Here is a 144,179-nt window from a genome sequence, read left to right on the forward strand (position 1 = left end):
GTATCGTTCTGTCTGGTTTTGTCAAGGTTTTCTCAACAGAAGCACATCAAGAAACAGAAACTTTCAAACCTACACACGGAAACACAGTTACATGTGTGTACATACTAATATGCAATATACATTCAGTAACTTGAAAGAATAGGTTAAGACTTTATTCAGATAGACAAATTAAGGCAATACTCTTAATGTCTCTTCAAGATAAAGGACCATGTCCTTATTTGTGACCTCTAGGTTTTAAAGCTATACTTTTCAAGAAATATATTTCAATTTTTTTTTTTTTTATATTTTCTCCAATTAGCAGTTTCTTTTGCTTAATAAATTATATCTGTGCAAGGGTGCACACTGATAATTTGGCAGTGGAGAGAAGTCCAATTCATTTATATATAATACAGACTTTTTACATTTCCATTACAGGGTGATTAGTTTAGGACTGCATTTTGGCTTAACACAAAGAAAAATTTAGAAGATCTGGCCATCCAATGGACATAACTTTGTCAGTCTAGCAAGACACAGAATTCATGTTATATTCAAAGAAAGAAAAAGAAAAAAAATTTAAAAAGAAAAAAAAAAGAAAAGAAAAAAAAAGAAAAGGACAAAAAAAAAAAAAAAAAGATGTACTGTCCTTTCACTAAAACAGACCAAAAAAAAAAAGAAAAAACAAAACCAAAACAACACAGAATGGAAACAGCCTTCACAAATAAGAGTGAATAATGCCCAGGTACCTTATATAGGCAGTTATTCCACAACTGTATACAGTTATTTACAATGGTGCTTTATTAAACAAAACAACAAAAAAATGGTAGCACTTCCTAAAAGATTTTGGAACTTTTTTTCTTTTTTTAATTTTTTTAAAACTCCCTTGTCATAAAAGCCAACTTACATTAAAATATACTTACTACAAGACAACACAACTAACAAAATATATAATAAAACTCATACAAGTAGAAAATTTTGAGGTATTTCTGGTTTGAGGTGGTCTGTGGTCATGAAGTTTTTAATTTTTTTTTCAGTTTAAACCTCGGAAGCCACGTAACGTGTATGTGTATGTTTTGTGTTTGGTTTTTTTTTTTTAAGTTTTTTCTTTTTTTAAACATTGCATGTTTTGCAAATTAAAAAAATATTTCAATGTTGAATCAGCAGCATTAGGAACATTCACTGACTAGAGCAAGTTTATGGCATAATAAGAGTAACGGTATTTTCGAATATGCACCACTTTAAGACAAAAGAGTTTCATCACAGAGTAAGGAGAAAGCAGCGTCAAAGAAACCAGTGGGAGAGGTGCTGTGGGAATCACTGCTGCTGCTGAGCTGCCTCAGCTCCCTGCAGCCAGGCAGCTCTCAGGCCTCTCAGATGCTACAGGAGCCAGCTGCCACCATTCACTCCCCCAGTCCCAAATTAATAAAGAAAAAAAATTTATATAACCAGTTTTCACCCTTTTCCTCTTTCCACCATCTGCACCATTAACTTGGGCTGAAAGATAATCAACCCAAGGCCAAATTCTCTCAGCTGACTCACACTTAAAATGAGATGCAAAAATTTTCTCATCTTCCAGTATTTTACCAAAGTGCTTCTGAAATCACACTTCCTCACGTGTCCTGATGACATTGAAAGCATCCTTCCTACTACTACCTGGAATTGAAAAATAAAAGTTATAGTCCTGCTTTGTTCTTTTACCACCCAACTCCAGACTCTGGAGGAAGAAACAAGTGCCTGTCTTCCAACCACTGCCTCTTTAACTCCACTTTCTCCATACGCTGCAGCCGTAAATACTCTGGCCAGAAATGTCCTTCCCCTCCTCTAATGGTTACCTGAGAAGTAGCTCCATAGCAAATGATGTTTCCCCAAATGCTGCCAAGTCCAACGTCACTCTCCCCACCCCTATTCTACGCTCCCCCCTTCAATTATACCATCAAGAATTAACATTCTCTGCCCAGTTACTTTTTTTTTCCCATGTTACAATGACACCCGTTAGATCCGTAAAAGACACATCTGCTGTTTTTTTCTGAAGCTCACTTCCAAAAAAAAAAAAAAAAAATTAAAAAAATAAAAAAGGAACTGAACCCAAAACCAACATGGGGAAAAAATGCTTTTGAGGAAGGTGTATTCTTTACATAACAGTCTTAAGTTTCCTCCACAGTTTGCAGCATTGCGTTTTCAAGGTGGTAGGTGGTTTTCCTTTATGTCACGTAAGCTTTATGTCACAGATGCTCCGCTCAGAAGACAAACTGATAAAGAGAAACCCAGAGAACTGAATAAAATAAAAACAACTGAAGTGAGTTTGTTGAGGTTCTGAGGTACCTGCACCTTTTCTGCATTCATTAGTCGGCACCTGAATGCTTGCTGAAATGTCCATTTTTTTTAATACAGTAGAGCAATGTGCTGGTAAAATTGATCCAATCCAAAAAAATAATAATAATAATAATAACAATAATAATAAAAAGTCAAGATAAAATAGCAGCTGCATTCATGGGTTTGTTGAATTTTTGTGATTTTGTTTTTTTGTACTTTTTTTTTTTCTTTAAACTCTTTTCCTTGTTGTTTTTTTTTTGTCTGTTTGTTTGTTTGTTTTTAAATCCGCTGAGTCTGGAAAGACAAAAGTGAACCAGGACCCAGCACTCAGATACTAGACTCTTTGGGTGGCAAGTCCACGTTGGTGACGGACGTCACGATGGAGACGAGGCAGTCCGAGGTAGTGCCGTTGACGGATTTGCGGATCTGCGCGATGCGCTCCTCGACGCAGCCGGCCGAGAGCCGCGCCTCCGCGTCGTGGTCCCAGCACTCTTCGATGGTCACGCAGAGCTGCGCCAGGCCCTGCGGACACAACGGCGAGAAAACACCTTCAGCAACCTCACCTGCCCTACCAAGGGCATCATGCAGAACTCATAAGCAACCTCACCTGCCCTATCGTGAGCATCACGCAGAACTCATAAGCAACTCACCTGCCCTACCGTGAGCATCACGCAGAATTCATAAGCAACCTCACCTGCCCTACCGTGAGCATCACGCAGAATTCATAAGCAACGTCACCTGCCCTATCGTGAGCATCATGCAGAATTCATAAGCAATAGTTTGAACAGCTTGACAATGGCATTGTGCATTGAGGCCAAAAATGTTACTAAGTTTGCAGTAACCACCTCCTTCAATCCTCACCCACTACGAGATTGATTTTTGCATCATGGTTATTCCATTGGAAGGCCAGCAGCATTGCAAAATACCTCCTCCTGGGAGATGTTAGTACTTTTAGTACTTCAGCAACGTCACCTGCCCTGGGGGAGGCTGCTAGAACACTACTCACTGAAAATTTTAAACTTTCTAGACTAACAAATGCTAACCCCCTAAGAAAATGCTGCATTTAACCTACAGCCGTAGAAAAAACATCCAAAATAAACTGATAGAACTAAGATTATATGTGAATAGTTTAAATAAAAATGTGTAACGTCACATAATAAAAAGCTTAAAGCTTTAAAATATAATAATACAAAACAAAATAGAAGTTCTAAAACAGAAACTAGTCCTTCTTTACCTTCTTCACCTTCTTCTTCATAAGTTTAAGTAATATTGTGGAATTAAATTAAAAAATCCACATTACAAAACACAAGTAGTTAGTTATTAAGTTAAAGATAAAAATAATTGAAGTATCATTTCTTAATTAAAAAGCTTACCCTTAAAAACCCTTATAAAAAAAAGAAATACAATTCAATTTTTTTCCTTATTTGTAAAATTAGTAAAATTTTTACCGTATTAGTGGAATACTATAAAACTCACAACTTATGAAACTATAATATAAATAAAAACTAATAAACATCTAAATCCAAACAAAAAATACCATCTCACAATTTAATCCCAACCTTAACAAAGAAAAAACAAAAAAAAATCAACATTAGTGGTGCCCCTTGCGAGGATCAAACTCATGACCTTCAGGATGCCAAAGTGATTTTTGCTTTTGTATTTCCTTCATACATGTTCATAGCTCTGTAGACTATTGCTGTATAATTATATAGCTCCTAGCTAGCTCCAGCACTTTTCCTACCCTGATTTGCAGAAAGACAAAATGCATTCCAAAGGCTCCTATCCTACCCTGTGTTTTCCTGGGAACCAAAGACAAGCTACCCTCCCAAGATGCTTGCTCACAAACAAAGTACAGCTGTTCCCAATGGGGGACTCCAGAAGAGGTTGAACCAAGAGGGGGAGTTACCTGATCACCTGTGTTTCTAACTGGGGATTCTTGTTAATTATGCTAATCAGCTAGACTTATAAAGCTGTATTTGCCCTATGTGGGGGTGGGCATTTTTCCACATCTGCCCCTGGAGGCCTCCAATCAAAAACCAGTTTTTATATTACCTCCTGTGCTAATATTGTCTCGAAAATGTGTTGTTTTATTTTTATATCTTTAAGACATCATGGGCACCACCTTGTCAGTGGGTGGAGAGATCCACTCACACAGCCAATGCTCTAAAAAAACCCTCCAAGTATTTTTTCCACAGTATGCCAATAAGCTTCAAAAATTTCTTTAAATATGTGTTTTCATGGTTCTTTTTAAGCATCTACTTTCTAAGGCTTGGTCACATCCTACCCCAAAAGTGCTTTTTTTAATATCAAAATAAATCCCAAGATTCAGCAGTTGAAGCTTTAAAAGACAACAAGTATTAAGATTCCCATGATGAAACTGTGAGAGATGGCAGCACGGTATCGGTTACAATGAAACCATTTGCTTTGTTTGCAATCACTTCTCTTGATATCCCCAAAAAACCTGAATTCAACAGTGCTTTAATAACACAGCTCTTATTTGAACCCAGATTTTAAGTGGAACACTCTTTTTTCATTTTACAATCCACAGCTCTCCCTAGCTTCTGGAAAATGAGTTAGTACACCTGAGTCTAGCAAAATCTGCAGCAGTTTGGGCAAAATAGAGGCATTTGACTTCTTACTGAAGTCCAGTGAGATGTCATCATCTCTTATCTTCCTGATCTAAGGAAAATCAACTCTTTTATTAAAAACGTGAGCCTGAAATGAACTACCTCTGGGAAACCCACAGTGCATTTTGCTTCATTGTCTGCTTGTTTTCACATCTAATTAATTTTTCCTCCTTAAACTGCTCCAAGTCTTGCATGGTATCTAGCTTGTGAGGGGTCTGTCTCCAATGGTATGGATAGTTTTCTTTTTCTTAATGAAAGGACTTTATTTTCCATTCTTTCACCATACTAAAGGAGCCCTACTAAAGCACCACACACTCCACATTCATCACTAGCTGATTATTCAGCTTGTTTAGTCTCTAAAAACCAGAGATAAAAAGAAAAGGGAGCACAAAGGTGTTGAGCAACCCCTCATTCCCCAGAGCTGACTCTGGCTAACACTGGGAATGCATAACCAATCCCTCTTTCCCATCACACAGGAAAATATTCCCCACTGTTAACCAGGAGGGACGTACGGGATGTTTTAGCCAGTGATCCTTGAACACGGGGCGCATCTTCTTGTGAACCACCACTTCTTGCAGGTCCTCAAGGGATGGGTGCTGACCTATTTCTTCTTCAAAAGGCAGCATGTATTCATCCACTGGACCTACAGAGCACACAGAGAATCAGGTTAGGTTGGAATGGCCTCTGCAGGGCCACAGTATCCCCATGCATGAGTGAGCTGCAGCTCTGGAGCAACCTCAACCCACTGCAACAAAGCCTGACGTTCACATGTCACTGCAGACAAATGTGATTTACATTCCTCCTGCACAATGGTCTCTGCTGTCCCTGCTGCTTGTCTGGCCGTGCATTTTCCACCTCACTGAGTTACAAGTCCAAGCCCTCAGCCAGGCCTCCAGATCCCACCATTTCCTTGAGGAAGTTTGCCAGGTAATCTGTGATTTATTTTAATATAAAGAGCAGATCAACTCATCCTCCCCACATTTTAGCACAACAATTCAACACACAATAACCTAGAGAAAGATTTCAGCATGAACATAATTTCATTTTAGCACTGACTAACAAGGTCAAGTATATACAACACATAATTTCTTGCTTTGTGATCTGGTTTGTTCATAGGTTTGAGTCAGCCCTGACACACTGGAGCCAGATGAAGTTGTCCCAAGTACTGGCTCCTAAGTGTAAAATGATTTCTGAATGCTTTACTTATACCAGTTATGGCTGTGAACTGCCCAGGGCCACGGGAATGAGACAACTGTTATGAGCATCAGTGCAGATGCTGGATGATAGCAGTAACTTCTGCTTATTGAAACATCATTTGGCTTTTGGCAATGTGTAGATGCTCTCTCAGAAAGAGCAGCCCAGCTTAACTGATGGGCTTCTCAGGGTGCTCCATGGCATCACTTATGGTTTCTCAGTAGCAAAAAATGACCTCTTTTTAGAGTGGAGATACCTCAAAAGAGTCTTTCCAGACTAAAATAAAAGAGCTGACCACTTCATCTGGTCATGAATTGTGACACGAAGAGCACAATGTTTACTCTAAAGAATGAAATCACTAAAGTGGCTTATCATTATTCTTGTTTACTCAGTGGCAGTCACTAAACCAAACTGAAACACGTGCTCCAATCAGGGTCACTTATGACTTTCCTTTTCCTCCAAGAGGAACCCAGGCTGTGAAGAGCTGCACTGGTGACCTGCAAGCCAAATGTGCTGTTTACACAGCATCACTTCTGAGCTGACGTGCAGATGGGGTTCAGTGTAACTCCCCATCATCCCAAAGGAAGCCTTCCCTCTGACTCAGTGGTGCTGTGTGTGGCACCTGGGGTATCTCAGCTGCCTGGACTGGCAGGAGATCACAAACATGACAGGAAACATGAAAGTGGATATTTGGGGCACCTCAACAGAGAAGGGCAATTCCTATATGAATGATTTGTGTACCACTGTTTTACCCTACTGTGCTCCCAGCTCCCTGCTTGTACAGCATTTTATCTCTTTAGACTGTACATTTCTCTTCTGTTACCACACACTTATGGGAGGCATTTTAATTATAGTCATGCTCCTCAGTCCTACTGTAAAGCTAACATAACCATTTCAAGTCTAGGTGAGGTGTTGTTGTTTTACAAACTTGATTTTCAGTTCAGAGCACCCATATCTATACAAGAAGAAAAAAGTTGGAGGAAGCAGCCTTGGAGCTACTACAATGATGTGACTGCTTCCCTGTCCTGCAAATGTCAAGGTCACTAAAGGACAGATGTGCTGGTTGGACAGAAAAGATGGCCCATTCACAGCATCATTTTAAGATTAAAAAAAAGGAGAAAGGAGACACCATGAAGTTCATACTTTTAGATCCTTTAGGAGAAAGTGAGATCCTCCAAAGCTGTAAATGAAGCAACAAACCAAGCCTACTGCTAAAAGAGGACTTGATCAGCAAAAATCAAAGATCAATAACTAATGATTTGTGATAGCAGGGAAATGGTCTTGTGGAAGATCCTTTCAGCTCTTTGTTCCTGCTATTTCACTAAGGTGCTTTCCATTCAGGCTATCCCACTGCCCTGCATAAGCCAGGTGACAGCCAAGCTGGCTGTGCGGCTCTTCTCAGGAGCCCAAGGCATGCCCTGGTCACAGGCAGAAATGTGGAATGCCACTGAGAGCAGCACAGAGCAGGCTCAGGAGTAAAGGACACCCATCCTGTAGGGATCACCTTCTACCTCTGAATTCTCAGCAATTTGCAAGGTAGCCAACATAGTAAAAAGTACTTTGAAGTTGGAGCACTTACAAAGGTTATAATATACAGAGAGTAACATGTTAAAAAAAAAAGGAAAAACAGGTTAGCTGCTTTTAATAAAAATATACCATTGATTTTTTTTTTTTTTTTTTAACAGAGATAGATCAATTCTCTGGCCAACTAAACCACACAGAAACAGAACCCTCCCCAGGGAAGAGAGGATCTTTATTCTTACCATCAACTGCTCTACATCTGGAGACTAGCTCCCACAACACCAGTCCCATTGCATACATGTCTATTCTCAGGAAGGCGTCTCGTTGGAAGTTGATTGCTCCCTCCAACACTTCAGGAGCCATGTACCTCCTTGTTCCCACCTACAGAGAAAAAACACAGCTCAAGTCACATTGCATTTGGGCCCCTCAGCCTCTGCTGGTTGGAGGTGAGTGACAGCTGGTTTCATTAGCTGGGAGGCTGCTGCTGCTAAAGGTGCACCTTGCTCAAAAAACAAGCAAAGGGGAGCTGTTTCTTCTGACACTGATTCTCATTAAGATCACTCCAGTCCAGATAAGCAACATAAAGGAGGAAGCCAAAGTGCAAGGCTACATGTGTGATACCCATTGGGTGCACACTGCAGGTCTGCATCCTGCTGCATGTTGCTCTGGCAGAACACCCTGCATGAGAAAATGCTGTCTTTGGAGACACACAGAACACCCTGAGGTCAAGTCTGGCTTGGTTATCTCAGTTGTTGAAAGCTCAATCCTCTTTCACTCAAAAAAAAACTTCAACAAAAAAATCCAAACTCAAACAAACAACCCCCGAATGAACAAAAACAGAATCAAAATAACAGAAAAGAGAAAAATTATATATCCTGAAATGGTAGGAAAAGGTGTTGGTTTGACAGCCCTAGATAAAACAAGTCTCCTGCATCCATAGAAGTAGTAAAACATGAACCCTGACTTGCCATGGTTTGGAACAGACCTCCTCTTCTTTTAAGGGAATGGGCATTATAGTGCCTCCATTGTTATATTTAGAATGGTTCATAATGTAGGAGAGTAGACTGGACAGCAAATAAAAAAGCAGCTTTCTTGAGAACTGAAACACTTTTAATAATTTCCTTTAAGGAAATTTTCATCTCTTGCTGTTACCTGAGGCAGTGGGGACAGAGTGAAGCCAGGATATGGAAAGATGTGCAAAATACAGGAAAAGTCAAAAAAAAGGTGACAAAAGTGAGAAAAGCTGAGTAAGGCTAACCCAGGAGAGTGTTCATTCCTTCTGAGATAAAGGTATAAAAGGGAGACTACACTGGAGATGGGCATTCAGAAAGCACTGAAGGCACAAGGAGGAGATGATGGACTTGCTGTCCTGGCATGAGAGCAGAATGAGGGGCTGCTTGCTGCAACACAAATGCAGAAAATTAAGAACCCAGAAAATTGTAGTATATTGTTTACACAGTGCACAGCCAGCTGTGCCAAAGGTCACCCAAGCAGCCAGCCTGGCTGAATTCTTAAAATTAAATCAATAATTTTAGGATTATTAATACTATTATTGTGGTATCAGTATTAATATTTAGGAGCTTTAATATTTGTGTTGTGGACTACAGAAGTTGTATGTGTAGCAGACTCCAAGACTAAACACTTCTAAGATTCATCTGGGCTGTCCTGTCTTGCTTTCGTCAAGAAAGGTTGGGCCAGATGATCCTTGAGTCCCTCCCAACATGATATTCTGTGACTCTGTGGATATTTATACTGAAACAATAAAGAGACAGTGAGCCCTGTGTCTGTTGGAGGAAGCCACTTGACCCCAGAGCAGGGGGAACTTCACCTGCACAGCAATCAGAAAGTTTGAGCACCCTCCCCACTCACCCAGATTAAAGCAGCTCCCAGAATTTATGTCTGAGCACAAGTTTTTATGGAAAAAATACATATCTCAAAGAGAATTAAATGCATCTACACAAATTAGCCCCCACTCCAGAGAAGCTATGGCAAGGCCAACTTTTAAAAAAGCTAAAGGTAATGATTACCTGTCCATGAGTGTCCCCTGGAGGTTTTCCAGGTTCAAACCGTACGGCCAGTCCAAAATCAGCTAGCACAGCTGTCAGGTCGTTCTTCAGCAAGACATTTTTACTCTTGAAGTCCCTATGGACAAGGCAAGAAGTAAGGGAAGGGTTTATCATGGCATGTGTCTAAATCACACTGCAGCACACACATTGCCTATAGGCTCAGCAGCTCCCAGTAAATCTGCTCCTTTGTTCCTTTCTTCCCCTGATTCCCAGCATGGCCAGCGCTGCAAACTCGGCTGCTCCTCACTGTCCTTGTCCCTAAACCACAACCAAGCAGCCCTGAGCTGACCAGCACAGAGTCAGCCAAACTCCACAGTGAGTTAATCTCAAAATAAAATCTGGTCTGAAGGGGCTCTTTTAATTAGAGCAAGCTGTATATAAGGCACCATTTCTTGCTCCAAGCACCAGCTCTGGACCCCCATCTTCTGGGCCCTTCTCATTCCCAGGAACAAAACCAAGGCAGGTTAAGGGAGTACATTACTCTTTATCCTAGTAAGGATGTTTGCTCCTATCTACAAAATTAGATCTTTCTGGAAATCAGCAGATGCTGGTGAGACTCTCTTCACCCTGACTACATGCTTCAACAGACTTTTGCCATAGTCATCTATCAGCCTTCTGCTGTAATTGCTGGATTGATCTTCCCAGGAGAATTCAGAGGCTGGAAGGCAAGCAGGGAAGGGGGTGAGGCCACACAGACACGCTGTCAGGGTCAGAGCAGGCAGCTGACAGGCAGGTGTAAGAATTTGCAGTAGAGATGGTGGCTCTGTGCTTGAAAGGGACATTTGTGTCAGCCCTGTGCTGCAGCAGGATCATTTCAGGGCAGCTCAGGTAAATCTGCAGGGGCTGGGAAGGGCAGGGGGTGGAGGAAGATCACACTGAGATGCCGAACCAGTCGAGCCCTGTTCCCTGGGCTTCCTGCATTTTCATCTGAAAAGGAATGTTTGGCAATCTAATTAAATTACAGACCTTAGACAGCAGATGGCAATTGTCCTGTATGCTCAGCATTATAACTTCCCTATCATCAATTCACTCGGTGACCCTGCTGATTGCAGGACATTGCAGGCCTGCACAAAATAATTAATGAGGGCAGATACGATTGTTCTGCACTAGAGAGACCTGTCAAAATTCTTTGTGAAGAGAGAAACTGCTGGACCATAGAGAAGGGACTGCTCCCTGCAGCCCCAGATGCCAGAGCATCAGTTCAAAGCACTGCAAGCAAAAATCACCCAGCCCCTGATTCTGAGCTTAAAATATCAGAAGAGAGGATTTATCCTCTCTAAGCTAAACACAGCGTGATGGGCATTTCTGGCTTGAGGATTAAGATGGGGGAAGTGGGTGTGAAGTTGGAGGGCACTGTGCAGCCAGTGAACCCCAGCAGAAAGCAGCCTCCATCAGCTCTAGGGACTCAGTACAGCTTTGCAGAGCCTCCCAAACATTGGTACCCCTCCATTCCACAGAAGAACTGCATTTCCCACTATCTGGCATCCCAGAGACTGCCTGCTTCCATGCCATAGCAGTTTCCCCACAGGCTTAGGAAACAGCCATCATCTAATGACATGGATAAGTGCCTTTGCTCGTTCAGCTTTAGGGGATTATGCCCTCAGGATGGTCCAGATTGTGCACGAGATTTTTGCAAAGCAGTGGCTTGATGAGGACCACACAGAAATTATCAATCTGCCTGAACCGTGTGGTTCCAAGGTGATGCAAGATGTAAACCACCATTACTGCACCAGCATGTGCTGCTGCTCCTCACCTGCAGTGCCCTTCAGGCATGCAACAGTTAACTCCTACATCTTCATACACATGCAGGGATTTCCCTTTGCAATTCCATTATTTCCCCCCATTTCCATGCATTTCCCCATTTTTCCATGCTTTCCTTCCTTCATTTCACAAACCACCTTGAACTGGCAACTCTGAGCTGCAATGCAAATGTATGCAGACCAGCGAGAACTTAATCCAAGCTGTGCCAAGTAGATTTCCCATAACATCATATGCATTAGACCATCCTAAAATGGTCACTGCCCAAGAAAAGTGGTGCGAAAAGATTAATTTTTTTTTTTTTTCCATATAGCACTTCAAACTAGGGAATACAGAACAAGCAGACTGTGAGCAATGGGTGAGTTAATTCGATTGAGACGCTGGAGATTTTATTTGCAGCTTCCACGTGGGGGCACTTTTGCACCAACAAGTGATTCCATAACCTTAATCCTCCTTGTAGTGCCGGGGGGCCAGAGAGGAGTTGGCTGAACCCCTGCCCAGCAGTGACTGGGGAGTCCCACCTGGCAACCCCAGCATCTCCATCCATGTGCACTGTGGGAAGCCATTCAGAAACACCCCCCACGCCCCCCTCCCTAGATTTAAAATGCATTTAGTGTTTTCTTTCAAAAATAAAATTAAAAGCAGCGGGGTAATCCGAGGGAAATCCCTTGTGTCCTGAAACCCCTCCTCCACTAGGTATGTGCTAAATTCACACAAATGCTGCATTCTGCAGCTTTTATCACTAGCTAAATGGACAGGGACACTAATGAGCACGATCTGTTGCTTTAAAGCCTTTCTATAGCCTTCCTCTGTTCCCCACCCTCAGGAATTTTCATCTACAAACCACTGCCTTTATTCTGCAGGGACAAATGTCAGGGACATAGGGGTCAGCTCCAGGAGCTGCACAAAGGCAGCTGCAGGTTCTTTCAAAAGCCCCCAGCTCTCCAAAACTTTCAGAGGTTTGGGGAGGTGGGGTGTTTTGGGGGCAGGGATACCCTTGCAAAAACAGGGATTATTTTGCCATACGTGAAGCCAGGCCTGCTAGATCAGGTACAAATTGCTGCAGCTGGACGTGGGGTTTAAGTCCCTCCTAGATGAAATGCAGTGGGTGGCGGGGGAGCATGGCCACGGATTACAGCCTGTAAATCCCTTCTGGAAATCTCCCCCATCCTGCCCTGCCACAGCAAACCACTCAGAAGAGATGCTTTAATCTAGGGCAAGCAGTGTGGGACTTTGGAGAAGGGCTGAAGCATGAGGATGGTTTCACCCAACTGCTTTTTTGCTGTCCTCTCTGCACTGCCACCCAGATGGGCTGAAGTGTGTGCCAGGAGGTCTCAGGGGCAGGGTGGCACCTGCTGTGGTGTCTCTCATAAGCACCTTGGCATAATTTGGGCCTTATAAAACTACAGGGAAAAGTAACTAGCAGCCATTTCTTGACTTTCCACAGTTTCTCCATTTTTTACCTAATGATCAAAGGGTCTGTGGGAGGACACAGTGGAGTTATCAAGCTAAATCAGGGAAAAATAGGGTCCAGCTCCTGGTACAGCCATAGAAATACACAGACTGTAATGTGATGATATTACCAAGCCAAGTCCTTTCAAAGAGTGGTTCTGCAGCAGCAGAATTCCCTTTCCACAACAAGGCAAGAGTTGATGGAAGAGGGAAGCCCCTACTCTTGGGACATTCACCATCAGCCACTACTAACTGTGCTATTCCACAGGCAAGACACTTACTTGCCCCTCACCATTTTATATGTGATTGAAAAAAATTCTTGTCTTAGTACAGGATTTGCTGGGTTAAAAGGCCTTTACTTCCTAAAAGCACAACTTCCTCCTCCATTCAACAGCATCATTTCAAAGACAGTATCAACAAAGGAGGCTTTACCTGTGTGCTATGGCAGGTTTGTGTCCTTCACCTTTGCACCAGGGGACATCTTCATGAAGGTAGGACAAGCCACGGGCCATTGTTTCTGCAACATGGCAGAGCTCATTCCAGCTGATAATGTTGCCCTTCAGGTAATCTGTAAGAGAACCCTGCAGAACAGGACATTGTCAATTCTTAATCATAGACCCCTCTATGTGACAGATGTGCCAACTCATCAGTTTAGAGAATGGCTTAGAGAGTGTTTGAAAAATCTGAGCTTTGATTTAGCCGGGGTGGGGGGGAAATCACTAGTGAAAGCAAAAAGAAGAAATAAAAATCAAAAGTGTCCATGAGTTTTCAGCCCTTGGCAGCACAGACCTCCTGATGTCTGCTTATCTGCCAGGGAAAGGGAGGGAGGTAAGGAAGGGGAAAAATCATCTTTAACCAGAACAATTCATCCATCTTCAGCAAGGAGAAAGCCTTCCATGCAAGATGAAGCATTGCATCAGCTGGCTGTGGCAATGATTGACTCAAGAAGACCTTGGATTTACCAGGGGGATAACACTGCTAGCTCAACCTCAGATTTGCACATTTGTTTTAAGTGTTAGTCATGGTTTATAACTAAAGCAATCCATGAAGGGAGAGATGTGCCCCAAACCTCAAAAGCAAACATGGAGCCCATCTGCAAGGGGCAAGTTGGGTCTGTGAAATCTGTCTCCCATGACACGCACCTATGCACATCAAGACATGGTGACCACTACAGATGTGAGCTGTGGCCTTTTGTGCCTCTCTATCTTCCTAAATCCCACTTTTATTAATCTTTTGTTCACATAGGAAAGCTTTGAAAACTAAAGAAAGGGCATTTGAAGCAGAGGAGCAGGAGCACTTTGCTACCATAGAACCATGGCCCACCAGGAACAGACTGGGGAGATTACAGGGATTATAATCCTGCTGTACCACAACCAGCTCCCTCTCTGCTTTCCCAAAATGTACATGCAATGATACATTACCTTGTCGTGGAAAGCTGTGATCAGCCAGAGCTCTGTCTCCAGGTTTGTCCCCCTTTTCTCTGCTGCTATAAATTGCAAAAGGTTTTCATGCTTCATGCCAGGAGTGTTGAAAATCTCCCTCTCACTCTGCCAAGATTGCTTATCCTGAAGCAGGGAGAAAGGCACCATCAAAGATCACATTTCCCTTTAAAGCAAACAGCTCCTTCAGTTCAGTCAGAGCTGCTCACACTACTCTAAAAATCATGCTCCTGTGTTAGGATGTGATGCATCCCTTCAAAAGGAGGCTGTTTTCCCTAAAGAAGACAAGTTGCTGTCCTCAGTCTCCCCTCTCCAAAATTATCCTCAGCTGTTTCTAAAGGACATGTGTGGGGAGCGGAGAGGAAGCCAAACCCAACCTTACTGAGAAATATTATTTTTCAAGATTTCCTAAGGATACTTGCAAGAAGAAAGCCTGAGCCTACAGCACCCAGGATCAGCCTTGCAGTGTAATTGCTGCAATTGCAAAATCTAATCTAGGCTCTATTGAATATTTACTAGTAGGTCACAGCTGGCTTGGACAGAAGATGTGCAGATCTCCTTTAGCAACATATGACAACAAATATGAGGTGAAAAAGCAATGAAAGAGACAGCAAAGAAGCACAAAGATGTTTTTGTAAATTTTATTTCACTTGACTTTTGATTGCTTTAGTCTTTTCATCTGCAATTCCTAGAGAATCAAGTCAGGAGTGTTCAAAGGTTTCCTAGAGCAGAAGACAGGAGCTGACAGAAACACTGCAGCACAGTTAATTCTCACAGCACCAGGGCTCTGCCTTTGGAGGCTGTAAACTGCTCACAAGGTTTGAATCCAGATTTACAACCCACCCAGGCAGGACACACAAAGCCAGGGCTCTGGCCCTTTGTGTGCACTCTGGGCACTGCAGCTGCACCCTGCCTTGCTGGATTTAAACAACACAGGCATTTGCAGGGAAGTTAACATACCCTGTAGATTTCAGAATGTGCTTGGTTTTGCCCTTCTTGCAACAAGTACTACTAGAGGAAGCATTTGGTAATGAGATAATGCAGGGAGAAGTGTAGGAAGGAAGGGTCCTTGAACTTTTTCCCCCAGCAGAAGAGCCCAAATTCATCTTTGTTATGGTCTCAAAAACCATAATCTCTACAGGCACTTAGAGCATCTCAGCACTTGTGGGGAAGCCCCCAGCAAGTAAGAACCTAATGCAGTGTCCCTCTCACCTGAATAGGGAAGATTTTCACTGCTACATAGTCGTTCATCAGCTGAGCCTTCCACACGCAGCCAAAGCGTCCCCTTGCCTTGATCTCCAAGAGCTGCAGGGGCTTTAGGCCAACCAGGGGAGAAGGGGGTGGTGGGCCAGGATCCTGCACAAGAGAAAAAAAACACTGTCACCAGCTGAAGCTGGACTGTAAAATAAAGGGAGGGGAGGAATTGAGATACTGCACATGAGGAAAGAAGTGTGAAGCGACATTTACTTAATACAAATTATTTAGGTGCAATGTTTGCAGCAAGAACAGCCTGAAATTCCCTGTCTCACTTGCTCTGTAGGGTTTTGGTACAGAACACATATAACAATCTACACCTCCAAGAGTCACTTTGTGACACTACTGCCTGCTATGCTCAGGGCAAAACCTGAATTCTCCTGTGTTTTCAAAGCAAAAGTTATTTTGGGTGTAAAACACTGATGTCCTCAGGGCTACGTCCTGCTGGAAGTGGGAACCTTGAGATCTTTGTGACCAGAGAGCCAACTACATCTAAAACCTCCCACTACTCTTCACTACATTAGCATGTTCCATGGGCAGTGAACAGGTCTGTCAGCATCACACAGATCACATCTGTTTAAACACTGCATTTGTCCAGGACAACAATGTGACCCTGCAGAACCTGTGGGGTTGGAGCTCTGTCCTACCTGCTTTCAGATGGGAAAGGCTCACAGTATCATAGAATGGTTTGGGTTGGAAGGGAACCTTAAAGGTCACCCAGTTCCAACCCCCCTACTATGGGCAGGGACACCTTCCACTAGGCCAGGTTGCTCAGAGCCCCATCCAATCCAGCCTTGAACACTGCCAGGGATGGGGCAGCCACAGCTTCTCTGGGCACCCTGTGCAGTGCCTCACCAGCTTCACAGGGAAGAATTTTTTCCAAATATCTAATCTAAACCTGCTCTCTTTCAATCTGAACCCGTCCCACTTGTCCTGTCACCACATGCTCTTGTAAAAAGTCCCCCTCCATCCTTCTCGTGGGCTCCCTTCAGGTACTGGAAGGCTGCAGTTAGGCCACCCCAAAGCTTCCTGCACCATTCTCTGAGGGTTCATAAAACCGAGCTTCATCAGGGAAAGCATCTTCCCTCTTCTCATAGAGCAGTCAGGAACTTTATCATCTCTTAGATGTCTGATGCTCTACAAAGTTGTCTGAAATCAGGCAATGGGTTTGAGAGTTTGGGAAGGAGAGCAGCAACCAAGGAGGGCTGTCTTAAACCCCTCCTTCAGCTATCTCAGACATGGTGGTAACCCCACCTAAACCCATTAGTCTGACACTTCCATGGAGGCCAACTGTACTACCAACTTCAAAAAGCAGAGAAGTGTCAGAACCCAGGAAATTCCTCTGGCTGCCCTGGAGGACTTGAGCCCCTCCCCGGGGGGCTTGGAAAGCTTGGCACAGGGCCCAAGACCCCTGTGCCTTTGATTTAGCCATTGGAAAAAACAATTACCAACCTTTATATGAAGAATTACAAGTCAAGAAAGTTTAAGTAGAATGTTAGTGAATTTACCACAGGGTGAAAAATAGATTTTTGAGGTTTTTAGCACGGGGGCTCAGGGTCCCAAGATGGAGGAATCTGGGCGTGCCTTGTCCTTCTTCCTTCTTCCTAGCCTCCATCTTCCGGGTGATGGTGGCATTTTTAGATTGGTTTAGAGTAGAAACTCACTGTGTAACATAGGTGATAGGTATTGGGAAGTTATAGTAAATAGTGTACATGTAGTTTTTAATAAAAAGATAACACCACCTCTGAGGCAGGCAGTGTGCCTCAACCCGACCTGCTGGACAGACCTCGGTGGGTTGGAGAAAGAATTTTATAGATAAGAAACAATAAACAACCTTGAGAACCAGAACAGAAGAATCCTGACTCCTTCTTCGATCGCCAGGCTGGGAAAAGAGACTTTCTAATGCATCTCAGGGTCACTCTGACCAGCAGAGATCCCGAGAAGAAGAAACGTTAGGCCACCTGAAAAGAGTTTTGCAAGGCCCAAACAAAGTGGGGAGAGTCACTGACCTCAATGATGTCCACGTGGCCGTAGGGAGGCTTGCGGTGGCGGTACATCCAGAAGGCCAGCAGGATGGCCATGGACAGCACGGCGATGGGCAGCAGGGAGTACACCAGGATGTTCAGCAGGGAGGGCGTGGGCGGCGGCGGCTCGTATATGACTGTGAGAAAAGAGCAGGGTAAGAGAGGCAAAAGGAGCTTCAGGAATGCAGCTGCACATCCAGAGGCAACCAAACCCCATGTGTCCCCCCAATCCAAAGCTGACAGTGCTGGCTGGCATGTCCCATGATGAGAGCCCCAAGGTTCAAAATCATCTTTACAGTCTGGTTCATACTGATGGACAAACCTTTTTCCTCTGTGTCTATGGTCTTTAGTCATATTTACACTGGGTGTCAGCAAAGTAAGCTTTCCAATGCTACATGGACCACCTTTGGTGTTTGATGGGATGGCTGGCCAAGCTCTAGCTCTGATGATGAAAAACATTCCCCATGGTACATGTAAAGAGGTATGACTAGGTGCTAAAAATAGAACTGAGGTACAATTACACCAAGAATCTGCATCTTTATACACAAGCTAACAGGGAATGACCTTTGAAGTTTTCTCCTTGTTTCATTCAAGCCCAATAATGCCGAATTTGATGCAAAAATCCATTTTTACAGAACCAAGAATTTCCAGTTCTTGGGTTCAAAGGACCCTTCAGGAAGGAATTTGGTCCAAACACCCCATCCATCAGAGAGATTTATAATGAATCATGAAAGGTGTGGAGGAATGGTTTTCAGTATTGGCCAAATGTCTACTGGCAAACTGAAGCTGAAAATGGGTTTTCAGGGTTTGAATGAGTTAAACACATGGTATCTAAGCCTGATGCATTGGTTAAGGTTAACCAAACATTGGGTTTTGGCTGATCAATGGGCAAAAGCACATTGCTGAGGGCATACAAAACAAGAAGACATAAACATGACATCAGATTCAACTCCATGTTCACAGTTCTTGTATGTAAAGCAACAGCATTCATAAGGCTCCATGGTTTTCTCTTCTCCACAGAAGTAATGTCAGTAATGGAGTTACAATGGCCCAAACCACACTTTGCAAGCTGAGCCTCCATCTGACCTTTATTTAAGCTAGGTATTTCTTGTTGGGATACATAAAAGCAGAACATTTCCTCCTCTTAACCCTTCCACATGTATTAAGACAGCACGAAATCCCTTGCAGCATTGCTTTACCTTTCACAGTGATTGACAAGTTGTCAGTTTTTAGTAAAATGCTGTCGGAGCCACAATCAAATGCACTATTCCCACAGTAGTTCTTGTTCCAAATTACATCAGTGCAGTTGAGACACAAACAATGGGAATACTAAATGGAGCCATGTTGCTATGTTGGAGACAGGGAAGGAAAAAATAGCAAGACTTGCCAAATTAAACAAAAAACTGTGAGAGAAAGAATATTTGCTACTAGGTTGCTACGGGTACGTTAATAACAGGAGATAATATAACCCATGTAAACAATCAAAAACCTATCAGGACAGCCCAGGAAAATCTGATAAAGGTCTATTGGAACATCTCAGTAAATGCAGACAGTTCAAACCAACTTAAGGAAAAGAATCACCTGTTTTTTTAATAGTTTTTATTGAATGATACTTTAAATATTATACATCTAAAAGCATTGTTGTTTTTCTATTAGCCTCTGAAGAAGGTCCTGCTATCACTTTTCTTCCTTGATGCATATCCACAGACTCTGAAAGCTGACACACAGCCTTTCCCTTTCAATCCCCAGACCAACAAAACAGAATCAACTGCAAAAATCCCAGATGCTCAAGGTATCTGGAAACTCATGACCTGTGAATTTTATGAGGAAGGTGTTGAACACCTTTTAAGAGTTTGAGGCTCAATCCATGCTTTATAAATCACTCTGCCCTCTTCCCCTTGCGTGGGATTTTGTTTTGTAACATCCCACAGTGAACTGTCCACCATGGAGAAAACCTAACCTTACTGATGGTGTCCAAAGTGTTGGTACAGCCTTAGCCATAGAGCAAAACAACCTTAAAAAACTATTCTTAAAGAACTGTAGCAACAGGATTTCTGACTCCACAACCAAAACATCTGACAACTCAATGTTGATATGAAGCTGAATCAGGGGAGGTTTAGGACAAATATTAGGAGAAGGTTCTTCACCCACAGGGTGGTTGGGCACTGGAACAGGCTCCCCACAGAAGTGGTGACAGCACCAAGCTCAGAGCTCAAGGAGCTTTTGAACAACACTCCCAGGCACATGGTGTGGATCTTGGGGGTTTCCTATGCAGGGCCAGGAGTTGGACTTGATGATCTTTGTGAGTCCCTCCCAACTCAGGACATTCTATGTTTCTATTAAAGTCCTTGGAAACTGGGTCAAGAGGAAGAGCACCCAACTCCCCATCCACCCAGTCACTCACCTTCTGGGCCGGTGACTTCAGGCAAGTGAGTAAATTTCTCATTGCAATAGTTGCCCTCGCAGCAGCAGAAAAACACCTGAGGGTTTTCTTCTGTGGCTACACACTCCTGCCTGCACCAGGGAGGGACAGACACGGAATGAAGGGGAGAGAAAAACATTGTCAGCCAACTCCTTCCTCTTGCATTTGGGAGCCAACATGCCCCAAATTGTCTTCTCCACACACCTTTTCCTGCAGCTGCACTGCACAGATCAGCAGTCTCCACTTATGGAGAACAACTTGGCACTCAAACACCCCAGTGGATAGCAAAGACCCTTGAAAAGACTGCAAAGGAAACAAATGCTTCCATATGCACTGAGGGCATTAGATGGTGAGTAATAACAGCCGCTGCTGCTAACAGAATGAGAAGGAGAAAAACGACAGAGAGACGCCTCAGTCCCTGAGCAGTGACTTTCCCACAGCCCATATGAACACTGCCAGGGCAGAGAAGTATTTGATGATGCAATTAAAGATTGTGCCATAAAGCACACATGACGAGGGCTGAGCTAAGGCTGCTCCCACAGCCTTGAGCATCACCAGCTCTGCACACTCAAAGGGCACCAGAAGCAGCAGCCAGAGCCCTGCTGCAGCAGGAGAGAGCTGCAGGTCTGAGGGCATGCAGTGATAGCTCAAGGTAATGGCCTTAAACTGAAAGAGGGCAGGTTTAGGTCAGATATATGGTACAAATTCTTTACTGTGAGGGTGGTGAGGCACTGGAAGATGTTGTCCAGAGAAGGTGTGGATGCCTCATCCCTGGAAATGTTACAAGGTTAGGTTGGATGGGACTTGGATCATCCTCGGTCCTGTGGAGTCTATCCCTTCCCATGGCAGGGGGCTGGAACTAGATGATCTTTAAAAGTCCATTCCAACCCTTTTAAAAGTCCCTTCCAACCTTAACCATTTGAGTCTCCAATGATTCTCATTTTGTTTCTAGAGTTTTTGTTTAATTTTCAAGTGCTATGTCCTTCATAAAAAGCTTATTTCTGCACAAAAACCTTTAAGAAAATCAGGTTGCAGCTCTCATTTTCTGCCTTTGCCTCTTATCCAAGTACTGCTACAGCCTTCCCAGCACTGAGATTTCCTTCCACATTGTGCAAGGCCTTAGGGGACTTCCATGGATCAAACCAACTCCACTTCCACACATCCTCCCTCTCCCCACAGATCAATGCCAAAAGAGATGTGCAGTGATTTTTGCAGTACTTTACCTGTCATTTCTTTCTGTTTCTTAGATGCTGCTTCCCTTCCCTGCCACCTTTTGCTGTGCTATGCTCTGGTTTTAGTTATTATGCTTGCAGAGCTCCTCTCCACAGAGAACTATATCAAACTATTTCCTGAAGCCCAGCTAAATTATATGCATAACTTCCTTCCCTCGACCACTTGGAGGAAGTAGCAAAACAATCATAAGCATTTGACATTATTACTCATTTCTGAACCCATGCCAAGCCTCCCTTTCTGTGTTATCACTGACATACTGCCACGAGAAGAATGGAAAAAGCTCTCTTCAATCCTAGCACTGGGTAGTTTTCAGTGCTTTTCTCCCTTTGGGGGAAAAAAATGGCTATAGCCAAACTGTCTCCTCCAAGGTCTCAGCTGGGAAGCACTTGGTTTGTTTTTCAGGCTCTCATTTTTTTCAACTTCAAAGCAAAAAAGCAGCCATTTGACTTATTCAAATGAACAAAGATGTTTCAACAAGTTAAACAGCGTTTCCAGATGCTTTTTTTGTGAAATCAGATAACAAGCCCTTTGGATTTAACAGCATCAGTGTTGGAGCCTTCAATAGAAAACACATCCTTTGCTAAATCTGTTGGTTAAAAAATCAAGCTAATGAGTGAAAACAGCCTGCTCCACATCTGCAGTTCATTATCCCTGTCTCTGAGTGAAGCCATCCAGGTATGTATGACATGTTACACTTAGCAAATACTACAGCTGAGACAGAGGGAGAGAATGACACATTTTTCTGTGGCAGGGAGGGCACGTTTCAGAGAGGTTCACGTGCTCTGCAGGGGAATGTGAACATGACCTCTCCGGCAGGGCTGTGTAAATAAACGAGAGCACACAAGTCGATTTTTAAACACTACCTTTTTCCTATAACCTTAAATGTACATGTGCCACCTTCTTGTTTCCTCAAGATAAAGAACAGAGTAAGGAGCCATCACCCTCAATGTCCCAACCCTTGCACTCCAAAATCTTTCCACATTCTGGTGACAAAGGAGGCAGCATTTGGCGCATCCCAGCACGTGCTGCTCCAAAAGCAGCTGCAGCAGCCAGAACAGGACCATGCCCTGCATCCAGGGACACAGAATACAGGTGCATCTGCCAAGGCTGCTTCCAGAAACTCGGCATCCAAAGGTGCCAGAGATACAAAGGGCATCAGCACAGCACCACTGATCAAAAAATCATCTTCCTAGCCATTTTTGCCACCTTGGGATGCAACACTGCCTGCATGGAAGTCTGCCAAGGGCACTCAAGGGAAGAGAAAAAATGAAAAGGACTGCATTTAAAGAGGGTTTATTCCTTTATATAATTAAAGCTAACCTTTATTTCAAATGTTGCTTTTGATATTTGTACTGTTTTTTAATTCTCAGAAGGACTTTTAGCTTTGCCCTGGAACTTGTGGCTTTGAAAAGTCAGGCAATGGAACACTGGATGCTCATTTCTAGGGCTGCAAAAGGCTGGTGAGGAGCCCTGGAAACTTTTTACCATTGTAACAGAGCAGCACATTATGACAGAGTTTAAGAAACACTACATCGCTGCAGAGACACTCAGTGACAATACAAGTGTCACTGGATATGAGAGCAGGCACTGAAAGGAGAAATCTGTTTACAGTAAACACTTCTGCTTGCAAGTAGGAAACTACAGTGACCTTCTATTCTCAGAAGAATCGGCATTAAGATGACTAATGGGCCAAGGAGGATTGATTTATTGGGAAAGAATAAAAATTTAACTATATATAGAGCCTGGCTACTCAATTGGCAAGGGAATAGGTGTGGTAGGAAAGAAACTCTGGAGCTAATAATAGAACAAAGATGAGGAACAACTTAGAGCTGAGATAAGCCAAGACTGCAGGCACAAAAGCAGGGGAAGTGTACAGCACCAAAGGGAGAAAACACTGCAGCCATGGGACAAATCTAGTTCCAGCTTAACCCCACAGCTTAGCACCTGATCTTCCTAAAACTTTCAGAACGAGACTCTACAAAGATGCACAGCTGAGAATTGCACAAAGGTGAGATCGACCCACATCGGTGTTACATCAAGGAAAATCCTTGAATTTTATGTTGCTAATCCTTATTGAAAGGGCTGGGCTTGGCTTGGTTGGTTGGTCATTGGTTTGGGTTTTTTTTAACAAAACCCCTGAGCTCAGAGCTACTCAACATTGTCCTTTTCAACTGCGAAACTTCATAGGGCTGTTTTCTTTAGCTGTAATTCTTTCCCCCTTTGTAGAATTGCATCAAGGGAAGTGAGAAAAGACTAGTTAATTTTCCCAGCTATTTAATGAGCCTGGAGCCTTCACACTACAAAACCTCACTCCTTTTCAGCTTGCAACAAGCAGCGACACACAAACTCACATTGCTTTTGCCCCTCACTCTTTCTCCTGGCCTTCCTGTTCACTCAGCCAAAGAACAGTGGAACTTTTTGCAACATCACAAACGTCAGAATATCTCAACCCCTAACCACCCCCAGATATCTGTGCTTTTCTAGACAGCTCCATATGATTCCAAGTTTTCACTTCTATCACCAAATGCTCCTGGAAGAACATATTGCTCTTCATTTGATAGTACAGGACAGGTTTTTCAAAGAATGCCAGAATTATCAAAGCTTTGCTAGGGGAAGAACAAACAAAACAAAACACAACACAAAACCCCTAAAAGTGATTTTTGCAGCTTCCATTTAGAAAGTCAAAGCAGGTAAGTGACAATTCTGAGAGCTGCATTAGCAACAGAAGCAATTACAGGAGATGCTTTTGCCAATTAACTTGAACTTGCCTTCTTTTCCTCCATGCAATAAAATCACGAGCTTTTACACTTAGAGGGTCCATTAAACCTGTATTTGGATAAACCAGCTGGGCTATTACCTGTCATAGCAGTTGAAGTCATCTAACCAGCAGCCTTTCTTCACCAGCTCGATGGAGCCCGAGTTGTTTCTCCAGGAGGCGTAGCAGTGCAGCCGCTTGTCCTTCTCGCCCTCGCAGCGCTCCACGCCGCTCTGGTTGGTCTTCTCCAGCTCCCAGTTGGCATTGTAGTAGATGCACTCCCTTGTCTCAGCCTCCCCGTGGCCTGGCCCTGAAAAACCAAGCCCCAAGAACGTTCAGGTGAAATCAGAAATAGGGAATTGAATGGCTCTGTTTTAGGTGATGCATGCATTTGATTCTTTAGGAGCTAAGCAGCTCAGCAGTGAGAGCTTCAACACAGCATGGAGATTATTCTTCTCCTCTGGGGTGAGGTGGGAGATAGAGAGGTCAGGTATTTCCTAAGCTCACACAGAAGCTCATGGTGAAGTCAAGCTGAGACCTTTCCAGCTCCTCTGGAAAATGCTGCAACCTTAGGACCCTAAAACAGGGGATGCACAAGGCAATGCATGCCCAGGAATGTCTAACCACAGAAACCTTGTTTAGCAAAGACAACCTGCCAGGCTGCCACTTGATGCTTGCTGGGATGTCATGCAGTGGAGTTACTCACCCTCTGCACCACTACTTTGGGAAACACCACCTAAAAATACAAAGTTTCTTCCATGGATGTAACTGAGACCCAATAATATTCATCCTGCAGAGGAGGGCCAGACCAGTGGCCATTCCTCACTTAGACCCTGGTTCAGGCTCACTTGGGTAAGACTCCATATAATAAATGCCATGTTTTTAGCTGCATTTGACATGGCTCATGGTGCCTCTCCACCCAAGCCACAGAAAATTCTGTTCCCCAAACAATGCTGGCCACCCCAAATGGATGCTTGGCCACCACAAACAAAGGAGTCTCCAAAGCCTGTGGGGCTTCCCTCCTTTAGAGCCTTGTACCAAAGGACTGTGGAGCTCCTGCTGCCCCCAGGGAAACAATTCCCCCACAGCCACCATGTGGCAGAACTGAAATACAACTGCAGACACATCCATTAAAGCCAGAGTCAAATAAGGGAACACTGATATTTGCAGGTGACCTGTTCTGTCCTAAACCTTAGAAATCCTCTCTTCATCTGGAAATACTCTGCTTTGTGGCATTTTGAGGATTAGTTTAAAACAAAACGTAGAATGAAACAAACACACGTCTTGTAAGCAGACAAACACAAAAGATACCATGAGCCCTGTACCATGATGGTTCTGTAAATCCTGAAATGCCCTGCAGCCATCTCTCCTTGGGATTACCCAACCTAAGGTAAGGTCAGGGCTGGCCATTATTTTGATGGATTGCAATCATGGAAAATGTAGGTATCTCAATAAAATGTGCTGACAGCTGGGTAGAAAACACAAATAGGTCCCACAGGATGGTGAAACAAAAGTGCTGTGCTCCCAAAATAGCCAAACCTCTGTGAAGCCTAGAAAACCACAGTTCTGAATAAGCTAGGGGTGATGGATCCAACCTGCTCCCAATCCCAACACCTGGACTCAGCAATGGGTAATTTTCATGGCACAGGGCAAACTCATCACACTAGGAAGATCTCTTTGCAAGCTGCTGAGGTGTTCAATCCTTCAATAACACTTCTTAGGAAGACTGCTTGATCTGCATCTTGGGAGAGACTGCAAGGGAATAAGGGTACGAGAATGTCATAAAGCTGACTTCTGAAACTGGAAATTATATTCAAAGCACACACGAACAAGAGCTCAATTTCAATAGCACCTGCAGGTTTTATCAGCTCTTGCAAAGCTCCATCAGAGTTTTCCTCTGACAAGTTGCTTACAATAATGAAAACAACCTACCAATATCCCTCAACACAGAACAATGTCAATATTGACACTCCTTGTTAAAGCCTTGATATTTGTTCTCTTGATACTTACACCGTGCTTCTTTAGGGCAGATTAAGCATTTTTGCTAAATACTGGTTAAATCAGCAGGAAAGCAAAAGAGCTTTCTCTTGTGTGTGGGGGTGGAGGGCAATATCTTTTTACTTGTAAAGGAAATAATAAATATCTTTACTGCGTAGAATCATAGAATGGTTTGGGTTGGAAAAGATTTTTAAAGGTCATCTAGTCCGATATCCCTGCAATGAGCAGGGACATCTTCAACTAGGCCAGGTTGCTCAAAGCCCCATCCAACGTGACCTTGAACACTTCCAGAGCCACCACCTCTGTGGACAACCTGGGCTAGAGTTTCACCACCCTCATTGTAACAAGCCACATGGCTTCCAGCTGGTACCTGACACCGAATCCTCACTTATCTTCTTCTCCACTCCTGGAAATACACTTTGTAATATCATTTCTATCATCCCAAACTGAATATCGCTTTTGATCAAGACAGAAATTTCCTCTCCCTCCCCAACTCCATCTCCCAGACAGCCAGAAGCTTTAATGAACAATTTCACTGGAAAACAGCCCCAAAATCTAATCCTAGTTCAGCCACCATCATCTGCAACCTCAGGCAATATTGTGTAGCCTCTGTTTTCCCCACCATAAATGACAGCCAATGCGATGCACAGAGCTGCGGTGAGATTTGATATTTCCATTGTGCTTTGGAAAGGGAATGTTGAAAAGATGTGAAGCAGGAGCTGTATCGGCTCTGGGACCAGCAAACCAAGGCTGCTAAATCCTGTGTTGAGCCCAGGCTCCCTTCCCCCAAGACAGTTGTCTTTTCTGGAACAAGTTTCAGCTGAAGAGTAAGAGCTGCTTGCAAACACGCAAACCCAACTCTGCAAACAGCGACCGCGCCAGGAAAAAGGCCTTTCCCAGTTTTCCCCCCGCTGTTAAAGTTTAGATGATTTGAATAAAAGCATGCAAAAAGTTTGAGATGACTAAATAGATGTATGCTTTCTTTATAACAGCTCCTAAGGATGCTTGCATTAAGAAGACACTTTAAAAACCTGTGTGTTTGTTACCTGCTCTCAGATCTCTTTAAAAGCCATTTGGTAGGATCCTCGCCCCGCTGGGTGCTCACGACTGCAAGAAACCCTTCTGTTTGTACCCAAGATGGTCTCAGCAGGAAGGGGCACGGCTCCAGGTCTGGGTATTAATTTACTTGCTGCTTTAGCTCATCAAGAAACACTCACACCTTGCTCTGTAATGGATCACGCAGAGACCAAAGTTTGCAGCTAACTGCCTGTTCTGCACTCACTGCGGTAAAACCCTCACTGAGCAGAGGGAGGGGGAGTCAAAACAGGAGCTTGTCCCTTTGAGAGAGAAAGGTGGTGACTAAGAGAAGGAAATCTGAGCTTTGCTCATCCATCCCCAGGAAGCTGTGTAGATTTTCCTGCCTCCTCTTCCCCCGTTGAGCAATGGATACCCCCAAGGCCACCGTAGGTCTGTAAGAAACACTGAGCTGGACATTAGGTAATGGTTTTAAACGAAAAAAAAAATTTAGATTTGATATAAGGACAAAATATTTTTCTCAATGAGGGTGATAAAGCACTGGAACAGGTTGCCTAGGGAGGTGGTAGATGCCTCATCTCTGGAAACATTCATGGTCAGGTTGGACAGAGCTCTGAGCAACCTGATGTCATTGAAGATGTCTCAACTGAAGGAGAGTGGACTAGATGCCCTTTAAAGGTCCCTGCCAGTCCAAACTATTCTATGATTCTGCCAAGTGACAAAGGCATGGATAACCATGTCCTACTTCTCATTTCAAGTTACAAGAAGAATCAGAGGGTGTTCCCTCAAGATATGCCCAAGAAGCACTTGTCTGCCTCCACTGGACACAGCTGATGCATCAGCACAACAAGGATTTGACTGTGCTTCCCTGTGCGCCCAGCAATACAACCTGGCTCAAGAGAAGTCTTGTACCAAACCTGAGCATCTGGCAGGAGTGACACCATTCATTTTGGCCAAAAGGGCCTTTCCTGACACAAAAGTCTTTCAGTGCAGTCACAAACCACAGCTTGAGGCAGGTTAAAGGGCTTGTGTCCCCACAGTCCTGCTCTCCCTCTCCTTACTCTTGTCATCTCCCTCACAGCAGCCCTGGTACATAGGAAAGCTCCTGAGTGCCTTCATTTGGTGGCACTGCCTGGTAACATCCTGCTCATTTGGGAAGGCAAATAAACACCCCAGAGAACTGCTCAACTTTTGGCAAAAAATCAATGGGACTTGGGTGCAACGAGCTATTAAAACCTTTGTTAAGCAAGTGTTTGAAATTTGCTGTTGGAACCTGGTCTCATTTATTGGGCCCCCATTCCTCTTCTGCCTAAGCCTATTCCACCAGCCACAGTGCAAAATTTGGGAAAAAAAAGTTGCAAAGCAGAAGCATGTATGTGGGGCAGGAGCATGGACGTGGGGCAGGAGCATGGACATGGGGCAGGAGCATGGACATGGGGCAGGAGCACAGCATCCCCAGCACTGCATCCCACTCTCAGCCCCAGCTCTCTCCATGGAAAAGAGCCTTGTGCCAGCAGCCAGGCAAAAACAATCAACTTTTTAATATCACAATCCACAAATAGTCATTTAAGCAATAAAGCCTGATGTCCTGTTTGGAATCAAAGTCTAAGGAACAATCAGGCTTTGCAGGAGCAGATGGGTTTCTGGCATCCCACTGCATCCACCCAGCGCTTCAGGGATGACGCAGTGTGGCTTGTCCTCGAACAAAAGCTGCACAGAAATACCTTTACACAAAATACCAACCCAAAGAACTCCCATACATCATGCAGGCAGAGGGAGGCTACCCACCATCACCCATTTTTGGGGTGGAAATCAACTTTCTGACCTCAGTCCTGAGGCTAGCTGTCATTATGCTGATTCCCCTGGGTCAATTTTCTGCTCCAAATGACTGGAGTATCACTAGGTTTTTGCCAAGCAAGACCTCCAGCACCCATCTGAGGCACATAATGATGGGAAGAGCAGTCGAAGCACCATGAGACATGGGAAGACCTCTTGTCTCTACTTGGGAGTTGCAAGGCACAGAGGGAGCTCATTAAAAAAAGATCCTCATGAACTGAAGGACTTCAGCCTGCTGAGACATGGGACCTTGCTGCTGATCTGAGACTAAACCCTGCTCTCCTAATTTGGAGTCGCTGACAGATCACTGAGGCTGTATCATTATCCAACAGCTTCTAAATTATAGCCAAGATCCAGTGTAGCAACTTCCAGGTCTAGGTGTTAGCAGTTGCCAGGCTCCTAACTCATAATTAGATACACAGGGAATATCTTCCCCAAGGCTGAAGGCTGCTATAAATCTCAGCTCTTTATCTCTGCCTGTCCCCTTTTGAAAACCTAAAATGAAAGTATATACGAAAAGATGGGATGTGTCAAAATAGTCTGCATAAACACTGAGTGATTTACCAGACAGTCTGTTTGCCTGACTGTCAAAACCACCGGGCTTTCTATATGAAGCAGTGTATGCAACTGAAGTTATTTGCAAACACTTCGTTATGTCCCTCTATAGCTATTTGTACATGTAATTTTATAATATAAAATGGAGGAGATTGTGCACTGAATTGGGGTAATTGCCCTCTAATTTGGAGGGTAATTGCATGCAGCAATTAAGCAACTGCGGATGCATTCTTGCACGTGTGATTATGGAAGTCGGGCCCTTTGTTTGAGGTTTGGGTTTGCTTTCAAGAGCTCTCCCTCAAACCATGGCAGGATGAGCAGAGCTGGGAAACCAGGAGCTGCTGGGAGCTCACCTTGCAGCGCAGCATCTGCTGGGATGAGCCACTCACCCCTTCCCAGGGGATGCTAAACCAGCTGCCTCCAAACCCACAGCTGCATTTTGGCACAGCCTTCAGTGGGGGACCACAATCTCAGCATGTGTGGAGTGCTCTCGGAGGCACTGGTGGGGAGGAAAAGGCAGGGAAAGAGGGCTGCTGCCTCCCAGCCCTCCCTCTGCCAGACACCTGCCCAGAAATCACGTGCAGGACTGCAAATTAAAGAATTTCAAATAGTTGTTGCTAGAAATTCAAAATCAAGCCAGATTGAAGAAGGCTTGCAAATGAGAACGTTTGGAAAATGTTGCTCTGGAGAGACCACCCAGTTGCATCTCTCCAAAATGAATGTGAGATTTCTAAGCCTTGCTCCAGCACTTATTCCCCAAGCAGGGTGATTTCATTCCTGCTGTACTTACATAATAGGGGCTAAATACATTTTTAGGCAAAGCATCAAACTCGTGATGACATCTGTGGTTAAGCACGTAACTGCACATGAGGATTTGGAGACTTGTTGCTTTTATCCCCTGTTCTTTCACTAAAGTCTTTACACAGCAGAGCAGAAACAAGCCCCTGTGACTCTGCAGAGCCTCTTCCTCAAGCCAAAACTTCACCCCACCTTTGGGGACCTCAGTGGCCAGGGTTTGTCCAGGCAGAGATGCCCCATCCAACCAGCTGGATGCAGGGATGGCTAATTGGAAGGATTTATTACTGCAAAATGTTTTGGTTCTTAAGCCAGATCAGGTAAATCTGGGCACAGGCAGGACTGAGGAAGCAAAGGTGTGATGCCAAGGGAAGATAGTACTTGGAGTTTTGTTTTCTGTCAATAAATTTGGCTTATCCCACAGTAAAAGAGCTCCAAGTTTTTGAGTCAATCAATGGCTGTTAATCTATTATCTCAACATATATTGCCATGGAAACCTGCAATGATGCCATTGACAACTACTCTCAAAAGGACAGGAGGCTTTAAGACATTTTCTTTTAAAATTAAAAAAGGAACTTTAATATTAAGAAATACATCCTCCCTGCTCACCAGGGATGACAACTCAGGACTTCTAAATTCACACCATGACTCACACTTCACAGCTTCCACGGACATCTGTGTAGCAACCCCCCCCCCCCCCCACCAATATATCTCTTTTTTAACTTGGGTTTTAAGTCAGTAAATGATAACAAGAAAATTATTCCAAAGAATTAGATCTTTATTGGATTTTTCCCCCAAACAGACTGCAAAACCTGTTTTATAAAATGTAAGGAGTGCGGTTTAGGACCAGCTCAGGGAAAGGATGGTTTCATTGGTTTCATTTTAATGGTTTCATTCTTCTGAATAATTTCCCTGGTATTTTAGGTCAAACAGCATGGGAAGGAGAAGGACCTGGAGAAGGACATGGAGCATCCCAGCTCCTCACAAGGCCACAAAACCAGGCAGACCCTGCAGAGGGAGGATGGAGCCAAGTGACTTGACAGCAATACTCAGCTGAGTGAAATATTGAGTGTCCACACACACATACATGCACACAGAGCTGATGAGAGTAATCTCTTGGCCCAAAGGGGAGGATCACTCAGGAAAAGGTTTAGTAAATCATTCCTCTGGCCAGGCAGAATGATCCAAGGAGGTTTGGCCAGGTTGCTGGCTGGCCTGGTGTGTAGCAGGACAGAAACATTGCCAGCAGTTAATCAATTTTTGGAAGCAGAGCATTTTTGACTTGAACTCAGAGGGTCACTTTTATATTTTATTTAAAGAAGAGATCATTTTAGTTATCCATTAGAAAAATCCTATTTTGTATCATTTCAGTTAAGGACAAAGCCAAAAATGTAATTACATTTCTCCCTTCACATCACTAACTGTATCTGTCTCCCCCAAAAAGGTTTTAGTTCTTTAATAAAACCATCAGGGAGATCAATCAAAAGCATTTAATGCTGTGGTGCTTTTGCAGTTCATGTTTAAATGCACTTTGGGTCACAAACGAGGCAATTTGGACAGCAGAGCTCAAACCAGATTAGTAATAACACACAAAAAAGGCCTAATTCCTAATTTATTTTTATTTTTCTTTTTTTTTTCTTTTGTTGCACAGATACATACTCCTCCTCAGCTACACCCAAGAGAATGAAATCAAACTCAAGGCAGCCCCGACAAGCACAAAGTCACAGATCCAAAAAGGGCAGTGCTGCTGCTGCCTGCCTGCCTGTGCATGGCATGGGGTGCAGGAGAAGCTGCAGATCCCATCCAAACCCCCAGAGCTGCTGAGCTGCTCCCTGTCCATGTGTGACCCACCCTGGGATATCACCCCAGGCCACATCTCTGAAATGATGCTCCTCCATCCCCCCAGGTCACTAGAAGACACCTCCAGGCTTCCTTTGCACAGCCACACTCAAAAAATGCCTTGCTCCACAGAGGAATTCCATGAGGAAAGGTTGTGTTTTCTCCTCCAGACCACAAGTTTTCAAACAGGCATAAAGTTATTAATTTTTTTTTTCCTTTGAGTTTGAGGTGTGCATTTATAAAAGCATTAAGCAGACCATTTATTTGGCTTGTAACAGCAGAGACTACTCTTTGGCATGAAAAATGGCCCCTTGTGGGCTGAGCACTCTGCACACAAGCTACCAGCAAGGTGTCTCAGCAGCCAAACTTTGCAGCCCCTGTAACAGAAAATATTAGAGCTTAATTTCAAGATTAAGGTATTTCCAACTGCACTCCTGAAAATCAAATAGAGGGCAAGTCTTGACCAGATTCCACAAATCACTAAGTAAAATATGCAGCAAGTTCTGAAATGACATTTAGAACACAATCATTTGTTCTCTCCATTCTCCTCAGGAGCCAGCATGGGGTCTGCAAAGAGCATGGGAGGAGGAAGTGAAATCACGTACATTCATAAATATTTGCCCCACACACAGTGAAGTTTTGAAAAGCTTTCAAAGCAAGCCTGGAAAATGAATTTCCTTCCAGGCAGAGGAACGAGGGTATGGGAGCATCTCCTTGTGGAGTGCAGAGGTTTAAAGAACAGCAATAATCATGTGGTGATGCCTTTCCCAGCTTTTTCACATGCATCTGCTCCATCCCACTGTCCTCATCATCCTGTGACACTGCCACCAGAAGAAATGCTTTTCAGAGCTCCTGATTTTTAAGTTCTTCTCCAGGGAGAGAGTGATGTGTGTCCAACACAACACAGCACACCTGGCAAGCCACAGAGAACTTTGGTACCAGAACAGCAACACCTCAATTCATAATCTACACAGGGTCCCCTGAGATTTATCAGCAGGGACATTTCAAATATGCTTTAAAATGTGCTGAGTCTACTAAGATTGGGCCCCAAGTGCTTTTCTATTGATTCTGCTTGACATTTCCAAATACCACAATTCCAAATTTAATTCACTGGTAATTGGAAAAACTGTAATGCATGTAAATGGACAAGAAGATGTGGGAAGTCCAAAAGGTCAAGCATCAGGAAAACGTGTCCCCAAGAACTAAATGATGCTTGTTTGTGTTTCTGTCACCCTCTTCTTCTTGAATAATCAAAGCTTGGAGCTGAGCAGTTTTCTCAGCAGGATGGAGGAAGAAAGGCAATAAAAACCACAACCACTCTAAACCATGGAACTGGTTCAAAAATCACTGTTTTAAACTCCATCACTGACCAGAATTCAAACACACCATAGAGATGAGTCACTTCATCAGCAGATTACATGAGCAAGTGGGAAACTCAAGGAAGAATTAATTTGAAAATGCTCTCAGTAGAATAAGATTATCTCTACCTAGAAATCAGGTTTCTAAGATTTCTGCTACATCACAGCTTCTCCTTGCCAGCCACTTGAAGGGGAGGCAGTGACAGAGAGAAAATCTTATAAATGATCTTATAGTTCAAACCTCAGACCCAGCATGATGATGGATGGTTGTTGGCAGGTGCCAACTGGGGTCTCTTCTCTTCTGACCTGAGAAAACCAAACCTTCAGAGGAACCAAGGGCTTCAGTGACAAGAAATGGTGCAGGAGCATGCAGGGGATGCTTGCCCAGCTCTTTGCAAAGAGCCCTGAGCTGCAGCAAAGCTTGAGGGTTCACTGTGTTGATGGGGAATCAAGTCTTTTTGGGCAAAGACCATTCATATGCTATACAAAATACACTATGACAGAAATCCCCATATTTCTTCATGCTCCAGAGAATGAATATGCACATTTTAGCTGCCAGTCTGACCTGCATTCCCCCCAGCACAAGAGCAATCACTGATGGTCAGACACCTTGGTGTGTTTCAGCTCAAAGGGTAAGAGCTGCTGGAAGTGCAGTGCACAAAAAAGCACAAGCACAATTTATAGCCAGTCTTACACTGATGAAGGACAAACATCCATTACCACATCCCAAAGAGAGATTCCTCCATCCAGCCCACAGCAGCACATGAGAAAATACTTGATAACTCCTTGGTGCAAGCAACATCTTTTGCATTACACTCTAGACCTTCAGACCATTCAAGGTTTGCAGAAAAAAGCACTGATTTTTAAAATGCTCTTTCCCCAGTGTACTGGTATTTTAAGAGTTAACAAGCCAGCAGAACCCAGCCCTACTAAAAAGAGAAGAGAGGCAGGAAAAAAGCAAGTCTCTGGCCCTTGCAATCACAAACTAGCCTTAAGCCCTCCAAAAGGAAGTAAAGACATTCCTAAAATTCCTCGAGGATGAGAAGCAAGTTGCCAGCCAAATCAGAAGTCCATTTCTCCAGTCTTCATGCTCTTAATGGCAAATCCCACATGAGCAATTTTGAGAGCCTCTTTTACAATGGAATTTTCTCCCAAGTGGCTACAGCACATCAAGGACTTGTCTCATGTTTACAGAAATGCACCTTCCTCCTTTGGGTCTACTGAAAAAAGCTGCTGTCAAACGACCTGAGGAAGGAATGCAGCACAACCCAATACCATCCTGCAATTTCCAGTGATTGTTTCTCTTACAATAAGGAAAGGCACGGAAGAAATGTCTGGATAACTGCAGTGATTCTCCAAAGGCAAGTTATAAAAGAGATGCTGAAGAGATTTTATGTAAAGGAGCATGGGGGGAAATAGTCACCTATTAGCTTTTATTTTGATTACATGCATTAAACAGCATCCAGATCCCACTTTGAAATAAAAATGGTTTTGAGCAGATTGTCCCAGGAAGTTGAAATCCTGCCTGTTTCATGGGTGGGAAGCAATAAAATAACTGTGTGCTGTGGGACAGGTCTTTTCCTTCCTGGTTTTCTCAACCAGAGGAAGACTAAAACACTAAATAACAGTGTGTACATGGAGTGAAAGAATGACTTACCCTCCATCCACATCCAAACTTTCTGGATGACCTGAGCTCAACAGCTCCAGCCCAAAAACTGGGTACATTCCCTTCCAGTTCAACTTTCTATTTGGATGCCATTTAGTTCCCATGGTGACCAGGCTCCAATATTACATAAAAGAGCATAAAGTAATATTCTAAGATTTAGCACAGTACTCTCAATTTCCTGATCTTGGATAGGTGGGGATCTCCACTAGCACCATCTCTGATGCTGCTCCCCTATATTTAGATGCTGATGTACATGAATAAGGAGATGAGGGTGCCCTTGTCTGGGCACTTTCAGAGACACCATGAATATTTAGAGGGATTTATCACTGAAAATGCAATAAGAATCCATGACAAGAGAAGACTCCAGGGAGATCTTACTGCAGCTTTTCAGTGTACAAAGGAGGTTTACAAGAAAGGTGGGAGAAGACTTCTTACCGAGGCCTGTAGTCATAGGACAAGGAGAAATAGTTTTAAAATTAAAGGTGTTGAGTATAAAATAGGAGGAAATTCTTTCCTGTGTGGGTGGTGAGGCACTGCAACAGGTTGCCCAGAGAAAATGTGGATCAGGGCCCCATCCCTGAAGGTGTTCAAGACCAGTTTGGATGGGGTGTGGAACAACCTGGTCAATGGAAGGTGTCCCTGCCCATGATGGGGGGGTTGGAACAAAAGGAACTTTAAAGGTCCCTTCCACCCCAAGTCTTTCAAATACTCCTCCATAACCTGTAACAAGATCATTTTTGCTGCAGTCAAACCCTTTCCTTTTGCCTCAAGAGCTTCATCAGCAAGATGCAATAATCACTTGTTTTGGTCCACATGCTTGAGTTGAAAGATGGGAGAGGTGTCTGCAGGAATGTACACACAGAAGACTGGCAGCTATAGAGACATGAGCAAACTACAACCCTGAACACATCTTCTCACTGCCTCCCCTTGCTCAGATTTACCTGGGGACACAGCATGCAAAGTCTCTAATAAAAAGGTACTTTCTGTGACATTATTGCACACTTCTGCTAATCAGCAGGAACAGAAATGGAAGACATGCCACCAGTAAATTCCATTTTTCACTGAAGAAAATAGAAAGTTCCAAGGCAATGTGAGAAGCTTCACAGAGACAGCAGCCAGCTGAGCAATAAAACCCCTAATCTCCCCACTAGGTTGGGGCACATGGATCCCAGGGCTCTTCAGCCAATTTCCCTGAACTTTGGTAAGGCGTTGCAGCCATCTGGGAAGAGCAAACAAAACTTTTGATAACTTTTTGGAAGGTGCAGGACCATCTGTTTCCAGACCAACAAGCAGGTGAACACACCTGCTTGGTGTGTTGGGAATCCCTCCACCTTTAGATCTTTCTTTGGGAACAAAGAAAAGACCATAGGAAAGTGTCAGCCCAAGCTGCTTGTACGTATTTTCCATGAGCATCATGTCACAGTTCCAGGTTTTCAATATAAATACTTTAGTACAGGATTCACTTGAATACAATAAGCCCAGGAAAATATAACTTGCTGTTCTGGCTATATCCTGGGAGCTCTGGTGAGCACTAAGAGATGCACTCTTCTTCTGAATGCTGCTGAATGAAAATCAGAGACTAAAACTGCTGATCAACCTCATCATCTCTGCCATGGCCCCTGCTTGGCAAGAAGGCAACTGCTAAGAGTGAAACAAGTAATGAAGGATGAAATAAGTGGTAAACAACAAGTGATGAAGGGTGAACCATTCACAGCTGGTGGGACCAGGCTCAAAGCACACCTGGAGAAGGCAGTTCCTCACCTAAAGGGCAGCTGATGTGGGAAACCCCTTCTCAGAAGATTCCCCATAATGTTTTAAGAAGAACCATGTTCACTTGCTTGTTCTGCTGTTCCTCCCCTGTCACCTTTCAGCAAAAGGTGGAGTCAGCCCACCAGGCTGGGTGGGCTTCTGTTCTGGCCTAGTCTGGCCACTGTCCAGTTCCTACACTAAATATCATCAACCTAAAAACATCATTTAAAAATAATTCAAATGTTGAAAGACCCAAGCAGCTACTGACCAACCAAATGCACTATGTCATTGACTGCAACTTTGCTCTTGATTTCCATCCCCACCCATCCAGACAGCCTGCATTTCTTTTCATGTTGGGATTTGAGAAACCCAATCCCCCTGAACAACTGCCCTGAGCCCAGAAGTGCCATTTGGAGCTGACAGCTGCTAAGAGAAGAAAACAAAGCCCTCTTCCTGCCAGAGTCCTTCCCTGATACCCTTGCAACCATTTCCCAATAGACAGAGATTTTGCACAGGCTTTTTATCTCTTCGCTGGTATTTTCCATCTTAACAAGTTTTTAATGTTTTATGTAGCAAGGATGCCCCTGCCATTTAAAGAGGGAAGCATGCAGTAGTAATTATTCATTAAAAACACATCATAAGTGACCTTTACACTGAAGCAGAAGTCACGTGCCTGCCTGGCTGTATTCTGGAAGGGCCAGAAGTTTCAAAGGGAGCAAATATTTTCATGAAGGATAGCCAGCCTAAGCTATCTTGAAAAGGTGCCTCATTCTTGAGAGAACAAAAACTGTTTAAAACATCTCAGATTAAGTATCTACAAGTCAATATACAGTTTTGAAAAATCTAAGTGGAAAGGAGAAGTCACAATAGTGCTTGGTCCAAGCTAGCATCTCACAACCCCCTTTCATCTCAACACAGTGAAAAATTAACATTTTGTCTTCCTTGCTATATAAAATACAATTTCTAGACAGGACAACTAACGGTGCCTACATGAAATCTGAAGAATATTGGTGTTTCTACTGAAAAGTAGATCTAGAGATTGAATCAAAATCCAAGGCACACCTACAAGCCTTGCAGCAAGAGCTGGAGCCCTTTGTTTGCAGCAGCTGTTTTAGTGGGATATGCAGGTTAGTTTTGCTCATATAAGCCACACATCCCTAATGCAGCAAAAATATAAACCCTAGGTTTGCAGAAGGAGGTAATGTAGGTCTTTTATTCCTGGAAGGGGATGAGTCCCATCTTTGGGGTGTGTTTCAGGCATGCATGTAGCAAGCAGAGCACCATACAAGCAAGTGAGAAGCAGAGCCAACACACACACAGAATCCAGGCACCAGAATCATTTGCAAAGCAAAGCTAACGTACATCACTTTATGCATGATTACATTTTCAAAAGCAAGAAGTGTTAGGAAATATTTTTGAAGACAGTCAGTAATGTTTTGCAAGAATCGCTGACTCAAGCCCTTGATCCGGCCGTTTAGCTGATGACTGGAAAACAGCCCTGGCTATGTTTATTCTTTAGACAAAGTCCAGCTAAAAATGCATCCAGGCTTAAATAATCTGTGTAACAATGACCTCAAAACCCCAAATACAATACTGCATTGCATGCAGGTTTCCCCACAGGACAGAGCATTGTCAGGGCTCACACCCAGCTATCCGCTTTCGATGCACAGTCTCCCAACACGGCGTTTTCATCTTTAGACCACTCTTGGAAGTAATGCACTATTTCATTTCCATTTGCATTTCAATATGGCCCCAAGGGTTTTACATACATCTGGTCCTCACTGTGTTAAGATTCTTCCCAAACACCATATTGCCTAAAGATGGTGAGACAAAGGATGTGCTGCATTTTGAGCAACCTCATGTGTCGGCTCTCGGCCAGAACAGTGAACAGAGCATCCTGCATCCTACCCTGTTTCATTCTGCAGGTCTCCATGCCAGCTCTGCTTTACAAACAGCAGCAAATGTCACCATCCCAGTTATCTCAGGTGGGGAGAGCCAGAGGAGGAGGCACAGCTCCAAGCTCAAGGTTGTACATCGAGTCAGGAACAAGCCACCAGGAATATCTGACTCATCCATGTCAGAAGATCCCAAACTTTTCATGTTACCTAAACAACAGAAGCCTAAGGGAAGACACTCTAACGGATCTGCTGTGCACAGCTTGGGAACTACAGATCTCATACACAGGCTGGGAGCTTTTTATCCATCACCTTGCTGTAAGTGCTTCCCTCTCTTCCCCCACACAGCCCAACCCAGCAGCAGTTTTGCTCCCATCACGCATGTCACCTTCAGTGGGAGAGGACTGCATATATTTTTAAGACATTCATACTTTTGTACAGCATTGTTATTTAGGATCTGTGAGCTCTTCCAGAGGGTGAAACCCTGCTTTTTTTCTAGACTGAGAAGTATTTTTATCCATGCTTTCGGTGTCTCCCGCCCCAGCGCTGGCCCTAATTCCCCTGGCACACCCACCATCTTGGGGCTGAGCACAGGCAGAGATGATAAATGAGACCAAGTGCCTCAGACCAGCCACGAGGCTGATTAACCCTCTCTTCTCCTTGGAGAGCTCAGGTTGGGCACATCAATTTTGCTTGTGCCATCCAGGGGACTGGCAGTGGGGAGATGGTCCCTCCCGCCTGGAACAGGGTCAGCATCTGGCTGCTGGTAAGCAGAGAACTGCAGACAGGAGGATCCTCAGACCCATTTTAAAACCATCTTAAAATAGGGTGCTGCCTCTCAGTCGAGCCAGCAGCACCAGCCTTGCCAAGATGCTGAAGCTTTCACTCTTCACATGGGTGTTTACTCCTCCCCAACCACCCGCACGTCCCAGCCCTTCCCAGCCTCCACCACCGACTGCTGAGCATCCTTTTGGCCCAGGTGTCTCCAGCAAGGGCTCACTGACGTGGAGCACAACACACTTACCTCTCCATCTGTAAAATAAATATATAATTTTCGAAGCAAGGACACATATCAAAGAGCACAGGATGCAGCACAGTGACTCATGCAAGCAGCAAAGTAGAAACTTGGCTGCATCCGTGCCCGCACAGGGCATTCTGCATCTCTTCCTATAATTAGTCCTTCAAATGCTAGAGGGGAAAGGAACAAATTCAAAGAGGTTTTACTTCCCAATTATTCACATATTTCCAAATCAAATGGTTGTCTGTCAGAGAGCAACATGCCATTGCCCTAGGATATCAAAATGCAAACTGAAAAGTCTCTCCAGGAACAGGATTTGCTTTCATTACATTTATATCACCTAATTCATTTTAAGATTATATATAATTAGTCTCTCCCTCCCTTCCCCACCCCAATCCAATATACTCTCCCAAGCAATTTCAGAACATGCCACACATGCCAATGGCACTTCTAAGGCAGCAGTCTCTTGCCTTTCAAACAATACATGGAATTCTAATTTGGTTTTTTTAGCATTTTCTTTCTTTGAATTGCCAAATCTTTCAGGTATGCATCAGGTTTTTTATTTTATTTTTTTTCTTTTCGAAGCAAACACCTCTAAGGAACTTTTTATCTTTCCTCATTTGCCTTCTGACTGAGATTTCAGTCTGCCATCCCTAATGTTTCACACCCATTTTCCATCACCATCAGACTCTGTGTGCTACCTTCATTTGACTGTCTCCATTTTTATTTTGAATCTTCCTGATTCCAGCAGGTAAACCTGCAGTAAGGTTTAATTGAGAGAAAGCCAAAGTGCCTGGATCACTTCCCCATCAACACATTATTACAGCATTGCTCCCAGCAAGGATGCAATTTCCTTGAATCATGGAATGGTTTGGGCTGGAAGAGACCTGAAAAATGTTCTCATTCCAATCCCCTGAAATGGGCAGAGACATCTTTCACTAGACAAGGTTGCTCCAGAGCCCAGTCCAGCCTGGCCTGGAGTACTTCCAGGGGTGTGAACTAGAAAAAGTGACCCCCTGATCCTGTAAAAACTCCCAGCAAACACATGAGGAAAGTCTGGAGACAGGTGAGGGTATCCTGACCAGCTGTGAATAGAAAATAATTATGTTATTATTGTTAATCTCCTAATAGGGAAGGAGGAGGATCTTTCCCCATGAGGGAGAGACATTGTTTGCTGCTGCTTCCTGCTCTGCTCCACCCCTCTGCTGAGATTTCCCTGAATTTAGGGGGAAAAAATCACATCAACCATCAATCACTTTAGCACAGATGATGTTGGGGCTGGATGAAAAGCATCCCATTTCTACCAGAGGTGAAACAGCCCATTATCAAATACAGGGAATCTGCCTGGAGTGTCACTGCTGTCATCCCAAACCACTTGCTGGGTTTTAGTGAGATGAAATCCAGCGTTCCCCTGGGGCAAGAAGATGCCACAGGGGTGTGATGAGTCCAGGATCCCACAGCATTTTACTGCTTTGCACTTTCAGCTGCAGCCCTGTACCTCTTCTCTCTTTTGAAACAATGGATTTTTGATTTCTTAAGCAACAAAGCAGGGAAATCAGTTTTGAAAGCTTCTTCCACTTGGCAAAAGCCAGTTTATACAAAAACCCAAAAAGCCAAGGGGTATTTCACCCAGTTTCCACACCAGTCCTTGACCCTGGGAGGCTGGAACTTGGATCAGCTCTTTGGCACCAGGGCTTTGAGCACCTCTAAATGACCAAGAGAAAAACACCAGAGCTCTTAACTCGGTCAACTCACAGCCCTAAAGGTAACACCAAAGCGAAGATGAGCTCATTTTATCACAGAATAAAGGTGAAGACAACCTCCTCAAGGAGCTGCTCTGTGCTGAAATAGGGACCAGCACCAGCAGGCAGGGTTGTCTGGATGTATAAACACCCAAAGCAAAAAAAGCATCACAACCCTCCATGAAAATAGAAGGCAAGAAAGAAAATAAAAGGAAAAATAAATAAAAATCTTAGTTTAATTCTATCAAGGAGAAAATGTGGCATCCTGCACTGCTTCCAAAGAGAGGACCCAGGAGTCTAAAATAACAACAGTTCTGAGTGTGAGGACACTGGGGACAATGAGCCTGCCTGGCATCACTGGCACAATGCCAGCTGCAAAGGCAGGGAGAGGATGAGGAGGCAGCCTGGTGTGGAAACTTCTGCTGCTGTGGAGGCACCTCAAGCCCTGTGAGCTGGGAACTCCTCTCCCTACCCCAGAGTCTGCCCAAAGGGGTCAGGGAGGGGCATTTCTGGTCTGGCATGTCCACATGGGCAGACAGGCAACAAAAGAGGAGGGGGTGATGGAGGGGTGAGGCAGCCTAGCTTAGGCAGAGGGGAAAGCACAGTGATGGCTTACACCCACCATAGATTTATGGGGGGTTTTTAGCCTAATGAGTTCCCAGAAGCACTTTGAAAAATTCCTCATCTCCTCACAGGACCCTCAGTGCAAGCCTGCAGAGCCACCTGTGACAGAGCTGGCTAACTCAGAGCAGGCTCTGCCAGCACTCCAGAACATGCTCCTTTGCAAGGAATTTTGATTAATCTTGCTGCTTTTTAAACACTGATCAAGATCAGGAGCACCAGCTCCCATTTCTGTTTTTTCAACTGTTTTTACTTCTTATTCCCCAACATTAAAACCACTTGTTCCCCTCACTGCAATTCCCCAGTAAGTCCCAGCATCTTATTTCCAGATTTACTCAAGTTTTTAACAAGCTGCACACCTTCAGCTGGGAAGCAAAAGTGCTGTTTGTTATCCCTCCCTCCTGGCTGATCCTCAGGTAAGACTGACATATCATCTGCAAGGGATTTTCCACATCATGGGCTCCCTCTCACAGCTGCAGCTGCCTGCAATGGGTTTGTGCTTGTGCACACATGGAGCTGCTCCAGCAGAGCTGCTCAGGCTCCTGTTCCTTCTCATTACTCACAGGAGAGTGTGTTTATCCTGGAATAATACTGTTTTGTTTCAATTTAGCCTCGTGGATATATGGCAGTGAATTAAAAATTAATCTCCACTCCAGATTAGGAATATCTAGATGGATGCAGCCACTTGGGAGCAGCTATTTCACATTAAATCCATATCATGTTTTAATTTCAACAGCTCATCTGACCACATCTGCAGCAGCCACTTCCTAAAAGCTGCAGTGCTGAAAAGCAGGGAAGCTATTGAGCTCCTGCAGAGAGTTCCTCCAGTCAGGAACTAGTAACACTTTAAACCAGCTAGGCAAACAGGGGGTGTGCTGAGCCAGAGCATTTCAACAGTGGTCCAAAGAGCTCTGCCCACTGCAGCATCCAAGGAGCTGTTGGCAGCCACTCCAGGCAGGTTTGTGTCACTGGAGGAAAGCCTCACGTGGATGGGATTTCACTGGTGATTTCCCACCTTCCCAGAGACTCAAAGTCACTCAAGAACTCAAAGAGCACAACACTCAGCACAGGGACACCCTCTCCACAGCAGTTTTTGTTTTAGCACCAAGATTTGCTGGTTGCATCCAAATTCCCATATTCCAGACCTGTCCCCTTCTGCAGAGCATTGCCTTGCTCATCATCAAGGAGAGTTTGCAAACCAGAAAGCCACTGCTCTCATTTTATCTGTACTGGAAATCCCTCCTGCAGCTCTGGGAATGCCCTCTGTGCTGAAGCTGTGCTGGACCTGGCTCTTCACTTCTAACAATGATCACCATGAAGGCAAAACGTGCTGAGACCTGCTGCAGAATAGAAATTAAAAGTCTTCAGGAATGCTGACTATCTGCTCTCCACAAAAATCTTTGCTGCAAAAAGCTGCAGACAGAAAGATCAAAGCACATATGGAAGTCCCCACTGACCTGAGCAACTCCAGGAGGAGTTTCCAAGTGCCTCAGCAGATATTTCCCTTGGATTCTGGAAGCAGGGCTGAGTCAATATCATGTGCTTTTGGGAAATCCCTCCTTGCAAACCATCTGCCTAAGGGGTGGCAAGGACAGAGCTCATTGCAACAGTGTTAGAAATCCAGCAACTTTCTCATGCTTTTTAGCACATAGGAAAGTCCAATGAATCTGCAAGATGTTTTCTGTTGCACAAGAGGAATCCCAAACTCAGGGCATCCTCAGTAAGAGATTAAGAAATTACTTTTTTTTTTTTTTTCCTATTCTTATTTCAGAGGAATCATCTCCATCAGCCAAATGTGCATTCCAGGTATTTTCTCTGGTGCTCATCTCACTATCCTAGGATGGAAGATTCCTTCATTATCACAGGATGGAAGATTTCTATCCCCTGATCCTTATTTCCATCTTCCACCTAGAGAGGAAAGACACAACTTCTTCCCACACTATCTTCCCATGCTGGACTAGCAGGAGAGCTCAAGCAGATGGTTTTCAACTCAAACTCCATGATGCATTTGGTTTCTTAGTCCTACTCCTTCAGCAGAGCTTTCTGCCACATCATGGGCATCCCTTCAGGATTTGGAATTGATTTAGCCAGCATCATTTTGCTCCTCATCTGACTGTGCTGTTTCCAGCTCTACTGACTGCTAAGCAATCTTAAAGGCTTAAGTAGCCTCTTATCTTGGAATGGATTTTAAGCAACCAGCACAAAAAAAGACAGGTTGTGGCTATCACTTGATCAGAAGACCAAGTTCCTCTGTCCATGCTCTGTAGAAGGTTAAATTATTGCACAGTCCTCTCAAACAACCTTAACACCTACAAAATCTCAAGCCCATCACACTAAACTTCTGCTGGGTAATTCCTTTTGTCATCCCAGCTCTTCTCTGAATGGGCAGCCTCTGGCTGAGTATCCCACAGCAAATTCCAAGCACACAGATACATCATAAATCCTGCTGAAGATAGCACCTCTCCTGCCCTGTTTGACCAGGGCAATGGAGTAGGTTTGACTGGTTGCAGTTTAGTCCTGTTTTTAGAATGTGCTTGGTGAAGAGAAAGTGAGAAATACACATCCCACCCTCCAAAAATGAGATATTTTGGAAAGTAAAGCTCAGGGCTCATTAGAAATGAGCTTCACTTAATCACAAAGCATTCCTCCCAGCTGGCCCTGTAAAATGTCATGGCTAATCCAGCCTCATTGCAAGTGGGTATTTTTTGATAATGCATCAGGTGCAAAGCAGTAATTTCCTTGTGATGAGGCTGAGTTAGGAGGGGCTGCAGCTCCAGCAGAGCAGACCAGGATTTCTTTCCAGTCTATTCCCATGTGGGGAAGAGGGACACATGCCACTGATTTTCCACATGGGCATTTCATGGGGCAGAGATCATTCCTTGACTGTTTCACAGGAAGGAGCAGACCATGATGTGCCTCTTTGGAGCCACTGCTCCTGCAGGAGGGATTTCCCAGAGCTGCCTGTGTGACACAGCTCTGAGCTCACCTCTGCCCTCTCCCCTGGGCAAACCACACCCCACACTCCTCTTTGATAATGGGACAGAAAGGGAGATGAATAGCTGAGCAATTATATGTATTTTATGTATTATGTGCATTTTTCCTCAACCAAAACAAACCACCTCCATTGTTACTGGCAGGGATGAGTGTGTACTTTACATTCCCCACTGAACAATTGCTCTGTTTCAAGAGGATGGGAGATTCAGAAGGTGAAAGAGATGTGGTCCTCATGAAAGAGATACTGTCCTTGAAGCAGTGATTGCAATGATGTGTGCCCATGAGAAAACACCTCCCTTAAAAGCAGGATTCCAGCTATAATATACAGTGATATAACAGTATTTCTATTATAGGGTCAGAGCCCATCTGAGGGTGACACCTCTGTAACTAAAGGCAGAGATTTTCATATCAGTTTATGTAGGCAGAATCAAGCCTCTGTTTGAAGGATTTCCCCCCAAAAGCAACAGATCTGCCAGGTTTGTGGATGCCTTTAATTACTGCAGCATCTGTACCAAAGCCAAACTGCTCACCCTTTTACCCTAACACACAACAGAGCTTCTTCCTTTGTTAACATTAAAACATTCCTGCCCATAAGTGTCCATTCTCCATTTCATTTACAGCACAGTTAAATTGAGAGTCACTGGCCAAACAAAATCAGCAGTCCAGTGTTCAAAGCATGGCTAATCTTCCTGTAGAGTGTGAAACACAGACAGATCACAAGTAGATTTTTCAAATGTGATCTCCTTCAACATCCACTTTTTTTTTTCTTTTTTTTTTTCCCCCCCATGGAATGAAATCCCTGTGGCAGGTACAATGAGAAACAACAAGTCACATTCAGCAATCAATGGCTGGGTGATGCCTGCTCACCCTCAATCACTAACACAGCTGGCCAGGTTTGCCCATCCCAGCCAGGGGTGTGCAGTGTGTCTGTCCCACAACAGAAATCACAGAACACAGATTCTCCACTGATTTTTCCTTCCACTGATATTTTTCACTTTTTTTATTGTTTTTTTTTAACAGGATGGTGTTAATATAAAGCACCAACTCTTTATGAGAAGACACTTATTCTGTATTTACAAAGGAGCACAGACTAAGCCACAGCAGCCATGGGAGGAATTAATGCAATGGCAGCTCACATATATCCATACTAGGGCCAAAATAAGCCCAAATAGAAGCAGCACATCTGCTCCCACTATCCTCAGTGTATTCTTCAAACAATGGGAAGAAAAGCCTGGAGAAGCACTGACCCTCACTTCATTCAAAGAGTGCCCCTGCTCAATTCATGAAAGTTTGCCTTTCCTTTTCAAGTGAAAAGGCCAGAAGAATACTTGGGAAACCAAAAGATTGCTTGGGAAAAAAAAATCATTTTAATTGAGGGAGGCTTCAAACCATCAAACCTCACAAACTTGTGTTAAAAGATTTACAGCAAACTAGTGTGCTGGAGATTTGATTTTTTTTTCCTGGGTTTTTAACAAGGGAAAGCAAATACAGTTTTTTAACCAATTTTCCACAAAGAGATTTACAACACTAATGTGCTGAAGCATAAACTGATACAGTGACAAACCCCCTTTCTCCTTGAATGTGCTAATAAGGTTGATCCTTTCTCCAAAGCTTTGTTCTTGGGAGGTTTCTGCAATGAGTTCACTTCTTTCACCAGCAGAGCCCTGCTCATGTGGAAATCATCAGGCTGAATACATTCACTGCTTCATCTGGCCCTCAGCATCGGGTCTCAATTGGGATTTGGGGTGGTGGGCAAAGGACTGGACACCAATGCAAAAAAAAAAAAAAGATAAATAGATAAAGAAAAAGAAGAAAAGAGGGAGGGTTGCTTTTACAATGCAAAGTGAAGCATCATTTAAAACGAGCTGTCTGGGAGTGGGAGCAGCTATCACAGGGCATGCCAGTCCTGGAGTGCAGCTTCCCAGCACCTTCATGCTAATGAGCAGCAGCAGAGTCATCCCAGCTGGCCAGGAAGCCCCATCCCATGCCACCCATTTATCAAGGAAGTAAAAACACCACACAATGAGAGTTTAACAACAGAAACACTAAAGTGAAGTTACCTGCAGGGGTAAAAGGCCCTAAAGCAGAAAGTTAAGCCAAATTTAAGAAATCCCACCCCACTGAGACACGCAGGGGAGTGGTTTGACTTTTCAAGAGCAGTGAACTAATCAAAGGCACACACAGCCAAAGGAAGACAGTGAATTCTCAGGGTCAATATCCATTTGCCCATTAACACAGCAAACCAGGCACCTTGCTTGAAGAGGAAGTTTTGGTGTCACAGAGGGATTCCTGTAAAAAGCTAGGCTGAGAACCTTCTCCTCAGCCTCCTCCTCTGTGCAGCAGCAGATTGTCACACTGAGGAGCAACCTCAAAGGTGCTCCATCCTGCAGCTACCAAAGTTCAGCTCATCTCAGTAACCTCCAGGTTTTTGCTTTTCCAGGTAACCTCAAGCAAAGCCAGCAGCCTCCTCCAACTCATGTTGCAAATAGCTGCCAAGAAGTCCTACTCCACGGCCATCAGTGGATGCAAACAAAGGTCAACAGGGACTTTGGCTCTCCTAACACCCCAGGACAGCATCACTTTGAAGACAGATGAAGTTTAAAAACAAACAAAATCCCTGTGACTCCCAGCTGCTCTCCTATATCGGGGCTGTGGCCAAGGAAGGATTCCTCCTGCAATATTTTTAGCTGAACACGTGCTGCATTTATTTCTTGAAGACAAGAAATCTCCTCAAGGCTGTGGCAATGAACACATGTGACAAGGCATTTAACTCTTTCCCACTAAAGAGCCTGTGAGACAAATGTGAGGATAAGTGCACTACCAACATGGGACAACAGAGATTTTTTTTTTTAATATCCCACAAGTTTCAAAACCTTTTTTTCCAAGAGGCATTTCCAAACCCCTTTTACTCATCTGAGTGCCCAAGGAGGAAAATGTATATTACACAGTACTTTCCCACTTTCACAAGTGGGATCTCTGCCATATGAACAGGGCTAACACCTGCTAAAAAATTATCATATACATGGACCTGTGATTGCTCCCAGCCCAAGGCACCTGCAAATATTTCCAGTGTTGAAAATTAAGCTGCCCAGGGATGGAGAAGAGAGGCTTTGCACCACCCAGCCCACTGTTACCTCTCAGCTGCTGTAAGGTGCAGGATGTGGTCCTTGGGAAGGAACTAAACCCCATTTAAACCCCCCTTCCCAACCATATTCCTCCATCCAAGCTGCATCCTATGGCCCCCTGCTCTTGCTGCTGCCTGCTGGTTAGAGCAGTATTTATGGCACAGGTCTTCCTCCATAAAATAAACATAAACGACTTAGCAGCACAAACACGGGCTGGACACGCAAGACAGAGTATAAATAACCTGCTTACCCTTAAAACCTTTTTCCAGCTCACCTATGCCAAGTGTTTGTGCAGAATCCCTGTCTCAATTTAGAAACCAAATGTATTTTGACCAGGAGCTGACACCGAGTGTCCCCCGCCTCCAGGCCAGCAAAGCGGCCACGCCGGCGCCGCTGACGAGCAGGGAGCCAGATCCTTCCAGCTCTTGGTTTCACCTTCCCAGCAGGAAAATACTGCAGGGGAAGGGCAAGGAATCAAATGGAGATGAATGGGGAGTCTTCTGATTAAACATGCCTTCTCCTTCCTTCTAAAAGGGGCCTCAGAGCAGCCTGGAAAGGCAAAGCCCAGCCGGAGGTGCTGGGATCCACAGAAGGGGCAATGCCAACCTGCTGGCAGCACTCAGGTGAGCTGGCCAAGAGGGATTTGAGGCTTGGCCCTGAAGCCCACAGTGTGCGTGCCAGCTGCCTCTCAAGCCCATCATGAGTTCAGATGTAACCAAGGCTCTTAAGGACAGGAGTTCTGCTAATCTGAGCTCACCTCACCCAGTGGCACCCTGCTGAACTCGAGGCATCGACTCCTTGGCACCACAGGGCAAGCCCCACCCTCACCTCTTAGCAGGGGCACTTCAATCTTTTATTTGGTCCCTTTTGTCAGAACCCAAAAAATTCCTCTGACTGCCCTAAAAAACTCAAGACCCTGACAAAAAGCTCAAAGACCTTAGCACAGAGTCAAAAGCAGCTGTGCCTTTGATCTTAGCCCATAGAAACAATTATCAATTTTGTGCAAAGAGTTACAAGCCACAAAAGTTCGAATAAAATGAGAGTGAATTTATCACAGAGTGAAAAAGTAAAATGTTGCAGTTTTTAGAATGAGAGTTCAAGAAGCAAAATAGAAGAATCTAAACACGTCCAGTCTTTCTCCTTCTTCTTCTCATCCTCCATCTTCTAATGTAATAGTAGCACTTTTAAATTGGTTTAGAGTAGAAACAAACTGTCTAACTTAAGTAATAAGTATTTTAAAATTATTGTAAATAACGTTGTTTTTACTATAATAACACCGCCCTAAAAGCAGTGTGCCTAACCCAACATGCTAAACAGACCTCAGCAAGTCAAAGAAAAAATGTTATAGATAAGAAAAAAAATAAACAACCTTAAGAACAAAAGCCAAAAAATCCTGTCTTCTTCTTCAGTCTCAAAGCTAAGAAAAAGAGACTTTCTAATACCTCAAAGTCATCTCAACACCAAAAACCTCGTCACCTTTCTTCTGTTTAAGGCTGAAAGCAGCAGTCTCTGGCCAGATGTCACAGAAAGAACAGCTCATGGAGTACAGCTGGAACCCTGCAGCACCCACCTTCTCCCCACGTGGCTTTTTGGCTGTGAAAAGTGGTTCCTGCTCATCTGAGTCAGGAACAGCTCATCCATGAGCTGGCACTGGGCTCCATCACTGCTCCTGGCACAGCCAGCCCAGCTCATCCCCTTCTTGCACCCCCCCAGGGAGACAGGGATGATGCCAGGCAGAGCTGATGGAGGGGCAGCACATCCTGGCATGCCTGAATTTTCTTCTCTGGTAGCAAAGGTGGAAGGCCAAACTCAAAGTTTACAAGCTGGAGCTGTGTTTACTCATGCAATAAGAGATGCAGGGGGCAAGATTATCACAAGATAATCACTCCCTTGATTTGTTATAAAGCAAAGCCAGCTGCTTCTAATTCCTGCATGGTACCAGCTGCTTTCCAGGAACCCACCAGCACAGGAAAAGTTTCAATTGCTTTCCTCCTCAACTGTTTCATTCCAAACTTTAGAAAATAATCACACTGCACACAGTCCTGCATCCATGCCCCAAAAGCACTCGCTGCTTAAATGGAATGGATTGCTGCTTAAACATGAAAAAAACCACCCAGTCATACAAAAACTACTCATTCAAGATTCATCTGTGCTCAATTAAAGAACAGAGGAGCAGCTGATGAAAACATTTACAAGCTATTATTAAATTTTACCAGGTGGGGAAGCCAAGAGGAATCCAGATATTCAAATTTTTGCCAGGATTGATTTTTAATCCAGAAGCACAAATAAAAAAAAAGCAGTTGTAGAAGCTTGTTTGCCTCAACAGAAGTGGTAGGTGAAGCTATCAATAACCATTGCAATAAAACATTTGCAAGGAATAAAATACCTGCATAATCAGAAATTCAATGGAAGACATCTTTCCTGGTACAGGGTGTGCTAAGCACAGGGTACATGGCCTGGCACTAATTACTCACACAGCAAAGTGCTCTGGGACTCGAAATCCAGGGGACAAATGGGAACAACAATGGTAAAAATGGTGAAATTGGGGACATCCCAGATGGGTCCAGCATCACCCCCACCTCCCACAATATGGGCATAAGTGGGGAAATCACTGAACCTGCTGCATTCCTTCTCAGTGAGGGAGAATTGGCAATTCCCCAAAAGTGATCCCAGAAGGAGCAAATCCCCAGAGTTTGCCTCATTCCCCAGAGCAGCCCTCGGGGACCAGCTGTGATGCCCATGGGTAGCATGTCCCCAGAGCACTCATGGGGCTGACTGTGTGTTCCCCAACTCTTTGGGGGACTCCTGCTGGACATCCCTTTGAGCCTTGGGACAATTCCAGCAGCTTTTTGTGGCTGTGGATTCACCCAGGAGGCCACATGACACTTGTATGAAAGGGAACCTGTGCTGCAGAGCTGCTGTGGCAGGGATCAGGTGAGAGCCATGCGAGCATCCCTGCTCGTGTTTCCCTAGCAACTCCAGCTCCTGCTTCCCTGTATGCACATCCCTTTCCTCTCTCCAAAGGAGGCCAAGATTGTCTCCATCATTCAGCCACACAAACCAGAGGTATGGGGAGTTCAGTGAGCCCTGGGTCCATTCAGGACAAATATTGAAGGAGGATGCATTGGCACTAAATCCTCTCTCTGCACGTGCACTAAACCTCCCCTAGAAACACAGGAGGAAGAGAAAAACTATCTCAGCATCCCACCCAAAGCCTCTCAGCACTTGGTAAAAAAACAGGGATGAAGATGGAAGACCAAACTCCAGCACCTGCTGGCAAACCTGGATGTGCCTGGGCAGGTTTCACCCAAACCCAACAATCACACAAGGGGTCCAACATCCTCTGAAAAAACAGATCTAAGGCTCTGACCTGGCCAGATATCAAGGTACTTAAGTTGTTTTTTTTTTTGTTTTTTTTTTTTTTATGGCTGAGGCCTACAAAGCTGGAGAACAAACACAGCCTAGGTAGGCACCCCAGACTCCCACCCACCATGCCCTTTCTCTCACTCAACACCAACACTTCACCTACTAAACCAGCTCCTGACACTGCTTTTTTGCCTCTCCTTATCATGAAAATCACACTTGGAGTTCAAGCATGAATGCCCAAACTCAGTTGTGGGCATTAATCAGGCTCCATCCATTCAGACCTATCCCATAAGAGAGGAATTTGCTTGAAGAGCAGATATTTAATCACCTTCTGCTTCCCCCAGCATTGTGGCTGAACCATCCCTGGCTGAAGTAGCCAGAACAATAAAAGCTCAAGGAAAAAAATAGTGAAAAAAATACCAGATGGGTGGATGGTCTCACCCAAAATACCCCTGACTGTCCAACAAGGGTTATTGGATATAGTTTTGGAATGTATTTTGTGCTTTACAGAAGCACTGACCTCTTTATTTACTAATGTCAAAGGTGTATCTGAAAAAAGGTGGAGGTTTGTGACAATTCTTTTAGACAAATTCTCAGGGAAAGTGGCAGCTCAGGACTTAATCCTCCCCTGGCCAAGTGAGCACATAAGCAGTTGTTCAAACTGAAACTAAAATATACTCAGGCTTCTAGGCTTTGTGGAAGCAACCTGGTCTGGTGGGAAGAGTCTCTGTCCATGGCAGGAGTGTTGGAAGTAGATGATCGTTTAGATCCCTTCCAACCCAAACCATTCTATAATTCTATGAAGGCACACACTTTAAAAAACCAACCAAACAACAACAAAAACAGAGCAAGAAATGCTGCAGGGGAGAGGAGGCTCCCAGTTTTCTCATAAGAAGATATATCAGATTGCAGCTAAATCTAAACCCACAACTCAGGAAAACACCTTCACCCCCAAGGAAGCCAAGACTAATCTTTGACCCCTTGGATTAAAAGAAAAAAAAATACACCCCAAAAGCCCATCTCTCAATAAATTACCTGACCTCTGGTTATTGCTCCTGCTTTTATACCAGTGTAGAAAGAAGGGATCAAGTTAAATCATTTTGATGGGTTGGCATTAAAAGAAAACCCACTGTGGTGCTGGGCCATTCAGTGCTCAGTGCACACATGCTTGGCTGACCAAAAAGCCTTGAGATGTGCTCGACTGTCCACACTCAAAACTCAGATGTTTTAGGCTAAAAACCACACATGGCCAGAATGAGAAAGCACTCCTGTGGCAGAGGAGAAGCTGACAATGAGTGGAGCTTCTCAGTCTGCCTCCTCAACTGCACAAAATCCATTACAACCAGGGATGAAGTCAAAATGCTGTCAATAAAAAGAGGTGGGGGAAGGCAGCAGCTGTACAGCTCTGCAGGATTGCACCAGCTCTGGGTGCCCCATCAGCCAGAGGCTCACTGGAAGGCTGCTGGAGGGCTGGCCCCTGGGACAATGCCTCCTGCAGCTCCATGTGGCAGCTGGGCTTTGCACCCCAAAACCCCAGACAGCCCAGATGGGAGAAAACACCTGGCCAAGAGGATGGCAGAGCAAAGCTCTCACAAGCCAGCAGCAGGAACACACAACCTTCAAAACCTCCATCTACTGAGATGGCACCAGTGTCACAAGGCTGAGCAGGAAAGCAGAGGGGGCAGAGATGCAATGCCATCACCAAACAACCCCTTTAGAAAACACCTGGGATAAGCAGAGCTCTTGGAAGGAAAGCTCAAGATAGTGCAAAGGGGTTTGACCATTTTTTTTTTTTTTTTAAATAGCTAAAGCCTGGAACATTTCTTTTCATCAGGATATAAAAATGTGGATGACAAAGAGCATGTCACTGCTCCATTCTGTTTACACATGTCCCCCCCAAAGGCTGCCTAACATCTGGTTAATGTCATTGAAAACCACCAGTCCAGAGCACTCAGACCACATGCTTTAGCCCACCTCTTTCAGCAAAGGCCTTATAGAAATTAATAGGTGCTGTAACAAGAATAACAAGATGTGCTCCATTGAACAGGGACCAAAACTGGGACATAGGATGGCTTCAGTCAAAATTTCATGTTCTTGGAGTGAACTGAGCAGCTTCAACAGCAGAATAAATGAAAAGAGAGGGAAGCTTTGCTTTAGAAGAATCAACATGCTCAACCCTACCCTGCACCCAGCTGTCCCATGGTGAGGGACTCCACTGTAGGCACTGCAACTCCAGCTGCAAGGGATGGCAGGCAAAGTGAATTTAAGTTGAATTAAAACACTAATGTACCATAACTAGCACTGGGAGTGAATCTATGTTTATTTTATATTCATGTATTCTATTTATGGGTGTGTGTGTATACGTGATATTTAAAAAATTCAATAGTAAACCTTTCACTGGCCACAAATCTTTTTTTGTTCCTTCCACAAAAATGAAGCATTGCCTGGGTTAGCTTGCCACAAATCTCTGCAAATTTTTTGTATTTTTCCTTCCTTAAGAACAAAGCGTGGTGCAGGTTTGGAGATGAGCACTGTGGATCCAGCACAGCTCCATCACACGTGAATCTTCACCCACTCCAGGGAACACTCTGCACATCAGCCTGGTCAGGTTCTATGGGAATAGAATTAATCAGGTGACACATCCCACATAAATAACTTATGAGGAGCCTGTTGCTTGGAGGAGAGATGGTAGCCAGAAGGTATCTTAATTCACTCTAATAATGGATTGGGGAGGAAATACAAACACCTGGATGAAGCATCCATCCTTGCACTTCAGCTAAGAGGAATCTGTGCATCTGCCTGGCAAATATTCTTTCATTTTTCTCTTACCCCTCAGTCCTTTTTGGGGGTGGAGGGTGGCATTTGCAGCACGTTGTAGCTTCAAGGTAGCATCAAAATGAGTGAAGGCAGAATTTCTGGGCAAGATGGGCTTTCTGCAATGAGCTGCTGTATCACACACCCTTGTCCACCAAGGGAGACTCTACACCACAGCCAAAATCAGGTGAGATGTCAACTACCAGGCAGGCAAAGGAGAAGAGTTTATGAGGAATTTCCAGGAGCAGCAGGTCAGCCATTGAAAGGTAGAAAAATCTATAAATCACTCCTACAAAATTAATTTAATTAATGGAATGGCTTTTGAGCACAGTAATCTGACAGTTCCCTCAAAACAGAATATTACACCTTTAAATATTCTCAGTAGTGCACATTAAACAAATTTGAAGTAATTTAATTTATACTAATCAGGCACAGGACATCAGGGACATCCACTTAGAATCACAGAATTATTAAGACTGGGAAGGACCTCCAAGATCAGTCCAACCATGAACCCAGCACTGCCAGGTCCACTCATGAGCTGCTTTCCCAAACACCACATCTACACCTTCTCTTCCCATGGACCCTCTCCCTTTTCCCATCTGTGCTACAAGTGCAGAACTCCTTCATATCTCCTTCCTTTTCCCCTGCAAACCTCTGCTTTGGAGCTGCCACCACGAAGCCACTGAAGCTTCCACCCACCTGAGGTCACCAAGAAGCCTTGAGATGTTCACACATACACCTTGGTACACACACCATACCCTGGGTTTGTGCACCTCTCCTCTGCCCTCATAATAAAGCCAGCTTCTTGTGTTGCTGTTTTCTTCTGTGGAGAGGGTGAAGAGAAACCACCTCGAGGTCCACCAGCACATCACTCCTGCAACCCCTCATGAAGGGGCCCAGAGCATTTCAGGAGATTCATTAAATCTTCAGCTATTAAATGCAGCAGCTCCAGATTATTTGGTATTTTATAGTGACAGAGCACGGGACACCCTGGCACTGCTCCCACTCTTGGAGCATAACTAACCTCCAAGACTGCTCAGACTGTCAGGAGGCTGATTACATGAAATAAAACACTGCTTTTGACTATTAATTAATATTGACTTCACTGTTTGACCTCCGAACATGTTGAAATTTATAGGATGGCTCTCCAGGTTTATTAGGGCACTATTAATAATCTGAGGAGTATTTGGAGTCAGGCACCTTAAGGAACTCAAAAGAGCTCTTTGGTATGATGCATAGACATCATCTCAGGCTACTTTTGGCTTGGAAAAAGCATTTGGCTAATTTTCAATCTGTCAAGTGAGCCCCTGACAAGTTGGTAACGTATCACAGAGCAGATCTTTGGGAATCTCCAGTGAGCTTTTTCCCAGCCCTGGCTGGCCACAACAGCATGGCACAGGGATATTACAGCAAGCAAGATAATAACCAGATGGAGCAGAGCACTCATCTAGGCTATTTTGGTAGATCCACTGCAGATGAACACCATACAAAAGCCAATTAACTCCAACATATCTGAGATGTAAAATGGTTTCAGACTGGAAATTGTGTGGGTTTTTTTTTTTTTTTCTCCTTCCACATTTTCCCTCCAATACTGGGCCTTCTTAATATACAACAGTCTGAATGAAACAAAAAATTAGCCTTAAAAAAAAAAATTCAAAGAAAGCATTAAGGGGTGGAACATTTTTAAGTCCACAGGAGAGTGGAAAGGGTTAACAACTTCTCTTAAAAACTTGGGTTTCTACAAAAAAAAAACAAAAAACAAACCCAACCCAAACCACAAATCAAAACCACAACCCACCTTGCTATTTTCAAGCTTTTACTTGAAAACTAGAAAGCATCTCATTTCCTTACATGTGTCACATATGAAATTGTCAAGGACTATATTTTGGGCTAGTTTATTCAGTGACAGGGTAGAAACTTATGAGAATCTCCAGAAATCTTACTTCTAAGCCATCTCATTCTTTACAAAACCCAACATGTTTTTTAGAAAGACCAAATGTGTGAATACGAATCTCCAAACATTACAAAGGGTAAATTTAGTCAGCATGCTTTCTTCAAAAAAATAAATAAGCAAAGGATGTGCTGAGGGAACTAGGAGCATCCAGCATTTTATCTCCTAAATCTATTTGTGACTCAGGGATGCTTAAAAGCAGTGGTCCAAGGCCTGTGAGCTGTTAAAAGCACTTTAAATCCTTTAGGCTGCTTTGAAAAATCTCCACGTCTTTGCCACATGTGGATATTTTGCACTGCAGAGCCAGGAATCAATGCAAGCATTTAAACTTCCTTTTGTCAGGAACGACTTAAATCGGGGAGCAGGGAGGCTTGTAAACAGAACTGCTGACACCTCCTGCGTTATTGCAAGAGAACCATGATGCAGCATTAATTGAAGGAGCACCTTCAATCTGTCAAGTCAAACAACACCCACAGGGGCTGTTCCTGGCAGAGCTCGGGTTGATGCTGCAGCTGTGCCATTAAATCGGGAATTTTTCATGATACCTCAACGACTGTGACAGCACTCGGGTCATCTTGGGAAGATGAAAGGAGCAGCACAGCTGCTGAGCCTGGGCTTGATCATCAGTGACTAAGTGGCTCCTGGGAGTCTCAGTCCACTTGAAGATTTCTTGCAGATTGGCTGATTGTCACCTCACTAGCAGACTGTCACCTCTGATGAGCCTGCACTGACCCTCCAGCCCATGGAAATGGGTTTTCTCCCACTGAAACAGGCCCTCTGTCCCAAGAGAGTGGATGCTCTCCTCCATATCCTCACACCCACATTTGTGTCAGTTCCACCGTGGTGTCATAGATGGATAATGAGATGATTGGCTCTCGCAATTAAGGGATGACTATTGTGTGAATATTAAGAAAAGCTTTAGTGATGTACAGTTATGTTATTGTAGTTTAGATGTCTCTGTTCTCCCCACAGTTCCCTTTCCCCCTGTATTGCTGCCATCAGACAGCCTGGGCTGTCCAGGACAGGTACCAAGAAGCTGCACAGGTGTCCCTTACCTGGGGCAGGTGGGGATGGAAAAGCTCAGGGGGTGCTTAGGGGGTGAGGCATGGCAACACCTGACCTCCAATGCAGTGACAAGAAAGCAGTTTTCACTGATAAATGGCAAAGAAGAGCTGACTGACAGACCTTGGGAGGGGCCAGGGCTGGCTGATGCAACCCCAGGGGTATAAAAGGCTGAGCACCCACCTTGAAGATGAGCTGGCCATGTGGTGTCCACGAGGGGCAGTTCCCTGTGCTGCAGCCTTTTCCTTATGTAGTCCTTTGTTGTATTTTTGCTAAGGTTTAATAAACCTCTTTAAATTTTCCAAGTGAGCAGTTGTCTCTCTCAATGGAAAGGAGCAGTTGCTTGGGACAGCTCAGTTTGCTCACCAGGCAGAGAGAGGATCAGGAGCTCAACACCTCATCCCAACACAAAAACCAAACCATTGCCTTCCAGCACAGCCAAAGTGATCAGTTCTGCACAGTGTGCTGAGATGACACCAAACAGCTACAGCAGAAAGGAGCTTCCAGAAGATAAAAAAGGAACATCATCATAAGGAACATAAAAACTAATGAAGGTCTGGGCCACCATATCAGCATGACTGCCCCTGCAGAGCTCATGCCTCTCCAGAATTTAAGGCTACCCTGGTCACCAGTAACCTTCATTGGTGTGAATGAACGAGGATGCCAAAAGACAAGCCCAAAATTAAATCTAGTTTAAATGGCTGAACTGCTCAAAATCATTTATACCATGAGCAATCAAGGCTTCCAGTTGCCTCCATGTTAAAACAGGAAAGAGTAAGCAGCTGTTTGATTTTTCATCTCCTCCCATTCACTGCTACCTCTGCTCAGAGGAGACCTGCATTACACTTGATTTAAATGCAGAGTTAGAGAAGGGCATCTCCTCCTTCCGTGGAGAAAACAGGAAAACATGGCCCAAAATTAAAGACTAGCTAATTTAGAACCAAGTTTTCAACTAGCAGAGGTCCAAACTGCTAGAAAGAGGCAGGCAGGAAAAAGACAAGATCCAACACAAAACCTGTTATCTCAAGGATGTTCTCTGATGGGGAAAACCAGAAACGGGTGGGGTCTAAGCCCATCAGATACAGCTAAAGCAACCATCAAGCAGCTCATTATCATTAACACCTCACTAAAGAAAAGAGTGTTTTTACCTTTCCTTTCAATTCTCCATTTCTCTAGGCCATGGCATTTTGCAGCAGGAGCTTCTGCTTGGCATTAGAATTCATTCTCCTTGCTGGCTCGTTTTTGGTAAAAAACCCTTTAGTATGAACACTTGAATTTGACAGACATTTGCACTCTTCACTCTTGCAACTCAAGGCACAAGACCTCTTGGAACTCCCTCTCAGAGTAAAATTACTGTTTTTTCCTAATTACAGCAGTGGCTAATGCAACCCCTGACAGAGAAAAGGTTGAGCATTTAATTTGGCAAGGTTTAGTGCCAATCTGCATTAGGCCACAATGACTTAACCTCTACCTCCGTGGCACTGTGCCTACATCATTTTCCCAACAGCACATATCCCTGCCCTACATGTGTCACTGGGATCCCTATGGCAGCTCTCAGGGAGTCCCAGGGACACTGTGCAACCCTGTCATAGCAAGAGGTATTCTTCCTTACCACCAGTACACCATTCTGAATGTCAAAATCAAGACTTTCATTAATTAGAAGGCTAATTGCACCTCTAATTAGACTGTACACACCAATATGCTCCTTTGTACAGAGTTGTGTTTTTGAGATGCAATCTCACACTCCAAAGTTCAAACAGAGGAAGTATCCAGTGATGCTTTTGCTGCTGAAATAACCCCACAAAACTCCTCTCCATAATTTCCATGCACAGGCACATAAGAAAACATAAGAAGAACATAAAAATAAATAAAGTAGCAATAGGGAAGAGATCTTTTCATTGGGGATGATGCATCTTGTTCTTTGCACACTGAACTCACTTGAAATCCTTCAATCCAACCTGAACTCATGCAACCTCACCTCCTAAGACACCTTATACTCATGTAGGATTATCACAGTAGCAATTTATCCTGCATATAACCAGGAGACAATTTCATAAGGCACATGCTGGGTGAGTACATAACTGCTGCTTAAACTATTACGTTTATTTGTGTGTTTATTTTTCTTATAATTATTCATTCATGTCTGTTATTTATTATTAATAAATCATTAATAATGCATTAGTTTTTAATTATTATTTCTATTATTTGAGTACCCTGCAAACACTGATACATCACTTGCAGCCTCCCAGTGCAGCTGCAAAGTGTTTTCTGTGCTTACAGGCATGGGGCTGGGGTACTGGAAGTGACTTAGGGAGAACCCAAGGGAAAATGAGCAAGAGAGGATCAACCCAGGCATTTCCACATGTCCAGCATGCCTGATGACTGCTTCAACAGGATGAAACAAAAGTGGCCACCAACTATGGCTATAACATCTATAAAACCAATGTGGCCATGGGGTCTTTTAAGAGGAACAAGTTCATTTTTTTCATGCCCCTTTTTTTCTGGCTTAGCAGAGGAGCTGGAACATGAAGTCTCATACTTTGTTCTGCCTGCCATTCAAAGGAGCAGTGTGGTTTCAGCCTCTCACCATTGATGCACCACCTTCCAGGCTGCACCAGGAGATGTGAATCCCTTCTGGGGTGGTGAAACTCGGGTGCATTGCCCCACCTTAAGCAGAAGGTTTTCAGCTCTTAACTACAAGCATTAGATGCTCAGAGAATAAAATAATACCTCTTATGATGCCAGGTTTTAACTTACAATACCTCAGTACAGGTTAAAAAAATGAATGTAAAATGCAGAGGCACAATGTAAATTGTGCCAGAATTAGCAAAAGAAGGCTTTGGCCCCAGAAACAACATAACTTCCTAACACCCTGATGTGGTCCATGAACTGTGCAACCCAGGAATGAACCAAAGTCCACACAGGAAGGCAATCATTGCCAGCAGCCCTCAAAGTGCTTTGGCTGTTTGTTTCTCAGCGGCACCTCCTGCTCTTAACATCTCCTCTGTCGCTATCTCTCGTTTATTAGAGGACAACACTTCCCTATCAGCTCGGGTTCCACAAACAAGCCAAGGCCACCCCGAGCAGAGGGAGCTCCCAGGGACCAGGCAGCAAAAAGCCTTGCTTGGCTCAGGCTCCCAAAAGCTGGATGATTTAACTCTTCCAGAGCTGTGACTGTAATAAGGCTATTTGTCAAAAAAAAACCCCAAACAACAACCAACCAAACAAACAAAATAATTAAATACCACAAACAAACAAACAAAACAACAATAAACCCCCCACATAAATAGCATTTTTTCACAGAGATGACAGTGTCCCTCTGGATAGCAAGTTCTTGTTGCCAGCAAAGGTGAGGAGCCATTGGTGATGCTGGGAGTCCCTGGAGGGGTGGCCGGTCCTTCTGCACCCCCTCCTGTCCTCCAGACCTTCACACCAGGAAAGGGGAGGAAAGGACAGCCAGCACCACCAGCTGATGATATCTATCTGCTTCAAATCATCTCTAAAGCAAAGGGGTGAAAAAAGGAACTTTCAGCATTTTAAATGGGTTATCCCAAAGCAGAGCTGCTCAGCATGGGCAAAGCAGAGTGGGACTTCGTGCTTCACTCTGCTAAGAGAGGGGGTGAGAAGATAAGCCAGGAGAAGCTGAGTATGGGCTGGCTTTCAGGGATCACCCACCCTTAGCACTGCCAGGGACGCCCAGCCCCCTGTGCCATTGCTGGGGTCTGAGCCACCCCTCTGTCTTGGCACAGCCACATTTGGCCAGGCAGTCACTGGTTTCCAACGCACTGCCCCCACCCAAATGCTGTGTTTGCACAAATAAAGGCAGCAGCACCTCTGAAATACCTCCCCCAGCCCCACAGGCAGCATCAGGGAGAAAACAGAGCCCAGGAAAGAGATCAGACCTGGTCGGGAAGGCGGTGTCCCCATGTCCACTCCTCTACAGACTCTCCAAAGTGTCCCTTGCAAACTCCCAGCTCAGCCTGCCGGTTGATCTCTGACCGGGGCGAGCAAACACCGCCGTGCAGAACAAACTGTTCCCTTCTCCAAAGTGGAAAGCCAGCCCTGCACGGCTGGGTTCCACCCTGGAGCGCTCCTGGAGCCTCGCAGAGGATCTTGCCCCACCAGCACCTGGGGGTCACAACCTTCACTTGAGTTTAAGAAAGGGCTCTGGTGACCTTCTCTGCTCAAATTCCTCTAATGGCATTTCCAGCCAGCAGCTCCCACCCTGTTCCATTCCCTCCAGAGGGACTCACTCTGATCCAGCCACCTGAAGAATTTAAGGGAGAGGGAAAAGCATCCCTGGGTCTCTCAAGCCACGCTGCATTTTGCAGGATCTTACATTTCACAATGGGAGATCAAAGCAGCCCTGACATCCCAACAGTACAAAAGAAACTTCGTGTTTCACGTCCTCCTGCTTGGAGCTCTGTGTGTCCTGCTCCAAAAGCAGAAATTACAAAATCCCAACCTCAACCTCCATGAAAGAAATATCAGCAATTCAAATGAGGCTGATATTTTTTTTGTCCTTTTACTCTAGCCACATAAATCAGATAGTGAAAAATAAGACCGTGACACAAAAGACCAATCATAAAAATAGCCCTATTAATTTTCCTCTAAACAGTTCAAATAAATAGAGTGTCATTCCTGCATTTTGAGACTATTCAATTACAGAAGGAAAAGAAAAAATGACCCAGCAATACAATGCAGTTATAGCATTTGAAGAGCTATGAAACCAGAAAGAGGGAGATTGATTTATTTTTTTTAAATTAACACTGCATTACCTGCATCACAGGACTGTCAACACAATTAGCAGGAAGCTCCAAAAAAAAAAAGTGGGGGAGTGGAAAGGAAGTCCCCAAAATATTTAGGGGAGCAAATCCCACAGTGTATGGGTTTTCTGAGGCATATTGGGGAAGAGCTGAGTTTATTTTGGTGACAATAACTGCTAAATCGTATCAGGACACAGCACAGGGGACCATAAACATCTGATTCTATTGCCCTGCCACACAAGCAATCATTGACTCATTGCCATCACTATTAAAACCCACTGCTGCCATCACCAGCAGATCAGTTGATCCCTAATATCCTGCTCATTTTTTTGCAGTGTTAATTCATCAGGTTGAAAGTTTTAAGGAAATCTTACCCACTTGAGTAAATCATTAACTGTACCTCTAAAACATTGTATTGTTTTAGCATAAATGTTTCTCACTGAGTTTGTGAACAAACTGTCATGAGGAGAGGGAAAAGCGAAAAATTTCCTTAATTTCTACTTTTCTCACCTGGTTTTAGGATTTTAAAACTCATTGAAATACTCAAGCTTCAGACTAAAATTTAGCAAATTCAAAAAGGAAATTTTGTGGTGGTTTTATTGGTTTTAAATCTGAAAGCCAAAGACCCCAAATTCTCCTCATCCTCTTTCCTTCCCACAAATCTGGCAGGCTGTCCAGGCTGAGCAGTGGTTCTCCCTAGAAAGCTTTTCAGTGGAGCTGAAAGAACTGGACAGAGTGAACTCAGGCTTTCCCCATTCCAATTCAGTCTTTATTGAAAAAGCATCTCTAAGTGTTCTGATAAAAACTCATTTAATTCAATACTAACTGCCATTTAATCCATGCTTCTATACAGCACTTAAAGGTGCTTTTTACTTGCCTCTTTAATATATACATAAAGAGAAAAAGAGATAAAAGTCTTCTTTTAAAAAGTCTGATTAAAAATCAGTTATCTAGGCACTGAGGGTAAAAATGTATTTCTGAAGCATTGATTTTGAGTGTTTTCTTCTAGTCAGATTGCACAGCCTCAGTTGCACCAGGGTGCTACAGTAATCCAAGAAATCATCACTATAGGAAGAGCCTCAGGAGTAGGTTTGGGGTTGTGGGTGCTCTTTGGGGTACCCAACCAGCAGCTCAGCCCCAGAGATGATGTGGGACAAGGGAGCAATGACAGTCCCATCCCTTCTTCTGCAGAGGGATCATTCCCAATTCCCAAGCTTGGGAGTCCAAACCCACCAGGATCTCGAGCTGTCCTGAGAAGCCCTGGAGCTGGGACACCCATCCAGGTGTGTGTGAGAAATAGCCACTCAATTTTCATAAATTTAGAAAGGTTTGTTAAACCTTATCAAAAATACAACAGAAGACTGAATAGAGAAAATGTTACGGCTCTGGGAGCAAAGGATTTTTCCCACCATGTGCTCACCCACACAATGGAGGTTTTGCCTTTTAACCCTTTAGCCCCTCCCAAAATTCTGTCCATGACTCCTTCTTCACTGTGCAGTGGTGGAGATCACTTCCTCAAATCCTGATTGGAGGCCAGATGTCACCATAGTGACAAGCCAACCCTCCCAAATGCCCCACCCCTGCTGTCCCTTGATAACAACTCAGGGGGTAAAAAAACTTTTCTTAACCTATATCCATGATATTTGTCTGTTAATGGTGAGAGTCAATCATCATATTACTCATCTATCACATGTGCAACACCCCAGTTCAAACACAGCTTTTCCAGACCAGAGAAAGAGGCAGAAGAAACTTGAGTGATGCCAGAAGCAGGTTTAAAATCACACCCAAAACCCACGTGATTCCCACCCCAGCACCACTTCACCAGCGATCCTCAGAGCATCCTTTTTTACTCAGGGAGTAAAAACTTTTCTTAACCTGTATCCATGATATTTGTCTTTTAATGGTGAGAGTCAATCATCATATTACTCATCTATCACACGTGCAACACCCCAGTTCAAATGAGCATTTCCAGACCAGAGAAAAAGGATCTTGCCCCACCAGGACCTGGGGGTCACAACCTTCACGTGAGTTTAAGAAAGGGCTCTGGTGACTTTCTCTGCTCAAATTCCCCTAATGGCATTTCCAGCCAGCAGCTCCCACCCTATTCCATTCCCTCCAGAGGGTCTCACTCTCACTCAGAGAAAAAGGCAGAAGAAACTCGAGTGATGCCAGAAGCAGGTGTAAAATCACACCCCAAACCCTCCTGACTCCCAACCCAACACCACTTCACCAGGGATCCTCCAGAGCATCCTTTTTTACTCAGGGAGTAACAACTTTTCTTAACCTATATCCATGATATTTGTCTGTTAATGGTGAGAGTCAATAGTTGTATTACTTGTCTACCACACATGCAACACCCCAGTTCAAACACAGCATTTCCAGACCAGAGAAAAAGGCAGAAGAAAATCGAGTGATGCCAGAAGCAGGTGTAACATCACACCCAAAACCCTCCTGACTCCCAACCCAGCACCACTTCACCGGGGATCCTCCGAGCATCCTTTTTTACTCAGGGAGTAACAACTTTTCTTAACCTATATCAATGATATTTGTCTCTTAATTGTGACAGTAAATCATCATATTACTCATCTATCACACGTGCAACACCCCAGTTCAAACACAGCATTTCCAGACCAGAGAAAAAGGCAGAAGAAACTCGAGTGATGCCAGAAGCAGGTGTAACATCACACCCAAAACCCTCCTGACTCCCAGCCTGGCACCACTTCACCGGGGATCCTCCAGAGCATCCTCAGGTGCTTCCCAAGGCTCGAGGGACCACAGCTGCCCTGAGCATCACCAGCCACCCAGTCTGCAGGCAGCCATTCATAAAATCAGAGCCCAACAAAAGACACACACACACGGAGACATCCACACACACCTCTAACCAGAGAAAGACCATCTTACTCACTGCTCTCTCCTTCCCACGCTACCTCAAAACACTCATCTGCTGAAGCAATGCGCTGCTTGGCCGGCAGCCAGCTGGAAGCCAAAAGGGGCTTTTCCTTTCCTGCCGCTCAACCTCATTCAGGCACTTCTTGCTTGTACACAAGGCTATTTATAGCTGCTGGCGAGCACCCAGGAGCAACCCAACCGCAGAGCTCCAGCGGTTCCAACAACAAAACACAAAATAAATAGAGGGAGAGAAAAGAAGAACCCGAAAATAAATTCGAAAAAAATGATAATAATAAGGACAACAAGAAAATGAACTCAAGTGGAGCCGGCTCGCTGTGCTGCTGCTGTGGACACTGAAGTGGGTGAGAGTGGTGTAAGGGAGAGGGAGAAGCTTGGATGGGCTGATCTGAGTTAAAAATAAACCCAGCCAAAAAAGCCACGGCAGGGAAGCGTGACCTTTACTACTACTACAGGAGGGAAGCACGCTGCACCCTGCCTGCCTGCGAGGGAGAGCTGCTCCACAAGGCAAGGGCTCTATGAAAACTGTGGGGGGGAGAAAGGGAGATGGAGAGAAAAAAATATATGCAGCAAAAAAAAAAAAAAAATACTGAATTAAAATAAAAAAAAAAAAAGAAACAGGTTTTTTTTCTTCAGAAATGGTTCGTTTTTCTCACCTCCAAAAAGAAAAACTCTCATTCCTTTGCACACCTCTTTGGAGGGAGTGACTGAAATATGGTTTTGTGAGAGGAGAGACTCTGAAATATGGGCTTGTGATGAGACAGAGAAGAACCAGCTTCGTTTTGATGATAATGGCAATTATAATATCAATAAAAATGGTAACTACAAGCACCATATAAAATATATAATATAGATGCAATATATACTATGCATTCTAACATGTACTATACATTACTATATATAGAGATGGAATATATACTATATATTACAATATATCCTTTATTATTGTTACTGTTGTGGTTGATATTGTTATTGTTGTTATTATTATTATTACTACTATTGCTATTATAACTATCATTATTGTTTTGGAAGGGAAAGGCAGTAGAGAGGCTGCAGTTTCACTCTGAGGCAGGGCAGCTTCTCCTGGGGTTTTGGTCCTTTCTGCTGTGACATCCCTGGAGACAGAACATGCATTGTATAGAGAATGCTCAAAATTTCTTCAGTTTTAGGGAAGAGTGGTAGGAACTGGCCATTGTGGGTACTGAGCAAGTGTGTGCACATGAGAACAGTTAAACACATTATAAGTTGGCCATTTAAAAAACACATCACACCTCAGTAAGGGTGGAAACAACCCTGCAGGTCAGCAAACATCAGAGCCCCTTCTCTTCCCTCCCACTCCCCTATTTTTTCCTCCCCTCCAAATGAAAACACTTTGATTTTGCCAAGACAGGTGTTTCAGATGCAGCTTGAAAACTAATTAAATCACATCAGCAGTTTGAAAACTAATTAATCCTTTATTCCCTATTATAATAGACAATTATAATGAGTGATAGGAAACAACTTGCCAGGTTTTCTGTTTGAAATCCTCGCATTTCATGGAAAATAAAATGGGGGGGAATGGTTAGGGGACCTTCCCATTCTTCTGCAGGCCACCAAGGGAGGCTGCTAAAAGGGTGGATTCTTTTGGATTTGGCATAAACAAAAATTAGTTATTGAAAACAGCTTGGAGAATGAAAGATTTTTGGGGTGATTCTTGTTTGTTTGAGTGTATGGTCAAGAGGCTACTGTGAGAGTTGAACCCTCATGCAAACAAACAGCAAAATAAAACATCTGTAATTAGAATAACAATCAGGGTAGGGTTCAACATTTGAGATGGACATAGAGATGCCCCTTTTGTCCTCTCCAACACCTTTTCCTGTTCCAGAGTCACACAAAGCCAATAATCCAATGCTACCAGGAAGGTGAGAAAACACCCACATCCATCAGCAAAGGCCCCCAGAATCCACCACCCACCCCCCCAATTTCCTTTAAATGCTCTGGCGTCTTTACTCCCACAGTGAGGTAAAAAACCATGATTGTGCTCAAAGTTTCTGTAACCCCTTTGTAAAAAAATTAAGTTTTGTTTTGCCCTTAAAAAAAAGAGAACTGAATGGATCAAAATCTATTGGATCTAAATTCTCAAAACCATGATTCAAGAGATGAGGATTTTAAAGGTATTGTTGCACAGACTGTCTATGAAGGGTCTAGGGAAGCAGCAAATAAAAAAGCTCTATGGATGTATTGCCAATATTATTAAGAGGTGCTCCCCAAGATCTGTGAATCCTTAGTAAAAATGTGGATTGGCCCAAAAAACGACATTGGATGAAACCAATCAGGCACTAAAAAACAAAGTAATTCTAAAAGATGAATAAAATGTTATGATGTGATTCACACACACCAGAAACCAGTGTGCAACAAAAACACCGTGGATGGCCATTTTCCACCAAAAACTGAACTAATTCCAGTCTTTTTGCCTCACTTTTGCCTTCTCTCCCACCTGGTTGCTATTCTGCAGAACTTCATGACCCTGATGCAGCTCCATGTTGTCATACACCCCCATTTTGGGGAAGCCACCAAGAACCAAGGCCAAGCAATCCTGCTCATTACTCCTTTTGATTTACTTTTTGGGTTTGCTTCCTATATTGATTTTAGAAACAGATTTTTCTAAGGAACCCAAAAGAGACAAGTACCTTCCAAACTCCCCAGCTCCTCACTAAGTCCACATGGGCTTCCTCTCCAAACTTCTGCCACTTCCTCCAGCGCCCCCGAGCAGCACTGAAAACCAACTGCTGCCACTTTAAACAATCAGAAGTACAGACAAGGTTGTTTTCTTCCCAAAGAAACTCTCTGCTGCTCAGGAAAACCTCCAGAACCTTGCATAGCTGGCAGCAGGGAGAGGGATGACACAAGCAATTAGCATCACAGACAAAGATCTTCAGCATGTTCTGGTGCCAAATGCACTTCTCAGAGAGTCCCCAAGCAAGGCATCCTCGGGAGGCCTTGCCCAGAGATTGATTGAGGCCCTGCACACCCGATTAATGAGGTTAATTAAAAGCTGTGTTATCAGCAGGAGGACTAAAGGGTGTGAAAATAACTCCAAAGGGCCATCTCTGCTCTTCCCTTCCCAGGGAAGGTGTTATCCAGCCTGGTTTGCCTCTTTCCACATGGGGATGACCAAAGGTCCCACATCCAACAGTGGTTTTAGGCCACACCTCATCCCAACACAAAGCATCCCCCACCACCAAGGCATCCAAACTCCTCCTAAAGCAGCCCTCACCCTGCAAGGCACAGCCTCCCAACCCCAAAAAAGGTCAATACATCACCCAATTTCACAAGTGATGATCTGCCACCAACAGGATGAATATGTAACGAGATTTGGGGAGGGTGAAACAGAAAGACAAGAGGGGAAATGGGTTTTAAACCAGCACAATGAATGGGTTTGGTATTTGTTCATTTATTAGATTAGTAGACTCGGAGGCAATTAAACATCCTTGATATGAAGATGGCCCATGGCAAAGCTTACCCTGCTCCCCCTGCCATTTAAAAGCTTGGGATGGAAGGGAGGGAGGAAATTCTTCTATTTTTTTATTAGTTTTTTTGATTATTTTGTGCTAGAAAAAGATATTTCCAAAGTTTGCACGACTCGTTAAGATACTAATTTCAAACTAATTCTTTGCATTTATCACTTTCCTTTAGAAAATGGAATTTTAAGTAACTAAGAAGAAACTAATAGCTGTGTATGAAAGAAGAATATTAGAGAGAAATTAAACTCTCTGCCTTATTTTGTCTGCACTGATTTATTTCCTGTTTTTCACCCTAACCCAAACCAATACTCTTCTAACCATATTTAGTGAAACCTATAATGGAAAGAAGTGTTTCTTCAAGCATTAAATCATCTGAGGACACTTGAACTGACCTTTCATATATATCAGAGCCTATAAGAAAAAAAATCTCATCCCTCCACATACTACTGGCTTCGTTTTTATCACTATTGTCAGTATCTCATGGACCTTTCTACCCATGTGACAAAAACCCCTTCCAAAGCCACTGAAGCATAGCTTTGGGGATGGATTTGAAATATAGCTGAGGTTATCTCCCAGCTTTGATCACTTGAGCACAGCTCTCTCTCCAATTTGGTATTGCTTAATCCCCACCAAAATCCTAAAGCAGTTTTTCACCCAAACACTCATTTCCTACTCTTTCTGTAATTAAGGCTGTAATGGAACAGCCTGGCAGCACTTAATGCTGTTTTTATTAATGCTGTAATGACTCAAGTTACAAGATAGCCAGTGATTTTCATATTTTTGCAAATGAGGGTGAGGGTTCCCCCCACTGCTGCAGGGTTTCTTGTTCCCCATATTCCTACCCAATGGATCATTTAGATTCCAGGGCAACAAAGGCATTCCTGAGGAAGGCACAGCCCTACAGACTTGCCAATTGAACTATATAGTCTGAGCACAGAAAAAGAATTTTTCAAAACTAATTATATCATAGCCTTCATTTTTTCTGGTGTCCAATTGGGTCCTGATTCTTTAACACAGCCCCAGCTCTTTATCCACAGAATATAAACCCCTTTACATTGATACCTCTATTTTTCAGCCACTAAAGGCACTGACAATACTTGCAAGACACTGACCCAGCATCTTGCAGTTATGCTGAAAGTTACTCGGTGGCATCTCTTTTGGTCAGTGGTAACAATGTTTTCTTTAAGGAAACTTTGAAGTGGTTTCAGGCAAGTTACAAGACATATTAAAAATGACACGCCATCTGCTTCCCAATGTGATGTTTTGCATTGTGTAACTAAACCAATTTAAGAACTGAAGTCTATTTGACATCTAATTAGTGTGTTTGGTAGCCTGATCACTTGTAGATGTTCTGGAGGGAAAGAAGCACTCTAACAGTCTTGATCTTTTTTTAAGAAAAAAGACAACAATTAAAAATAATTAGTCACAGAACTGCTTTTCCTTCCTAAATATTTTCTTTTTTCCCATTTAGGAATCAAGACATATGTTTTTTGCCATGCTATCCTCTATTTTTGGTAGACTGTAAATCTAACCATCCTTTTTTGGGCACCACAATCACAGAGCTTTATCGGAGCCCTGGAAAAGGGAGAGGAACCTTTTCTGGGTTGCAGAATGAAGGGATCAATCACCAGCACCCAACACCACATGGTGCCACGCCAGGTCATCCCTTTGCTTGCTCAGGTTATTGGCATTCCCTAGGAAATGCATGGTCACCTCAGGAGGGATTTATCCTGGCAGGGGAGGACTAGGGGATAGAAGTGGTAGGTGCAATCCAAACAGAAACAAAGCAGAGCATTTAAAATTCAGAGCATTTAAAATTCAAAGTCTACACTCCAGCTTCCAGACTGCTGCAGCTTCCTCACAGGCTACTCCAGGAGGAGGGGGAAGACTGCAGATAGTAAAAAATATCAAAGCAGGCCAAACTCAAAATCAGAACGTGCTGAGATGTGCCCACCACAGATGGGGATGTTCAGATTCACCTGTCCATTGGGAAGGCATAGGGAGAAATAATTAAAGAGCATTTTACAAGGGACAGCCTGTATGGTGGTCCCACCATGGAGAAACGATGCTTTTTCACGCATGAGTGAATGATGAAGCACACACAGCATCTCCAGAAGTGTGTCAAACATGCCTTGCAGAAATCAAAGAAGACAGTTTCCAGTGCTGCAGACTCACTGCATGCTCCAAATGCAGACACACACCATAAGACCAGCGAGAAAATTGGATTCCAGCATCAGCCATGAACAGCAGCACTGCAGAAGCACAGGGCATTGCTCCACACACCAGCCCTCCAGAAAAAAATCCAGAGGTTTTAACCCGTGGCAGTTGTGTCAGGTACACTCATACCCTGCTGCATCAGCTGGGGAAGTTAATGACAACATCTCAATGCCTTTCCCAGGAGCAGCCACGTCCATCCCACTTCTCTTTGGAGACAACCCCATCTGCAGCAGTCTTTGCCTATAACCCACATCTTCTGCAAGACCCAAACCTGCCTGGAGCTATTTTGAATAGGGAGGGAAGATAAACGAGTGAGAATTACAATTGGGCATGGGTAACAGTTGGAGGGAGGTTCAGATCAGGTCACTCCCAGAGGATGTTGTTCCTGGAACAACAGCTTTGTAACCTTCATCACCTCCTACAATGAAATACGACCACTCTTCTGGCCCGTCTTGTTTTTCAAGTTTTATTTTCTATTGTTCTGTACTAAGCAACTGCCTGCCCTTATCAGCACTGTCCCTGTGCCACTTGTTTTCCTGTTACCTTCCCTTGTATCACTCCAGTTTTTCAGCCCTGCCTGGACATGCATTTGGAAGATGTGATGAGTTTGGTAGCCTGATCTAATTACCACATTCCCAAAACGAGTCAGAAAGAAGAAAGAAGGGAAGAAAAAAAGACCATTTCAGCTAGTTAAACATGCTGCTACCCAAAAAAAAGGCTTGGAAGGAGCCAGGGGAATTTGCTAACTTTCACTCAGTGGCAGAGCAGGGCTGCTTTCAATGTGCCATATTGACTTACCGCTGCTGGAGGCACAATAAAGGCAGCCCTTGGAGTCAATGTGGGCTCCCGCGGCTCTGTGTAAACTCTGCTTAAAATGTATTTCAAGGAACTTGATCTATTGACATGGCAACTGTGAAAACTTGAGGCCATTTGAAATTTAAATAGCATTTCTACCCCTCTGTAAATGCCAGCCACGGGGTGGGCCCCACGGCCCTTGTCTGGAAAATGCTTTCACTGGAAGACATCTCCCCCAACAGAATGCCTCCAGACACAACTGCTCTCCTCAAAAGCAGCCAGCACAACTGATTGGGACCCTTTTTTGATGCAAATTCATATTATTCTGTTGGGGAACAGCAGGTGTTCAGCCATGCTTTCCTTTAGAAAAATTAGGACCTTGTTTGCCCCCCCCTCCTTCTTTCACTTGGCTCTGGGTTAGCTCTCACCTCGGCACACACTTGGGAGCCTCCTGGACTGGGAAGTGCAAATCAGCACCACTGAGGAATGGGACAGTGTGTGCTCCCAATGAGTAAGCATCACTTCCATTAAACCCGACAAATCCCCGCAGGAGAGCGCTCCCACTGTGGTGGGCACACGTCCTCTTCCCAATGGCGTGGCCATCGAGACCAGTGTGACACAATGTGAGGTGAAAATACAAGGGAAGCACTTCACAATCAGTATTTGGTTTGACTCATGGAGCAGGGCTGCCAGGGGCCTTACCAGCAATCCTGCTCCATGAGTAACTTAACTCCAGCTTTAGGAAGGAGAAGGAAGTCCTTGAGGAGTATCACAAAGTCATTGTGGTCCTTATAAAAGACATGAAATTGCCTGCCCATGCAGGGAGCACAAAGTAGCTCCAGGAAGGTGCCAGGGGATGCTTATGTTATGGAATTAAATTGGTATCCAAAGGTCTAAAACAGGACAAAGCTCTCAAAGTCATAGGGATCATCAAAAAATGTGTTGATGTGGTGCTTAGAGACATGGTGGGCCTGGCAATACTGGGTTAATGGTTGGACTCGATGATCTTGAAGGTGCTTTCCAGCCTTAAGGATTCTATGATTTCATGAGGGGTTCCTGCCCTTCCCCCTCTCTGCTCTGCCACCTTGTCATTTGCAATTTAATTTGAGAAGAAACAATGGAAAGGGAGAGCAATAGAGATAAGAACAGAAATCCACCAGACACTCAGATAATGTGATCTTACACAGGCACCACCTAAAATTCATCGGGTTTGGAAAGATCCCTTATCATCCTGTGGAATTTTATCTCCAGGGTTCTCTGAATTATCTGAGTAAATCTAAAGGGCCTTTTTCCTAGTGTGTGTGAATACCAACCCTCTGTAGGGTCCTTGGGGTCCTGAAGAACAGTTAGAAGAAAGAAAAGCATCTTCATGGACCCATTTAAGGAGCACATGAAAAAGCTGCTGTGGGCACCCAGAGCAGAGCCAGATAAATGGATGATTAAGGCCAGAATCATCCAAGTGACATGACAAAGTACCATGTTCACCTAAGTGGCTGGGGATGGAGCTTGAAAGATGAGGAAAAGGAGTTTTAAAACAGATTGTGTGATATTGGGGATGGAGGACATGTTGAAGGGGAAAAGGAAAGGCTGGGAGATGTTCAAAGAAATGAGGGATGGCTGGAGTGTTTGTGGGTGGAGAAGAAAGGCCAAAGGAACAAATGCCAGGAGCCTTGACATCACAGAGTACAGACCATTTGTCCATCACTACAACTTACTTTATAAACTAAAAATTAAGAAAAAAACACCAAAAAGGGTGGAAATTTATGCCTGACATCTACTCAAGCTTCAGCTCAAACCTGTTATTTGCAGTTGAAGGCACCTATTTAAAAAGTTACACAACCAATATTTCATCTGACCACTTAAAAATACTGCCACTTCTGTCTGCTTCAATAATAAAGGAGAAGAGTGATAAACCAAAGTGAACTTATTTCAGCTCTTCAAAGTCAAAACAAATCAGGAAACCTGTGGGAATATTAGGCAAACCTAAAATTCCTAATTTGAGACCCGTTTAGTTAAGCACAGTGTTAAGATAGACATCTGAAGTTATAAAATCACAAGACACCTCCAGCAAATTTGCCACTTTTTATTGCCAATAATGATCACTGTCTCTATTACAGGCTCCAGTTAGGACTCTATTATGCTGGGCTCTTTATAAAATACAATCCACACCATTAAAAATCTACCTGGCTCTCTTACAGCAGTTGGATGATACAAAGAAGAATAGCTAATAAAGATTTGAAAGAAGGTTTGAAAGTCTTCTCTATATTTCTTTTTGTGGAATATTTTAATCAAACAGACCATTACTCAGTGGTTATAGCTGCAATGCTCTTTTTTAATATTTTTATGTAAGTATATATATAGACATACACATGCACATATAGATATTTATAAATTTTTTCCTCCATTTGTAAAAAGCTCAGGCAGGTCCTCTTTGGAGCAGCTTGATGTAAATAGACAAGCAGAGCCCACAGAAGCAGTCCCAGCAGTTTAGCAGAGATGTAGAGCACAGTCTGAGGAATTCATCCACCAAGAGCTGCTCGCAGCACTAACACTGAAGTGACAATCAAACATTCAGCTGTGAGAGCTGAGATGTTCTTCCTTTCTTCTCAGCCATAGAGTCATAAAGCAAAAGCAGGAACATGCTGATGCAAACTAACTAGTTTTGAACTACACCAAACTTTTAGCTCTTATTTTCCACCAAGCAATCAATTTCCACTCATCCACAGCTCCACTTGAAACTATTCTTTTTGCAGCAAGACCATTTCTGTAATGGCACAGCACTTCTCAAATGAGGGAAAAAAAGGCAAAAGAAACAGAGTAAAAAAAAAAATTGAGGACATACAAAGGGTTATGCTGCTAATAAATACTGTTCAAGGTGAATGGATAAACAGCATTTCCAGTAATACCCTGGTCTGCCAGGAGGATGGCTTCTCTGTGACCAGCATGCATGCAAAGGATGCAGGAGGAAACCTGGATTGCCAAAGAGAAACCTGGGAAATAAATGCAATATTGAAAGAAGGGGTTTTACAATAAATGCAAAGAGACGTGGGAAAAATACTTGTGTTCCCATCATCTCATATGCCTGGCTAAATATCCTTTAACAAATTAAAAGAGACTCGCTGAATCAAAGTCAATGTCAAAGCACAATGCCTGACATTTGTTTTTCAAAAATTAGTTATTGGCAGCAACTAAAATGCACTGTCACACCAGAATTACAGCCATATAATTCACTTTTTAGCTGCTAAGAAAGAAGGATAACAAAATGCATTGGCCAGTCACACCATGGTTCATATTAACAACATTCCCGACATCTGAAGTTGCTTCATTCTGCCTTTGGCAGAAGTTTGGGGTTTCATTCTTGAAGTTGTATAATAGATACTTTTGATTTGTGACTGAATGGAAGATTATAATCAACCTTGGGACATTCACTCACTCATGGAATAAAGCCACTCATTCCACTATAAATATTTATAATTTTCCCCACATTTGTTAGTATAATTAAAGAGAATGAAATTCAATGCAACAGTTGGGGGAGGGAGGGAAGTAAAACCTGTTATTTACAGTGTCCTCTAAAATTAAATGTATAGACATTAATTGCTTATTACACACACTGTTATTCAACCAGCACCACACAGAGAAAACCGAGCCAAAGAGAGGAGTCTGCTGCTTAGAAACACCCTGCAATAATTTGTCCCAACCGGTCATTCAGACAAGAACAGGCACAGGGCATCTTGTTCACTTCCATCTGTGCCAGCAGCCAATCCAAGAGGCCAGGGCAGCAGCACGGTGTCGTTTTACACCGCAGCACCCCCGTGAGTGACTCGGCAGTGTCAGGTGCCACCAGCCCGATTTAGGAGTGTTTTATACCTCTGCATCCCAAGATAAATTCAATTGGCCCCGTTATCACTGTATATAAACCACCTACGAGCACCTGGCAGAAGCACAAGGGCATAGAGGTAGGGAAGTGAGGGTTGTTCCAGCTCCATCTTTGCTGCTGCTGCTCTTGGTGGAAAATAAAAGAAAGAAACAAAAAAAATGCACCCATCACCTGGGTACTGAATTTGTGAAGGTAAATAAGCACCTTGCCACAAGCCCAGAAATTCAAAGTTTACACTGCAGTCCCCAAGGAGAAGCTCTGGTTCTCAAAAGGGTCAAATATTTTCACTTAGAGGTTTTTAAAGCTCCTCTTCAGTGAGAAGAAGGGAGATTTTATTCTGGTTCCATCGCCTATTCATTCCTTCTTTAATAATACATGGTTCTGTTAAAAAGGGCAGAGCACTATTTTTAGACTATCCCATAACATATAAGAAAGCATCAGCTAGGGGATTTTTTTTTTTTTTTAAAGCCTGGTACTGCAAAGGTTTGGGAGTCTGGAAAAATGGGGCGCAGGTAGGAGTTGGTCTCAGGTTGCAGGGGAAGATTGGCAGGTTAGGTGAGAAAACACAGAAAATGTGTCTAGCTTTCCTCAACTCTTCTCAAACCTGAGATGTGCTGACAGAAAAGTAGGGAGAGAAAGAAAGAAAACAAAACCACTGAAGTGCTATTGCTTGGAAACCACCTTAATGAAAGGCACTGCAGAGTGTAAGATACTGAACATACCCTGACAGGGAAAACAGGCAAGGAAAATCCACACAGCCACTTCTACCTGCCCTCCACGACAGAAATAGCTGGATAATAACAATTTCACAGCTCAAGACGTGTGCAGGATCCAACACCTCTCTGAGTCTAAAGACAGAAGGAAACCCTTCTGGAAGTATCAGCTTTGAGGCAGGAAGATCCTTCTTTACTGCTACTGCAAAGGACAAAGAGCTTATTGGAATTAAGGGATGTCTTAGTCCCTTCTCAATGAAATACTGGCTTCTTTTTATTTGCCTTGTTATAAATAGGCTTAGATTTCTTTTCTTTCTCTCCTCTCTTTTCAACACGGGAACACAGTGCTGAGACAGTTTCTAAAGGATGGTGCCTATGAAGAAAAGAAAAAAAGGGGAGGAAGGGGAAGGGGAAAAAAGAAGAGATGGAGGGGAAAAAAGGAGGGGAAGAGGAAAAAAAAACTAAGGGGAAAAAAAAGAAAAAGTATTTTTACCTTTTAGCAGTGAAACTGAACTCCTGCCTCGGGATTTGATAAGCGAGGCTGAGTTCAACTGATAAAGCCCTGACTCTGGGCACAAATGTGGGACATTCAGACACCAGGCTCTACAGCAGGATCACATCCAAAACAATACATGTGGAAAAGGTCACTGATCCAACCTTTACTCATTAAATCCTTCCCAGAGCCCAGCAGAGTTTGCTTACTGGATATAACGGCATCCCTCAAAAATGTGTGACACCTGAGCCTTAAAGCAGATCTCTCAACCCCAAAAACAAATGCCAAGCCAGAGGCAGCTTTATATGTCAAGGGACATTTTGGTGTTACAAACTCAGATGCATTTTAAACCTGCTCTGTTGGATAACTGTGTCTATGAAGCACTCCAGCCCTACCTGGATGTATTCTTATACCATCACACAGAATGTCACTTGTTTCTTGGCCACAAAAAGAGTGAGAAGCTAAAAAACAGTCACAGACTGCTTTAAGTTGGAGATGATCTCATCTTTAGAAAGCCCAGTGGCAAATGGGTAAATCAAACAAGGAAAATAAAGCAAAACCAACCCAAGCCTAAAACTAGAATTACTGTTCTCTAGCCCCAATATCTAAAAAACCACCAACCTACTGTGCACTGTTCACACAACCAAGCTGTCATGAGATTTGTATCCTAATCCCACCTTTTTTCTTTTCAGGCCATCCATTATTTTTTGAAGAAATCTCAGTTCAATGGGCCCAGGCTTTAAAAAGCATGAGGAGAAGGTTATCACTCACTTCCAGTAAAACCACGAAGTGACTGAACCATGTGCTGCCTCTTTGGACCACCAAAGCTCTATGACTGAGCATCCTGCCCTGTCAGCTGGAGCATTTGGAGGTGTCAGTGCAGTGCACTGGCTCTTCCAAGAGCTTACCCACATATCTGCTGAGCCTCCAGCCCAGAAAAAACCCTTCCTTATGTTGCAACACCAGCATGTACCCCTACTGTGGTCAGCCTAAGCTGGGAGTCCAGCTAACCACCAAATTCATCCAGGAGAGTGACAGTCAGGGACAGGAGCTCAGCTTCCTGAATTTTTCTGTATCCTCTGACCCCTCCTCCAGCTGCCAGCTGCTGCAGCACTGGGACGGGAATAGCCCCCCATCAATCACTCCTCATTTCAGAGAGAAGAAATTCTTCTGCCATGAGAAGCTTCTCTGCAACCAAGAGAGCCCCACTGTGACAGTGCTCACCTGCTGAAGAGCAGGAGGAGGGAGCTGTGCCCTCTCCCCCTTCTCCCAGAGCAGCAAGGGTTCCGTACCCTAGATCCGCTTAAGGGCCACCAGGGCTCCTCACCCCCGGGGAGACTTAGAGAGCCTCAGCAGGAGTACGTGCAAAATCCTCATCAGCTGATCAAAAGCTTTGCTTACTACCACCCCTTATGTAACCAGCAGCATCCTAATTATCCAGCTAAACGTAATGAATTCAACTGGCCTTGGCTTCACACACTTTCACTAGACACAAACTAAGGAGCCGGGCGACTGACCCATAGCACTGCAGTGAAAACTGGAGGGGCTGGGGAGGGGGAAGGGCTGGCTGAAACCACCCAAAGTCTGCAACCGAAATGTTAACCTAGATCAGGACCAGCAAAACCTGAGTATTCCCAGAGGAAAGCCCCATTTACTGCTTGGGGTGGGGTTTTCCAGTGCTTTTTGCTCAGCCAGAGATGGAGAAGCAACTGAACAGCTGCAGCAGAGGAGTAGATGGGGTTTGTTTTTTTTTTTTTTTTTGGTGCAGTTCCCTATTGCACTGCAAGTAATCTCTGCTTTCATCAGCAAGAATGCTTGCAATGACTGCAGAATGCATCCAGATTTTCTCTGTTGGGTCCCTCTACCTTATAGACTTAACATCTATATTAAACCTATTTTCCACCCTCGGTTTTCAGCTTTGGTTGCTGTGTTAGGTTTGTTTTTTGGGATTTTTTTAACCGAAGCTCACTGTACTCCATCTGAGCCTCGCACGTAATGAAGTAAACAGCACCACAATGCATTCCTCAGCACAAGCTGAAGCACTAAATAGCTGCCTGGACTCTGAGGCTGAAGCAGCTGGGTGTTGGATTACAAACGCTAAACAAATGCCAAGGCATGGCCGTAATATGTGCGATACATTGATGACCTACTGTGCTTAAATAACTCCTTGGAAAGCACACCGGCCACTCAAAATGGCTTTTTACACCTGAGAGAGAGAAGAGAAAGCAATTTGTGCTGATCATGCAGATTTGAAAAACGCAAGGGAAAATGTTAGCAGGTGTAAAAGTTCCCCTGGTGAGAGGGGCAGGGGGAAAATCCAGCCCAGCGCGGTCGGCACGCTGGGAGGGACAGCATTTCATGCTTCCAAAACATTTCCAAAGGGTGAAATCCCTCCCCACCGACGCCAAGAGCAAGGCTTTCACTCAGCACGGCCAGGCAGAGGATTTCCGAGGTCGATCACAGCAATTTGAGCCCCCTCAGGTCCTTGTTTTCCTGCCTGGAGCAGAGCAGTGCTCTCCAAAGCAGTGGAGTCCCCAGCCGCAGTGCACATGGCATTTTGAAGCAGTGTATCAGCATGCCACAGTCCCAAGTACACCCCAGTAAAGCTCTCCTGGGAGTTTCCTGAGTGCCTTTGGGCTCCAGACAAGGAATGCAGGGTCTCTGACTCCCTGCACAGCAGAATGAAACGAGGTGTTTTCATTCAAACTGCAAAATAAACGAAGATAAAGCAGCTAAAGAGTAAAATTTCCCCAAAATTTTATTTTTACCGCAAGGTAACAATTGCACGATAGCTCTACCCCTCTGAAATCATCAGAGAGGCAAAGCAGGGGAGTTCTCACCCACAGGGAGGTCACCAGGAGCACTGTGTGTGTCTTATCTCCAGCAAACTTCACAGCACAGGAAGGAGGATGCAGTTTCTTGCCTTCCCAGCACAACACGCCTACTTGGATGCTGTCACAGCTCCCCATCACCTGGCCTTCCCCAAAATCAGAGTATGGCCTAGTTTAAAGATGTTCTTGAAAGCCACGTGGTGTTAGACCATGAGCAACACTTCAAAACCTCAGTTTGGTGCTGCAGAGTCAGCTGTGGGAGTCTGCCCTGCACAGCTGCCACTCTGCAACAAGAAATGAGCTGCCAGCTCTCCCAGTATCCCACTGCTGCTCAAGTGCATCAAAATGGAAGCAAGTCTTTGGCCAAGCCTGCAAGGACCTGTGGCACTTCCAAGGTTTTCTGTGGAAGGACAGAGGGGCTGGCATCCACCTCTTCTTTTGCTTTTAGATGCTATGTTCAGTGCAGACAGGAACCTCTTAATCTGCACAGAGTATTTCAAAGTGGTTCTAAGGACTCAGAACTTCTTTAGTAGCTCAGCAGCAGATGGGATGCAGCCAGCAGCACTTCCCCAGTTCTGTCACCCCCTTGGTCAGCTGGTTGGAGGAAGTTGCAGACCCTTGAACACAACACTTTAAACCATTTGGAGATTTTTTTCCTTTAGGAGAAGCTGGGGAAAAGGTCCCCCTTATGTTCAAATTCACAGAAATCCTGGAATGGTTTGGGTTGGAAGGGACCTTAAAGATGATCTATTTCCAACCCCCCCTGCCATGGGTAGGGATACCCTTCCATTAAATCAGGCTGCTCAGATCCCCATCCAACTTTGCCTTCTGTGGGCAGCCTTGTTCCAGCCTGGTCACCCACACACTCAAGAATTTCTTCCCCATATCCAATCTAAACCTTCTCTCATTTTGAAGCCATCTCCCCTTCTCCTATCATTACCTGTCAAAAGACCCTCTCCAGATTTCTTGAAGGTCACCTTCAGATACTGAAGGTCATCCAGATCCTTCCCCAGGCTGAACAATCCCAAATCTCTCAGAATTCCCTTAGGGAGGAGGTATTTCATCCCTTCAATCATCTCTGTGACCCTAAATAGCTAAACACCCCTGAGAGCATGACATTAAAGCTGGATTCATTCAGCAGATCACCCCAGCAGTGGTGGCAAGGCTGTGTCTGGACTTTGCTGATCCTGGGCAGAGCAGCTGCCTCCAGGTGAGTACCTGACAGCAGAAAACAAGCAAGTGCAGAGAGAAAACAAGAACAAAATTCCTCTCTGTGTGTGCCTGATTGAAAAACTGATGGATTAAGAGGCAACTCAAACAGGGAAGGAGAAATATTTAAGGAGTCAAAAAGGACATATGCTTCACAAACAAGAATTTGGCTCTCTCCATTTTTCTTGATGATAATATTCTTCCCAGTGAAAGATGTGAGAATGTAATATAGATAAAAACCAACAAACATCCTAGTCCAAAGAAGAAATACCCTCTCCTACATTTAATCCCAAGCAAAAAAGAAGATAAAACTCCACAGGAGATGCTGCTGGGAGAATTTTTGACAATACATCCAAGAGAAGAGTAACTCAGAAACCTGTGTGGCTGTCCTGTGCTCAGCCCCCCTCCAGCCCCCCAGCCCTGCCCCAGATGCTGGGCAGGGGAGGAAGATGGTGAGCCCTCAGGGCACAGCCACTGCCCTAATTAAGGGTTCAGATAAACTCCTGGGAAGGCAGAAAATCTCCAAGACACTGGATTGGGCCTGAGACCATTAGACTGAGGCAGATGTGGAGAGACCACGAGGGGAAACAGAGATGCTCACAAGTGCCAGGATGGATTAGGATCAGCACGGGTGTACCTGTCCCCAGTGGACCCCTCCTGCTCCCCACTGGCTGTGCTGCTGAGTTATCTCCATCACTGCAAACTTTTCCTCTGCTCCCTCTGATGCTGGGCCACCAGTTGAGCACAGCAGAGGAAGAGTCACCTCACCAGGTGGGTGGAAAAACAAGGAAAACTCTGCTATCAGAGGAAAAGCAGCTCTCCCTACTCAGTCCCCTCACACATGCCATTGTCTCAGGCCACCAAGTGCCTGATGGAGGCACAAGAACCAGCCACCACGAAGGAAATCACTGCCCTTTCATGCTGCAGCCCTCTCCAAGTGCTGACACAGCTCAAATTTTAATTAAAAAATGCAGGATTGTGCTTGTAGCAGAATAAATAGTGGGTGGGGGGGGGGGGGGGGGGGGGAATCACTATGGCGAAATGCTGTTTCTTTTTTTGGGACCCACTATGTGCATGAAACCCTGGCTGGTTTTGCCAACAGCTGGTCCACAACCTGCACAGTATTTCCAGAAGTGTTTCCAGTCCAATCTACTCAATTTAGCTAGAATAACTCACTCATTTCATAACGGCAGCTGGAGAGGTTTGAGCACTGCTGCTTTTAAAGAGGAGAAAATGTCTGGATGATTTTTAGGAATGCCAACAAAACTAAAAAAAAAAGGAAAAAAAAAAGAAAGATGCAAATCTTGATTCAGCTGTGATTTCACATTAGATGGCACTCTCAAACGTGATTCTAGCAGGACAGCAGCAGCTTTTCCACACAGGGATTTGTACTCAAAGTAGTTATTTCTTTGAAGGAAAATCCTGACTGCCTCTCCCAAATACACACGAGTGCCTGGAAACAAGGGGTAAGGGAGAGCCACCATGTGCACCCTCCTAATGCATGCAAGCCTCCTTGCTTCCCTGGCATGACTGCCCTGAAGATCCCCCATGTTCTTCACCTTCCTGCTGCTCCCCACAGCCCTTTGGACCATCCTGAGGTCCATCTGGGGGGGATGGCTGTGTGGGTGTCCCTAAGGCCACAGCGGTGCCATGGAGAGTGGCTCCTGTCCCACTGCCTGGCTGGTGGACCACAGACCACACAGAGCCAATGTCTGGATTACAGCGTGGTTTAAAGGGCACCCAGCAGGGAATCAGGGAGATGAGTGCTGGGACAGGGAGGATCAGGGATGTTGGATGAGATGTAACTGTAGAAGGGGTGTGGGCAGAAAGAGTAACAGCAGAGCACCTGGCTCCTTGTGGCTGCAGAGCTCCCCTCCCTGAGTCCTCGTGGGACAGGGACCACCAGATCTTTCTTCTGGCTCTTCCCACTCTGGCTGCAGCCAGCAGAGAGCACAATGAGAAATGCAACCCCAGCCCAGCACACCCCTGCACCCAGGGGGGTGTAGATGGGACAGAGGAGCAGCCAGCTCACCAGCCAGCTGCTGGGTTTTGGGAAACGCAATGAAGGGAGAAGCCGCTGCCTTTCCTCCTGGAGACACCCCACGTGCCAATGAAAACTGAGAAAAACACGATCTTTCAGCAACTTCTGCTCCCAATGACAGGCATTTCATTGCCTCCAACATCTCTGCACCTGTTCTGCCAGTCCAAGCACCAGGAGCTGGAATAAGGGCAGGGCACCCAACAGCTCCCACGCCAAGGCGGGACCGCTCGGATCTGCTGCCTGCTGATAGCACGCTCCAGACTGTGCAGTCATGCAAAGCTGGATGGCAGGCTCAGAAACCCTCACCCTGGCACAAAGTCAACAGAAAGTATCACCATGCCTCAAAGCCAATGCTGTTACACAAAGACCAAGAAAACCAAGCAAAGCAGCAGTTGGAAAGTCCTACCCAGGCTTAAAAATACTAGACCCCATTGAAAAGAAAATATAATTACAGTATGGAGAGGTGCTTTATTTTCTGTAACCTCTGGCTGAATGCTTCCAAGGGGAGGGACTGCTGGAGCACAAGCAGGATGCACTGGTATCTCCTTCCTCTTGGAAGCACACTGCAAACTTGCAGCTCCTCCACAACAGAGGGCTAAAAAGGGAGCAAGAATCTATTGGTCTCACTTACAAGGGAACATGCACCAGCCACATCATCCATAAAACCTAAGCAGATGGATCATTAAGGAGGTTTCTGTTTGAGAGAATGGATGCACAAGTTTAAGTACACAACAGCATCCCAACATGCTCCAAGTGAGGCATCAAACATGTCAAGGACCCAAAAAAACCTAGGAGACTCATGGAAGAATAAATCTTCACCATAGAGTGAAAAACCCCTCATTTTACATGGCTGTAATTCAGCCTGAAGATAAATATGTTCTAAGAGTCTAAAGCAACTCCAAACCAGCCCCGCCACTTCCATTTCAAACCTCCTCTTTTCAAATAAGCAAAATGTCAGATGGCATCAGGTCAGCCTCAAATGGGATTTCTCTTCCCCTGCTCTGACTGCCAGCCACTTACCCAGCTTACCTTGAAGGACATGTGCTACAGATCAGCTGAGGTGAAGCCTGGAAGGACACAGGTTACCTCATTTGCAGATGGAAGGTTTGCACACACACACAGTCACCTCAGTGTTTTGCAGAAAATATTATTTTTTTACTTGACAAACATTTATGTCAGCCACCACAACCACTTGAGGAGAAGTTGCAATGTGCTCTGGAGAGGCAAGGAACAAAAAACCACTGCTGGGTTTTGGAGCAATATCCTTGCTACAGAAACTCTCCACAACTGGGTTTTGCCTTTTCTTGGCCAACACAGGGGCAAGATTTGTGAGTTTGTACTTTTACTGACAAATATGGGGAATTAGTTCATCAGTCACTTGCAGGAAGTCTGTCTCTTGCACCAAAATCTGATCTGTGTCAGCCCCAGCACCCAGGCCTGGCTAAATGCCACCACAGCTCACAAGAGGGTTGAGCCTCATGCCTTTACAGAGAAGGAAATTGTAAGAAAATTTTAGGTAGCTACATCTCATAAAAAGATATCAACCTGAGACACTTCCAAACTTTCAAGCTGCTTTCCCCCCCTGTATCTCCAGGGGATTTCCAGGTCTGCTCTGGTACCCACAAATGCCCCACTGCCCCGTGCCTGTTCTCAGCTACATGCCTGACAAGAAACATCAACATCTCCAGGGGAAATTCAAAGGGGCATCAGTGCTGAGAATGCTCAGAAACACCTCCCTGTTACTCTATAATCACTGATTCCCATCCCAGGGAATCTCAATAACCCCCTGGCATGTCCACACCCCAGTGTGTGCCACCACCTTCCTGCACCCCCACGTGCCTGAGTGTCCTTTGTCCAGCCCCAAGGGGTGAAAGCCAACATTTCAGCAGGAGGGGTTTGGCAGAGGGATAAAAGCCCCTCTCCAGCTCTCCTGCAGCCCCTTGAGGTACCATAAGGCCACACCAAGGCCTTCTCTTTTCCAGGCTGAACAATCCCAGTTCTCTCAGCCTTTCCCCATAGGAGAAGTGCTCCATCCTTAAATGTTAAGTGCTCCATTTGTCAATGTGATTAAGCCATGTGATATCAAGATCCGGAGGCACAAGAGGACAAACCAAAAATAATGGAAGCACTGACAGGCTGCCTTGTGTCTCTTCCTGCAAATCTTCCCCTTACTCCACTCCTTCCTCTCTAAATCGTGTCAATGCTCCATCTTCCCCTTCCTCCTCTTCCCTGGGAACTGGACCCTCTAAAGCTCCAAAACTGTGATAACCCAAACAAAACCAAACAAACAAAAACACAAACAAAAACCAACACTTCCTCCCCCCCACAAAAAACCCCCATCAAACAACAAAGCAAAGAAAAACATCCTTCACAGAACTATTCCTTTTATTCCTTATCTTTTTAAACAAACTTTGTATGCTGCTAAACCCAAGTATTATTTTAAACACTTGTTTTCTGGTGCTAGATCAGCTCTGACAAGAGAAAGGAACTGCTGCTTTTCCTTTTCAGATTCATCTGTGGTAAATAAATAGCAGAAAGCCAGTGAAACAAGCTATGAGGCTTTTCTTGCTTTGTTTTGGTTTTGGGGCTTTTTTTTTAAGTGCCACTGAAGAAGAAACACCTAAACAAAACCATTACATTCATGTTGCTGACCACAACACTTTAAGCCCATGAAACCTCAATAAATATTTTTACAATGGAGCCTGCAAGAAGAGATAATACTTCAGACATTTATAGGACTTTTATTTCTCTATAAATGTATCATGAAAGTTGAAAACACTGAATTATTATTTCCATTCTAACTTTGAAAAAGATTAGGGAAGAAAGGAAAAAAGATGCCAGAATATTTTACTAAGAGGAGGCTTCTGTGGAAGACCTCTCTCAGGAGCTCCCATCAACTCATTCTTGCTGCTTCTTTGAAGCCACATCAACAATGATAATTTAATTTACAGTCCAGATAAAAGACATTTCCAAAGACACAGGGGGAGGGAGAAGGGGGTTAGTAGGGCATTCCCAGTTTAATTCAGTCCAGCTACCTGCTGCCTGTTTGGGATCTAACTCCTGACAGCTCATCCTCCTCCAAACAAGAGCTGCAGGAGATAATGGTGTCCCAGATACCCAGGGGATGGGGGAGGGATGAGTGTCACACAAGAGGACCCTGCAATGTCTGTAAATTGCAGCCAAAATGGAGCTAATCACAGCAGGCACTGCAAAAAAAATGTGGCAAGTGTGATCCTGCTGGGAAGAGGAGATGAGCCCAGGACAGGGGATGCTCCAGCCAGAGGGTTTGATTCAGCTCCCCTCCAGGGCTCTTGGAAGACAAGGAGGGGGAAAAGAAATAAGCAAAAGGCATTGCAAGCATCCACTTGCAAACATCTACTTAGGAGATGGATGGATGGATGGATGGATGGATGGATGGATGGATGGATGGATGGATGGATGGATGGATAAAAAGCTTTTATCAGACATGGTTTTAAGGAGAATAGACCAATTGCAAGTTGTCACCAGAATCCCAGTAGGAGAGCCAGAAGATCCCCAAATGGTTTGGGTTGAAAGGAACCTTATAGATCATCTCATTCCAATCCCCTGCCATGGCAAGGACACCTTCTACTGTCCCAGGTTACTCCAAGCCCTGTCCAACCTGGCCAGGGATGGGGCAGCCACAGCCTCTCTGGGCAATGGAGAGGGTTACAGCCTCAGTGGGGAAAAAGAGCAGGGACAGGTTCCTCCAGATCTAGGTAGGCTCCTCCAGCTGTGAGGAGCAACAGGCAGCTGGGGAGGGGAAGGGAAGGGTTCATTGCAAACACAGAAGGATAGACAGGACTTTCACAGCAGGATGATCTCTCCAGTGATGGAGATGCTGCAAGAGGGTCCCTGCCCACAGCCCCCATCACTCCTCTCCTCTACTGAACTGAGAAGATTCACTTCAGGACACCCTTCCCTGCAAACTGGAGATTAGATATCTGTAAAGATATCTGATCTGTACCAGAGTCTGGCTTTCCTGCCCAGCACTGCTGATGAGCTCAGCAGCAGTGTCCATAAAAATACCCTGGCAAAATCCCTGCACATACAGAAGCAAAAAAATCTCAGGCTCAGCTGCTTTTGTTCTGGTAAGCGAGGAAACAATTACTGAAGCTGGAACAGACAACTTCTTGTAAAGAGAAAGAAAGGTGGAGAGGACACAAACAAAAAGCAAAACAACCCAACTAATGAGAGAAGGAGGCAAGTTGCACGAGAAGTGATAAAAGAAAAAGGTCAATAAAGACTCACAAACCAAGCTCATGTATCACTTGCCACTGGCCACGTTTCCCATTAGGAGAAACCTGCTGTAAACACTGCATCTGAGCACTGGGCAAAGCAGGATGGACACAGGTATGAAAAGGAGGTGACCAACACGAGGCAGGGACAAGTCCAACACCTTAAAGGAGGTGCCTGATCCTGCAGCACCACGAGAGCTGCTGGCAACAGGCTGGTACCATAAAACAACAAAAACACTCATTGTTTGAAGAAAGCAAGCAATGACAAGCAAACACTGCCTCTCTCCAGCTGACAAGAGGCAACCTGTCCCTGCAGATATGGTGGCATCAGTTCCTGCCCCTGTTCTTCCTTCCCAGGATTTCTCACAATCTCATGAGGAGCTGAATTTTTGCTGCTACATTCCTCAGGGTCATTTAGAAGATGTAAAACATTGCTTTTCATTTAAAGAAAAATATTTTACAGCCCTCAAGGAAGGGGAAAAAGAAATACAGAAAAGCACAAAAACATGATTAACGTTCATTCTTGCACCTGAAACCCCAGAAAACAAAAACAACCTAATTATATTTGTTGCTGTCTGCTTTCAAGTCCCAATATCTAAAGCCTGCAGGTTTTACTGGGAGGGAGAGAGGGAGGGAGGGAGGGAGGGAACAGAACAATGAACTCATCACTTCTACCACACTGGAAACAATCTGCTCCTCGGACCTGTCTGTCCAGCGTGGTGATGGAAGGGGATGAGCAGCAGTATTTCACACTCCCAGACCCATGGTCTACATCCATAATCAGCTCTCCAGTCCTCCACACGCTTCAGGAGAAGACCCAAGCAGATTTATAGGAGGCTGATTCTGGATTACTAGTCCCCAAGGAAATTTTCCTCCCAACACCCACAAGTCAGAGTTTGATTTATACCCAACCTATAATAGACTGTATTCCTTAGAGACAACTCCTTGTCTTCAACCCCGCTGCCATTGCTGAAATGGGAGATTTGGCTTGGTTTAACAGTTGTGGAGTTTATAAATACCAAAAGCAGCACTCAATTTAGGCTGGAGACAGTTAAACTACCTTAGACCAACAGGATGCCACGCAGTAAGGAACAGTAATGAGATGATGACACATTCATAACCTAAAGTTTTCATTAAAAACTCACAGCCCGAGGAAGCTCACCCCTCCAGAGCAGAACCATTCAGTTCCCCTAATTACCCAAAGAGCAAATTTTGCACCAACCAGGGAGTCCAGGGGAGAGCTCCTGAAGAGCACGTGGATCCATTAGGCAGGAACTGGGGAAGCACCAGCCAGGGGGTTGTAAATGAGGTGGTGCAAGCCCATTCCTGGTGCCACTCAGCACCTCAGCATGCATCACACAGCAAGCAGCGTGAGGCTGGGAGCCCCTGGAAGCAGATTCAGGGGAAAATAGGACTCCTGAATAGAAGTTGCTAGATACCAAAATCCCTGGATAGAGCTTTCTCCATCTGCCAGCACAACACAGCCCCTTTTCCAGTTTTCACTTGTTTTTAAAGGTGTAGTGTGTTATCTGAGCAGAGCCACAGCACATACATGGACTGACTGCAAACCTACACAGTGTTTGTCACGTCATCCTTCCAAACAGAGGTGATGGCAGCCACCAAATTCTAGACTCTCCAAAACCTTGAGAAGGAAGCTCTGATGAAGCACAGATCTAACTATTATAGCTGTGCAAAGTCAGATCTAACTGCCAGTAACTGGGAAAGAGCCATTTATCTATCCAACTAGAAAAATATCTGCTGGTTAAAGAAACAGCAGTCAAACAAAGAAATGGCAAGCGTTGGCTATGTTTTACAATGCAAAAGTCAGAGCCACAAAAACATGTTCCTGGGAGTGCCAACATCCCAATGAAAACAAATCCCAGAACACACAAAAAGGGATAAAAGCACAATACAAACCTCTTTCTTTCCCCTACAATTCTGCCCCGTGACCGTGTGCCACAGAAAAGAATCTGGCTTGGGTAGAAGGCTTTTTTTCCCACCAAAAATAAAACAATTAAACCCCTTTTGTTTGTGTTTAAAGCAAAAGTAATGCCAGCCACTAATAAATTTTGGTTTTGTGGGGTTTTATGGGGTTTTTTTTATTGTTTAAGAGCACAAACCAAACTGAGTGTTGCTCTTTCCAGAATGTCTCCTCACATGTCTCAAGACAAGATGAGGAGGTTGAACATCCTGCTCTCATAACCCTTGTCACAATCAGAAGCTTTCTGGGAAGGAAACACCCCAAAAAGAGGAAACCAGCAACTTTTCATCCCATGTCATTTTTCAGACCCTTTTCCTTCATGGGGTTCATGGAGCAGGAAAAGAAAGGGAAGCCATAATGTGAATGTAGAAACAGAAGTACATTTAAGAAAAGAAAGCACCAAGATTGATTAGAGTGTTCCTCTGCTTTAATAAAGAGCCTAATGATGTCCAAATTATAGCAAAGCTCAATTGTGTAACCAAGGAGCCAAGATTTCATCCTTGATAAGGACATGGATTTCTGTCTCACAGGAGAAGCCTGCAGTTCACTAACAAAGATGACCTTTTATATTATACCCTTCAAGGCCACAATTAGCTGGAGAAATACTGAACTAACTTGGCAACATGAGTTTTTATACACTGTGCTAATTTTTAGCAGAAACTTGCCAAGACCATTACCATCATCTAACAAGACAAAAAAAAAAAAAAATACAAATACGAACCCCACTGCTCTCCAGACCCAAATTACTTTCCACAATTCAATGCAGTTTTAATTAAGATGATTAAATTACAGCAAAAATGATTAAGATGATATCCCATATCAAACCTCTAAAGGTATAACACCTTAATCCAGAAAAACCTGGCATGCACATATTCATGATAAAGTATTCATGAGAAGCTAGAATTTTACACATGAACCACTTCTACATCACTCAAACAATACCTTGGGAGATATTTGTCACAGGTAAAAAAACAGTGACATCCATCAACAGAGCAGTTTTTCCGAGACTACACAGAAAGAAATCTACACAGAAAAAAAATTGAAAAGGCTACAATTACTTTGACAATGTTTCTACAGCTCAGAGGAATTTGGGGGTTGAAATAAGTGGTTTCCTTCTCCTTCACAGGGCTCCCAAAATCAATTTTATATATAATTCTTTTTTTATTTTCTTTTTTTTTAATCAGAAGTTAGATAAGATAAGAAGTGCATGTGAAATCAGGTCACTGCAATAATCATGCACATGGTACATTTCCACTATTGCCTATTAACTATGAGGTTTAAATGAATGAGCAAAGTCTCAGATCCATATTTGACCAGCAGAAATTATTAATATAAACATAGCACAGCTCAGGCTTTAACCTTACCATCCAACTGGGCCTGCTCTCCTTTGGAGAGGGGTAAATGGTATTAAATTAACAGACAGGGTTCAAAAGGCAGCTACATGGAAGCATGGATTCCATTAAAACCTGGGAATGGATCCTGTGATAGGAGCCCTGGACATCAGGGAGCTGCTTGTGGTGCTTCAGCAGTGGATAAATTCTAGCCTGTGATCTTCAAGGAATGGTAGCTTCAGCATGCCTTTCAGAAAAGCTGTGCCACTGGGATGAAAAGAAGTGACAAACCAGCAATTTCCAGGTGCAATCTTCTGGGAACCCTCCACGGGGGCAAGTGACAGAACACGGTGGGAGAGTTCTGCAAAGAGGAGGCTGCAACCCCAAATTGTGCTAGAAGTTGTGGCTGAGTACACGAGAAGGTACCGAGTAAGGACCTCTTTCCTCACTCTGGACATCTCTGCCCCCAGGACTGATCCACACCAAGGGGTTTTGCAGGGTTAATGCATCAGAATAAAGCCACACAAAGTAGATCCATTCCCAAAGTGCAGATCCACTCCCAAAGTGCAGATCCACTCCCAAAGTGCAGATCCATTCCCAAAGTGCAGATCCACTCCCAAAGTGCAGATCCATTCCCAAAATGCTGCTACACTTTGCATCTGAGACTTCTTTGTGTCTCTTCTCTGAGACAAGAGACCTCCTGGCTCTCAGGTTGGGTGGGGGAGTGGAAATCACTAAAAAGTAAAAGGAAAGAAGAAATCTGCATATTCCATTGAGTGGCCATACTAGGGAGCTACTAACACCTGAATCACACATTCAGGACACAAAACCCCTGGAAAGCTCACAAAGAACAAGTGCAATAGAGAAACTTAATGATTTTTTTTTTCTTTTTGGTTTGTTTAATGAATATAGCTCTGAATGGCCCAGTGACCAGACAGTTGTAACAGAACTGATGAGGGCTGAGCCCCAGCCCAGGTGGGAGGTTAATTCTATATTTTTCTGAATTAGACAAAGTACAAATCGAAAAAGATAAAATCCCAACACAAATCCTCCACCAAGGCTGCTATGAAATAACTCTTTTGTTTAATTATTATGAGTTGGATAGGCAAACACTGGATCCCGATGGACAGAGAGCAGCTGTTACTATAACAGAAAGACATTCATCTTCCCTCCTCGGGACCCTGAAATCCTATCAACAATGCCTGTAAAACGACTCTCAGCTCCCCCCCCTCCCACTTTTTGCCCGTCTTTCATATCCAAACCTATTTTTAGCCAACTTTATTTTGTTGCACCACACTTCAAAGCCGTGCACGTTAACGCATTCAAAATCATTTCCATGCACAAAAAGCTTTGGGGATGTCACTGGGGTGGTTCAGGGGTGCAGGAGAAGGGCACGTCCCTCGCCCAGGGTCTCTTCTTTCACCAGGATTCATTGAGAAGGAGCCCACAGACACAGTTACCCAGACAGATACACTTGCATCTCATTTACCTCTGAGGCTCACAGTTACCTTGGAGGGTTTCTTTTAGCTGATACATAATAAGCAGCCGATCCCCACACGATTGCATGGGAAAGGAAATTCCATTACCAATTAAGAAAAGAAAAAAAAAAAAGTTTCTCATGTTTGCTTTTAGCAACACTAACTCTGTCCCATTAGATGATGGCAGAAGTTAGGTACCTAGAGGAAACTTTCTACAGCAATAAAAATTAGCTGTTAAAGACTTCCATAGTTATCTAAGGCACAATATCAATGTTAAAATACCCTCCAGGAACGGGCACATGCAGCCAATCTCCAGCAAATGTGAACAGGCAGAGTGTCAGGGCATCAGGAGACAGCAGCCCTGGGGACAGCACATTCAGCAGCTGGGTGTTTTTTTCCTTTTCTTTTTTTCTTTTTAGCATCCAACAAAACCCAGGCTGAATGAGCTTTGTGCCACCAAGCTGCACCCAGGAGAGGAAACACCCAGGGACAGCAAGTGTGCTCATCAGAAAGCTCCATCAGGCATTGCTGGTCTTTATCACAGACCCAAAGAAGCCTGGAAATTGGGACTGGAGGGACACTGTTTCAAACACTGTAAAAGGTGATTAAAATCTACACAGGAATTTCTTGCCATTACTGAGCCCTTCCACAGGGCCCAGCTTCATGATTTCACTTTACAAAGATGCTCCAGGAGCTTGAGGAAGAGCCTATTCATTCACCTCCATGAGTTTTGGATTGTTGCCAGGTGTTTTTTGGGGGGAAGGAAGCTGGGTTTTGTGTTTTGGTTGGGTTTTTTTTTTTTTAAACTTTTGTCTTTGAAATAATTCAAAGAAAGGCCAGGAGCAGGGATGAGACAGCTCAGAAGCAGGGCACACCCCATGGCAGCATCATCTCCTGAGCTTCCATTCACAGATGGTGATGCCACGGCTCCAGAATCCTCACCAGACCTGGGCACTCAATTCCACCCCACACCTGGCAGCAGCCAGTGCCAGCATCCCAGGTAGGCAGCACCAAGCTTCAAAAAGCACCATCCTGCTTCAGGCTGTGCTAAGCCTTATCTGCATCCCAGGCTCCTGACATAAAAAGGAATTTCATAGCAGGGAACTATTCTAGGTGTGTCAGCACCAGTGCCTATTGCCCACCACAAAAACTCACTTTTTAGGAGCCAGCCAGCTGAGTGTTTTCCAGCACAACTGCAAAAGGCATTTGGAAAAATGCCTGACCCCAGGTGTAAGAATGTGCTTTAACAGAAGCTTTCCTATAAAACTAAAAGTGCCTGATAAGCTGTGGGTGCATGTGAAAGCAAAGGATTATGAGTTCAAACTTTTGTGCACCCCAGAGCTGCCCAATAGCTGCTGCTGGGCTGTAACTGGATACTCTCACCACAAAAACCCAAGGACAACTGAATTTCTCAGCCTGCAAATATACAGGGGAATTAGCATTCTTAACCCATTAATTACTCTCAGGAACTAAAGTGGCCAGACAAATCCCACTGTTCCAGTTGCCACACTGAGAGGAAATAAAACCCCAAACCATAAAAATTTGGAGAAAGAAGAGAGCTGGGAGCCTGGAGGTCTCATTGCCATGGCTCAGTCGTCCCAAGAGTGAAGACAAAGCCACCACCAGGATAACCACAAATCTGGACTTGGCTGAGCAGCTGCATCCCAAGTCAACTGCAGTTTCTGTCTGCTGAGTAAGGCACTCCTGGAAATCCATGTGGCAATGCACAGGTCTGAAGCAAAGCCAATGCCTTCTCATATTTGAGTGCCTACAAAGCTCACTGGCTCTTCCAAGGCCAGTGCCACAGCCTCCTCACAACTTTGCTATTGTAAAGCTCAGCTTGCTGCCTCAGAGAAAGGCCTGGACATCAACTGTGCAAAGCTCAAATTCCCTCTTTTCCCAGAAGAAGAAAATACCAGTAGCAAACAGAGCAACTGGAGAGGGGAGTTTGCAGACAGCTCAGCCAAACTGCAGCAACAGCCACCAGCCCTCAGAAGCAATCCAGAGACTGCAAAACATAAGAACAGCACTAAAAGGGCTTAAAAACCCTGCAATATTCTCATTTTCTGAAATACTTTTTAAAAAGTCACAAAAAGGACTTTTTGATTGAACATTTCTTCACTTCAGACCCATGGCTGCATTCCTCCCTCCCCAGGAGTTCAAAGCAGTCAGCAGAGGTAAATTATGTATAAGCAAAATATTCCTAAAAGCCAAATTTTAGAGGTTGCACCCGTTTCACAAGGCATTTTTAAATAGCTAAATGTCGAAGAAAAGAACAGTTAGCGACCTAGATTGACCATTTGATAGATCAGGCACAAATGGAGCTAACTTTATCCCTCTCATCCACTCAAAGGCTTATCATCTCACACCTTAGAGAAATAAATTAGGAAGAAGCATTGCATTAGCACTACTGGCACCACACAAAAAATTTCAAGTTCTGCTACCACGAAGAAAACAAGTTCTATAATGGGAAAAAGCTTTAAATAAGACAAAAAAATAATTAAAAAAAAAATGCAGAGGCAGTCACAGCACCTAAGACCCTACAGTATCAGCTACTATGGAATTTTTAAAATGACAGCCCTTGCTGTTGTGGTTTGGGAGTCATTCAGCACAGGTCTGGGATTTGGGGTTGGTCCAGAAAGTGCCAGACACACTCATTTCCCCCAGGTTTTGTTTATTTCTCTATGAAACTGACAGCAATACATTCCATTTCCAGCTTTACTGGAGGAGGATTAACTCAGCCCCTCTGCTCCCAGGAGCACCTTATTCTTCTCCCTCCATCACACAAAAGTACTTATTAGACATAAGAAGTCCAGTTCAAAATCCACATCTAAATTTGCCTGGGTATCCACTTCAGTGAAAATTAATGGAGCTCAGATTGTAAAGCACTGCATCTTTTCATGTGTTTTATTCTCCTTATTTAAAGAAGAGGCATTCATACACTATACATTACTATGAGACTCAGACAGGAGAAAAAAAACCCAAAATGATACCTCTGGTTTGATAAAATTACCAGAACATTCTATTTTTCCCAGCAAATTTAATTCCAGGTGGACAAAACAGGATAATGAGGTGGTCAGAGCACCAGCCATGGGCCCAAGAGGATGGAGAGCAAAGTCCTTGCCACTGACCTCAAGATCTCAGAGAAGTCACTCCCACCAGGGAATAACTGGTAAATTTTTATGTTCCCAGATGAAACACCCAGAGGTACAAGTTTCACTTCTAGAAAACACTTCCAAAGGTTTATTTCAGCTCCTTAATACACCCCAAACCCATGATGAAGGCAAAAAGGGGTGCTCCAGGCCCAGGCTGCCTCCTGCTCTGCAGCCAGGGCTGTGCCACCCTCTGTGCAGAGCTCCCCCAAAGTCCGAAACCGAATCTGGGGTGAAACACACACCGAGGTGGAAATCGTGGAATTATTGATGAGAAACTCATCATTCCCATTGGGCATTCACATCCTCCTCCAGCCAGGCACCAGCAGGCTGCTCCTTCCTCTGCATTTCTCTTTGCACACCTGTATGAGCCAGTCCCTGCTTGCAGGCAGCCCAACCTAAGAGAAAAGGATTTCTCCAAGACTAAAAATGCAGCAACCACCTCCAGCACAGCCATCAGAAGAAGAGAAATTTAAAAATCTCATAAAGTGGACAGAGCACACTTAGGTTTAAGCCAAATTTTACCCCAGAGAGAAACATTTCTTCATGCAGATTATTCTTTCAGTACAGGTACAAAACATTGGGTGTGACCTTGGCTGAGCCATTTCGTGATGCAGCAGGGAGCACTTGCAGACAGAATTTTCTCTCTCTTGGCCCCTCTGCTCAGGGTTTTTGGGGCAGGGACCTTCTCTCTACACAAACAGCATTTTGCAAAAAGAGGAGCAGTATTTTTCTGAGGCACATAGACACCAGCAACAGATTTTTTTTCTTAAGTAGCATGATGGACCAATGCCACATGCAATAACCTAATCAGAGTAAAAGATTCAAATACTGACAAAATAAAAGGCACTCGTGTGCTGGAGGGAAGCATGTTATTATTTTACAGTGTACACTGACAGTTGCTGCTCTTAACTTTTAGTTTGAATTGAAGCTATACCATAGTAAAGGAGGAAGATGACAGAGAGAAAATGACATGAAACTGGTGAAAAAGACCTACAGTTATATTCAAATCTAAGCATAAAATGTGCTGGGTCTGCAAAACAGAGTGTTTCAGAGAAGTAAATTTTTAATTTACTTCTTTGCCCCTCTGACTTCAGTGGCTCCGAGAAACCTTACAAAGAAAACTGGGGGGGACTGATGTATATTTTTTTAATATACCTTAAAGGAACAAATGACTAATGACATACAAAATTATTTCAGAATGAAGTAATAATGAAGAGAAGAGATTAGACATTAGTTGATCCTCAATGGTTAATGGAGGGGAAAGGGAAGGGGAAGAGTAGAGCTTATACTGGTGAATACTTTGGCCACAAACACCTCTCTTAAACACATCCAATTTCACTGATGTGAAAATCTCCACATGAAGGAACAGGCGAAAAAGAGCTTAAGTGGGAACAGGGTGCAGAATGCCAAGTGCTACACTGAATAATTCAGATCCAGGCAATGCTATTGGCCAGGCAGGAAAATCACACTCCCCTGCTAGTTTTAAAATCAAAGGCCAAGGAGGGATAAAAGAGAAAGACAACACCTCTTTAAAGCAGAGATTACACTCCGTGGTTCCCATTTCCCAAGTTCCCACAACGTTTTGTTGCAGGGAGAGCGCTGGAGCGCGGGTGCTGTGGTGGTGCCAAGGCACAGCACCTCAGTGCCCACCTCAGTGCCCACCTCCCTGCCCATCGAGGGACCTGGGAAATTCAGCCACCTGCCTCGGTGACACCGCTCCTCCAGCCCATTTAGCAAGAAAATGTGAATTCTGCAGCAGGCACCGACCAACCCTGGCTTCCCAAGCTGCCTCCATGAGACTTTCTCAGTGCACAAGCACTTCTCCAGTTGCCTGAGGGCACAACCCCATCAGGACTTTCATTTGGGTCTAGATCACTGTTCAGCTCTAGAAGGTTCTCTCCCCTACCTGCACCCTTCCCAAATTTCAGCCACACTTCTCCAGTGCCAGCAGACAGGGCTGGACACACGGATTTCCAGGCAAGGGCTGGGAGTGACCATAAGGAGACATCAGAGCATCAGCATCCTTCCTTGCCTGGGCCCTGCAGAGCCAGAAGCTGGGGGTGAGCAAGACACTTTCACAACTTTTAGACCACCGTCCTGGGTGTGTCTGATAGAAAGGTCATTTCTATTAACATTTCATGGGGCTTGAAAGGTCCTGTGCTCCTAAAAATCCCATTTAATTCTGACTTTTCCAGTGCAGCACCACAAAGTCAACTACTTTAACACTAAATTTTCGAAATGTTTCTAAAAGCAGGTCCTGGAATATGACAGCCAAAACACCTCCTGCTACAAGGCCCCAAACATGGAGTAACTTTGACTTCTAGTTATTTTATTTTAAAGGTGTCATGGCTTTCTAGGAACAGGCAACTTTGCCTTTGGGCAGAGCACACAAACACAGCCCTGACAGGTGCTCAGCCTCAAAAAATCTCTGCCATCCACCTCCTTCACCCTTGATAAACAAAGATAAGCATCCCTTGGTTCCTTTTACACCTGCAACACTTCTGCAGGAGGACCCATGCCATGGAGAGCACAGCAGCAGGACTCCTGGGCCAGTCCCATCATTCCATCACCAACATTTCAAAAGATGCTCTCTTCCATCTCAACCTGAGCCCTGGAGAAGCCAGGGAGCCCTCCTAGGCTGATCTGCCAAGCGAGGAGTGTGTGCATGGGGAAGGGGGAGAACAGTGGGAGGGAGAGAGGAGAACAAAAACAACAACAAAACAGAAAAGAAAAGAAAAAAGGGGGGGGGGTGGGGGGGAAGAAAAAACAGTGAGGTTGGCCTGCTTCTTTCTTCTCTATCATCTATTCACTGTCAGCAGGGGAGGTCCACAACTGTTGCGTCACACGGAGCACAAAAAAGCCTGACAAGCGTGTTTGAGCTGATGGAGAGCAGAGTGGACAGGAGGCTGCTGACAGCTCCGCGCCGGGACTGCGAGCCCTCGGCTTTAATTGGCTGCTCCTTCCCATCGCATCCAGCGGGCAGGAGCCGCACAGCCCGCACGGGCTGCTCAAAGGCACCAGCAATGGCAGAAATTCCAGCCTGTAAATACTTTAGTTAACTCCCCAGCTCGGCTTAGACCCTCACTCTGGTGCAGGGATCCGGGATTTTTAATGCTGCTTGTCCACAGGAGCCAAAGGGAAGATGCAGGAGATGCTTCGAAATGGAAAGGGGGGGAGAAGGGGGGAGCTAAACCACAGGTTGTGCAGGACCTGGAGAGGTGTTTATAAATAATGTCACTAAAAATAATGCACTGATCACTGGCATCTCTAACACAGCATTTTCTTCTCCACAGAACTCTGACAGTGGTTCTGTCGGTGGTATAATTATCTAGATTTGATAGCGGATTTAAAAAAATATATATCCCAAACACCTGTTCAAGAGTTTTGTGTTTTTAAAGGCCATTGCCATTAACCTTGGGCCAGGCACTTCATTGTGTTTAATTAGCAAGCTAATGAAGCCAGTTTTATTCCCTTTCTCAAGCACAAGAGGATAAATACAAGACAGTGAAAGAGGAGACCAGATCCGTTTGCAGCACAGTTCATTGCTGCGTGGCATTACTTAAACTTGCACCGAAATAAAAGTAATGTAATGGCTTGGAAAACATGTTAGCAATGCATTCTGCAAGACAAATCCTTTTACACCTTCTGTATTTTCTCAAGCTCATCGATTAAAACATGATTTCTGAACATTTGGGCTGCAGAGAATTTGCAAACAAAGGGCTAAAAATAAACATAATGTTTTCCTCAATGAATCCTCAATATTCCAAAAAACTAAGCGTAACAGATTTTTTTTTTTTTTTTTTAAAGAACAGCAGCCCGTGCTTGCTTTGTTACATCCAGCCAAGGTAGAGATGAGAAGCATCAACAATGGAGGTTAAGTGATTTTCAAAAAGCCCACCACTTTCACAGAGCCCTAACATGTACACACACAAAAGGCATACTTAGAGCAAAGCCCAGTGCTCTGAATCCCAGCAACACATTCCAACTTTGGGTATCTCAGCTTGTTTTTCTCTTTTTTTTTTTTTTTTTTTTTTAACTGAACAGCTTTAGGAAAAACTGGACAATAACGATCACGTTGATAAATACTCATAAATAGCACAAGAGAGGCAGAAAGGCTTTAAAAGAAGGGAGGGATTTACAGAATGGCTAATGCACTGATTTAATGATTCAAAAGGACCTTTCCGAATAAACAGAATTATATTCATTTTCTGGGGTTTTTTAATTGTATTTTCAGGGGGGGTGAGGAAAAATTCAGCATAGGCATGCCCTGTCAGATTATCTTTTTCATAACATGATACATTTAAGAAGATTTCAGGGTGTTTTTTTTTTTTTAAAGCAATTGCCTTTTTCCCCCCTCCAACTTAGATTTCAGTCACTCTGTGCACACAGCCATAGGATCAGGTTAAATACCAAAACCAAACCAAACAAAAACCCAACGCCATACCCAAAAACAAAACCAAAAAAAAAAAAAATCCGGAAGCCATCTCTTTTATTGAATCACCCGAGATAAAAGGATTCCAAGATATATGGAAAGAAAATACATTGACCATAAATCTCCTTTATGCACATAATAGAATTTTCCAGCCAGGAGAGCTGTTGTGATGATAGCAAAGCCGAGCACCAGGAATGCTGCTGGCACACACACAACCCCCCCGCCCCCCCCGCCTGCTCCTTCCAAAATACCTGCTCTCCTCAGCACTGCTATGTAAATACAAACCCGCACAACCCCCTTCCCAACACATGGAAACAAAGCTGCGTACAAGTGTCCCAGCCATCAGATAAAAAAGCGAGAGCTGGCTTTGCTCACTAAGAAATTAAATTTTCTCTCTTTTTTTTTTTTTTAATTTTTATTGTCCGCTCCCCTTTTTATTGCCACTCGCACGCACTTTCGGTGTGACTTAAAAAAAAAATAACGAAGCGCTGGCACCGCGGGTAATGGCAGAGGCAGGCGGTGGCAGCGCATATTTAATGGGCACTCGGAACAAAGGAAGCCCGGCTGCAGGAGCGCCCCGGGGCCGGCTCCGCGCCCGCTCCCCCCGCGGCCCCGCCGGGCAGCGCCTTCCCCGGGCCGGGGGACCCGGACCCGGGCCCGCACAGGCGGGGAAACCCCCCCTGGCCCCCACCCGTACAATGGGTGATGGCAAAGCCGCCGGGAACTCCCCGGCTGCCCATCGCGGAGCGGGCACGGCTGCAGCATCGCTGCCTCCCGCACCCTGCCCCCGGGAACCCCCCGGCCACAAACAGCCCCCTCCCGGCCCCGGACCCCTCCCGCGTCCCCCCAGCCCCCGGCCGGGAGATGGAAGGGACGTAACAAGTCACTGCCCAGAGCCGGGGTGGGGGGCTCAGCCCCGGGGGGGTCGTGGTGACCAGGCAAGGGGGGGGGAAGGCAAAATTGCTGCCGCACCGGTTTCTCCTAAGGAGAATGCAGCAATAATAAAAAAGAATAGGGGAAATAATAACAATAATATAAGGAATAATTAAAACAAGGAGGGAAAGTGGGGAGCGCGGGGATTTCCAGCATGCCCGCCTTTTCAGGTGCTGGGGGCAGCACAGCGGGGCTGACCGCTCCCGCCTCCCCGAGGGCTGCGGGATGGGGCACCCCATGGAGACCCCTCCCCGCGTCCCCAAGCGCTGCCCGGTGTCCCCTCCAACTCCCCCGCCCCTGCTCGGGCTTTGGGCGAACTTCCACCCGCGTTCCCGGGCACGACGCGCACCCCGCAGGTTGGAGATGAAGTTTGTAGCCCATGTCCGTAAAATAAATGGGATGAAGAAGATTCAAAATAAACACCCTCCTCCGCCGCAGAAGCCTCCTCCGGAGGGATGCTCCCCAGGCGCCCCCCGCCGCACACACCCCCTTTTTCCCAACTTTCTCCCGACTCCCCGCGGAGCCAGGCAGCCCCAATAGGCTCGTTCCGTGCTAACCCTACGGGACCGCGGCGTCCCGGGGGGGAAAGGGGAACCGGGGGGGTCCCTTCGGGGTGGAGGGGGGGTCCCCCACACCCCCCCCGAGTTACACAACCGCAGCCCGGCAGGAGCGGAGCGCACACATGGCCACTACCTGAGAGACCCCGCACCATTCCGGAGCGACCCCAGGTCTCCTCCCGCTGCTCCAAACTTGTCCCCCCCCCGCAACATCCTCGGCTTCTCCCCCACGCCCCCGCCCAGAAGTAAATGCCCATTTTTGCAAAGTTTCCTCGAGATCGCGCCGTGTTTACATTGCCATAAATTCCCACAGGCTGCCTGGAGGGAACAAAAAGCAGCACGGGAAGGCTCGTCCTGCGAGCCGGGAGAAAACGGAGAGGGAGGGAGAGGGAGTGACAAGAAAAAAAATACAATAATAATAATAACAATAAAGGAAACGAAGCCGATGCAGCGGTGGGGGGATTCCCCAGCTCGGGTGCTCTGCTTCGGAGGGTGCTGGAGGGTGGCTGCAAATAACCGCACGGCCCATTCAATTCTGCATTTGGAGACGCGACCGAGAGCCCGAGCGGGAGGTAAACACGCCGAAAGGCTCTTACCTGCACAGAAAGTTCCCCAGAGCACGGCGAAAGTCAGCCACGAAGCAAACATAGTCCTTTACTTTTTTTCTTTTCCTCGCGTGCACCTCTACCCCAAGGGAAACAAAAATAAAAATAAAAAGATCGAGCGCGTGAAAAGAGGCGGGGGGGAGAAGCGCGGCTCTGCCTTCCCTCTCGCTCTCAAAAAGAAAAAAAAAAGAAGAAAAAAATCTTGGGGGTAGGGGGTGGGAAAAAAAAAAGAAAAAAAAAACACAACAACAACAAGAAAATCGGATTTAATTCCTTCGCAGTTGCAAAATTTATCCAGTGGAGACGAACAGACCCGGACGGTTCGACCTGCTCCTGCCCGGCCCCACCGTTCGCTCCCAGCTTTCCAAGAGTTTCTTTCCCTGGGCTTTTGTGCTGGGAGCGCGGCGTGCACCACACACCGACTCCCCCTCCTCCTCCTCCTCCTCCTCCTCTTCCCCTTCCCCCTCCTCCTCCTCCTCCTCCCAACCCAGCCCCTCCGGCTCCCCCAGCAGCGAGGGGCGAGCGCGCACACGCCCCCCACCCCCCCCGCGCGGTTCCCGCGCAATGCCCGCGCAGCCGCGCGCGGGTTGCGCGCTCCCCCCGTTCCCCCGCGCACACGCGCGCATCCCCCCCCCCTTCCTCCTCCTCCTCCTCCTCCTCCTCCTCCTCCTCCTCGCCGCGCAACCCACGCGCGCTCCCCGCGCTGGCAGCGAGCGAGGCGGCGGCGGCGGCAGCGGGACCGTGCGCGGATTGTACGGACCCCGCATCGCGGGAGGCTGCGGAGCGGCAGGCAAGGGCCGGCGGAGGGGGCGCGGGGCCGCCGCGGGGTCCGGAGGAGGAGGAGGAGGAGGAGGAGGAGGAGGAAGAGGCGGCGGGGGGCCGCGGCATCGCGGGGCTGCGCGGGGCGGCGGGCGCGGGGGCGCGGCGGGAGGTGCCATGTGCAGGATGGGGAGGAGGGAGAGGGAAATTAAAAAAAACCCACAACGTGGAGGAGGAAGGCAAAGGGAGGATTGATGGAGTTTGGGGTTTTGTTGTTGTTGTTGTTGTTTTGGGGTTTTGTTTTAATAATTAAAAAAAAAAAAAAAAACTGAACCGCGTCCAAAATGGCTTCTAAAAAAAGGGAGAAGCCAGCGCGGAGCCAGCGGGGAAACCCGGATGTTGGATACAAAGGGGCTGGAGGGGGCGGTGCGGCGCGGGGGCTCCGCGGGCGCTGAGTGGGGAGCGGCGCTGCCCGTCACGGCCGCGCCCGCGGGGAGCCCCGGCTGGAGAGGGGCAGGGACAGGGGCACGGCGAGGGTGGGGATGGGCAGGGACAGGGGCAGGGGGCTGCCGAGGGTGTGCATGGATATGGGCAGGTTTAGGGGCAGGGGGCTGGAGAGGGTGTGTTTGGATATGGGCAGGTTTAGGGGCAGGGTGCTGCCGAGGGTGTGTGTGCAAATGAGCGGGTTTAGGAGCCTAAGGGGGCAGAAGAGATGTGTGTGGATATGAGCAGGTTTAGGGGCAGGGGGCTGTGGAGGAGAGGTTTAGGGGCATAAGGGGGCAAAGGATATCAGTGTGGATATGGGCAGGTTTAGGAGCAGGGGCCGCAGGGGGTGTCCATGAATATGGACAGGTTTAGGATCAGGGAGCTGCAGAGAGTGTTTGTGGATATGGGCAGGTTTGGGGCATAAGGGGGCAGAGGAGATGAGTGTGGATATGGGCAGGTTTAGGGGCAGGGAGCTGTGGAGGAGAGGTTTAGGGGCATAAGGGGGCAAAGGATATCAGTGTGGATATGGGCAGGTTTAGGAGCAGGGGCCGCAGAGGGTGTCCATGAATATGGACAGGTTTAGGATCAGGGAGCTGCAGAGAGTGTTTGTGGATATGGGCAGGTTTGGGGCATAAGGGGGCAGAGGAGATATGGGTGGATATGTGGACATGGGCATGTTTAGGGGCAGAGGGCTGCGGAGGAGAGATTTAGGGGCAGAGGGTAGGAGTGAAGATTTAGGGGCATAGCAAAGAGGTGTGTATGGAGAGGGGCAGAAGGTGGGAGTGCAGAGTTAGGGGGCAGAGGGGTGTGTGTGGATAGAGGAAGGGCACTGCCGGGGGGAGGACTGGGAGAGGATGTAGGGGCAGGAACTGGAGGGAGAGGTTTAGGGGAAAAGTGTGCACAGGGTGTGTATGGATAAGGGCAGGTTTAGGAACAGAGGGTTGTGGGGGGATGGAGGTTTAAGGGCAGAAGGTGGCTGAGGGGATGTGTGCATGCAGCAGTTTTAGGGGCAGGGGCTGGAAGTGGAGATTTAGGCACAGGGGATTGGGGATGGAGATTTAGGGCCAGAAGGTGGCAGAGAGTGTGTGTGGATAGGGGCAGGTTTAGGGGCATGGGGTGGCAGGAAGAGACTGCGGGGCAGGGAGTGGGGAAAATGCAAATGGGGCAGGGGATAGTGGAGCAGACTGGTGGGAGAAGCTTGGGGGTGGAAAATTTAGGGACAGGGCAAGGTGGAGGATATGTGTGGTTAGGGGCAGGTTTGCAGAGAGGGTGCTGTGGGGAAATGTTTAGGGGAAAGGGGAGATTTAGAGATAGAACTTGGCAGTGTGGATAGATGGCAGGTTTAGGGGCAAGGGGCTGCAGGGGGGAGGTTCAGGAGAAGGGAGATTTAGGGGTAGGGGCCAGTTTTAGGGGCAATGTCTGGAGAGGAAAAGTTAGGAGAAGAGGGTGGTGGAAGCTGTGTGTCGATGGAGCAGGTTATGGGGCAGGGATGGCTTAGGGGGTTTAGGGGCAGGGGTTGCAGGAAGTGCAAATAGGGCAGGGACTGGTGGAGGGAGCTGGGGAGTGAGATTTAGGGAAGTGGATCAGGCCAGGGGGTGGCAGAGAGTGTGTGTGGATAGGGACAGGGGACTGTGGTGAGATTTAGGGGCAGGAGGCTGCAGGGGGCAGGTTTAGGGGCAGGGGCTGGCAGGGCAGAAGGTTTAGGGACAGGGAATTCATGGGGGCATTAGGAGTAGGGAGTGGGAGGAGTACAAACGGGCAGGGGGTGGCAAAAGGGGGCTGGGGGGGAGGTTTTAAGGGCAGGGGTGGCTGGGGGGGATTGGGGTCAGGGAATGGTGGAGGGCAGGGCTGTGGATGGGGTGGAGGGTGGGGTAGCATGGGGCAAAGCCATCTCATTGTCTTGGAGAAGTTCTCTGGCTCCTTGCCTTCCCAGCAGAGAGGGCAGCACAGCCCCCACCAGGGCCAGGAATAAACAATGTCCTTGCAGAAAAAACAATCCTCCTCTTCCAGGCAGTGGGAATGTGTGCTCCCTGCTTGTGTCCTGAAGCCCCCTACACCCCAAAAGCCCCTTGACCCCAAGATCCAGCAGGAGCAATGGCTCAGTGCCAGTGTCCAGGCTCCCCAGGGCAGAAGGGAAACCCCAGCAGAATCCATTTTCAGGCCATTTCAGGGTCAATAAGGTTTTCTCCATTGCCAGGATTACAGGAATTGAACACTCTCCACAATTGTATTTTAATTCTAACTAAATAATATGGCTATAGGGAGCAGCAAAGGAATCTTAAGGGGAAGGAGGAGAAAGGGGGAGATGCTAAGTCAGGTCATTCTCAAGACTTTGGGTCTGTGAGGTCCACTGACTCATCAGAGAGAGGAATGTGGCATGGATGGGTGCTGTGCACAGCAGTGAATCGCAGGTCAGCTCCCTCAAATTTGTCCACTGGGGACTAAGGCTGAAAATATTCCTAAACTCATTTTCTTTTTCCTCCGGAGGGAGATAAGAGTAAACATGAATCATTCCTCTAAAAGTTTGAAAAGCATTTTGTTCCAAGAAGAAATATGTAATTTTTTTTCTTCTTCTTCTTACAGTAACAAGTTCACAGAAAACTTCAGGAGGCTTTTACAAAGGCTTGTAAGCACTTTGAAGCTGGAGACTGTTTTTATATACCTACAGCACTTGTGTAACAAGGTCTCGACAGTGAATGGGATTCCAGGGTGCAGTTGCAATAAAGTGATTAATAGTATCATTCATGGTATCATACCTCATTCATAGGTTTCCTGTAAGTTAAGAGGAATACATTGGCAGGAGCACAGTGGTTGTGACTTTAAACACGATACTCTTGGAGGGAAAAGTTACAGCTAACACGTGCACTGAAGGGCAGTGCAATTAGTAAAGCGATGTAAAAGGCTCAAGGAAATCATTTTTAGAGCAAAAGCCTGCAAGGATCTGGTTCTGAGCTAGTTCTGTGGCACAGAAATAGCGAGGTGGATATTGCCACACAGCTGGTGAAACCAAGAACAGAAAATAAGATGTGTCTGTCAAAGGGCTGGGTCAGAAACACACAAGTAGGATTTGGGTTTGTTGCTTCTTAATCTGCACACAGTGAGGACTGATTTTGTCACCAAAATGTTTGCCACCTGCTTGTGGCAAAAATCACTGAGAGGGCCAGGCAAGATGCAAAAAGGAATGGAAAACGGTTGTCAAATGAGAAGTAAATGTCCTGGCTGTGGGCTGCAGCAGCTCAGGCTGCACTTGGAGCCTCAAGAAAAGTGACAAATAATGTGTCAATATTTCCTATAAAGCTGCTTATTTCATTTGAAAGCAAATAATGAGTCAATATTTCTGTTTATTTCATTTGGGGAATAAGTTGTTAAACAGCTACCACGTGGCTGGAGTATGGAGAAATATGTGGGGTGCTAAAATATGACCCAGTGTTTCACTGTACCAGCATCCCCATGATCAGCTAAAACGAGACATTTAGCTCGCTCCAAGAAAACATCAGCCCTCGGGAGCAGGCGGGGTGAGTAACACAGGATCGCTCGGGCTCAGAGCACTCCCTGGCCAGCTCTGCTCCTATTTTTAATCCTAGCTGTGCTATGAAAAGCTCCATTCCACAGCACCTGAATGGCTGCTCTGCAGGCAGGGCCTCGGCAGCGCGTTCATCACGCGCCTGTCATCGCTTTTGAGGAAACGGGCCCAGGGCGTTTCGGATGTTGTCCTAAAGCCACCCGGTGGGACAGGCACAGCCTGGCCTTCCTGCACCAGGGCAGCTCCTGCTGCATGGCACAGGCAAACTGATCCAACCACCAGAGCTGAACCTCGGGGGATTTTTGCCCAGGGGTTTATGACACCCTGAAGTTTCATTTATTAAACTCCCTCCATCTTGTTCGCTGTGGTGCTTGTGAAGGTCCCCAGGACGAGGTGAGAGATGAGAATTTGACTCCTTGTTCTCAGAAGGTTGATTTATTATTTTATGATATTACATTAAAAGAAATGCCATACAAAAACTATACTAAACTATGGAGAAAGGATACATCAGAAGGCTAGAAAAGAATGATAATGAATGCTCATGACTGACTCCTCCGAGTCCAACACAGCTGATGGTGATTGGTCACCAATTAAAAACAATTCACATGTTTGGATAAACACTCTCCAGACCACATTCCAGAGCAGCAAAATATGGAGAAGCTGAGGCTTCTCATCTTCCCAGGAGAAGAAATCCTGGTGAAGGGATTTCTCAGAAAATATCATGGTGACAGTTTGCAGCGTTTCACAGGGAGGTGTTTACCCGCCCGAAAAGCTAAAATGTTTTCTCTTCTTGCAACACAAAAGCCCAGGAGTGAGTATTGTCACTGGAGGTAATGTTACAGCCTTGGCAAGATGACACTTAAAAACTTCATCAGCCTTCCAAGAATTTCGGAAATAGTGGTGAATAAAGGCAGCAAGTGCTAAGAGCAGGCAGTGCTTACAAGAAGTGCCCTTACCAGCAGCGCTTTCAAGAGCTGTTTTTTTGTTTTCACTTATCATTAGAGCTGCACAGCTCAGACTGCTTTTAAATAATTATACTGAGCAGTTAAAAAACTCTCCCGTGCTAAAATAAATTTTAGCTGAGGTAGTTTATGCTTTGCAGCCTCATATGACACTCAGTCTTTCTTGTGTGACTCCTGTAACAAGTCAAATTCATGTTTTTTGATACTGCGCACGTGATTAAGATACTTGGATCACTTAAGCCTGCACAAAACTGCAGTGCTCGCATGTCATTTATCTTAAAATCCTATTGTAGCACTCATGAAGTGTAATTTCTTCAGTGAATGGAAATTTATACTGACAGAGGTGTTATAAAACACGGAAAATACTGGGAGGAGAAGACCCAGCATTTTCTTTATCTCTTCAAGTGTTCACTAAGGGGGATTTATTTTTCAGTTCAGTGTTGGTTCATTGCAGGTCACAGAGCCCTGGTGCAATTAAAGGGACCCATTTCCAGACTTCTTAGACAAAACTCACATTACTTGCAACAGGTGGGAGCTGTGTGCTGTGGCCTCGAGGCAGCAAGCTGGTTCACAGGCTTCACTTTCCACATTGGTCCCTAAAGCTACTTGCAGAAAATCACTCAGCCTAAAGAAACTCCTGGGATCCCAGCCTCTACCTCCCCGTTTTAAAATGCATGGGTAAGAAAAACCAATTTATATTCATAACCTTGAGTAAATAAATTGTCACTTTAACTACACATTTTATTGTAATTAAGTGCTTCTCTGTAATAACCAACCCACACTATGGAGCTGTTTCTTAATATAACAGTAAGGCAAGTTCTCAGCTATGAGCAGAATTAGGGAGCTTTTAAAAGCACAGCCCAGTTGATACAGCAGGGTGATGTTGCACAGTTCTCAACAGGTGGAGAAGAGGTAGGTTTGCTGAAGAGCCTTGTCCTTCTTTTCAACAAATGCTGTTGTTGTGTGGTCAACAAAATCAAATCTCACTGACCAAATTTCCCAGTAGGGATTTTACCCAGTACCAGCCTGGGTAATATCCTCTGCTCCCAGTGGATTTGCCTAACTCCCAAGGGAACACGACCGAGGCAGATTTAGACCTTCCCCAGCTTTCTAAGGACTCGCTGCTGTCACCTCTCCATAATGCAGCTACAATTAACTATGCTGGAATTTCTATATTTGCAGCAGCTTGAAATCAGAGCCTGAACTTCCAGACGTGGATGCAGATAGTCTTTGCTACTGTCTGTGCGAGCCCTTGGGCTTCACGCTAAAAAAGCCCACCCTTGCTGACAAATTTGCCCTTTGCAGTCTGGCTTCAGTGCAGCTAGCAAAAATAGCAAGTGATACAGCAGACAGAATGGGCCCTAAACTGTATTTTTTGATAGCTTTTCTTAGCTCCAGACTAAAGAGCAGGGCATCAGATGTTGACAAATTAGCAGGGAATATACGGAGCAAAGGGATTTGTTACTGAAATGCCCACAATCCAGCAGTTTTGCTGTCCCCCAGAATCTGAACTTTTTCCTTGGTTTTCAGCTCTGTTTTGATTAGAGTGCAAATACCAGCCGCTGGCACATGTCAGCTGGCATCAGAGCCACGTGCCAAAGCTTTGTTCAGGTCGGAGCTTTAGTGTCGTTTTACTCATCCATGGATTTTGTTGGGACTTCTGGGGCATAGCTCATTATTTTTACCACTGTAACCAGCAGTTGTTGTATAATTATTCCTCTTTAAACCCAGGAGAGCTTGTCTGGCCTTTTGGATGGGGAATTTAATTGCATGAAGGCTCTGGAGGGTGGTTGATGCTGGATGGTGACTGTGCTATTGGTGTGTTACCTGCCCCCAAAAAGGAGAATCCAGGCTCTAATCCATACCCCCAAGTCATGCCAGCTTGCTGGGCACCAAAGCACCCCCACACTCGACTTGGAGACTCCTGTGCTCAGACAAGGAGGATAAGGGACGCCACATGACTAATTCTGCAATGACAGTGTATGTTTAATGGGTGAAGAACTGCATTTTCTATCCCTTTTTAACCCAGGTCACAGTGCCAAAGGACTGCCCGATGTTTGAGGTTCCTTTCAGGTATTTTCTTCATTGAGATGCACTGTTCTTAAGGCTACTGTGGATGCCAGCTTTGTCTTCTGCCCTCAAGCACTACTCTGCCTTTTAGTGTTGAGAAACCAATATTCAAATTCCCCTGAAACACGAGACTGCTGCTTTCACAGCTCACAGAGGGCCTTCCCTCAACCTCAGGTACAAAAGCTCTGGCTGCTCCAAAGCCAGTGACCAGGAGTCAGGAAAAGCACATTTTAGATATATATATAGGCAAACTACAATCCTAAACTTTAGGCATCTCAAGCTTTTAAGATCTCTGCCTCAGATTCCCTGTAAAATACAAATAACAGCATTGATGAGGTGTAGCTCATAAAAAAGTAAATATTTCTAACTTCCTAGAGCATGTGTTGCAGCCAGTTGAAGTCAATGCAGGTTAAATTCAGTGGAAGGAAGGTATTTCTGCCAGCTGATGGTACGTGACCATTCAAACAGTTTACCAAGTGCCACGGCAGCAAAATTCCTTCTGTTTAAGGCTGCCTGGTTGCCTGGCAGGAAAATGTGTTCTCAAATTGGTGTAGTAACACTGGAATCACTTCTTGGTGACAGCCCTATTGACTGACAGCCTCCAGTAATGGCAATCTATTAATCTCTTGCTCTGTGGCCATAAAGCATTCTGTCCTCCTTCCATTAAATGCTGAAGGTAAATAAATGCAGGTCCATCATTTTGCTGGCATTCTTGCTGTCTACAAAGCCTCTGCATGAGAGGGACAAGCAGAAGGGCTAAAGAAAATGTCCCCATCGTTGGCAGGAGGCCAGCCAAGATGTGACACTGCAGGTGTGGAGCTGCTGAAGTGCCCTGGTCGTTCCACTTTGCTGTGCCCAACAGCCCACGCTGCTGACACTGCCTGGGGCAGGGCGAGGTGTGAAACCTGCTCTGAGCTTGGAGAGTGTTTGGGCCAGGTCAGGGCAGCCTGAAGTGCTGCCTGCCTTTGGGTGGCTGCCAGCAGAACCTCTGGGGTTTTGCAGCACCTGAAAAAGAGCCTGAGAATACAACAGCCCTTGAACCTGCAGAGTGAGGAGAGCCCTCGGACTGCCCCTCAACCTTTTCTGCTGAAGTCACCATCCCCTGTGAAAGAGGATAGGAATTATTCACCCACATTGTGTTCAGGTGTTGGTGTTTTACCTGGAAATGCTATGCAGGTCTTTTAAAGCACATATGGTGGCTACAGCAGCCTAGAGCCAAAGCCTGTCATCTCTCCCTCCCTCGCCTTCCTCTCTCCCCAGGTGTTCAGTTGGCAGAATATCTTTCAAATTCCACTGTTTTATTTAAAAAGCTCGACTCAGGCTTTTTAAGCTGGTTGCAATTAAGATTTAACAACAGGAAAGTTCTTCCAGAGGTGCCATGTCCCTTTGAAATGGCTTTGCTGAAGAAAATCATCCATATCCCTGCTGCAGCCAGCTGGACTGCACTGCAGGGTTAACTTTCCCTGTTACCTGTGGCCTTGTGCCTCCTGACACACTCAAGGCATGTGTGGAAGGACCAATAAAATATGTCCTGGAGTGTTTGGTGTATTTTTAGAGTTTGTCCCAGATTATTGGCCTTTGTCCCAGATTTCAGTGGATAGGGTATAAGAATGCCCGGTGGGGCTGAGTGCTTCCTGCCTTGCTCTCAGGAAGGCTTTAATCAGGAAAAATACCCTCTCAGAGAAGGCAAATAATTAAGTTTTTGTGGCAAATCCTCTATTGCCATTAGCAGGAGATGATAAACACTCAAGACCACAGTATAAATAGAGCAAGGCAGATGCACTAAGATTGAAAGTGCAACATTATTGTGTTACATGGTATTGAGTAATGAATTGGACATTATAACAAGGTAGTTTTCCTTTTTTTCTTTATTGAGAGCAGGGTTGGCTTTTACACTGTAAAGTGCCTGTCTTGTGTGGAAATGCTGGTGTAACCCTTCTGGGCAAAGCTCATCCCACATCCTGGCAGTGTGCAGGCAGGGAGCTAATGTTGGAGGGAATATTCACATATCATCCCATCCATCCCCCTCCCTTTGGCAGTGGTTGATTGACCTATGGCATTCCTGGTAAATGCTCATCCAACCTCTTCCTGCAGTGCTCCAGCCTCCCAGGGCATTAAGAGTTTCACCTGCAGAACTTTTTTTCTCCTGTGTAACCTCAGCCCTTCCTGATGTAATTTGGTCCTTACTGAGCACATGGGAAGCAATTCCTCCTTTTCTCTCTTCTTCAGCTTTTTCACATGGGAAGATTGTCTCTCTTCACCCTGCCAAAGCCAAACAATCCAGTTCTTTTGCCCTTCCTTGATTTTCTGGTTGTTCAGCATGACCCTCACTCCATCCCTTGGATACTTACCCATATCTCAGGGGACAAATTTCCTTGCTGAAGTCCTGAACTCCCCAATCCAACATCTCTGTCATCGACTCTTCAGCTCTGGGGGGTCCCTCTGGATTCATCCCTCCCAGATGGATGCAGATCACTGGGATGCTGAAGAGCTCTCTGATGGACTCATCCAAGCCATTTTTGGCTTTCATGTTCTTCCACCTTGGTCTTGCCTCTTTACCTGCCTACCAGCTATTTCTTGCCAAGCTGTGTCAGCACACTTTCTGCATAGGACATTTCAAGTGTCATAGCAAATATGAACTGTAAAAACTATTCTGTTAAGATTCCAGTAACTGGTCCATCAGTTTTGTAGGGAGGTGAGGTGAGAGTGACACATTGCCAGTACAGATGCAGGAAAAGTCCTGCTGCACCCAGTCATGCCTACTAGAACTTGCTTTCCTTCTCAGGATTCAGCTCCTGGACATTTTGGCACATTATCAGTGATAAATGTATTCAGAAGTGAGAGCAGACAGCCCTGCAGGTTGTGATGCCAGAGTATTATGGGTTCTTGGCATCAGCAGTGCCTCTCTGTGGATTTCAGACGAATGAAACAGAAATATTTTTATAGCCAGCCTCAAGTTTTTATCTATTTGTAGGTGTCTTGGTGCTCCCTAAATAGGAATTAGGTCCTTTGGAAGGAAGACTGCATTTTATGTCTTGACTTTCCTGGGCCTTTATGCATCCAGGCCTCTCTTGCTCCCAAAGGCCAATGATATTGTCCTTTATTTTTGCCACTCATTTGTGTTGAGAAACAGGCACTGGCAGCTGGGAAATTATCAGTAATGCAGGATGCAAACAATCTGTTTTCTATTCTTGTGGCCTATCCGTGCTGTGGGATGGTGCACAGACCCTTAATTATTCACCTGTATTTGTTCAAATGCTTGCAAGTGGCTACTAATACCAGGTGAGAAAAGAATTCAATAAAAACGGAGGGAGAAAGAAGATTAAAAAAAAAAAACAAGGATAGCTTGAGGCAAGGATGAGAAGGGTGAAGGACATATGGCAGAGGGACTGGTTGGAGTATTCTGGTATCCTGGGTTCCAGCTCAAGATTCTGCAGAATTTCTGATAGGCTTTGCTTTACTTATCTCTTAAGTCCAGATCAGAATGGGAACAACAGACTTTATCCACAGAAGTAATTAAAATGTTGCACTCCCTGGCAGGGGAGTTAAAATCAATTTCTCAAATGCAAGATGAAGAGCAATTGGCCAGGCTTCTGCCATGGGGGAAAAGATGCAGGACTGTGATGCTTGGGAGTACAGCACAAACCCAGTGCTGCAGAAATCCAGGAGCTCTCCTGGGATGCCTGTTCTGAGGGGCACATTGCAGAAGACATGGGACAACCTCTCCGTTCCACTTGGCAATGGTCTTGGCTCAAGGACAATTTCCACACCTCAGGAAGCATATGGCTTAGCTTGGAAAAGCCCAAAGAGGTGCAAGAACAGTGGCTGGAGGTGTAGAACATTTGCCATTGAGGTGAAGCTGAGAGAGAGAAGTGTGTGGCCTGAAGAGGGGACAGAGCTGAGACAAAACAAGTTGCCAAATACCTGCAAGGCTGATGCAAAGAGGAGTGGCCCAATGTGTCCTTTCACCTTCTGCAGGTCGGGTGAGTAATGGGCTTCAGCTGCAGCAGGAGTAACACAGGGGAAAGATCCGGAAAAAATTCCCAGTGTTTTGAATAGTTCAGCTCAGGGATATTCCCACAGGCTCTCGTGGAACTGACACTGCAGGAAGTTGTTAGACCAAGCTCTTGCAGGGATGGTTGAGGTGTTGTTGACTGTACTGGGAGCCTCTTGAAGGGATTTATCCATCTGGGTTTTTCCCTGTTTTCTTCCAGTGCCACTGAAATCATTGGAATTCAGTTCTCCAGCGTTTGGGAAATCCTGCCACAATAGCAATCCCCTGTTTGTAATCAAGAGGATTGCAAGAGCAATCAAATGCACATTGAGCTGATGTGCAGCTCCCAGGATTGTGGGGGCACAGAATCAAGCTGAGAAGTACGTGTGCTATAACTGGAGAAGCTGGTTATTCTAAAGGATTGAAAATCCAGCTTTTCTTTCCTGAGGAGATGCTCACGTGGGGACTATCACAGGTTATATTTAGTGTTACAGAGGCACAAGGGAAATCTCATTAGAGCCCAATGCTAAGGATCAGTTATAAAGGGAACAGGGGCAATTTGTAAGCCCTCAAAAAAATCGTGTATCTGTGTTCTGCCCTGCCTTCACTGTCTGCTGCTGCTCAGCTTTCCTGAGAGAAGGTCTGTGCCTGCCTGCTCAGTTAGCCCTGATACATCACGTTTTATTTGCTGGGAGACTTGAACAATGAGCAGCAAACACTCCTGTTCCTATTTTAAACACATGGAAACTGCAGAACAGAGAAATAAAATTACTTGCACAGAGTCACAGAGCAATTTCATGGCAGGGCACAGACCAGAGTCCAGCTCCCCTGCTCCCAAACCCATGAGCCAGCCTTTCTTTTCATTGACCCTTATTTTAATCACCTTCCAATAAATTCTCTTGGCCTCTTCCAGCTGACTTCCATGGGAGTAATGCCAGGTATCAAATGAAGTCACCCAGAATATCAGTGCAAAAGAAGGCAGTATTAGATGCAAAGAAAGAACTGATGGAAAGGGAAAAGCAAATTTTACAAAAAAAGAATAAGAAGGAATAAGTTCTAGTGCCAGTTCCATAATATCATTCCCCTTTTAATTTGTGCCTGATCAAAATTAAAAAAAAATAGATTGCTAATATTAATAAGTGAAATGAATCTTGAATTTTATAATAGCAGAGGAAATGAAAGGACCAAAGTAATATTGTGTTGTTAACTGAGATTTTAATAATGATTCTGTCCTCAGTTGGTGCATTTATTCCACAGAAAGTAAATCATTAATGAAGAGGAGGGGAAAACAGTTTTGTGGTGATGGATTTTTGAAAGAAAAGTCTAATTTTGCTTAACTTGTAGAAACTCTGAAATATGCTTGGAGCACTAAACCTAAACTACCACCACCTCAAAAACAGTTTGTAGAGGTGGAATTCAGCCAAGGGGCTGTCAGTGCCTGGGGTAGGATGGAGAGATGTCCAAGGCTCCATTCCAGGAGAGCTGAGGTGAGTGAAGAGTGGGGTTAGAGATGTTTGGGCTCATCCCACATTTTCTGTGGAGTTTTGCAAGATCTGCTTCCACCAAGCCCTCTGCAGTGGGGAGGGTGGACTCAAACCCCTCTCAGTTCTCTGAGGGTGTTTGATTTCCCAGGTGAAGAAAAGTGCCCACCAAAGCTGATGTGGCCACTGCCCACCACTGTCTTCAACCTCAGCCAAGCAGTCCCCAAAAAAGTGCTCCCTGGAGCAGCAGCCTGTCACTGTCATATTTTCTGAAAAATCCCTTCACTGACATTTCTTCTCCTTGGAAGCTGACAAGCCTCAGAAAATAATGAAAACAAGAATTATCTGATTGCTTCTCCTCTGTTTGCTGCTTTGGAATTTGGTCTGGAGATAGTTTACCAACAGGTGAATGTTTAATTGGTTTAATGTGAATTGTTTTAAGTTAATGACCAATCACCATCAGCTGTGCTGGACTGTGAGGAGTCAGTCATGAGTTTTTATCATTCTTGTTAAACCTTCTGCTGTATCCTTTCTCTTTCTCTAGTATAGTTTTAGTATAGCATTTTTAAATATAATATGATTTCATAAAATAATAACTCAGCCTTCTGAGAACATGGAGTCAGATTCCTCGTCTGTCACCTCATCCTGGGGACCCTCACAAACTCAACAGCAGCCCATTTCACACTGAGCCCCTGGTTTGGAATGCCAGGCACAGGGAGTTTCATGGTCACACAACAGTGGAGAAGAAAAACATCTCTGTAGCCGAGCTTTGCCTAAGAACAAGCAAGTACAGAACATCCATCCCTGTGTGTGTGTGTGAAGGAGATGGGGGAAAATGTACAATTTCCTTGGTTCCTTAATGAGCACAGCACCCTGACGATGAATGTAGAAATTTGCAAATTAAACCACATTTCTGTATCTAAATTATCAAATCAATAAAGAGATGTAAACATTAAGCAACATTATATGAGAGCCTGGAGTGTCACCACAAAAAATTAAGACTATGTAATTAAAAGTACAATGCAATTTATTTTTATATTGTTCTTCATTCAAATCAACAAATCTTATTACTTACCCAAAAATGTAAAGCAGGCTGCAAACTAATTCAAAAGATGAAGACAAAGTGGTTATTGAAAAACCTATGTTTCTTGTTCCCTTACATCTGGCAACAGTCATGATTTAATATTTTAACTACTGTAATAGGTTATACTGCCAAAGAAAAGTGCATTAATTACTATGGGAAACCTAAAGAAATCTAATTAAGAACAATAAAATCACTCTTATTGACTGGGAAAAATAAAACTACGCAAAGGGAAATGAGGGATGAAAAAACTGACGACACACAAATACTAATAAATGTCTGCAGAGGGTAGGAAACACACTTGTGCTGTTACTGGGGGTGTGGATTTGAAGTCTGGCTGGAGATCACAGTTTGGCTGAAGCTCTTCTCTCACCCACTGGAAGCACCTTCTAATTAGCTGCAGCTCAGGGAGTTGAGTTTGCCCTGAGTGCAGCCCAACATGTCCATGCAGAGTCAGTCCCACTGGCTGTGTCTGGACAAACACACTAATGTAGGAGATGGAGCTGCATTTCTGGGGGTAGTGTGGAGAAAAGGAATCATTATCTCAATGGGTGCCATCCTTCCTGCAAAGTCAGGGAGGACACGTGTGAGGAAGCAGCCCTGTGCCCCAAATACTCAACGTGTCCTGCCCGGGGACACCACAGGGAGAAATCGCCACAGGCAAATGGGAATCCATCTTTCAACCAGCCACAGCCCCTTGAAGTCATGGAAAAGGAACCTTTCTGTGTGAAATATCCACCCCCTTGTTTGCTCAGCCCCAGCTAAAGCCATCTGCTGGCTTTACCCTAAGGAAGGTACACCCCCATCCATGCACTCACAGGATCCCCAGGGATGCAGGGCTGCTTTGGGAGCTGGTGCATCTTGTATTGGCCAAAAACAGCAGCCAAATGTGTTAGGAGGTGTTTGTCTGTGTTTTCCAGATGTGAAACTGGATAGGATTGCCTGCTTTTGTCATTGTGGGGACTGGATTCTGGGCCTGTGATTTTGAGGTTTCATCCCTCATGGTCTTGAGCATTCTTGTGATGGCAAAACTTATTTTCTGCCCACCTTGACTGCTCTCATTCCTAAAGATCTCACCAATTTCTAAGTGTCTGTGGATGTTCAAAAGAAGGGAGAGGATGCCATAGGGTCAACATCTACACTAAGCACTTAAACAAAAACATGTGGTTTAATTACTTCAGCTGATATTAGTAGTATTAATGCCTTTTCAAGCCAGAGGTAACCCTTTGATCATGTATATTTACTTCACACATAAAATAGACTGCAGCAGTTTGGCCAGTTGTCTGCTTCTGGATCCAATAGCTTGTACATCATTAATATCATTAATATCTGCAAATATGATAAATTAGAAGCATTAACTTTGCACAGTCCTTCCAGGATTGCAAATCTTCACCAAAGGCAAGAGGAATTGTCTGAGGAATAAGGATTTCCCGATTCAATGGGCGCACTCTGTGTCAGAGAGGAAGAAACAAAGTGAAATCTTTGCTATTATGGATGTGTACTTGCACAGAAAGCCACAAAAAGGGCACTGCAGCACCTCAGCTATATTTTGGAGGTATCACTGACACCCAAAGTTGCACGGTTTTGTGCTCAGAGGTAAGCACATTTTCCTTTCCCACCTTCGCCCACAGGAAACAAGGTTGCAAAGCAAAAAGCGTAGACAGGCGTTGTTTGAAGGAATTTTGATTGACTGGGGGTTATTTTGCAACACAGAAACCTCTGAGCAGCAGTGCCTTTTGATTAGCCACGAATTTTTATGTTGAACCTTGCAAAACACACAAGGATTACTCAGGAAGAGTGTCACATAGACCATGTGCAATTATCTACGCAAGGGTTGCAGAAACAGCCTTTAGATATAAAACAGGAATAAGCAAAGCTTAAATTCACTCTTTGAGAGGAAGATAGAAGGGGTTTTGATGTGGTTGCATCTGAAGGCCATTGTGTTAGGACTTCCATACTGTACGTGCTCTACTAATCCAGGATCCTTAGTCATCAGGACTTTGTATAGTCTATGTGGAGCTCTGCCCTGCCAGACACCCATGGCTGTGCAATCTCAGCTCACACAGTGCTGTGGCTCTGGCCCATGCATGGAAATGGGGGCTTGGGGGTCTTAGGGTCACACAGGGGCTGTGAGCTGTTGCTTAGGGGTGGAATGTTTCAGCTACCTGAGTTTTGGGACTGCCTCTCTGCTGTGGCATCCTTCAGTCCAGCTGTAAATCTCTGTGCACTGTGGGATACAGGGAGAGCTGCACCACCAAATGCCTGAGGTGCACCAAGAGCACCAGGGCAGGGGAAGGTCATGAGGGTGGTGGTAGGATTAGGCTCAACTCATTTTAGGTATTTACAGAGTAGACTTCTAAGTGGGAGCTGCCACTCTGGGCTTTCCAGGCAGAACTAGGAAGGGTTATTATGGAGAAGGAAGGTTTATTAAGGAGAAATAGGTGGGTTTATTATGCCATCCATCTGCTCTGTTTTAAGCATCTCCTTCAAGAAGAAACGAATCACTGTGGACTCCATCAACAGTATTGACTGACTCTCTACTGACTCACAAGGGAGCCACAGGTGACCTGCCCAAGAGCAAATTTCTGCTTTATTGGGGTGAGCCTGCCGAGAGCTTCGTGCCCGTGGTGGAGGACTTGGCTGCTCTGAGCAGCTCAAACTGTGGCATTTCAGTCAATAACTGCCTCAGCAAGCTCAGTATTTTTGGAGAAAGGACACCCCTCAGGAGGAGTTTGCAATGTTAAGTAGATAAAAGAAACAGCAGGTGGGAAACAGAGGTGGCCTGTTTTCAGTAGGAAATAAAGTCTGTGCTTCCTGCTCCTGCACCACATGCCTCAAAATCTGTGTCTCTTTTATAGCAGGTTTTCATATCTTCAAGGAGAGATTAGTTCAGGTGTGAACTCATCATACTGATGATTAGTTCATGATGACTGCTGTCATCTACCTCCAAATTGAAGGGGTCCTGTTGTAGCTGTGTCTCATTCCCTGTGGCTATTGCTGCTCCTTATCCTCAGTGCATCAGCTGCTTCTGAGGAAGTCTTGGGCCATCAGGAAATAAACTGTCTGGGTCATCAAGAAAGCGTGTGCCTAAAAGAGAGAGAAAAAAACCCATCAGACTGTAGGAGCAAGAAGCAGAAAGCCAGCCCACACGTGTAAGAGTGGCAGCCTCTACAGTGTGGTGTGTGTCCACACGTCGCTTCAGAAGCCATCTCCCTTCGGCTGTGATCGCTCTCAACTGTTTGCAGTCTGTGTGCCGTGACGTGCATGGAATATTACTACAAAAATGTGCATTCTTGTTAATAGGTATAGTTTAGGATGATTGTTAGCAGAGCATAAGGCCTTATTGATTGAAAGTGGCATATGGCAAGGATGTATAATGATTCACTTTGGCTGCTAGTTCGAAATCCTATTCACGGGTGAAAAAAAACCCCGCTCTCCTTTGCAGTCAGGCTTCATTCTTTCTGCAGCATGTTTTTCAAACCGGGCTATTCTACAAGTGATCCCTAGGAGAGATTTCCTGCTCTCCTGGGTGTGTGCTCAAAGCTCTTTTCAGTCTTGCAAGGGCAGGTCACAAGAACAAAAGCTGAATTTATCATATGCCTCCCTTTGAGCGAAAGGTTGTCTTGCAGTTCACTCTCCAAAACTCTTTTTCTGGGTATTTTGTGTTTAGGAAAGGTGGTGGAATTGAAAGTCTGATCACAATAAATACCAGGGATAGGTATAAAACTGGTTGCCAGCAGCATTGCTTGGTGCCTGGTGGGAAAGGGTGTAAATCCTCACCTGCAGCAACAGCCTCGTGGGAATGATTTTGGTATTTTTTCCAACTGCATTTTTAAAAGACAGAGATGCCAGTGCCCCAGCAAGCTGCAGGAAAAGTGAGCTCTTCTCTGGATCCAGCTTCTCCTCACCGGGGGAAAAAAATGCATGTTCCTACATGGCATTAGCAAATACAGAGTAATTAACCTGAGGTAAAATCCCAGTGAAGGCAAAGCAGACAAAGTATTAATAAATGTGAACTGACAGACATAAGCCCTGAGGACCTCATCTATCTTCCCTGTGTGTTAGCAGGTCCAAGTGAAGCTGAAGATGCCTCACCTGGTTTGCCTTGTGCAGACTGACAAGGTAAGCTCAGACCTTGCACTGGGTAAAGGTGACACCTTGTGAGTGCTGAATGCCCCCACCTCCCCTCACTGGTGATTCTGAGGGATCTGCTGAACCTCAACAGAGTTGTCCTGAAGGATGACAGCTCAGAGTGGCACTGTCCTGATGCTCAAGAGCTAATATGGCTGGAAGTGATCCCAATACTGACCCCAGCACCCCTCACCCACCCCTGCCAGGAGGGCAGAGCAGGGAAGGGTTTTGCCAGGTTAGCTGGACATTGGAAGAGAAGGTGGTCCCAGCATCTCAGAGCTATCTGGCAACCTTCACTGAACAGGGAAAAGCTGCAGGGACTGATCCTAACCCAAATGGATCAGCTCATACAGGAAGATAACTTACTGACAGAGGAAAAGTGTGTGATCTCTGCATTCCTATCGGCCTGCAAACCTCCTGACCTTTATCTGGCTGACATGCAGTGATATCTGGACACTTTTCTTGGCAACATCACCAAGAACAATTCAAATGACATTCACTTCACTACTGGAGGCACAGCTTTTCTGTTTCCCCACCAGCAAATAAAGAGCAGAGCCTTCATATATGTCTTTTCTGGGAAATGATGCTTTCTAGGAATTGCTTACAAAGAATTAAGTAATCTATTTGATTGTCATCCAGGAGTCCTAAATGCTCACTAAATGATCTTGCACAATTCTTTTTATCCAGGAAGATACTTCAAGATGGTCTCAAGGATTTGCCTGTGGTAGGCAAAACAGGGCTCCCTTGAAAAAACTAGCTCTGAGCAGACAAATAAATGGAATGTCTTTCATTATACCTGTCACCAGTTTATTTACTCCATGTCCTCTTTCTGCCATAAAAGTCTTGAGTGATTTCAGCCCAGTAAAACATCTGCACTCATTTTCAGAAAATAACACCAACTGCCAATGTATGAAATCACTGTTTTCTCAGAACGCCTATTGTTCAGTGTCCGGCCCTTATTGTTCCTCATCTCCTGTGAGTGGTTTACAATCAAATCCGCTTTATTTACAGTGGAAAGCAAAATATGTCAGAGCAAGACAATTGACTATAAGCCTTCAGTCAATAACAGCTTATTCTTGTGCATGCTAAAGTGTAGTCATTGCTTGTGCTCATTGGAACCGGTGGCAAAGTTCCCATCTGGAGGTGTCAGTTCAGTCCTGTGCCAGGTGCTGGGCTCCTGCTAAGCCTAAGCTGGTACACCTTACCATGCACTTCTAAACCAGGATCCAGCACACACAGACCATCTTTCCATAGGCCCCACGAGCCCTCCTGCAGTGAGCACTCGCAATTAAAGACCTGTATCAAACAATACTTTACCATTGTTCAACTGGTTTGGTGCTTAGGGACTTTTGTAAGATACTGAGCTGTCAGCAGACAAATCAAGTCTATCCCACAGTGTCTCAGTCTTTACTTTTGGTTTGTGGCCAACATCAACTCCCACTGAAGGCCTTTCTTATGTAGTTTTCCAGTGAATGCTTTCCATGGGGTCATCACATCTCAGAGATAGACACTGAAAAGCTGAAGCATGCTATTAAGCTTCTTAAAACATTAGAAAGACAATCATTTTGACAGAAGAGATGTTAATCACACTTCTGTAAAAGCTTTTCATCTTCAAAGCATTTAACCAACATTAATTACATGTAATTGGCTTTTCCATGTACATCATGCAAAACACACCTTTCATGTCACTTGCTGCTATCTTGCCCAGGATTTCTGAGACAAAGCTGTTCCTCTTCAGTGCAGCACAGCTTCCTCAAGCCACCTGAGGCCTCATCTTGCAACTCCCAAAGGGCAACATTTAAAGCAGCAGTTGCACAGAATATAAACACCTCAGCTGAACTGAGAGATCTGGGAAAAAAATAAAGCCATCCACTCAGGTGCCTGCAAAGCTGTGTCTCCATTTCCCTGATAAAATCATCTGAGGAGGCTCTCTGAAGTTTTGCTGTCCCCTATGCCTGAGGATGTCCCTGCCTTCACCAGACCCATCCAGGTCCCACAGCCAGTCTAGTGTCTGCCCAAAATATCCAGGATGCCCTAGCCAGAACAAGGTGCTTTCTGGACTCTGCACTGCATTTGACAGAGTGAAAAGAGAAGGGACCTCATTTCCTGTGGATGCCTTGTCTTTAATCACTTAGCCAAGAAGTTGAGAACTTGGGTACATTCCTTTCATCTGCCAGGGGATGTCTGAAACCCCCATCTCCACCACCCTGCCTTGCTTTACTGCCATGACCTTTTCGTTGAAACAACTGCTACATTCAGCCACAAAAAACTTGAAAAACTTTAGATTTTTATTCCAATTTACAGTGTATGAGAGACAAAAAACCACAGCTTTCTTGCCCAGTGAACTGTCAGGATTTAACTAGGAAATCCAAGTTCCATGTGTCCTTGGAAGAGCTGGCTAGTATTCAAGCTCCCTGCAGCTCAGGGCTGAAAGAAAAGGATTTTGGAAGCATAAGTCAAAAAACCATAGATTTCACCAAAAAAGGATCAATAAAAAAAATCCAAGAAAAGAAAAAAAAAATGTTTACAGAGATTGGATCACAGAGAATTTATTCTGGATATGAGCACTGGTTGGAGGATAAGGTTCACAACAGGTGAGAAACCAAACCCAAGCACTATCTGGGATCAACAGCACCACTCAGGTCCGGAGATAGGTGAAGGTCCTGAAAGTGTCTTCCCTCTCTTTGGCTGCCTTTCAGAAGGCAGTATTGAAGGTGATATTATGCTTGTTTTCATATTGAGTGTGGAGCCATTTACAAGCTGATTAGCTCCATCACTGTTTATATATGTAGCTAATAGAGCTAAAAAATGTGCTGTTAGTTCAATGGCTCATAAAGGTATGAAAGCTCCACCTGGCAGCCTGGCATTCCTGCATTGCCTTGAAGCAAATAAACGTGCTTTTCCAAAAGTTCAGGACTTTCCTAATTATTATTCTTAGCTCTCAACTTTTTTTCTTAACCCTAGAATAAAGCCCAGAGAATAAAACCCTAGAATAAAACCCTACAAATCCCAGAGAATGTGTTTCCCATGGAGTTGTTTCAGTCTGGGATAATAAGTTCCAAGCTTTTTGAACTATCTTGCCCTTTGAAAGACTATTCATCCCTCGTGAGCACCTGCCAGAGAAAGGGAGACCTGCCTGGTATGGTCAGGATGGGCAGAAAATCAGCTGTGCTGTGCAGCAGAGGATTCTAAGTGCCCAGGGACCTGACCTCAGATCCCAGAGAGGGAGTTTTTTAGAAAAGCATTGAAGTGGCAGGTTCCAGTACAAGTCACAATTGTGCTCCTGAATCAACAAGATCCTCTAAAAATCCCACAGAGTGTAACCTGTAGCTGTTTATTTTGCAGACTTCTTCAGCACCTCATTCTCAAGATTATAACTCAGTTACTGGCCACACAGTTCTGTCACACTACTCCCACCCTGGGAGTTAAGTAAATGGTTAAGTGTGTTATTGGCTCAGAGCTAGGACACTCTCCACCTTGCTGGATTGAGCCCTGTAATCTATTCATATTTCCTTTTCAACTCCTGCAAGTAACCCCAAACAGGCTGGGAACACTAAGTGCAAAGTTGCAGGAGATGACTGTGGCAATTTCTGAATGACAAGAGCATTTAAAAGAAATGTCAAGAGTCTGTGGGCTGCAAGCTTTTATGTTTCAAGGAGAAACAAGAACAAAGGAGGGACAATAAATCAAACAGCAACAGCTTAGCATGCTCCATCTCTGAGAGTTAACCTCTTGAAAGCCACAGCCCGACACAGCGAGGGCCACAATCCTTTGATGGGGTCCATTACTTTGTACAAAGTGATGGAAGCAGCAGGGTGGGCTCCTCCATGCATGCCCAGGGGCCATGTACACTGTGCTTTGCTTGACATGTGCTATGCATTTATGGGTTAACATCAAACATGAGCTGATTTATAATTTTTAATCAAAAAAGGATTATAACCTAATAAATCCTAATAACGTATTCTGTCTGGAGGTTATGTGCTGTAGTCATATAATGTACTGGTAGCTTTGCTCTCCTGAGCCTGGAAGATGGTGTAAAGTTTTTGATTTGTCAGTAAACCGTTCCTTGGAAATGCTTAAGTGGATCAAGACCCTCCAAGCACCATGGTGCAAACGATGATCCCCTTGGGTGGAGCCTTTCCTGCTGTCACAGGGTTTGAAGTACTTGAATGAGACACACTTGGAAGCTTGCAGCATCTCTGTGTGGTATTTCCTCTCACTTTCAGAGGCCAAGTATGTCTGGTTAAGTGCTAATTATTGGCAGTTAGCTAGCTGAATCTAAGCATTAAACATATCAAACACATCACTGATGTTAGCCAGAGCCCTAAGGAGTCCTCCAGCCTCCAGAGGGTAAGGGCTGGTTTGTAAGGGCACAGCATTTTTTAAAGTTAAAAAATTATGACCACACTAAGAAAGACTTAACCCTCACCACTGGATTTCCTGGGTTTTGGTTCTCCCACCCAGATAGACAGGTATTATCCTGGGGAATCTGTGAGTAAGCCAGACCTGTCAATTATCAGAAGGGATTTCTGAGCTTTCTGTTCCCAAAGAATGATCATCTTCACTCGTATCCATACTCTGCCTCCTAGCAAAAGGCTGTCCTGGAAGAACATTTACTTCCCACGAGACCTAATTAACATTACAAGACTAATGGAGACCAAGCATAGAGAATTTTTTAAAAGTCCTTTGACTGCAGAGCCATTTTTAAAGCTGCTCCTCCCTTCTCTTTGTTTTCACACAATAGCTAAACCACCACAGTGGGGATAGGGCAGGGGTGAAGAGGTCCAAGATATTTTCAAGTTAGTTTTAGCTATCTTGCTGTTACCTCATGCTCTTCTGCTGTGTTTGCACCCATCTGCTGTTTTTTTCATCTTCCTCCTAAAACTGCCTTCTAGCCAGGGATGTTCTCTTTGTGGGAGTGCAAGTGCATGTCCTGATAAAGCTCCATGGGTGGTCAGGAGAGACACCTCAACAGAAACTCTCAGTCTTGCCACATCTTCACCCCTGCTGGAGGATAATGTCACCAGGAGCCTGATCCCAGACCAAGGGAAACTCCAAAGGGGTTTGGAGCTACTCCTTTAACACTGGCTTACTAATTAGGGAAAGATTTCCAAGCCAATCAGACAAAGAAATCCATCAGGATCAACCAAGTCTATGTCAGTAGATTTGCTCCCACCCAGGTATCACAGAATCACAGATTCAGGTTGGGAAAAAACCTCTGAGACCACTGAGTGCAACCCTTGACTGACCACCACCCTGTCAACACCACCATGGCACTGGGTGCCATGTCCAGCCATTCCCTGAACACCCCCAGGGATGTCACTCCACCACTTCCCTGGGCAGCCCATTCCAATGTTTAACAACCCTTTCCAAAAAGAAATTTCTCCTCAAATCCAACCTGAATCTCCCCTGGTGCAGCTTGATGCTATGTACTCTCATCCTGTCAAAAATGAGAATGTGGAGAAGGTGTCCTGTGCTGAGAGGACACCTTCTCCACATTCTCATTTTCTCAGAGGTGATCCACTTTCTGCCCTTTGGTTGGGAATTTTTTTTCCAATACAGCTGTGATCTTACAGATTTATATCTGGAAAAGACAACTTTATGAGTTTTTTTTTTCCACCAGGCTACAGTTGAAGCTTTGACTTTGTCCAGGGTTCAGCTAAAACTAGCCTGGGCTGACAGTCCTCAATTGCAATCTTTTGTGATACTCAACTAACAGTGCTTCCCAATAGGCCTTGGACATGGAATTCATACACCTTCATCCTAATTTTACCAAAGCATCCTAAAATACTGCTCCTGCCACACTCTGTGTAAAGAGGACACACAAAGAGCTCTTCTCTCTCCCTGGCTCAGAGGAAATGGTTGCCTTCAGTTTTTATTGTACCAGCATTGCCTGTATCCCTATAATAAAAGCATCTGCCTGGTATTTTCAAAGTCTTCTTCTGGGAAATAACAGCTGTGCTTTCACTGTTTCTCTGAAATTCAGGATGAAACGGGGTGCCTGTCTCCCCACCTAGGCCCAGGCATCCTCATCATTTCTTTCCTTGCATGGTTTGAAATCATCTCCTGCCCTTCACTTCTTTATGGTTCTGGTACAGAGCAATAAACACAGCTGACAGTGCTGCTCCAAACAGCCCAGGAGCCAGCCAGGCTGTGCACAGATGAAGATGTTAGATCTGAACCCATTTCCTGGGAAAGAGGGATGCCAGTGTGAACAAACAAAAGGTCAGCCAAGTTCTCAAATCAGAAATTTTTCTGAAATCTCTCAGTGGGATTTATCCAAAACAGTGTCATGAAACTCCAGATTTCCAAGAACAGGACTTTTTGGAGCTGGCAGAATCCACCCCAAATTCCTCCAATTTAAAGACTACTGCAATTAGAAATTAAATTTAAAAAATAATCTTAGATTAAAGCAAAGTCCAACTGCAAACAAAGAAATGAAAAGCAGAGAAGTGTGCCTAATTCAGACAAAGTGCTACAGAGAGTAGCCTCGTTCATTGCAGCCATTCCCCTTCACCAGCATCTTCCTGGGATGTAAAAACTGGAGTTTGGAGAGCAGGTAATTCACAGATCCAACTCAGCTTTTAATTCTGCTTTGCTCTCAGCACATCTTGACCCTAACCCTGGTCCAAAAGGATGGATGGATGTTACTAATGGCTGCATTCAACAGGCAGAGCTCTAATCTCCTCTCCCCTCCAGCCAGTCTGTGCTGTATCTGCAGCATCTGACTGTGCCCTTAATAGGCAGCTGGATGAGCCCATCTATTACCACCACAATCCTGGCCAAAGCCCACAGGCTTTCAAGCCTAAAATGGGGAGCTGCCACAGTTTGGATTAAAGAGAGCAAAGGCTGTCTTGGTGGAGCTGCAATAGATCTTTTCTCTGAGGGTGAGATAGCAAGGGAGCCGTGCAACGCACACCCATGGCTGCTGTCACCCAGCTGCCCAGCCCAGGCTCTCAGATTCCCTGCACAGCCAGCATTTTGGGGAGCTGGAGATGCACTCCTGGGGTGCAAAACAATTCCTGCATTCCTGCTGGGTGAGACACAGAGAGCTGGGAATTCTCAGGGAGGTTCTTTACCTGTGAATGTCCCTTGGCAAAAGCAGCTGCAAGAATTCGTGCTGCAGTTTTGGGTTTACAGTCAAAGTCTGAGAGTGTATTGCAGTTCTTAAGGAGTTGTTACCATTTTTAATGAAGGCAAAACACCCATTAAGGACTTCTTTAATTGCACATAAGCCCTGATCTTTGCAGCTTCAATTTTATAAAATGTGTTCAGCCCTCATTGCCTTAACCCATCAGAGGTTACAGAATTGTCCCCAGTTTTTTAAGACCTGATTTTTCAGTCATGTTTTAGAGTGTCCTGGGACTGTGATGAAAAATGAGCCTTTAGCCTTGCTCATAAAGAAGTGATAATAATTAGAAAATCTTCTGGCTGGTGCAGATTTTATAACTCCATAGATACCACAGTATTAACATTCTGTTTGTCCACCTGTTAGAAGAAACAGATCTGAAGAGTCATAACTCTAAAACAGTGGGTGACAATTTAATGAAAAATTGAGCTCTGCATTTAATTTCCTTTTAAGTTCAGTTGAGCATTCTGTGAGATCAAAGGGGCTTTGTGGCTTGCAAATGATCTATGATATCAGAGAAACAGATTATAACCCAGGCACAGTTTGGTATTTAAGTAAGTATCTGCTTTTAATACCGATGTTTAAAGTAGGCTAATGGAACTAAAGCACAGGGACAATTTCCTATGATACAACTCTATAATCCAGTTTAATATATCAGTTGAACACTAAAAGCATATTTTGAATTTATTTCAGTGCTTTGCCCCCCCTGTGGAAAGTATTCTGAGACACCATAAAACATTTTTAGCACAACAAAAGGTCCTGCCTTGGTTTGCAAGATTTTGGAGCTGGGACTGCACTTATGCACTTGTAGAATGCCTGAATAAATTAATCTCTTGGGTGTCTGAAGGATAATTAATTAATTAAGAAGAATTAATTAATCGCTCTTCAGTGTATGAAGACTACTTAAGCAACAGCAAAACTGCATGTCAGTGAGGACTTACTTTTAGTGTGGGTTCTGGAGTTCTGCTTAGAAGGTTGCTACCTTTCCCCTTCACCTCCATGCTACATAATTGTGGGCAGGGGGCTTGAAAAAAAGATAATAAAAAGAAAGAAAGCTATTTAAGGTTTAAAGGTGCTTCTGTTTTATTTGGGTTCTTTGTTTTTGTTTTTTGATTTTTTTTAAACAAATCCCTACAGCAGCAGATACTCTGTATTTTCCTTTTCAAAAATGATCATGCTCCAAATTACACCTAGCCAGGGGTTTCCCTCCATGCTGCTACAGCCCCTCTTCTGCTGCTTGAACTCTTCTTCCTCCTTACTACCTTAAATTTATGGACAATTCATTCTTGTTTGTTCTCCTGATAGTGTTGTCCTTCAGGCTAACAGGTCTATTCCCCCTTAATGTTTACCTTCCTGATAGGCCTGTATGCCATCCTTATGTACATCTGTCTTTCCCAGGCAGGGGGAGTCACACCTTGCAGAGCAGTTTGATGTTTCCCTGCTCAGGGGTCCTTCCTGTCTCCATCTGAATCCATCAGTTTTGAACACCAGGGATGAGAGCTGTACGTGCTGTTCCACAGGAGGCTGCACCAGCCACATGTACAGCGGCATTAATGCAGCTGCAGCTTGGCTGGAAGCATCTCCTGATGCATCACAGGCTCATGTTAGCCTGGCATGATGTGATGGGATGTTGGTAGCTCAGACATCTCATGATTAACCCATGCATCTGGGTCTGCAATCTCAGCAAATCCACAGAATCTTTGATTACGTCAGGAATTAAAGCAAAGTGCATTCAGGATTTACAGTTTCACCCCCTTTCTGCTATTTTAATCTGTGAGGTCATCCAGACATTCCTGAAGGATATCTGGAGCCCCTTCAGGACTGATAATGCTTCTCAGCTTTGTGTCACCAACACATTTCTTTGCCTCCTTCCACCTTTGGTGCCAAGATCTATCTGTATCTTTTGTCCCCTAAAGAAGTCACTGTTCCACTCAACTGATTTATATCTTTCCTTGCCCTTCTCATAGTCTACTGCTTATTCCTGTTTTTGCCAACTAACTCATCATTTCCTATGTGCTCTTGCATAAAAAATGAGAAGTTTAGGTGGATGGAGGATGATGAGGAAAACTCCAGGTCAAACTAGTACCAAATTTGAAGTTAGATCCATTTTACTAATGCCCACAAGGACTAGTCTGCTGCACATCTTTGGTCTGGAATATCTGTTATCTTTCTGTGAAAACAGCAACAAATTCCCTCGTGTTTCCCTGATTAGAGGCACATTGGAGATTTTGATTTCTTTGTCACTGATTTGTAGAGGTGATAATTTTGAGGCTCTTGTGATTTAAGCAGCTCTTTGAGGTGGCTCAGGCAAGGCTGTCATGGCTGGTTTGGGATGCTGTTGGTGCTGTGTAGTTCTGCCACTTGCAAGGAGCAAGGCTGGTATTTTCAAACCAATTCAGAGAATATGTGAAAAATCAACAGGACCTGAAACTTGGCTCCTCTGCTTTGAAAGTCTAAGTTTACAGCCATAAGGCTTTCACATCCCAAATTCTATTTCTCATATCCCCAAATGGAGGAGGAGGCATCTAATTAATCACAAAAATGCATGGTTGTTAAAAGGGGTATATGGTAAATGGATGTAGGGATATCCAGGACACTTGGGGCAAGTCAGTACCATATGAAATCTACTTGTTCTCCTCTGCAGCAGCAAGTTTGACCATTTCTCCTCTGCAGCAGAATTTTGACCATTTCTGATGGCACTGGACAGATATCTCCAGGGAACTGAACTTGCTTCTTGTGGCTAACCGAAAGAATTTGCTTTGAGGAGCATTATTGGACAAATGGATACAAACCTACTGCAAAACAAAGAATGAAGTTTTGGAAGAAGCTGAAGAATAATGATTTGAGGTCTGCAGGCAACCTGTAATGCAGAACAATGGGAAGAGATTGGTGCTGGGAGCAGGGCAAGAAGGAGAACAAAGACCTCAGATTGTGTCCCAAAGACTTCTTTAACATCATTGACCTTACTGACCCATTTTTAACAGAGTTCTCTGTTCTGAAGCTGGACTGACTGAGGTCAGCAGCTTTGCTTGGACAGGAGGATCAGGAGAAGCACAAGGGAAAATATCTTAGGATAAATTAAAATATAGAAGTATCAAAGCTTGGCCATCAGCTGTAGAAGAATAGAATAGGGGGTTCAGTTTTCACCTCATTAATCCAGTTGTTCCACTGGATAAACAACTCTGCCTTGCAGTTAATCTTCAAATAAATATGCTCTTAAAATCCAGTGGGTATTTATCTAATATAGGATAACTGTCTTACTAAAGCTAAATTAAATGCTTTTGGATAAACTTAATTTGGCCTCCTGTTGAAATGGTTTTTCTGAATGAGATGGAGAGGAAATGTTTAACTCTTGTTTGGAGTAAGGCTGGTGGCAGTCACTGGTGGCCAAATACTCTAAATAGTCTGTTCATGCTCCCTGTGGCAGAACTGGGTTTTAACTCCTCACAAGAATGGCCAGTCCCTCCTTAAATCTCTTGAGACCTTGACCACTACAACACCTGTTGGAACTGAGCTCCACAAACCCACCATATTTTCCATGGTGACATTTCATCTTGAATTTCCTGCCTTCTACTCTTTTATTTTGCACTATCCAAAAAAAAAAAAGCCCTGAGCATGAGCTCCCTTCCCTTTGGAGCCCTCGGCTTCTCCAGCCCAGCAGGATTTCTGGCTCCTTCCTGATCCTCCCAGCTCTCCCATCACCCTGCCTGATGCCTTCCCCAGCAGGCTCAGGCACTTTCACACCTCCTGGATTCCTCTCACCACTCCCCCTCTTTCCCTTGCCACAGGCCTGACAGCAGGAGCTTTTATCACAGCCCTTCTATTTAGCTCCCTTCCACAGTAAACACCACTTATCTTTTCAATCTCTCTCCATATAAGATTTTTTTCCCCCCCAAGTCTCAAATTATTCTTGTCATCCTTATCTGAACATCCTTTAATTCCCTTGGCAGTGACTTATAGCATTCCAGATGAGAGAGAAGCCTTGGTTTTATACCACACTGAAATTTACTCCATCCCATTTCTTACACATCCTAACCTTTTGTTTGCCTCTTTGACAGAAGCTGCACCCGAGCTGAAAACTTAAGTGAGAAGGGTACAATAATGATTCAGAGATATTTCCTGTTGGTCAGTGCTGTTACTAAGATAATTCATTGTTTCTAAAGCTTTCTGCAAGGGCATTCCCCCTTTGAGCTCATATTTCCAATGCAATACTCCAGATAGGAAGCTGCAAACCTCCTCCCACTGCTGCCAGCAGTTCAGGTCCTCCAAGGTGGAGGAGGCACCTGTAATTAGTGCCTGCAGAGATAAACATTCAGTAGCCCCCTTAGAGGACAGGTATTGACCCAATAGAACTTAACATAACTCAGGAATTTTTTTCCCTAATTAAAATATTCGTGATTAGTTGAAGTTTTTGTAAACCTTTTGAAGTCCCTTTAAATTACCCTGAGACACCCTGCCATCTATCACTGCAGCAGTCTCATGATGGTGCTGCATCTGCAACTGATAAGCATTCTCATATTCCTTGCTACCCCTTGTATATGGATTATTTTCCATTCAACAGCAATGGTTTAACTGAAGGATAGCAGGGCAAGGTCTCTCACCTTGATGTGGGTTTATGTGGTGCCTAACAGAGTAAGACCTTGATCCACAGCTAAGCCCACAAAATAGGGCTGCTAATTCTGACTTGTCAGGTCCTTTCATGCTGTCCACTTGCCTATTTCAGTTATGACCTTCAGAAATTCTTTATTGCCTATTGTGGACACAGGAGTGATGTTAGCCATAAATTTTACCACCTTGCTTTTCCATCCTTTTCCTGTATCACTCTTTCTTCTCTTTTAGTTTGTGTCTCCTTGCCTGTCAGTCCTACATTGTGAGTTATTTTGGATTCAAGTGTCCCCTTGTTGAATATATGGTCTAACATGCTATGCACTCTTCCAAAAATAAATATAAATTAATAGTGCCTTTATCACACAAACCAGCCCACTGAAGTTAAGAGAACTCCTGATGGAAAAGGGCCCAAGGTAAATAACAGTAGTAGAATGTGTCCCTAAGAGTTTGTCTTAATTAAAAGTATAACTACACACATTAAAAATTTACAACTGAAAAGGTTATGAATGTGTAATGTTTAATAGCAGTAATGCAAAAAGGTGATATTTAGTTTCCAGCACTTGCATGAATGCTCATCCTCTGAATTTAGAAATAACTGTGGCTGTGTGGTTTGATCTGTAATTAAGATTTAATTAATCCCTAAAGCTCAGTTCGACTTAGATTAGACCTATATTGATTTGAAATTCTTTACAGTTGCACTCCTGGTACAGCAAACTCACCTGCTCCTCACGGTGCTGTTCATAGCCTTGGCAATGCATTTAAGGGGTCTGTCTGACCTCTAACAAGGGTGCCAGCAAGAATCCTGTAGAGAAAGTGTCCACATCAAGGGAAAATCATCCAGCTCACTTTGTTCTGTGTGCCATCATGAGCAATTACTGATATCACTTCTTCCAGAACTTGCTTCTTAACCCTTGGTGATGCGTGGTAGGAAATACAAACCAGTGTTCATCAAAGCTGATGAGAACTCTTTCCCCTTGATCACAAACACACAGCTGTGGGTCTGACCACGAGTTTATCTTCTCACAGGGGAGGCAAAGTCCCCACAATGGCACAAGGCTTTCATTGCCAGTGGTTACCAGAACTGGAGGAGATAAGGGCACACCTGTATGAAGGTAAATTCAACTCTTTCCTGTGAGGGTGTTGAGGACCTGGCAGAGGTTTCCCAGAGAAGTTGTGTGTCCTATTTCTAGAAATGTCCAAGGGCAGACTGGACAGGGCTCTGAGTAACCTGGGATAGTGGAAGGTGTCCCTGCCCACCCCAGGGGGCTGGAACTTGATGATCTTCAAGGTCTCTTCCAACATAAGCCTTTATGACCCTATAACTTCCCAAGGCAGGAATAGACCAAAAATCTTCATGCAAACTCTGTTGAAAATCTGAGTCATGGAGGGTGCAATTCCCATTGGGACCCCTCACTTGGTCATCACAAGACCAAGAAATCTTGGGCCTGGTTTGTGCAAATCCAACTTTTCTGGCTTGAGCAGAGCTGCAGATGACTGTAATGGCTTTATCTAATGACCTTGGGAGTCAGTCATTCAGAACAAACACACCAAGGTGCAGATCTTGGCTATGCTGAAAAGAAATAGGGAACAATAAAATGCTTCTCCTAGACTTCACAGGAGTCATCCCACAATAAGATCAGGGAATCTGATCTTCTTGCCCTGGCTGAGGACTTGGAGAGCAGCTCAAAGGGTCTGCAAGAGCCTCTCATCTACCTGCTGGTGGCAGAGTTTTGGCCTGAGTCTCTTCTCCCATGCCTAACTTTGCTGCCTCAGACAGAGATGTGCTGAGCTCAAAGGTTACCTGAACACTCAAAAAATCCTCACACAGATGCTTGCCCTGTGCCTAACAAGCAGCTCTTCTTTTCCAGCTTCTGAATGAAACCATCTGTTAAACAACTCCCCTGATCCACATCAGCTCTACAGGGGCTCTGGAATTACAGCTGCAGTGAACCAAGGCAGGCAGGCTTAAAATGCATTATTAGGAGAATTCATGGGGACTCCATAACATGGAGAGAAATTCTGCTTTCTAGAATTATTTGGTTGAATATTTGTTTTCAGGACCTGCTGGCTACCTATTAGCAGTGTATTACCCTGAAGTGGCACTTCTAAAATAGCAAATTAACCTCCACAGGGCAGACAGCATCCTGCCCACAAGAGGATACCTGGAAAATGAACAACATTTGTTTTCCATGTAAGACTGCCTGGTAATGAATGGCAGCTTGTTACAGCCATTACAGACAGAGCAAAAGGGTGTTGGACTCATGACTGTTGCAGTGTGTTTTTTTCCCCTGGGTGCCTCCAAATTTTAAAGGAAGCTTCAGAATAAGGTGGAAAAAGTCAGACTGACTGTTCAGTGATGACAGCTGGTGGGTAGGGATGGCCCAAAGGCAAATCCTGAGTTCCATCCCCCAGTGTGTAAGGAGGGGAATTTCAAAGGCACCCACCTGAGAGTGTCCTGGCTTTGAAGATGTAGTAACATTCATCTGTCACTGCAATTGCAGATTCAAAACATGGAGTGAGAGTCATGATCCCTTCTGTTTAAATGTGCTGGCACCCCTGCAGGTGGAGGTGATGGCTTTCTTTCAGCTCCTAGAAATGGGAAACACGGTGTAATCAAGACTAGGGTCTGCAATGTGCAGGTTCCTGAGGTCTGAGCTCTTTGTTTCTGCTCCTAAGGAAGGGGCACATCTGCAGAAGTGAAGAGCATGAAGACTACAGCAACTTCCTTAATCCTGCTGGTGATTCACACAGTGGCTCTGCCTCAGGGAGAGCAGGAGAGATGGTTCTAGGGAAATCATATAGACAATATGTACTGCCTGAGTTATAAAAGGAAAATCCTGGTTACTGTAGACAAATCAAAGCAGTTTAGCTTTATATCAAATGCAATGTGCCATGCAGTCTGCTGCTGGAGGTGCAAAGGAGAAGGTTGCTTGTAGGACAGGGCTGATTTCACCTTGCACCCCAGAACCTTAACCTGGGCAGGCAGAGAGCTACACCCCCAATAACAGGGCAAAATTATTTTTATATTTATGTTTTCCCCTCATATGATAACCAGAAGACATGGTTATGGAGGTATCAGCGCACATTGCTTTTCAAACTCTCAATCTAAAAAGTGTATTCAGTTTGGGAGGGTGATTTAATTGTTCACAGCTCAGGTTATCTGAAGTCCTGTGAGGATCAAAACATTCAAGCCTGGGTTTCCTCTATTCCCGTGCAGTCTGAAAAGGATTCTGTTACAGGGTTTTCAGTTTATGGCTCTTACTGCTGCTTGAGGGATCTGTCTGAAACAAGCTGTCCTGTTCACAGATATTGCATCCATGGAGGCTTTCCCTTGATGAAGTGACCTGCAAGGTTGGCAATTTCTGCCACTACTCAGGACAGCGGAAACTGAAAGGGATAATTAGCCAGCAGAGAAGAGCAGGCAGTCTAGGCCTCCAGATATCTCCAAATTTCTCTTGAAGACAGTTGGCAGAACTTCCTTAAAAGCTGTCACCAAGATTAAACCCAAACTTTGGTCCATCAGTTTTGATGCTGTTGAGACTGAGATCCCGTTAGCCACTGGCTCTGGAGGTGGCCTTTAAGGTCTGTACGCCTTCCTGCACCATATGATTCCTGAAGATCAACTTACACAGACTTTAAATCTAGCAGGAACCTTCCCCCTCACCAAAACCACTTCCATACCATCATCAGAACTCCTGGTCACCTTGACAGTGTGAAAGCAGCTAAAGATTCCAAGGTCACATTTTAACAGCACTCTTAAACACTGTGCACAGTCGACACAGACACACCATCGGAGTTACGGACCTGCAGGAACACACACCTGAAAATCTGGGTAACATCCTTCCAGATGAACCCCAAAACTTCCACACCTTCCCCTTGATCTTTTGTTGTGCATTCAGTAATCCCATTCACTGGAAAGGGTTTTGCTTATACAGTAGTTATTTGATTATCACAGTCCCCTTTTGTCAGATACTCGCCTGGGCTATTTCGAGGCCACCTTCCACCACAGAAGAAATCCAGCCTGGAAGAACAACCTGAATGGTATCTGGATCTCCACCCACAGAGGTTTTCATCTGAACAGATTGCCCTGAATGGAAATAGATATTCACTTTCTGTCCTGTTCCAGGTGTTTTCTCTAATATTTCATATCAAGTCCCTTCCACTTGCCAGAGCAGTTCAGATCACAAGAGAGGAATTTGTGCAAAAGAGAAGGCACATTTAGTGTCATTTGGCAACTAAAACAGCATTGACAAAAAGAGTCAGTTCCCAAGCACTTTCATGTGCCACTATCACAAGTATCTATGCTGACCAAAATAGGCTCAGAAGGAACAAAAAAAAAAAAAAAAAAAAAAAAAAAGGACAGTATGGAAGTTCCATTCCCACTTCTGTGTCTGTGCCATTTAAGTCATCAAAACTTTCTCAAAGTGTAATGAAGCTGGGAAAGCAACGAGATAAAAAGCCATTTCTAGGAAAGGAAGACCAAAAAGCTTCCAAAATGACAAATTCCTCATTTTCTTAATTCATTTTCTCACTGAGAATTTGGAGCTGCAGAACATGTACCCAACGGTGATGAGAGCAAAGGTAATAAACATTGCCATGTAACCTTGGCTGTTCACTGCAAAATGCAGTTACCCAGAAGCCCAACCACCTAACATAAAAGGAAACTATCCACTTTAATTAGCAGAGCAATCAAAAGACTCTTACACAGGAAAGCATTTATCACCAAATAGAAAATGAATGATACTTTAAAATTAGAATATGCAGAATTCATAGCCAAAGGCACTCAGGGGAAAAAGAGCTTTGCACCAAACCAGACGGGGATTTTTTTTTTTGGCTTCAGTCTAATGAATTTTAACAATAGATATCAAATTCTGTCTGGCAGCACATTTTAGCAATGGATCTGATTTTTCAGAACTACTAAGCAAACCTCACCAGTTACAGGAAGAAGAGACTAGCATTTAGAAAACCCTTATTAACCTGCATTCAGATCTCAAACCCAGATCCCTGGAAATCCAGTTTGTAAAAAAATCTTTGCCTATACCTTCAAAATACAGTAAAAATAAGCAGGAGGAAAAATTAATTTTAATTTTTCATGTTGATGAAGATTTCTTTGTGTCCCACTTAAATATGCAGGAAGAAACCAGGCAACACCACATTTCATAATCAGGAGTTTGGGGAAAGCTTGAATTGGAAGATGACAGCAACCTTGTCTCAGACTTCCTGTACTTAACAAAAAATTGAAATGCCCAAAAATCAGGGAAGAGCTAGATAAAAATACCTTCCTATCAGCTTGGAAGCTTATAGGGATATTGAAGCATAGAGAGCTGGAGATGTTTTGGAAACAGTAGGAGATGCTGTCACTAAGAGGTCAGTCTTCCTAGCAATCATTAGAAAGCAAAATGCAGAGTTTTCCACTGGTCTTATAAATCTTGTCTTGCAAGGGAGCTGAGAGCTGTGGGGACTAAGCTTTAGCTCAGCCAAAACGCAGTTCCATACCAAGGCATTTCCATAATTACTGCAAAAAGACGAGTAAGTCAGCCTGCTACAAGCTTCCAAGTACAGATGGGATTATTTGATTGCAACATTTCAAAGTGCACAACTTTGGTTCATATCAACACAATTCACCCAAGTTGCCTTAAGTCTGCTAAATTAGAATCCCACAAATTGCATCCAACAGGAAAGTTGGTCTAAAAGGTAAGTAAGGTCTTAATGACAGATTTACTCACAGTAGCTGTTTAGCCATTAAAGAGCACAAAGAGAACAAGACAGGGTGTGGGTCCTGTTAAACAGAAGGGAGACAAATCAGGAAGTCACCCCATATTCAGCCTATTTGTTTTTGCTGTCTTCAAAGGCCCTTTAAGAAGATCTGTGATTTTTACAGACTCACTGGAGTTTTTATGGTCTGCTGACTGTAACTTTTAGAACTATGATATACAAAAGTTACTTTGTCCAGGGAACTTAAATTTGGGTCCCCAGTGTATTGCTGCAGCTGCATATTCCTCAGTTCTGGGAGTGAGCAAGGGGTATCTGTGCTTTTGGTTGCTGTTGAGCTCCCAATTCTCTTTCACCAACCTTTATAAGCGGGCACACACGTGGCTTAGCTGCAGCAGATTTGCTGGATCAGAAAGTGCTAATGCAGAACTGTGTAAACAAGAAAATCACGATCCAGCAAGAAGGTCCTTGGCTGAACCCAGCCTCGCTTCATATCTCCACACAACCAAGCCACCCTAATTCCATCTACTTCCAGTTGATACTTGCCTTTTGCTTTTGGTATCCAGGATGTTCTGTGCTTCAAAGGCATCATAACCACCAAGATAATTCCTGAAGCTCTGTGCACTAAAGATATAAATTTGTCTGCAGAGATTTTAGAAGCACTTAAAAACCCCTGTATATTACCATGCTGTTTGTGCAAAAAGCCCTCTTAATGCTTAAGTGCCCTTGGATGCCAAACTAGCATGGCCAGCACAGATATGAACAGGATAATCTAAATCATCCCTTGTTACATCCTGGTGGAACAATGACTTCCTCGTGGCCCAGCAGAAGATTTGAAGAACTTTGTGCAGCTTGCTTGACAGAAGTGTCTCACCCAATAGCAGTCATAAGCTATGGAGCAGGGAGGGTGGTGTCTGGGTAGTCTTGCAGAGTAATCTGGGGCCTTCTGCCAGGAATGGCCTCAGAATTACTCAGGATGGCAAATCCATCACCATTTTTCTGTTCATGGTTTCAATGGAAGTCGAGATGGAGGTGGCCCTTTGGGTCATATCCTATGGCTGACCTTTATGGTTTCCAGATCTAGATTTAAATGCCCCAAGCAATCGAGCTGCCATTGGAAGTCATTCCATGGTGTAAGAGATTGCCTTGTGAAGAAATTATTTTGATTTCTAGGATTGCATTCCTTTGGCCCAGACTTCACCCTCTTTCGACTGTCTTATGAAGACTATAAAATGGACATGTGGAGTAATGGGAGATGCCAGATCTACTTCTGAATGGTCTGGATTGACTGTGCAGCACCACATTGGTGCCCTGGCTTGAATCATGCCTTCAGTACCCACAGGAGCATGGAGATCTGCCCAAGCTCACTAGGCCTCCATCTCAGTTGCAGTCACTGCTCCAGATTTGGTAGAGGCACTCTTTCCAAACTTCTGCTCTGCCTTAACAATGTCTCCAGGGTTGTCTGCGTAGGACAGTACAGAGGACATGCCTTTGCAGCAAAACCAGATGCAGATGTAGCTGGAATGATTCTTACCCCATTGAAAAGTGTTGTAAGTATCTCCATTGAGAGTTAGCAAGGGTTTGATAATGGAAATCAAAACAAGAGTCATCCACAAAAGAAATGTTGTAAATGTTGTACAGGCCATGGAAGCAGCAGTCTGACTATTTACAGCATTAAAGGAAACACTGAGCTTCTGGTGATGGCTTGCAAACATGGAAAGGAAAAGAGAAAGATCATTTTCAGAGAGGACTGGAGGTAGCTCTGCTACAGGCAAGACTTGGGTTGTCCCCATACTGCCAGCACAGCTCCTGCAGCTCTGTGGCACTGTGGTCCAAGGAAGTGTGAACCATTTGGCAGCACCTACCCCTCAAGCTGGACCTGTGCTGAAAATGGGATCACCAGTTCCAGACAACCTGTATTTACCCTGAGCCCAAAAGTATCTTGCCAGCCTTGGTGAAGGAACTCATCTCTGGAAAAAGGGATTTATACCACAAGGAAATAAATGGGATTTATGAAGTCACTCCCTCTGCAGGGAGATGCAGTTGGTTGAGAGCAGTGTGGAACATATTGTTCTTTGGCTTTGGCATCTCTAAGACCATTCTGCCCATTTGGTCTCACCTCCCTCATAATACAGACTGCAGACTCTCCCTATGGGAATCACGAATCAGACTCTTGACTTTTAGCTAATTTAGTGTATTTTCTAGGAACACATCCAGACTTGATTTAAAGCTGTCAGATGATGGGCAATTTAGGTAAGTTGTTCCAGGAGCTAAAAATGCCTATGGTTATGTGTGTATGCTCATTTTTAGTTTGAATTTTGATATTCAATTTTCAGCTACCATATTTCATCGTGGATTTGATCTCTTCTGTTGGGGGGAAAACAACCCTATCCCAAATATAAGTTGTAAATATATAGCACATAGTACTAATGCTGCTTCTAGTAATTCTACTCATGAGGAAAATTTACTCCTCTTTGAAAGTGAAATGGGCCTCCTTGTAGTTACTGAGCCAGGAGAGTTGTTGCACCCTTTACCTCACTGAGCAACAGCTTCCCCTGGTAGCCTTTAATCTGTGAGATGAAAGAGCCTTCTAATACTGTATCAGGAAATTTACCTGCACAGTGTGATTAAGTCTGAAGTAAATTTCTGTTTGCTAAGTTAAACAGAATAAATCTCTTTTCCCCTCCCTCCCCTTTTATGGCTGGTGCAGAAGCTATGGGATGTTCCAAATTCCAGAAAACCCTGATTATCTTCTGTCCAAAAGGCATTTAGCTCTTTCTTTCTCAAGTCAGAAATTGCTAAAGAGGTACATTTTGAGATATGCTGCAGACAGGGATTATCTTTTTTTTTTTCTACACTACATAAAATAAGGAGACATGAACAGAATGTCTATTAGGAACAGATATAATATGAAAGCATAGAAATCTTGTTGTTAAAGACTTTTATAAGATGCTGTAGGATCGCAGGCTATTTACTCTGACATCTCTGCAAAAGTTGCTGAAGCTGCCAACATTAAAAAAAACCTTAGCAAAAACAGTGTCTTTAGGGATTTCTCCAGTGATGGTTCTTTATTTATGACTCCATTTAAAAAATTTAACTCAACGCATTTGTTTACTTATGATGGGGTTGTCTTCCCCCCATCCCACATGCCTTTGTAGGGGAACAAAGCAGTGCCAAGAGCTAGCCCTATAGCAAGCAGCCTCTTGGGGTGAGTTAGTGCTCTCTCTCCAGCATTTTTCCCATTATGCCCAGGGCAGGGAGAGAGTCACAGCCTGGCATGTAGGAAGCTAAGAGGAAATTAATCCCTCAGGCTCATCTGGGGCACTCATACCCAGCCCTTGTGACAAGTGAGGCAGCTTTCAGTGCTGCTGGATGGGCACAAGGTCAACTTCCAGCGCTGGAGGGGATGGGGAGAAAATACTTCAACAAGGGGAAAACCAGTCACAACCTGAATCCACAACAGCCAACAAACCCTGTCCCTAACAGCAGCCCCATCACCCCCAGAATTAACACTCCCTTTTCACCCCACAATGGATGCAAATCCCTACCACAGCCATGAAGAGAGGGATGAACCTGCTTCTCGCCCCCAGTCAGAAAAACCTCAGGGATTTGGTGGGAAATAGAGCCAAAATGTAGGTGGGAAGGCAAAAACAAGCCAGTATGGGACAAGGAATGGAAGAGATGTGCCCAGTCAGATCACCAAAACCTGCACCCACTCGGATTTCTGCAATGGCTCGTCAACATGGAGCTGATGCCACCATCATTCTGTGCTTGGAACATCCAGGAGTGCCCAAACAGAGGCACCCCAAAACCTGCTGTTAAAGCTTCCTGCACCTTAAATACCCTTGCAGTTCACAGTAGTAGAGTGCACATTTTTTACATTAAAGATGGGATGAAAAGGTTTTGAACGCGCTGGATTTCTGCCTGGCTGCAGGACTGGATTGTGTTAGAGAAACTTCACAGAGCTTTAAAAGGGATTGTGTAAGGGCAGCCATGCCCCTCCGAAAAATAAATGTCCCTCCAGCCTGAGTTTTGTTTCCCCATTGTCTCCCTTCAGCAGCCCAGTAATCCCAGTGCTTTGCTGTTTTGCTTTGTGCTATTCAGAAGGAAACCCCTTACACAATGGGACCCCTTTGGCACAGGCAGGACATCAGGGGTGTTGAGCTGTGAAGAGCTCTGTCGCTTGTAAGCCCGGTCAGAACCAGCACGGGGTGTTTTTGTCCCCAGAATTTGATTGAAACAGGGAGGGAAAAAAGGAAGGACAAGGGGAAAGAAAAAGAATGCAGGGGCCAGAGGAGTATGTGCAGACCTCTGAAGTCTCGATAGTAGCAGGAATGTCCCATTTCCAAGTGCAGCCATATGGATAAGTGAGGGAAGTTGGAAATCCCAGTGCTCACTTCCACAGATGCCTCCCAGGCTTGCAAAACCCCTGGTCCCAGGGAGCAGAGGATGCTGAGCCCTTCCTGAACCTCCCACAGCCCTGGACATGCCATCAGGGACAGCATCAGCACACAATGCTCATTTTCCATCTGTCCTCTTTGAGGATGTGTTTTTGCCACGCAAGGGCTGAATGTGAAGCTTGAATGTCTCCTTAGAGCAGTGATGATTTACCATGTTGGAATAAGTCTGTAAAGGGCCTTTTACAGAGCAGCAGGCCTCCAGCCAAGGGGTGTTTTTTTTTTTTTTGTACATACTTCTGAATGGCAGAAATTGGCATTCATCTCTCCAGGCAGGTTTCTGAAATGTATACTGTCCTTTAAATGATTCCTTAATATTTAATATCATGGTAGGATGAAGTCTGATTTTATGGTTAAAAATGTCAATTTTCACAGCTGATTGAACTTGTTTAAATGGCAAGCAGTTTACTTGTATTGAAAACCATATAAACAAATCAACTTATTTACTGACATTAAAAGAAGAGAGTACTTTATACTCCAAAGCCTTTCAGTTTTTTGAAACTGAAAATGAGCTCAGATGACTAAGTTCATTTTGCAGTTTCCCCCCCAATGGCAGATTAATTGTAGTTTATAAAACAAGCCCATGTATCTGGCAGCAAAAGGAATTGCTTGAGATGCTAAGCCACCCTTTCAAAAGTCCTCCGTAATTAATTATCAGCTGCTTGCAAGTCCATTCTGTTTTTCCTTTTGTTTGTATTACTTTAATGGTGACTATAACATACATATAATGAGAAAAGCTGTGTCTTATAAACATACAAATAAATCTTAAGACTTTAAGCAGGATTAGGCAAGCTAAAAAAAAAAAAAACAAAACCCACCCTGAAATCCAGATGCGTGGAATCACAGAATCAGCTTTGTTAATGCATTCCTAACTCTGAAGCCAATTAAAGCATTCATGGACATGAAGGAACCAGAGTTCATACTGGCACAGATTTCCTCTGCCTCTTCATAAAAATAGCTGGGAAATCCAGTCTGATGTCTGTGCTCTTAGAAAAAAAAAAAAAAAAATGGAAAAGAAGAAAAAAAGAAAAAAAAAGATATTTTATTTTTATTCAAGAGATCTGGATGTGGCTAACTAGCCTCATTAATTGGTCTAAGGACTTTCCCAAAAGTTCTGGTGGATGGAGGAGTTTGAAATCCATCCATTAGAGGGCAATGCACTATCCAGAGTGATGTCCTGGAGACAGAGCAGCAGCAGGAGCTTCAGGAGGGGGCAAAGAGAAGGGAGGGAAGAAGTGACAGGCAAAGAGAAAACCCAAGAATGAGGGCTTGGGTGGAGTCTGGAAGATGTGCTGGATGACCTGAGCCAAAAGCAAACAAACAGAGGGTAACATGGAACACCAGACCCCTGACAACATCTGGCTGATGGGACCTACAGGTGTGTCCTCAAAGGAGGGTAACCCAAGAGGAGGCTTCTTCTCAGGACAGTTGTCATCACCAGCTGGGTGACCTTCATGTAGTATCCACAGGCAATGACCAGTGGGAACTTGGGGTTTAGCTGGTAAATGAGATCAGTTTTTGGTATCTAAAAGGCCTTAACATTTTGAGCTTGCAGTTGGAGCAACCATCTGCCTCTGAAAGCTGAAAAAAGTGAAAAATGTTCATCTCTACCAAAGTGTTCCAGGGACATGATGTTTTTAAGGAGCTTGTGTGCCTTCCAGTTCTTGCCCCCAGGGCAACCACTGAATTTGCTGTCTGAGGCAACCACCAAGGCTCCCCTTGAGAATACCAATTCCCCATTGCCTTCCCACAGTGCTGATGGATCTGCTTCTTTGGAGACTTTCCTGGAAGCAGCCCAAAATGAGGAAACCAATCCAACCTGCAATGCCTAGAGATGCCTCCCATCGCCCATCCCAGGCTACACACAGGTCCATACCCTGGCTCAAACCCCTTCCAGGAGACATCAGTGCTGTCCCCCCTCCCTGGATGGAGCCAGCAGGGCTGCTCTCAGCAGGCAGTGGGATGTGCCCTCCTTTTCAAAAGAAGAGGGTTGGCCCATGTGGATGACAGCACTGCTCTGCCATTTGGCAGGGAGATGGGATGATGGATGGCAGCCTGCTGTGGTCCCTGGTCCAGGCACAGCCTCAGGAAGCACTGTCTGGGGGCTGAGGAGCAGCACTGTGAGCCTTGCTCACCAACCACCCTTTTATTGCACAGAGCTCTGAATGATGGGGCAGAAATTGTTCAGTGAAGAGAGAGTGAAGAAGGCGCTTGGATATCACTGAGACAGCTGCTTTCAAGAGAAGAGTAATT

The 144,179-nt window shown here is 44.7% G+C and overlaps 1 protein-coding gene across 1 annotated transcript; it reads right to left on the reverse strand.

The window, feature by feature from the left end:
• Positions 1-751: 751 nt before the first annotated feature.
• ACVR2B (activin A receptor type 2B) lies at positions 752-101,994 on the reverse strand. The gene is made up of 11 exons (XM_059839114.1): positions 101,525-101,994; positions 24,137-24,344; positions 20,029-20,138; positions 17,610-17,761; positions 15,559-15,702; positions 14,329-14,472; positions 13,340-13,488; positions 9,659-9,773; positions 7,874-8,012; positions 5,429-5,559; positions 752-2,811 (listed from the first exon to the last, which is right to left on the reverse strand). Exons 1-11 carry the CDS (start codon positions 101,574-101,576, stop codon positions 2,617-2,619), a joined length of 1,539 nt encoding a protein of 512 aa, XP_059695097.1. The 5' UTR covers positions 101,577-101,994; the 3' UTR covers positions 752-2,616.
• Positions 101,995-144,179: the final 42,185 nt, after the last annotated feature.

This window comes from Haemorhous mexicanus, chromosome 1, assembly GCF_027477595.1.
Source record: "Haemorhous mexicanus isolate bHaeMex1 chromosome 1, bHaeMex1.pri, whole genome shotgun sequence".
NCBI lineage: Eukaryota > Metazoa > Chordata > Aves > Passeriformes > Fringillidae > Haemorhous > Haemorhous mexicanus.

Excerpts from the sequence above, each read along its gene's own strand:
- ACVR2B (XM_059839114.1), bottom strand. The coding sequence starts at position 101,576 with ATGTTTGCTTCGTGGCTGACTTTCGCCGTGCTCTGGGGAACTTTCTGT. Across the intron at positions 15,703-17,609 it reads GCCACGTGGACATCATTGAG|GATCCTGGCCCACCACCCCC; the intron begins GTCAGTGACTCT and ends TCTCTTGTGCAG. Across the intron at positions 9,774-13,339 it reads AAACCTGCCATAGCACACAG|GGACTTCAAGAGTAAAAATG; the intron begins GTAAAGCCTCCT and ends CCTTGTCCATAG.